The sequence below is a fragment of the Myxine glutinosa genome, chromosome 1 (assembly GCF_964187855.1).
Source record: "Myxine glutinosa chromosome 1, kmMyxGlut1.1, whole genome shotgun sequence".
Classification (NCBI taxonomy): domain Eukaryota; kingdom Metazoa; phylum Chordata; class Myxini; order Myxiniformes; family Myxinidae; genus Myxine; species Myxine glutinosa.
The window spans coordinates 401,508,525-401,652,703 of NC_136261.1; the positions used below are offsets into that span (position 1 = coordinate 401,508,525).

The 144,179-nt window shown below is 46.4% G+C and overlaps 4 protein-coding genes across 8 annotated transcripts; 1 reads left to right on the forward strand and 3 right to left on the reverse strand.

Moving 5' to 3' along the window:
* The first annotated feature begins 2,973 nt into the window (after nucleotides 1-2,973).
* Nucleotides 2,974-60,777, forward strand: LOC137415395 (E3 ubiquitin/ISG15 ligase TRIM25). Of its 2 annotated transcripts, XR_013621896.1 has the most exons (8): nucleotides 2,974-3,582; nucleotides 4,259-4,354; nucleotides 17,230-17,463; nucleotides 31,132-31,154; nucleotides 32,850-32,977; nucleotides 49,438-49,497; nucleotides 57,817-57,932; nucleotides 58,781-60,777. XR_013621896.1 is itself a non-coding variant. In XM_068100989.2 (7 exons), the coding sequence occupies exons 1-7, from the start codon at nucleotides 3,016-3,018 to the stop codon at nucleotides 52,086-52,088; spliced, it is 1,677 nt and encodes a 558-aa protein (XP_067957090.2). In that variant the 5' UTR covers nucleotides 2,974-3,015; the 3' UTR covers nucleotides 52,089-55,222. The 2 variants fall into 2 exon arrangements, 1 of the variants encoding a protein (XP_067957090.2); XM_068100989.2 differs by lacking the exons at nucleotides 57,817-57,932; nucleotides 58,781-60,777 and adding an exon at nucleotides 51,520-55,222.
* Nucleotides 60,545-110,316, reverse strand: LOC137417036 (uncharacterized). Of its 3 annotated transcripts, XM_068102784.2 has the most exons (5): nucleotides 110,232-110,299; nucleotides 104,710-105,046; nucleotides 84,018-84,185; nucleotides 60,859-60,927; nucleotides 60,545-60,669 (listed from the first exon to the last, which is right to left on the reverse strand). In XM_068102784.2, exons 1-4 carry the CDS (start codon nucleotides 110,280-110,282, stop codon nucleotides 60,902-60,904), a joined length of 582 nt encoding a protein of 193 aa, XP_067958885.2. In that variant the 5' UTR covers nucleotides 110,283-110,299; the 3' UTR covers nucleotides 60,545-60,669; nucleotides 60,859-60,901. The 3 variants fall into 3 exon arrangements, with proteins under 3 accessions (XP_067958885.2, XP_067958864.2, XP_067958873.2); XM_068102763.2 differs by lacking the exons at nucleotides 60,545-60,669; nucleotides 60,859-60,927 and having other exon boundaries at nucleotides 80,934-84,185; nucleotides 110,232-110,316; XM_068102772.2 differs by lacking the exons at nucleotides 60,545-60,669; nucleotides 60,859-60,927 and having other exon boundaries at nucleotides 80,934-84,185; nucleotides 110,145-110,316.
* A 6,963-nt stretch (nucleotides 110,317-117,279) lies between these two features.
* Nucleotides 117,280-130,229, reverse strand: LOC137417023 (tigger transposable element-derived protein 1). 2 transcript variants are annotated; one of them, XM_068102753.2, is made up of 2 exons: nucleotides 128,333-130,229; nucleotides 117,280-119,304 (listed from the first exon to the last, which is right to left on the reverse strand). In XM_068102753.2, the coding sequence occupies exon 1, from the start codon at nucleotides 130,087-130,089 to the stop codon at nucleotides 128,341-128,343; it is 1,749 nt and encodes a 582-aa protein (XP_067958854.2). In that variant the 5' UTR covers nucleotides 130,090-130,229; the 3' UTR covers nucleotides 117,280-119,304; nucleotides 128,333-128,340. The 2 variants fall into 2 exon arrangements, with proteins under 2 accessions (XP_067958854.2, XP_067958846.2); XM_068102745.2 differs by lacking the exon at nucleotides 128,333-130,229 and adding an exon at nucleotides 121,971-123,917.
* A 1,408-nt stretch (nucleotides 130,230-131,637) lies between these two features.
* LOC144889587 (uncharacterized) lies at nucleotides 131,638-139,745 on the reverse strand. The gene is made up of 2 exons (XM_078770396.1): nucleotides 139,349-139,745; nucleotides 131,638-131,978 (listed from the first exon to the last, which is right to left on the reverse strand). Exons 1-2 carry the CDS (start codon nucleotides 139,728-139,730, stop codon nucleotides 131,752-131,754), a joined length of 609 nt encoding a protein of 202 aa, XP_078626522.1. The 5' UTR covers nucleotides 139,731-139,745; the 3' UTR covers nucleotides 131,638-131,751.
* Nucleotides 139,746-144,179: the final 4,434 nt, after the last annotated feature.

Genomic DNA, 144,179 nt, shown 5'->3' on the forward strand with positions numbered 1-144,179 from the left:
CTGGTGCTGGCTGCATGGCGAGTGGGTGCATTTTTGGCTTTTTCTTGAACTGGCTTCGTGACGGCTGCCGTGTGCGTCTGCGAGAAACATCAGACCTATGGGGGAGTTTTTGTGGACAACTCCCATTATAAGGAGGCTATCCTGTCTGATTGCCTCACGCCGGCGCTGGCTATCGGCGCGACTCTGCGCCATATTGTGCGTTTCCCGCACAGTGGTTTGAGGTGACCCCACCAAGTGCTCGTCGGGACCAGAGTTAGGTGCCGGCTGGCAGAAACATTAATTTACTTATTTAATCTTTCCCGTGTCTGTTTCATGTGTCTGAGTGGAGACGTCTCACTGTATAATTTATTTTACCTCAACATTATTTTTTATCGTATTGCATTTATTTTCATTAAACCATTATTTGTTGCATTTCACTTGTTGTATTGTTGATTTGCCTTGTACGTTTATTTGTTCGTGGGTTCTGAAAACCCTCGGGTCGGCCATCCGCCACCCAGGGTCTTAACCCCGGGGACGCGACAATATTATACCATCTAGTGCGCCATGGTTACCAACTAGTGCGCAAGTGTTAGGGTTCTATTTTACCAACAAGTGGAACATGTCTTTCAATCCTGACAAATCTCACACTCTTACAATGTCTCTCCGAAAAGACCGACTGGACAACCCTCCCATCCACTTTCTGAATAATCCTCTCCAAGAAGTTCTGTCACTCAAGCTTTTGCGTCTCACTATCTGCCATGATCTTTCCTGGGAAAACCACATTTCAAATCTGGCCTCCAAAGCCAGTCGCCGACTGGGCATCCTCCGTCGTGCGAAGTCCTTCCTTGGCACACCTGAGCTCCTCACCACTTACAAGGCTTTCATCTGCAGCTCTATGGAATACTGCTCTCCCCTCTGGTCTGGTGTTCCTGCCTCACACCTAGCTCGTCTTCACGCAGTTGAAACCAAAGCGTTCAGAATCATTGGAATCTCCCGCGATGACGCTATCTCTGAGGGCCTTTCACTCACTCACCGCAGGCAGGTTGGTGGTCTTTCCGTCTTCTACCGACTCCTCTCTGGCCTTGCTCCCCCAGCTCTCTCTGGGCTATGTCCTCCAAATATTGCTATGACGTTAAACACGGATCTGCCTGCAACTTATGACAAGATCTGCCTGCAACCCTCTTATGGTTAAACTGCCAAAATCAAGACTTTCTGCTCACCTTCACTCCTTCATTCCTCTTTTCTCCCGCCTCTGGAACAAACTCCCTCACTCTCTTCAATCCCACTCCACCCTCCAGGTCTTTAAAACAGCTGTTCACCACCATCTCTTATCTTCCCCCATCCAAAACCTTGATCTTTTCTACCCCCGCTAATTTCACCCCAAATCCTACACTTTTTTGAAATACCAACTTCTGTCCTGGAAGTCCTTGGTGTCCTTGTGTTTTATACCTCTCCCCTCCCCCCCCCTTCCCACGCCTCCTCCCCCCAAGCCCTCTCCCCCCAAGCCCTCTCCCTCCCACACTTCTCACTGCTCTCAAATGTTGTTTGTGTGCTTCCGCTTCTCTCCCCATCTTGTCTTCCGCTCCCTCTTTTTATATATTTTGTTTGTCTGGTTGATTTGTTTGTGAAATAAATGTTAGCTCTTTCACGAGCCTCGATTCAGTATACAAAAAAAAAAAAAAAGCACACAACAAGTACGCAATGGTAATATCAACTAATGCGCAATGGTTACCAATTACTGTGCAATGGTTACCAATTACTGTGCAATGGTTCCTAAATTGTGTGCAATGGTTACCAACTACAGAGACAAACAGACAAACAGACAAACAGACAGACAAACAGACAGACAGACAGGGATGTAAACATAATTTTTGTCCACTTTCAGTGGTGGAGGTGAATATGTATGCAGACGATGCAGTATTGCCATGAATTACAACAGCTCGATTACATGATTGCATTTTGGCTTTTGGCATATGGCTGCTTGTTTTGACATTGATCCCAAATGGGTTTGAAATTTGGATTTACGGAAAAAGTGCTTTTGTGGGACAGTGTCAGTAAAGATAGATGCATCCTTGAGGGTTCCATCTTTTGCATGGAGATGCAAAGCTGGCAATCTGATGCATGTTTGGACTTTTAATTTTGGATTGCTTAATGCTTGTTTTTAATTTACTTGTTCTATATGGTAATATACCTGTTTTTATGCCTCCGCCGATGAAGTCTCTGGAGGCATTATGTTTTCAGGTTGTCCGTCCGTCCGTCCGTGATAGGTTTCTGTTACCGCGGGAACTTGAGAACAGCTGAAGGGATCTAAGTCAAACTTGGTGCAAGTATGTATAATGAGGTAAAGATGAACCGATTAGATTTTGTGGTCAAGAGGTCAAAGGTCAAATATCAGATGTCCCGTCAGGTAAAAATTCTGTTACCGAGCTAACTTGTGAACAAATCGTGGGATTTTCACTAAATTTTGGTATAATTATATATTATGATGAAAAGATAAGCTTATTTGATTTTGGGGTCAAGAGGTCAAAGGTTAGAGGTCATGTTAAGTTACAATTATTTAGTTACCACGATAACCTAAGAACGGCTGAAGGGATCTTAGTCAAACTTGGTGCAGGTATGTATAATGAGGTAAAGATGAACTGATTAGATGTTGGGGTCATGAGGTCAAACGCCAAAGGTCAGAGGTCATTTTAAGTAAAAAAATTATGTTGCCATGCCAACTTGTGAACAAGTGTTGGGATTTTGAGGAAATTTGGCATAAGTATATATGACGTAAAGATGAACTGATTGGATTATGGCATCAAGATGTCAATGGTCAGAGGTCATGTCAGGTAAAAATGTGATAACTTGAGAACAGCTGAATGGATTCAAATCAAACTTGGTACAAGTATGTATAATGTAATAATGTGGGCGGAGGCATATCGGTCGACGTTGTGACGTCGAAGAGTGTTGTTCTCGTCTTCCCTTTAATTTTTTTCTCTTCCTCTCCACATGCAAATTTCAACACTACTGCACATCGTTCTCTGATTCAACGGCATGGCTTCTTCCTCTATAAATATTGGAGTTGGTACGGATGAACTCACATGCACTGTGTGCCTCGACCTCTTAACCGAGCCTGTAGCACTGGCATGCGGCCACTCGTTTTGTCATTTATGTGTTGAGAAATATTGGGAAACCGGGAAAGTTGGAGAATTTTCTTGTCCAAATTGCCGTGAGGTTTTTCTTCAAAAGCCAAAACTCAAAAAGAATGTGATGCTTGCCAGATTGGTAGAACAGGTGAAGATGAGACAGAGAGAACTCGGATCGAGGGTTGACGCGCAAGAGAGTGGAATTCACTGTGATTCGTGTAAAAGAGAGGCGGTCAAGCTGTGTGTCCCGTGTCAGATCCTATGTTGTGAGAAGCACGTGAAGCCTCATCAACAGAAAAGACACAAACTGGTCGAGCCGGGAAAAGACGTGGGAGAACTGAGATGCTCCGAGCACAAAAATGCAATTCAACTCTACTGTATCGATGATGGGAAATTGATGTGCCCGATGTGCATGGATGGACAACATGAGGACCACGAAGTTGTTGCTGTGGAGATTGCTTATACTGAACTCAAGGTAAGTCGAGAAATGAATCGAGTTTGTGTTTTTACAATATTTTTCATGACTCCAGTATTGTTAATTTTAATTTCGATTAAATCATTTTCACATTTAGTTGTTGCTTGAGGATTTGGATGCGACAAGGTGGCATGGGGGGGGGGGGGGGGGAGATGGGCGGTTGGTTGTAGTAAAATACACCAGCTGATTTAGGGTTATAAAACTTTTGTTTTCCAAGGTAAGTCAAAATAATTAAATATTTTAAGGGAATGAGTCTTCACCTGACGGACCTAACCGGTCTTGCTGAAGATAAAATCCGCAGGAGTGTCTTTCTTTCTGAAGTGTATTTCTGTGAATACTTTCTGAAGGCACTGAATGTTTTATCGGTGATTGCAGAACCAATAATTATAATTATAATTATAGAATTATAATTGATATTGACCAGTGGGCTAATGTGCTGTTACGTTCTACCCATTATAATCGATTCTTCACACAAAGTATTGGTTTTAGCTTTTGTCTGTTGCAACTCTAAAGCTAAAGAAGAGATGATAATGATCAATTTTGATTTAAAAAATCACAATCTGTACTGTGCTTTATCACAAATATAATTGAAATCATTTTGTGCAGCATGTGCCTTCTCGTTTCACCGCAAAGGTGTAACAATTCACCTGTACTGGGCCTTCTTTATTCTTTACAGAGCATTTTGACTGCAGAGTCTCTTAAAGTATCAAAGTCAAGGCAGCATGTTCAGTTACAACTCGATCAGCTGCAACAGGAGCTGAAGGATACACAGGTATGAAACACCAAGGAGGTGAAGCACCAAGGCCACCTTTGCCCATTTCAAACCTGCCACCCAACCACCTTGGCAATTTTATTCCATTACCATTAAGATCCAATTTTTTTCTTCTCAAATGAATAGAGATGTGAAAGTTCTCTTCTGAAAATGCTTTGTTACCTCCGCCACCAAAGGTGGATGGAGGTTCTGTTTTCACCCCTGTCTGTCTGTCTTTGTCCGTTTGTTTGTGAACAAAATATATGAAAAAGATGTGGACGGATTCGGCCGAAATTTGGCAGAGATGTAGCATATATGACAAGGGCGAAATGATTAGATTTTGGTGAAGATCCGGATTCGTATCCAGTTACCAGAATTTATTAAGTGATTCTTCACCATTGGGAGATAGGACCAAAAACGATACATAGCAGGATATCTCAAAAAGTTGTGGACGGATTTGGACGAAACCTGGTGGACCGGTTGGGTGTCTGACAATGACAAACAGATTCGATTTTGGTGAAGATCTGAATATGGATTCAGATATGAGAATTATTTAATTTTTAAGTGATTCTTCACCATTTGGACATAGAGCCAAAAACGATAAATAGCAGGATATCTCAAAGTTATGGATGGATTCGGATGAAACTTGTTCGACAGGTTGTGTGTGTGACAAGGAAGAATCGATTCAATTTTAGTTGAAGATCCAGATCCAGCTAGTATAATTTTTAAAGTGATTCTTCACCATTGAGTGAAACGGCCAACCAGGTGGAGGTATGCTCGCTACTGAGTGCCGTTCTAGTAGTTGATGTTTAAATATGTTCATTGACGAGTGACATTCAATAATTTAATTACTTAATTATTTATTTACTTGTGGCTCGTGTAGGAGCTAGAGCACAGACCAGAACCACCCACCACCTTTCGAGGCCATTTTTCGAGGCCATTTTGCCTGCAGAGCAGGGGTTGGCCTTTTTTGGGCACCATGGTCCCCTTTTTGAAGCAATGTTTTATGGCCGTATGCCCTTCCTGTCGCCAACCCTGTTGGTCACCTTTTGCGACACGCAGGGAATTACCAGTGAACTGGTACTCAATTTGCCGACCTCGGAAGGATGACAGGCTGAGTCAACCCCCTTGGCGTTAATTCAGCGATCGACCGGGATTCGAACCCAGGATCCTAGGATCCCAAGCCTGCACCCTAACCGCTAAGCCAACACCAGGCTAGAACACAGACCAGGACATAAATGAACTGTAGGAAGGAGAGAAGTGGTGAACACACCAAAAGCATAGTGGATGGACAAAAAAGAGTGGTGCTCAGAGGAATAAGGGTGATGGAGAAGAATGAGAGCAAGGTGAAGACACAGAGGGTGAAGAAGATGGATACAGCCACAAATTCTCATTCACAGAAGTAGAAGGAAAAACTGGAAACCCAGAAATAGGTCAACGGGTGGAGGGTTGATTGAGGAGTATAAAATATAATGGGTGTGGAATGGGGAATCATCTGAGATGAAAAAAAGAAGGAATGAATGGGTGGAAATGAGCAGAATGGTTGAGTCTGAATTTGGGAATTTCACCAGAAGGCGGTTACTGACATACCAGGTGCACCCTGCAGAAATCCCAGGAAGGAGGTGCTAGAAGACAGACTACCGACCTGTCTACAATTTGAAAGAGATAAGCCCAGAGACTCACCTTCATCGCAGGAGATACCAATGATTTTGACAGCCTTGGCTTTCACGGCATCAAGCTGAGGCAGGGGAGATCAGTACTTCATCAAGCTGTGGATGAAGGCCTTGTAGGTAGATGAAAGTTCAGGTGTGCCAAGAAGGACTTTGCATGATGGAGGATGCCCAGTTGCCGAATGGCTTTGGAGACCAACTTAAATTTGTGGTTTGGCGAAGAAAGATTATAGTCAATAGTAGGCCCAATAGTTTGAGTGACTTAACCAATTCAAGAGGATTGTTCAGGAAGTGGACGGGAGGGTTTTCCAGACGGTCTTTTCAGAGAGACAAGGTGAGTGTGAGATTTGTCAGTATTGAAAGACATGTTCCATGTGTTTGACCAGCATGGGCGGACTGGCCAAAGGGCATTTGGGCAATTCCCGGTGGGCTGGGACTGCTGGGTAAAAAATGGGCCGCTGGGCTGGATAAAAAAACTGCTGAAAATGTTTTTATCACGGCGTCCATCCCTGGGGATTCCCCGCTAAATATCAAAAGTTCAAAAGGTCGCCCCTGATGCCTCATTCTAATTACTAGCAACGGTACCCACCCAGTAACACGTACCAGAGAAAACAAATCGTTTGCGCAATGGGCTCTCCAATATTCGATGTGTTCGCGGTTTGAATTACGTAACATAACGTTTGTGACGATGTTTGTGACTTTTGTGTTCACGGTAGTGTCTGATGTGACGATGTGAACGTAATTTCGTAATGTTTTTCGTTTTTATTTTCGTAATCGTTTAATGAGCGCAAGAATAATGTTTAATGATCATTAGATGAATGAATGAATGAATGAATGTTATGAATAATGCCATGGCGTTGCCTTGGCAGCAGTGACAATATAAAAATGTTTGCCATGAACTTCAAAGAGAGAAAAGGAACTTTTATCAGCAATGTCGTGTATCCTGAAGTTCTGAGCTGAAGAAGAGGATCGCTTCAACAAAATCATTCAATTTTTTTTTCCTAAAGAAAAGCATACAGTTGATATCACTAATCACGATTTGAAACACGATGGAATAATATTTATCGATATGAACAGTGATGTGGTTTTTTTTAATTGAAATTCTAAAATTACTGTTAAGATTTTGATGATTTGCGTGTGATATTTAACAGATGTTAAAATAAATAGCGCCTCCTAATTGAAGCCCCGCCCATAGGGCGGGTACCGTTGCTCGTCATATATAATGGCGACACAACAATTTTTACCGCTTTGCTTTGAAGAACGGGAATGAAGGGGGAGGAGCATGTTAATATGTCTGGTTGAAGGCTGGTGGCTGTGAGGTGAGGGGGTTTTAAGCCAGATTTTAGTCTTACAGCCGCCATGTTGGTGCTCACTGTCACTGTCACTGCGATGCGAAGCGAAAGATACCTCGGAGCTGTTACATTCACAATCGCTATGTCGTATGTACTACCCGATACGTGTTTCCTTCATTGTAAAAACTACCAAATCAACAGTAAAAAGGATTTTGAGCCGATAGGCCAAGTAAGTTTAGATAGGTCTACTGACTACTGATCTAGTATTGATAACAATGTCGCGAACTGACTTACGATGCTAAAAAAAAATTTCAGCATCTGCATCTGTAACCAACAATTAATAAAGAAAACCAGAAGAGAAGAAAACGAGGTGCTGAGAAGGAACGTGATCGAAAGAAAAAGAAACTGTCAGATAGTACTTCAAAGTGCAGAAACCTTTTGGATCTGTTCAATAGTACTAATACTGGGCCTGGTGAAGTCGGTGAACACGGGGATAATGATACTGAATCGGTAGCTGGACCATCAGCAGCTGAATTTGATAGATGATCAATTGGCAGCTGAATCAGTAGTTGACCAATTGGCAGCTGAATCGGCAGAATTGGTGCAAATTGGTGAACACGAACAGGTGCGGTCAGCTGAGAGAGATGTACCTGCTGCAGCTGCTATACTTGCAGAGGAGGGATACCCCTCGATTAACTACTTTAAGAAACTATGTAGAGATGAAGATTGTTTGCTGTTTTGGAATTACCACCCTAATCAAAAAACTGACAACTGAGTAGTCAAGAGGTGTTTCATGCGAAAAGATGGTACAAACAGATGGTGGTTGTCATACAACAAGGGGAGTTGGACTGGACACGAGGCAGAGCGGACGCCATTTGGAAGAGCTGAGAGGACTCAGTCGTAATAGGGTGAGCCTGAGTGAGTATATCAAGACAAGAACAAGATCTAGAAGGAGGTATGTACGGTGCGATTCATATAATATATTGTTTAGTTATCGTCGATGAGGAATTTGGGGTCGGAATGGGTGGTCGGCCTGGGTGACTTGGTCTCGACTAGATGCTAGGCCGCACCTCATTTTGTTAAATAAAGTGGTCACAAAATATTTTTTGATGGTTTTAATGCTTATCATTAGATGCATAACGTTCGTAGTGAGGTATAGATATTTGGATTGACATCGGATGGCATGGGATTTGGGATTTAGGAACTCCGGGGTTTTTTCATTAGGAATATATGCGATTTGCTCTTGGAGGCCCTCGAGAGTGAACGGGGACTCGGATCTTAATTCTGTTTTCAGATTTTGCAGTCGCTAGATTAGCTTAACACTCAATAGAACGGGACCCGCGAAATTTCGGGGATTTTTGGTGGAATTACCTCGGGGTAAAGTTACATAGGAAAGCCCGATGTTAAATTTTCGTTGCCGAAGGACTTTATTTTTTGCGAAATTCATCCTGACTTCGCCTCTAGGAGGATACAGGGGTATCTGTGGGTAACGGGAACCTTTATTTGGCGAAATTCGGACTGATATTGACCGAGTTATTCAAAATATTAACTTATATCAAATAAATCTTTTGAGGTGAAAGCGCGATGACGTCACCACGTCACGCGGCACGAATGCGCACCGGTATCGTTGGAGGTATTGACTTATATAGGGTAGGTTTTCTAAGGCTTATATCAGAATATTAACTTTTATCAAATGGGTCTTTTGAGGTGAAAGTGTGATGACGTCACCACGTCACGCGGCACGAATGCGCGCCTGTGTCGTTGGAGGTACTGACTTCTATAGGGAGGCCCCATCACCCTGCCATCACCCTCCCATCACCCTCCCATCACCGCCCCATCAGCCTGCCCCATCACCCTGCCCCATCACCCTCCCCCATCACCCTCCCCCATCACCCTCCCCCATCACCCTGCCATCACCCTCCCGTCACCCTTCCATCACCCTGCAATCACCCTCCCATCACCCTTTATTGGACCATTTGACTTCTATAGGGTTGGTTTTCTAAGGCTTATATCAAAAGATTAACTTATATCAAATAAGTCTTTTAAGGTGGAAACGCGATGACGTCACCGTGTCACGCGGCACGAATGATTCCATTGTGCACGCTTTCGTTTTATTTCCAAATTAAAATCTGTTTTCACTTTTGCCGTAAAAATGACATCAGTGCAGCGAGTGTGGTATCTTATTTGGTGAAATTCGGTCGATTTGAAGTGGTGAAAATAAAATGCCATCACCCTGCCATCACCCTCCCATCACCCTCCCATCACCCTTTATTGGACCATTTGACTTCTATAGGGTTGGTTTTCTAAGGCTTATATCAAAATATCAATTTATATCGAATAAATCTTTTAAGGTGAAAGCGCGATGACGTCACCACGTCACGCGGCACGAATGCGCGCCTGTGTCGTTGGAGGTATTGACTTATATAGGGTTAGTTTTCTAAGGCTGTAGGCCGCACCTCATTTTGTCGAATAAAGTGGTATTCGGGTGGTTCCGGTATTTGGGACCGCAGGGACGGAAAGTGCAGGTACGGGGTGCTTGGCACTCCCCAGCCGGCCCGCTCTGAAGGTTCGGATCGGGACACCGGGATTCATTCCGGTCGCCCGGTCGGCCCGGAGGTGGGGGTGCGGGGCCTGTCACGGAACGTCAAAACAAACGGCCTGCCGGGGCCGCCCAAAAGTCGGGCGTGAGGGGCGCGTCCACTAATGGAACGCCTCTCGCTTCCCAGATCGAGGGCCACGTGGTCAGGAGAACCTCGTCCCTTCTGGTTGCCCTGCCGTCCCACCGGGAGCGCTGGCAGGGTGTACTTCAAACTAAGCTTAAGTGTCAAGTGTTAAGTTCCTCCTTGCCCTCGCAAGGGAAAGGCTAGGGTCAAGCTCTTCCAAATTTCCAAACACTAGAAATCGGACGTCTCAAATTAATTAATCATTTGTTAATACATCTCAGTCGCCCGCGACCTCTCTAGCGCGGGAGTCGAACCAGTTCATTTCCGGGCGACCGGGCCGAGTATCGGCCCGGCCGTGGCCGAAGCCGTTGATTCCGCCGTAGCACGCTAACGCGTAGGCTCGCGCGGCCCCGGTCTGCCGGGGCTCCGCGGGTGTCCTACCGTGCCTGGCGCCGCTATTCTCTCGACTTCCGGGAGTAGGTGCCGGTGCCCGGGGACGGATCTCGCTGTCTAAACATGGTAGCGCTAGGCCAGTGGGACCGCCGGGACCCACGTGCACTCGCAAGTTGTTCTGCGCGTGGCCGGCAGTATCAGACTGGGGCGCCCAAATGCGCCACGCGCCCAAACGCTCCCCGGCTAAAGTTCATCCTGATGCACCCACGTTGTGCGGACAAACCCCACCGAGTCGAGGGCCACGCGGTCAGGAGAACCTCGTCCCTTCTGGTCACACTGTGCCTATCGGCCGGCCTCGAAGACCGAAAAAGTGACTATGTCACCCTAAACCAACGTGGGCGCACTCCGAGCTGACTATGTCACTCCGAGCTCTATCGTTGGAGGTATTGACTTGTATAGGGTTGGTTTTCTAAGGCTTATATCAAAATATTAACTTATATCAAATGGGTCTTTTGAGGTGAAAGTGTGATGACGTCACCACGTCACGCGGCACGAATGCGCGCCTGTGTCGTTGGAGGTACTGACTTCTATAGGGTTGGTTTTCTAAGGCTTATATCAAAATAAGTCTTTTAAGGTGGAAACGCGATGACGTCACCGCGTCACGCGGCACGAATGATTCCATTGTGCACGCTTTCGTTTTATTTCCAAATTAAAATCTGTTTTCACTTTTGCCGTAAAAATGACATCAGTGCAGCGAGTGTGGTATCTTATTTGGTGAAATTCGGTCGATTTGAAGTGGTGAAAATAAAATGTGATCGTGGAAAATCGTAGCGAGGGGCCATTTTGAATCGGTTTTCGATTATTGCACCGGATTATTGCACCCTCCCATCACCCTCCCCCATCACCCTCCCATCACCCTGCCCCATCACCATCATTTTTAGGGTGACACCGTCACAATTTCGGTCTTCGAGGCCGGCCGATAGGCACAGTGTGACCGGAAGGGACGAGGTTCTCCTGACCACGTGGCCTTTGACTTGGTTTGTCCGCACAATGTGGGCGCTTTCAGGATGAACTTTAGCCGGGGAGCGTTTGGGCGCCACAGTCTGATACTGCCGCCCACGCGCAGAACAACTTGTGAGTGCACGTGGGTCCCGGCGGACCCACTGGCCTAGCGCTACCATGTTTAGACAGCGAACTCCGTCCCCGGGCACCGGCACCTACTCCCGGAAGTTTGAGAGATCGGCAGTGCCGGGCACGGTAGGACACCCGCGGAGCCCCGGCGGACCGGGGATGCGCGAGCCTACACGTTAGCGTGCTACGGCGGAATCAACGGCTTCGGCCACGGCCGGGCCGATACTCGGCCCGGTCGCCCGGAAATGAGCTGGTTCGACGCCCGCGCTGGAGGTCGCGAGCGACTGAGATGTATTAACAAATGATTAATTAATTCGAGACGTCCGATTTCTAGTGTTTGGAAATTTGGAAGAGCTTGACCCTAGCCTTTCCCTTGCGAGGGCAAGGAGGAACTTAACACTTGACACTTAAGCTTAGTTTGAAGTACACCCTGCCAGCGCTCCCGGTGGGACGGCAGGGCAACCAGAAGGGACGAGGTTCTCCTGACCACGTGGCCCTCGATCTGGGAAGCGAGAGGCGTTCCATTAGTGGACGCGCCCCTCACGCCCGACTTTTGGGCGGCCCCGGCAGGCCGTTTGTTTTGACGTTCCGTGACAGGCCCCGCACCCCCACCTCCGGGCCGACCGGAATGAATCCCGGTGTCCCGATCCGAACCTTCAGAGCGGGCCGGCTGGGGAGTGCCAAGCACCCCGTACCTGCACTTTCCGTCCCTGCGGTCCCAAATACCGGAACCACCCGAATACCACTTTATTCGACAAAATGAGGTGCGGCCTACAGCCTTAGAAAACTAACCCTATATAAGTCAATACCTCCAACGACACAGGCGCGCATTCGTGCCGCGTGACGTGGTGACGTCATCGCGCTTTCACCTTAAAATATTTATTTGATATAAATTGATATTTTGATATAAGCCTTAGAAAACCAACCCTACAGAAGTCAAATGGTCCAATAAAGGGTGATGGGAGGGTGATGGGAGGGTGATGGGAGGGTGATGGCAGGGTGATGGCAGGGTGATGGCAGGGTGATGGCAGGGTGATGGCAGGGTGATGGCAGGGTGATGGCAGGGTGATGGGGAGGGTGATGGCAGGGTGATGGGAGGGTGATGGGAGGGTGATGGGGGAGGGTGATGGGAGAGGGTGATGGGAGAGGGTGATGGGAGGGTGCAATAATCCGGTGCAATAATCGGAAACCGATTCAAAATGGCCCCTCGCTACGATTTTCCACGATCACATTTTATTTTCACCACTTCAAATCGACCGAATTTCACCAAATAAGATACCACACTCGCTGCACTGATGTCATTTTTACGGCAAAAGTGAAAACAGATTTTAATTTGGAAATAAAACGAAAGCGTGCACAATGGAATCATTCGTGCCGCGTGACGCGGTGACGTCATCGCGTTTCCACCTTAAAAGACTTATTTTGATATAAGCCTTAGAAAACCAACCCTATAGAAGTCAGTACCTCCAACGACACAGGCGCGCATTCGTGCCGCGTGACGTGGTGACGTCATCGCGCTTTCACCTCAAAAGATTTATTTGATATAAGTTAATATTTTGAATAACTCGGTCAATACCAGTCCGAATTTCGCCAAATAAAGGTTCCCGTTATCCACAGATACCCCTGTATCCTCCTAGAGGTGAAGTCAGGATGAATTTCGCAAAAAATAAAGTCCTTCGGCAACGAAAATTTAGCATGGGGTTTTCCTATGTAAATTTACCCTGAAGTAATTTTACCGAAAATCCTGGAAATTTCGCGGGGCCAGTTTCTGTCGAGTGTTAAGACGTACTAGCGACTGCGAAATCCGGAATCAGAATTAAAATCCGAGCCTCCGTTAGCTCTAAGGGCCCCCCAAAACAAATCGCATATATTCCTAATGAAAAAAACTTCGAAGCTCCTAAATCCCGAATCTCAGACCATCCGATGTCAATCCATATATCCACACCTCGCTACGAACGTTATGCATCTAATGATAAGCATGAGAACCATCAAAAAATATTTTAAAACCACTTTATTGGACAAAATGAGGTGCGGCCTAGCATCTAGTCGAGACCAAGTCACCCAGGCTGACCACCCATTCCGACCCCAAATTCCTCATCGACGATAACTAAACAATATATTGTATGAATCGCACCGTACATACCTCCTTCTAGATCTTGTTCTTGTCTTGATATACTCACTAACGCTCACCCTATCACGACTGAGTCCTCTCAGCTCTTCCAAATGGCGTCCGCTCCGCCTCGTGTCCAGTCCAACTCCGAGCTCCAGTGTCAAGTGACTTGTGATTGTCAAGTGTGCTTGTGATTGTCAAAAACTCAGTGTGCTTGGCGTTTTCCAGCACCTCAGACTGGTCCACTTTCATCGAGGGAATGACTGACTGGCGACATGTACATACAAGTGTTGAAGAACATGAACGCTCTTCTTTTCATTTGAGATGCTCTACAGCATACCTGGTAGATCGACAACAGTCCAGCGTTTCTCACCTGCTCGCACGTAGCCATCATGATGAGGTTAGAAAGAGACAAGTGGTGGAAAGAGTTGTGGATGTGGTCAAACTCATTGGTAAGAGGGGACTGAGCTACAGCGGAAGTAATGAAGAAGCAGCATACACACTTGACAATGACGAGATCGACCATGGTACATTTCTGGAAGTTGTAAAACTACTTCGCAAGTATGATTCCTGCACAGCCGATCATCTCTCTCACGTTGTCCAGAACAGCAAGAAGCAACATGAGAAGGCAAAGAGTTCACGAGGTTGAGGCTCCTTGGTAAATTTGCTGTCTAAAACTACAGTGAATTATGTTATCACAGTTATCCGGAATAAGATACATCAGTGGATTTCTGAAGAAGTAACAGACATGTTTGCTGTGGAAATTGATACCACTCAAGACATCTCAACACAAGACCAGTGTTCTGTTGTTCTTAGATATGTTGATAGCACTGGCACTATCCAAGAAAGATTAGTGAGTGTGGTGAAATGTGAGGAATCTACTGGCGAAGCTTTTGTGCAACTTGTTTCTGAAGTCTTGTTAGGACTGAATCTTGGCCTCAAGAACTGTGTTGGAAACTCAACTGATGGAGCAGCAAACATGCAGGGGTGCTACAAAGGCTTCAGTACTCTGCTATCAAAGGAAGCTCCAATGCAGATCCATGTTTGGTGCCATGCACATGTGTTAAATCTCGTTGTGACCGAAGCTACAAGTGTCGTGGTGACTAGCACATCACTGTTCTCACTACTGAATGACATTGCAGTATTCTTTCGGGAATCTTATCAGCGAATGAACATCTGGAGCCGACACTCCACTACTGTGAAACGAATGGGAACTATCGGAGAAACTAGATGGTGGTCAAAGGATGCCGCCTTGAAGAAGGTTTTTGGTTCATTCAACAACCCAACTGGAGCGCTTTTCATGGAAGTTATCACCACTCAATGTCATACTAGTTGCTGACCAGATCCAAGCAGCTGTTAAGGCCAAGGTGAAGGGATACATTGCCAGTCTCCTGCAGTTTGAAACAATTCTGACTGCACAAGTATATTTGCAAGTATTCTCCCGCACAACAGCGCTCTCCAAGTATCTACAAACTGTGCAATTGGATCTGCTGACCGTGCACCGGATGGTTGATGAATTGCTAGAGAATATGCAGATGCTACGGGATGACTTCCAAGCTCGTCATGATGCAGCTGCAAAGTTTGTTCAATGGGCTAATGACCAGCTGGATGAAATGGATGTAAATCTTGTTATGGAAGAGTCCCTTCCTATAAAACGGCAAAGACAGCACAAACGTATTGATGGCGAACTGTCCATAGATGAGGCTGCATCACCTTCTGACCCAGTAAATAAGTATCGCATTGAAGTGTACAACCGAATAGTGGACACTATTGTGAGCAGGAAGCATGGAAGCATGGAAGACGTTTCAGGAACTGAGTGGCGTGCTGACGAGGAGGGGAGTGTCGTTGAAGCTGAAGGGAAAGGTGTATGCTGCATGTGTGAGAAGTGTTATGATTTATGGGAGCGAGACATGGGTAATGAACGTAGAGCAGCAACGAAGGCTGGAAAGGGTGGAAATGCGAATGGTTCGGTGGATGTGTGGAGTATCGTTGAGAGAGAGGAAGCCAAATGATGAATTGCGAAAGATGATGGGAATAGAGCCTGTGATGGATGCTGTGAAGAGAAACAGTTTGAGATAGTTTGGTCATGTGTTGAGGAAGGATGAAAGTGACTGGTTGAGAAGAGTGATGGAAATGAATGTGGAAGGAAGTAGAGGACGGGGAAGACCGAGAAAGACTTGGCTAAAGATGGTCGAAGAAGAAATGCGGGCCAGGGGGTTAACAAGGGGAGATGCAGAAAATAGGGCAAAATGGAGAACATTGTCATGGGGACCGCAAGGCTAACCCCCGCTCTTGCAGGGAAAATGGCCTTTTAAAATGCCTGTTGTTGTTTTATTGTGAGCAGCATTGAGCAGCAGTTTGACAAATCAGCAACATCAACATTATATGCTGATCTCTCACTTCTTCACCCAAGGAACTTTGATCAAGTGCCATCGGGAGCTATGGAAGAGCTGCACAAACATTTGCTGAGATTTGATGATGGTGTCACTGCGGAACAACTACGAAAAGAACTGCGAAGCCTTGGAGAACAATGGTCAACACTGAAACAATCAGTAGCAGATGCTTATGCAGTGCAGGAGGACAGTGAGTCTGAACAGGACAGGAAGACTCTGCCAAGTACATGTAAGTCATGTAAAGCCTGTCCTCTCTGCTGCTACAAGGTGCTCCTCAAGTTGAACCTCTTCACTGATGCCGACAAGAGCATTGGGCTTGCCTACAAGCTGCTGCTGATGCTGCCTGTGTCACAAGTGGCATGTGAACGGTCTTTCTCTGCTTTGAAGAGAATCAAAAGCCGTCTGCGAAGTACAATGACACAAGAACATCTTGAGGCGTTCATGTTGATGTCTGTGGAAAAATGGATCCTGGCCAAACTTGAAACTAAGGATATCATTGATGGTGTGGCTGCCAGAAGCAGAAAACTGCGTAGGCACCGACTCTCTTAGACATGACATGTGCTTGTGTTACTGAAAATAAATGTAATTTTTAGTGGTTTTTATTTAGGTTTTTTTTTTTTCAAGCATTTCGTCTATTTTCTCAGATAAGCAACATATAAATGAATAATGGGCCGACCTAGGTGAAGGATGCCCGGGCCGGTTTTAAGACCCAGTCCGCTACTGTTGACCAGTTTGTGATTCTATCAAGGTCTGAAGTGAGGGAAGAGCCTGCTATTTGTCTATTGCACTCCTTTTTCTTTTTGTGTTGTTGTTGTTGTTGTTGTTGTTGTTGTTGTTGTTGTTGTTGTTGTATATAAGATCGAGGCTCGTGTAAGAGCTAACATTGATCACAAAAACACAAACTGACACATAAAACATATGATTAAAGGGAGCAAGCGAACAAGATGGAGAGCAGGTACATCGGGAGAACGGTATAAAGCAAATGAACACTACCAGGAATTTCAGGAATGAAGTCGGAGATTGAAAGAGGTGGATTTGTGCTGTTTTAACGGGGTTAGAAAAGATCAAGGTTTTGGATGGGGGAAGATAAGAGATGGTGGTGAACGGCTGTTTTAAAGTTTTTATAGTTTTTGGCCATATATGTCAATGGTGTATATTAGTTTTTGGCTCCTTGTTCATTTTTACATTTTCCCTCGAAGTTTATTCTTAACTTTTGACTAAAATCAAACAATAATTCCTCCCAGCACGTAGGCAAAGGGACTAAAGACCGGTTGGAGGCGAAGCGACGGGTGTTGTACCAATATGTGGATGAAGCTGTGGATATTTTGAAGAGTCAGGTGCAAACAATGGAAAAGAGGAAGATTTTTCTGCTTGAGAAGCAGATCGAGAAGGTGCAACAAAAGATGGCGTATTTCACTGAACCAGAATCCTCACTGCAAACAGCACTGCAGGAGCTGGGGGTCTTTTCCTTTCTGGGGGTGAGTTTTCAAATGTTGTAATGTTTAATTGAAAAGGTTCAAGAAAGCTGTATCAAGTCTGTTTAATCCTGTACGTTCATGCGTTGAGAGCCTCTTGCAGGTGAATGTCGAGGATAATGCTTTGTACAGTGAATTTAAGGTAAAGTGTACTTTCTAATGCTTAGAAAAGAAGGATCAGGAAGGTACATACATGCATGTTGTGTATGTATCGTGTGTAAATCAGAGCAGGCTTTTTATTATTATGGCATAACATTCATGTGGCTACAGAACTTAATAAATGGTGTGGTTTATCCAGTGCTAAGCGGTTAAAGTGTTATGTTGAAGGAGCTGGGGCTCCCACGTCGATCGGAAGAATGGACGCGACAAAAAGCTGGAATTCATCCGAGTTGCTTTAATCAAATCAAACACTCAGGCACTCTGAAAACCCGTTTATCCGGCAGCAATATATATACCAATTATCCCGGAGCGTTTGCCCAGGCCCGGCGCCAGGGGGCGTGGCCCAGCGTCCTGGCTGCGGCCTGGCAAGTTGAGGGCGAGCCCGGCATGGTGATCGCTCCGCGTCCTTGATAGGTGCAAGGCGATTGTGAAAACCCAGCGGCAGCCGCTACACACGTCCCCCCAGAATCGACTTGCACCGGCAGGGTCAATTTGAGGGGGGTCCTGATGACCCGGCCGAAGCGACCCCTGGCGGGTCGTGGGAGGGGGTCCGGTGAGGTGGTGGGCGGTCGAGTGGGGGGCACCGTGGACGGGGGGCGGCCTCGCCGCGGCGGAAGGGCCACCCGTGGTGGGTGGTCGACGTCCACGTGCGCCGGCTTGAGGCGGTCCACCGCAATCCGGTCCGACCTGCCGCCGATGTCGATGACGAACGACTTGTCGTCCCGTCGCAGCACCCGGAAGGGCCCGTCGTACGGCGGCTGGAGTGGCCACCGATGTGCGTCGTGACGCACAAAAACATACTCCGCTGTGCGGAGTGCTGGGGGGACGTAGGACTGGGGGTCACCATGGCGCGATGTTGGCACGGGGGCAAACCGTCGGGCGGCCTCCTGGAGGTCCGAGCGCTGGTGAGCTGCGGACCAGGGACTGGTAGCGTCGGGCACGAATTCGCCCGGGACGCGTAGCGCCTGGCCATAGACAAGCTCGGCGGTGGATGCCTGGAGGTCCTCCTTGGGGGCCGTGCGAAGGCCCAAAAGGACCCACGGCAGCCGGTCGGCCCAACCGCCGTCTTGAAGGCCGGCCATGAGCGCGGCCTTCATGGAGCGGTGGAATCGCTCGCACAACCCGTTTGCTTGGGGGTGGTAGGCCGTAGTACGGTGGAGCTTGACCCCCAGGTTGCGGGCGACCGCGCCCCACAGCTCGGAGGTGAACTGTGGTCCGCGGTCTGACGAGATGTCCGCCGGTGCGCCGAAGCGGGCGACCCAGGTGGCGATGAAAGCCTGCGCCACGTCGGCGGTGGTGGTGGAGACGAGGGGAACGGCCTCCGGCCACCTGGTGGTCCTGTCCACCATGGTGAGCAGGTGTGTGAACCCCCGTGACGGGGGGAGGGGGCCCACCAGATCCACGTTGACGTGGTCGAAACGTCGTTCGGGCACGGTGAAAGGTGCCAGCGGGGCCTGGGTGTGTCGGTGGACCTTGGCCCATTGGCAGGCCGTGCAGGTGCTGGTCCAATCGCGGACGTCCCGACGAAGGCCGTGCCAGACGAAACGCGCCGACACCAGCTTCTGGGAAGCTTTCCGGCCCGGGTGGGAAAGGCCGTGGAGGGAGGCGAAGATGCGGCGTTGCCAGGTGACGGGCACGATGGGGCGAGGCTGGCCTTGGGAGACGTCGCAGAGCAGGACAGTGTCCGCGCAGGGGATGTCGGCCAGGCGGAGGCCCGTGTCCGCCGCCCGGAGGGCTTGCACCGTGGTGTCGGTGGCTTGGTCCGCCGCCATAAGCGCAAAATCCACGCCCAGGTGGACCGCGTTCGCGCTGGCCCGGGAAAGACAGTCGGCCACGGCGTTGTTTTTGCCGGCGACGTGCCGGATGTCCGTGGTAAACTCCGACACGGCGGAGAGGTGGCGCTGTTGGCGGGCCGACCATGGCTCCGTGACCTTGGCCATGGCGTAAACCAACGGCTTGTGGTCGACGAACGCCGTGAAAGGTCGGCCCTCCAGGAGGTGGCGGAAATGGCGGACGGCCAGGTGTAGACCGAGGAGCTCCCGGTCAAACGTGCTGTATTTGAGCTCGTTCGGCCGGAGCTGCCGGCTGAAAAAAGCGAGTGGCTGCCAAACCCCGTTCACCCATTGCTCATGTACGGCGCCCACCGCGTAGTCGGAGGCATCCGTGGTGAGGGCGATGGGAGCGTTGAGCACCGGGTGAGCGAGCAGTGTTGCGTCGGCGAGGGCCCGCTTTGAGCGTTGGAAGGCCGCGTCCATTGCTGCGGACCAGGCGATGTCGTGCTTGGCCGGCTTGCCCCGGAGGGCTTCGTAGAGGGGCCGCATGAGTTGAGCAGCGCAGGGCACGAAGCGGTGATAAAAATTCACCATTCCCAGGAATTCCTGCAGGGCCTTTATGGTGCGGGGACGCGGGAACGTGGTGATGGCCTCGACCTTGGTTGGCAGCGGCACGGCCCCGTTCTTGGTGATGTGGTGGCCCAAAAAATCAACGGCCGTCGTGCCGAAGTGGCATTTGGCCGGGTTGACGATGAGGCCGTGCTCGCTGAGGCGCCCGAACAGTGTTCGGAGGTGGAGGAGGTGCTCGGCCCGGGACGTGCTGGCGACGAGGATGTCGTCCAGGTAAACGAAAAGGAACGGCAGGTCACGCAGCACGCCGTCCATCAAGCGCTGGAACGCCTGAGCCGCGTTCTTGAGACCAAACGGCATCCGCAAGAATTCGAATAAGCCGAACGGCGTGATGACTGCCGTTTTAGGGACGTCGGCCGCCCTGACAGGTACCTGGTGATATCCCCGTATGAGATCAATTTTCGAAAAAATGACCCATCCCGCCAGACGGGCGGAGAAGTCTTGGATATGCGGGATCGGGTACCTGTCGGGGGTGGTAGCGTCATTGAGACGGCGGTAGTCGCCACACGGGCGCCATCCACCCCCCGGCTTTGGCACGATGTGCAGTGGCGAGGCCCACGCGCTATCGGAGCGCCGCACGATGCCGAGGTGCTCCAACGCGTCGAATTCGGCCTTCGCTACGGCGAGCTTGGCTGGGTCGAGGCGGCGGGCCCTGGCGTAGACCGGCGGGCCCGTGGTTGGTATGTGGTGCTCGATCCCATGCCGTACTGCGACGGCCGAAAACGTCGGCCGCGTGAGGGCCGGGAACTCCGTGAGCAGGCGAGCAAACTCGTTCGCCGCCGGGACGGTGCATGCCAGCTCGGTCGGCGCGGAGCTGCTCAATGTGCATACCAGGGAGCTGAAGGTTTCAGCGTTGATTAAACGACGCCGTTGGACGTCCACCAGCAGTCCGTGTGCGCAGAGGAAGTCGGCGCCTAGCAGAGCCATGGGCACGTTTGCGGTTACAAACGTCCAAGCAAAGCGTTGGCCGCCGAAGCAGAGGGTGACGTTGCGCGGGCCGAAGGTGCGGATGGTCGATCCGTTGGCCGCAACCAAGGAGGGGCCGCAAACCGCGGATTGCCTGTCCTGGTCAGAGGCGGGTATGACGCTCAGTTGGGCGCCGGTGTCGCACAGGAAACGCCGTCCGGACGCTTTATCCGTGATGAACAGTAAGTTGCCCGTGTGGCCGGCGCTCATGGCTGGTAATGAACGCCGGCCCGGCCGTTTCCCGGCCTGCCGAAGGTGCACGGGGGTCGGCATGTCCGGGCCTTCTGTCCGAACCTGGCATGATAGTAACACCACGCTTGGTCAGGTGGAGGCCCCGGTCGTCGTGCTGGAGGTGGTCGGCTCGGTGTAGCGGCCGCCAATTGCGTCGGCAGTTCGGCAGTCGACCGTGCCGGGTGCTCGGGCGCCATGGGTGTTGCGTCGGACGGCGGTGGGTCCCATGTCGCCGCTGCGATGCGCTGTCCTGCGGCGGAGATCTTGTCGGCTTCTCTGGCAAGGGCCCGGGGATCTGTGATCGTCGTGCTTGCCAGGGCGAGGCGTACCGGGTTAGGCAGCTGACGGAGGAACAGCTCCCGGAACAGGAATGCCGGAGAGTGCTCGCCGAGCAGTGAAAGCATGTAGTCCATTCGCTCGGAAGGGCGCGTGTCGCCGAGCTCAGGCAGTTCGAGCAGGCGCCGTGCGCGTTCCGCCGATGGGAGGGCGAAAGCATCGAGGAGAAGCTTCTTAATCGCGCCGTATTTGTCAGCGGCTGGCGGGCTCTCGAGGAGGCTCAGGGCGCGGGCCGCGGTAGCCGAACCGAGCGCAGCTACCACATGGTGGAAGCGGGTGTCGTCGGCCATGATGCCTCGCAGGGCGAACAGGGACTCCGCCTGTGCGAACCAAACCGCCGCGTGAGCCTCCCAGAAGGTAGGCAGTTTAAGGGCGACTGCCGTGTCCATGTCGATAGGTCACCAATGAAGGAGCTGGGGCTCCCACGTCGATCGGAAGAATGGACGCGACAAAAAGCTGGAATTCATCCGAGTTGCTTTAATCAAATCAAACACTCAGGCACTCTGAAAACCCGTTTATCCGGCAGCAATATATATACCAATTATCCCGGAGCGTTTGCCCAGGCCCGGCGCCAGGGGGCGTGGCCCAGCGTCCTGGCTGCGGCCTGGCAAGTTGAGGGCGAGCCCGGCATGGTGATCGCTCCGCGTCCTTGATAGGTGCAAGGCGATTGTGAAAACCCAGCGGCAGCCGCTACAATGTGCTGCACTGCACGTCTATAATATAAAAGGAGCTCGGTCTCGGCGTGCGTGTGTCCATCCGTCCGTCAACAATTGTTCTATAGGGGATTTATAAGCCATATGTATGCTCGCCATCTTTTTTTTATCAATCAGATGCTCGGCAATCTGCAAACAGTATGACGTAGTGGAGTCAGGTCAGGATAGATGAGCCGGTTTCAATTTACATTAAAATAAAAACTCTTCCTCCATCTTCTTCTTCACTTATAATAATGGTGAGTCTCATTCCATCCTATTTCTCTCATATCGAACAGTATTTCTGATTATACACCGCCTTTTAAAGCGTCACAAAGCGGATCACTCCACTTGAAATACAGGTAAGAAAAGGATATGATCAAAAAGCAGCTGATATTTCAATAATTTATTCACACGATTTTTAAAAGGAGAAGGTTCATTCTTATTTATTTTCTCTTAAAAACTGTCAAAGGCTGGTGTTGGCTTAGGGGTTAGGGTGCCGGCTTGGGATCCTAGGATCCTGAGTTCGAATCCCGGTCGATTGTTGAATTAACGCCAGGGGGGTTGACTCAGCCTGTCATCCTTCCGAGGTCGCCAAATTGAGTACCAGCTTGCTGGGATGAATGTGCCGGTGTGTGCCCCAGCCTAGAATAGGTACACCGTATTCCTGCGTGTTGTAAGAGGCGACTAAATGGTTGGCGTCAAGAAGGGCATCCGGCCAAAAAACATTGCCTCCAAAAGGGAACCATGATGATTGTCAAGGGGCCCGCAAGGCTAACCCCCGCTCCAGCAGGGAAAATGGCCTTAAAAAGGGAATTTTTTTTAACCTGTCGGTCAAAACACTTTACCATCTATTTATTACGCAAGCAAAAATGGTAGAATTCCCCTCTTCCCCTCTGCACTGTATTCTCCATCCATGAGGGGTGGCGGAATGGTGCTTCACTGAGGGGAATACGCACGTGACCTCAAAAATTATTCATGTGAATATTTAAATCTATCTCCATCGATAGCGTTAGTATTCCTGTCAGCGAAGCGTCAGTGAAGATATTCTTGTTTGGTTTATTGTTTAACTTGCAGCTAACCCAGTTCCACAAGGCTGTTCTAAGCGAATTAGTTTCCAATAGAGTGTGGAATATTTAGTGAGTTTCACAGGAATGTCTTTTGACTTGACAGCCTAAGTCAGGTTCACTATGTTAACAAATATAATTTCGTTCAAAATTTTGGGAGATTAGCAAACCTGTACATTTTTGGAATCATCAGAGCATGGAGAATCCGAAAATCAATGTTGGCATTTGCACAGACACAGATTTGGGATTTTCAAAATGGCCGCCATAAAATACATATTTTGCGCTATCTCGGCTTCCAGTCAACCTAGAAACTTAATTAAATATGTTAATCCTATGTTTTCTGGGTCAAGGAATCCAATAAAGGCCTCAAAATAGTGCTCAGGATTATAGAAAAGCAACAAACAAAGGTAATTGAAAACCATTGTCTTTATATTTGTGATATTGTAGTGACCCATGGGTCCCCCAAAGCTCAAGACCAGCAACAGAATCTCCTGGCCCAAGCCGGTGACGTAACCGGCGGCCAAACCGCGGCGCCGAGGTTATAATCCTTTGCACCTGTCGGTCACATGACCACCAAAGCGTGCCTCGCCTGAGAGGCGGGGCTTTGGTTCTGATGTATGCTTTTTGGTTTGGATATATATATGCGAACCCGATAAACGGGTTTTCAGAGTTCCCGAGATGATTATACAATAAACATCTTCTCGGACGAGTTTGTGTCTTGTCCGTCACTTCGTCCGTCTCAAGCAGGAGCGCTGCTCCTTCAATATAACTGTATTACATGATACATGATATTGCAAGTCCTTTGAAGTTATAGGTATGGGTTTATAAAGCAAGAAAGCAGCCTTGTTAGTATCAGATTGACCTATAAGTCCTACACACAGGATCTACGAGGTCTATACCGTTCAGGAATATGCTTTTACAGATCTTCATCACTGTCCTGAGTGTCATTTTCGCAAAGGTGTCTCCGCAAATGCCAACATTAATTTTTGGATTCCTCATGCTCTGAATATTCCAAAAATGTATAGTTTTGCTAATCTCCAAAAAATTTGAACGAAAAAACATAGTGAACCTGACTATAACGGCAGGGACCTGTGGAAATTCCACTTAATGCAAAATGTGACTTTAAGTCGACCCCTTTTTTCTTCATGTCCTCAAGCCTCAACCCCAAGTCTTTAACCTCCCCCTCCCAACCCGAATGGTGAACACACACACGCACCCTCCCAACTTCAATCCCCATCCTGCAAGTGAAAGCGCATTCTTACATTGATCACACATTCTTGTATCGGATAGATAAATAGACAGATAATTCAAAATAGCATTACACAGACATTGAATGAATGAATGAATGAATGATCGTTTTAAGGCCATTTTCCCCGCTAGAGTGGGGGTTAGCCTTGCGGGCCCCATGACAATCATGGTTCCCTGTTTGAGGCAATGTTTTTATGGCCGGATGCCCTTCCTGACGCCAACCCTTGGTCATGCTCTTACGATGCGCAGGGATACAGTGTACCTATTCTAAACCGGGGTACACACCGGGATCATTCATCCCAGCAAGCTGGTGCTCAATTTGCCGACCTCGGAGGATGACAGGCTGAGTCAACCCCCCTGGCGTTAATTCAGCGATCAACCGGGATTCAAACCCAGGATCCTAGGATCCCAAGCCGGCACCCTAACCGCTAAGCCAACGCCAGGCTAAAAACAGACATTACACAAGGCAATTCTTACAACAGACAAATAGATAGACAGACAAACAGACACACATACATGTTTGGAAATTGAGTTGCGATTCAGGCCTGCCCCCGCTTCCGGTCAAGTGGCATCGTTTAGATCACAGAAGGACGGATCGGTCTCATTGTGCTGGAATTGATCAGTTAGATCACAGTTCTCGACTAGTTTTGTGTGCAGGACAACATTATCAACATGGATGGATAATCAGAGATTTTTTTCACCAAATCAGCGTTGAAGCACCTAAGGTTCTCTCTTTGTTCAATTTATTGTCATGTAGCACACCGCAGCTGAATTATTAAAAAGACCAACACCAGTACCCCGAAAGTGTGTGTGTGTGTGTGTGTGTGTGTGTGTGTGTGTGTGTGTGTGTGTGTGTGTGTGTGTGTGTGTGTGTGTGTGTGTGTGTGTGTGTGTGTGTGTGTGTGTGTGTGTGTGTGTGTGTGTGTGTTTTTTTTTTTTTTTTCGTTCTGTGTCGAGGCAGATTTTATATATGTATATATATATGTATGTATGTGTACATTTTTGAAGTGTTTGATTTTGTTATTACTTTTCAGCCACGAGCTGATAAAGGAGCCACTGCCTCTCTAAAATCTTGAGAAAACTCCACACCCCACATTGTCCAGTCCCACCACTCCCCCCCCCCCCAATCATGCAAATAAATCTCCACCGATGCCTGACAGTATGTCTATCTATCCTTGCTCACCGCACCCCCATACACTCCACATCCTGCACCTTAAAGTCCCTGTATAGCAGGGGCGGGCAACCTTTTCAGAGTGAGGGCCAGATGAGACTTTTGGAAGGAGATCGCGGGCCGGAGTGAAAAACGAAATCTCAGAATTACTATATTTTGTTTACATGAATAGATTGTACAAAAATTGCATTGAACACTCTACAAATCAATGAGACTGCTGGTGCTGTTTGCCATGAAGAAGTATTTCCATGTCTGGCTCGATGGTTGAGGTAGACAACAGAAGAATGTCATTGAGGTGGCGGTCCGAGAGTTGGGAGCGAAGGTGAGACTTCGTGTACTTCATTTTCGAGAAGAGCTGTTCACAGCAGTAGGTGCTGCCGAACATGGCCACAATGCGTTGGACATGGGCAATGTATTTTTGAAAATTGTTAGAAGGGAGAACGGTGTCGCGGAAGAAGCAAGGCGAGGAAAATGCAGCAAGGCGAGGAAAATGCACAAACTGACCAGAAGCCAATTGAGCCTCCCACAAGCGCAGTTTAACCTCGAAGGCAGTGATGTGCGCGTACATGTCTGTCACGAGAATGTCTTTGCCTTGCAGCTTTATGTTGAGGGTGTTCAGGTGCGCCGTGATGTCCGTGAGCAGGGCCAGGCGAGCTAGCCACCGCGGATCAGAGAATTGATCAGCGTGGGGAAGGTTCTTCTGACGTAGAAAGGTGGCAATCTCCTGCTGTAGGTCGCACACCCGAGACAGCATGGCCCCACGACTCAGCCAGCGTACCTCACAGAAGTAGAGCAGGTCGTTGTAGTGCACGTTCACCTCGTCCATCAGTGCCTGGAACTGACGATGGTTAAGGCTGCGGGAGAGGATGGAGTTGACGACCTTCACCACGACAGACATGACACCAACGAGGTTGGCAGACTTAGCGCACAGGGACTCTTGGTGGATGATGCAGTGCATCTTGTTAATGGGCTGAGTGTATCCGGCGGCTGCACAGTGACGCACTAGCAGCGAAGCGGCGCCCTTCTTCTCACCAACCATCGCCGGGGCACCGTCGGTCGTCACACACACACAAGACGGGAGAGGTCCAGGGAGTGCTGATCAACACACAGAAGCACGGCATCGCAGATGTCTTTCCCAGTGGTGGTGTCGCGCAGCGGGACAAGCTGGAGGAATTCCTCACACACTTGAAAGTCAGCGGTGACGCCACGGATGAAAACGGACAGCTGGGCCGTGTCCTTTGTGTCGGTGCTCTCATCCAGAGCGAGGGAAAAGGCGACGAAATTTGAGCTGCGTGTTTTGAGTGAGTCGTGCACGTTTTCCGACATATCCTCGATGCGGCGACGAACGGTGCGGGACGAAAGGCTCACGTTCTCAAAGGCGGAACGCTGCTCTGGACAGACGGAGTCCACTACAGCGAGGAGGCATTCCTTGATGAAGTCCCCATCCGCGAATGGCTTCATTCGGCGAGCAAGGATGCGGGAGACTTCATAACTGGCGCGCGTCACCTTTTCGGCCTCAGTATTCTGCTTGCGGAAGAGTGAAGTTTGTTTCTCCAAGTTGCCTGATAGTCTAACCATGGCGTCCTTCCTTTCGGTGGCAGACACCGACGCGAAGTTTGACGAGCGGTGCTCTGTCTCCCAGTGGCGGCGCACGTTGTACTCTTTTAAGACAGCCAAAGTCTTCAAGCATATGAGGCACTGGGCCTGTCCAAAGCGCTCGATGAAGAAGTACTTCTCCCACTCAGGGTTGAAGATCCGACGCTCGAGGTCCACTTTCGTCTTCATAACACGCTGGGTCGCAGACATGATGAGCTGAAAAGGAAGAAAATTAGGTATATCAGCAATGAATAAATGATGTAACAGCAAGCAATCTGGGGCACAAAAAATCTCGGAAGACGAATTGTACAGATGAATGTATTTATTTTGCGCGCACGTGGCCAACGCTGAATATGACACAGTTTCACCGTAAAACTGAAATACAGGAAATGAATCAGTCTGCATACTTTTTTTTTAAAGAGTTCGTTTTCCTTTTAAACAAAAGTTCGTCAATTTCGTTTTCCTTTTAAACAAAAGTTCGTCAATTTCTTTTTTCTTTTACAAACAAAGTTCGTTATATATATTTTTTCTTTACAAATAGAAAGTTCGTTATATTTTTATTTTTACAAATAAAAAGGGAGAATAAAATTATTTAAAGGCAGCAAATGAAAGATAATAACATGTTCTAACAAACAAAACAAAGCAAATTGAAAGAAAGTGAAAATTGAAATAGGTTTAGAGAACTCTGCGTCGCTTACCTCTTTGTTGCAAGTTATTTGTCCCAGACACCAACGTTTGTCGCAAGCTGACTGAATCGGAAGGACGTCCGTATCACATGCCGGCTGATTTGAAAAGACCGCCTATCAGCAAGCAGGCGGTGTCTAGGCAAGACAGTTCCCCGTGCGCATGTCTTCCGGAAGAGGACGGTGCTGAAGACAAAATGTCCCTTTCTTGAATTCAGACCGGCTAAATATAAACTCTTACATTTACAAATGATATGAGTTTTACTGGGAGGTCCGCGGGCCGGATTGCAATAATAAAGCCTAGCAGGGTGGCGGGCCGGACGCTAAGCCTTCGCGGGCCGGATGTGGCCCGCGGGCCGGGGGTTGCCCGCCCCTGCTGTATAGGATAGTCAGACATGGACAGTCAATGCAAAAATCTGTCGAATTTTTAAAAAACACCGCGTTCAATTTTCATTATTATTTCAGAAAACTGATGATTTCTGGAGCTAAGGGTAAATAAGTTGCGATATTCTATAGTACCGGGTTTAAATCTCAAGGCAGTCAAAAGCCTTTGCGATCAAGTTTGAAACTACAAACAAACAAAACGCCACATAAATACATACTGGGACTACTACTTACCTGGCACAGAAATGACAACACAGTCGATTTCCATCCCAGTCACCTCACTCTGTTCTCCCACAATTTCCTTCTTTCGGCATTTGCGGATAATCTGTACAATTCTAAATCCCTTTGCCGACCGATTGGTGCACCCAAAGGCACAGCATCCCATCATTTTGTAAGAAAATAACCATATGATAGTTCCTAGGAAAACCACATTTCCAAGCTGGCCTCCAAAGCCAGTCACCGACTGGGCATTTTCCATCGTGCGATGCCCTTCCTTAGCACTAATGAGCTCCTCACCACATGCAAGGCTTCCATCCACAGCTTGATGGAGTACTGCTCTCCCCTCTGGGCCGGTGCTCCTTCCTCAGACCTAGCTCGTCTTCATGCTGTAGAAACCAAAGCTTTTAGTGTCGTTGGAATCTCCCACGATGAAGCTAACTTCGAGGGCTTTTCACTCGCTCACCATAGGCAGGTTGGTGGTCTTTCTGTCTTCTACCAACTCCTCCGGCCTAGCTTCCCCTGCTCTCTCTGGGCTCTGTCCCCCAAATATTCCTTCAGGATGCACAAGATCTGCCAGCAACCCTCTTCTGGTGAAACTGCCAAAATCAAGACTCTCTGCTCACCTTCACTCTTTCATTCCTCTTTTCTCCCACCTCTGGAACAAACTCCCTCACTCTCTTCAATCCCACTCCTCCCTCCAGGTCTTTAAAGCAGCTGTTCACCACCATCTCTTATCTTCACCCATCCAAAACCTTGATCTTTTCTACCCCCGCTAATCCACCCCAAATCTACCTCTTTCAAATTCCGACTTATTTCCTGAAATTCCTAGAGGTTAAAAGTGACATATGAAGTCCTCTATAGTATAAAAGACTAGTCCATTTGTTTTATACCATGTACCCCTCTCCCCTCCTCCCCCACCCTCGCCCTTCCAAAGAGCTACCGATGTACCTGTTCTCTACTGTTGTTGTGTGTGTGCGCGCTTCCCTCTCTTACCCTCTTGTCTCCCTCTCCCTTTATTATATGTTTTATGTGTCTCTGTTTGTTTTTGTGTTTTATGTGTTAGCTCTTACTCGAGCCTCGACTTTGTATACAAAATAAATAAATAAATACGATTCTTGAGAAGTATACAGCATTGTCCGATGTACAAATAACACAAGCAATGAATATCGTAGTTTGCAGTGAATGGAAGCAAAATGGCATACACGGACCACATGACAAGTATTTTCCGGACACGTCGTGTTGAAACTCTCCTAAACAACGACTCCAGCCGTCCTGCCCTTTCTCCCATCCTCCCCTGGCATTCTGGCATCGTTTGTTTCCCTCGGGCAATGTACCGCTTCAGGCTTTCCATGCTTCTTTGCGCCTGGCTCATAAGAGCGTCAAAGTTTGTCACCAGCTCCGTGGCACAGCAACCATCCACAGCTCCATACAACGAGTCCAATAAGCAACCATCAAGGGGGTCCAAACCTCCTGCTTTGCCATCTGTAGAGCCTCGCTCGCTTTTCGTCTGCTCCCGACAGAGCTCTCCAGTCCTAGCTGCATCTTCCCCCGAGTCGTCCTCGGCATTCAGGGCCTCATGTCCCATGCGAGACACGAATAGCAGCACCCTGCATCGACAGTGCACATACTCTCAAGCCACGCTAGCCTGGCAGCGGCCCATCATCTCCCTCTTTTCTGTGCTAATTTTGAGGCCTCGCATTCACCATCAGCAGACCAAAATGGGGAAACCGGTGAGCGACACGTCATAATGATGCAAGCACAAGCTTTCAAGCCACATGTGCCTGGCAGCGGCCTACTCCTCCATCCTCCCTCAAGCCTTTCCACCTTGGCAAGATCGCCAATGTTCTCTACAGATCATCCTCCTACTCTCTCTCCTCAGCATTAAATGTGAGGCCTCATATTCACAATCGGCAAACCGGCGAGTGACACAACGTGCCGGTGCAAGTCCACACCGTCCTTTAAGAGTGTGTGGGAGTATGAGTGAGACTGCGCCGCTTACTTGTATTAACAGGAAATTGTAGGAACAGGACACGCCACACCTATGGATATTCTTGTATTTATACATGTCCGTTTCTGAGAGTCCGATTTGCAACCAGGAACGCAACAATTGTGGTTAACCATTTTGAAATTGCCACTCTTGTGTCTAAATGCTGAAAATTATGTTAAAAAGACGATTTGGCTGTCGGGTTAAATGTTCCCGGCGAGCAGAACCGAGTCACTGAAAACACACAGACACAGACACAGACACAGACACAGACACAGACAGACACACACACAGCATATGCACGAAAGGCCTCGTTAGCATTCATACTTCATTTCAAACGTCCGGGTATCCAGGTATTATTCAATATGATGATCTGTGCTGTACATTTGATTTGATTTTGTTGTGTCAAGTGGGTAACGTTGAAGGCTCTTTAGCAAATGTTCAAATTAAACACATCTTACATTAGTTAAATGCATTGAAAACCCATAAATTTCTTCATCAATCTTGTACTAATCCTTTGTTTTCTGTCTTTTCAGGGTATCAGGGATGTGATGAAGAGGTAGGCCTGCAATTGTGCTTATGGCATTATCTGGCATATCATGTTATGATAAAAAGAAATATATATATTTTGGCCCTTGCCTGATTAAAAAATCCAAAGATATTTTAATCCCTAGTTTAGAAGAAGAGGAAAGGGAAAATGGGGTTGAAACAACAATACAGCAAATAATGAAAAGGAAGGAGAGGGACAAAACACATGACAACTAGAACGAGTCTTTGACGTCGCAAAGTCAACCGATACGCTTCCGCCCATATTATTACATTGTGATACATACTTGTACCAAGTTTGATTTAAATCCCTTCAGCTGTTCTCAAGTTATCACATTCTTGCCTGACATGACCTCTGACCTCTGACCTCTGACTTGTTGATGCCATAATCCAGTCAGTTCATTGTTGCATCATATATACTTACACCAAGTTTGTTCAAAATCCCATCACTTGTTCACAAGTTGGTGCGGCAACATAATTTTTTACTTAACATGACCTTTGGCCTTTGACCTCTTGACCCCAAAATCTAATCATTTCATCCTTTCATCATTATACATACCTGTACCAAGTTTGACTTGGATCCCTTCAGCCGTTCTTAAGTTATTGCGGTAACAAAATAATTGTAAGTTAACATGACCATAATGGCAGAGGCATAATAACCTGCAAAGGAAGGTGTGGGTTTGAGGAGGATTAATGAGGGTAGAAAATATTATTGACCTCTTGAACTCAAAATTGAATCAGTTTATCTTTACATCATATATAATTGTACCAAAAGAAGAACCACCTTTGGAGGCCATTTTTCCCCGCAGAGCAGGAGTTGGCCTTTTTCGGGCACCGTGGTCCCCTTTTCGAAGCAATGTTTTACAGCTGGATGCCCTTCCTGCCGCCAACCCTGTTAGTCGCCTCTTGTGACAGACAGGGAATTACCAATGAACTGGTACTCAATTTGCCGACTTCGGAAGGATGACGGGCTGAGTCAACCCCCCTGACATTAATTCAGCGATCGACCGTGATTCAAATCCAGGATCCCAAGCCGGCACCCTAACCGCTAAGCCAACACCAGGTTATATAATTATACCAAGTTTGGTGAAAATCCAATGACTGGTTCACAGGTTAGCTCGGTAACAGAATTTTTACCTGATGGGATGTCTGACATTTGAACTTTGACCTATTGACCCCAAAATCTAATCAGTTAAACTTTACCTCATTATACATACCTGCACCAAGTTTGACTAAGATCCGTTCAGCCGTTCTCAAGTTATCGCGGTAACGAAAACCTATCACGGACGGACGGACAACCCAAAAACATAATGCCTCTGGCGACTTCGTCGGCGGAGGCATAATAACCTGCAAAGGAAGGTGTGGGCTTGAGGAGGATTAATGAGGGTAGAAAAGATCGTGATAGATGAGGGATGATCTGCGCCGGTGGTGAACAGTCATCTTGAAGCCCTGGAAGGAAGGATGAGATGGAACAGATTGAGGAAGTTGGTTCCATCGGTGAGAGAAAAAGAGGAACATTATGAGTGCAGGTGAGCAATGAGCCTGGATTTTAGGAGTGTCACCAGAGGTTTTACCACCAGATTTAGGAGATTCACTACCAGACTTTTATGCAAAACTTGTATTTGATATGAAAATAATCTTTTACAAACTTTTTTTTACTCCAATGACCTCCTGCCTAAAGTAATGTTTTTCTCCTTTTCATTCCAAGGATTGAGTTTGTGTCAGGCTTTCAATCCATGAAGGTGACACCATCCAAAGTGCTGGATTGGTCCCAGGAGGTGAATGATCTGGACTTGCTCATGAACGAAAACAAGACATTTGTGGAGAGGAGAACGGGTGAGTAACACAAAGATGAATGGTTCGGAGAATGATTAATGAGGAAAGATAAAATGTGAGATAAACAGGGAAGTTAAAGAGGAACAGTAAAGTCTTTTAAAGGTGCAAATGGCAATGCTTGATTGTGTTCTGTTGGAAGTCTGTCCTTTCTGAAATGATTTTAAATCGATCATGGAGCCAGGAAAAGTTCTGGGGACTGAAAAAAAGAAATCGGTGTGAGGCAAATTGGGGGCAATACGGGAGGGGACTAAATACAAGGGTGTGTTGAAAAGTAATGCCTCCTATTCTTTTTCTCCAAAACAGTGAAATATATTCGAATTAGAACGGCACTCTGTCGTGTGCACACTTCCGCCTGCTGAACAGTTTGTTTTGTATCCCACTGATAGGCCGGATCTGGATTTGGACCTGGACCAAAATCTAATCGGCTTGTTCTTGTCACCAAACCAACCCATCCACCAGGTTTATTCATAACTCGACCATAACGTTTTAAAATATAATCTACTATAGAAGAGAGAAGCCTGGTGTTGGCTTATCGGTTAGGGTGCCGGCTTGGGATCCTAGGATCCTGGGTTCGAATCCCGGTCGATCGCTGAATTAACGCCAGGGGGGTTGACTCAGCCTGTCATCCTTCCGAAGTCGGCAAATTGAGTACCAGCTCACTGGTAATTCCCTGTGTGTCGCAATAGGCGACTAACAGGGTTGGTGGCAGGAAGGGCATCCAGCCATAAAACATTGCTTCAAAAAGGGGACCATGGTGCCCAAAAAAAGGCCAACACCTGCTCTGCGGGGAAAAATGGCCTCTAAAGGTGGTTCCTTGGCGATCGCATACACTACCTCTCTGTCAAATTTCGTCCAAATCCGTCCATAACCTTTTGAGATATCCTGCTGTGTATCGTTCTTGGGCCGATCTCCCAATGGTGAAGAGTCCCTTTAAAAATTCTACTAGCCGGATCCGAATCCGGATCTTCACCAAAATCTAATTATTTCGTCCTTGTCGCATCCGCTACATCTCTGCCAAATTTCGTCCGAATCCGTCCATAACCTTTTGAGATATTTTGTTCACAATCGAACAGACAGAGGTGAAAACCTTTGGTGGTGGAGGTAATAAATAAAGTGCAGTGATAAGTTATTTTTCCCAATAGGTGTGAAGTTGTCTGATTCTGACACTACATTTCTCAGCGTGACTAGTTAGTCAAGATGGCAGGGGGCAGCATGACGTTGGTGCCGTGAAGCGCTGGAGATGACAGTTGGGGATTAATGATTGGAGATGAGATGGCTGGAGATGAGAGTTGGGTGCACCATTGCAATCCTGAGAGTAAGAGCTGGTCATTGGAGTTTAGTATCCAATGACTGAGCCTCAACAATAAAGAACAAAGCACCTTGGGGAGGAGGTCTTCCCATGACAATTCACTGTGGTTGTGGGAATACCTCCACGTTGCCCGGGAGCCGCGGGCATCCAAGCTCGTGTAACCTCCAAGAGGGTCACGCTGGGCTCTTCAGACCTGGGATACGCCTCCCTAAAAAAAAATGTTACGTAATTTTTGAACAGCCCCATATTGGGGTTAAGCAATCCGTGACTGCGTGAGTAAAAGGTGTTGAATTAATAATTTAATAGCGCATTAAATGTGTTTCCCAATCGCGCTGCTCATCTCTTAATAGTGCTGCTCATCTCTTAATAGTGCTCTAAATGCATGTTTCCTAAGTGGCCTGTTACCGGATTTTCTTGCAGCTTGTGACCGCAGTGCGGTCACTCTTGTTAAGGTGCGATTGGGGGGATGCGTCCTCGAAGAGGGCTTGCATCTTCGTTATTTCTTATTCCTTCACATTTATAAAGCTACTTGGTTAACTCCATGAAGTTTGAATCAGGAACATCGAGACACCGGTTAGCATGGAAGAGTAATATTATATTGTGTGAAAAATGGTCTTTGTCTGAAAGTTTCCGATTTGAAAACTCTTCAGTTAGTCTTCATACCACGTGTTATACTATACATTGGCTTTTGGTGAATAACCTCGTGAAGTTTCCACAGGATTCATCACTGTGGGATCAGTCGGAGTTCCTCTGACCCAAATCGCATATAGTCTCTCCATTGTAATAATGGTGCCATCTTGATCAATAAGCATCATGGAAGTCTGCACAAAACAACATCAACTCATTGTGTCTTTTCTCGTTAAATTATACCCGAGTAAGGTGGTTCCTTACTCGGGGGACCTCTGACCGGGGGGTAGTGCAGGAGTGAAGTGGTCAACCCAGGGAGCAAAAACAAGTTGTTAAAGGATAATGTTTTTTGGTAAAAAATTGTTTTTCAGTTGCCCAAACAAACAAAATTTACCTGTTGTTGGCCAAATGGTTAGGGTGGGGGGTCTGGCATCTGAAGGTCCTGAGTTTGAATCCCATTCAGTTGTTGAAGTAATACCAGGTGGGGTTGACTCAGCCTGTCATTCCTTCTGAGGTCAGCGAAATGAGTACCAGTGTGCTGGGTCCTCTCTCAAGGAGGTTGGTGGTAGGATTTGCACTGCCTTGCACTGTTGGTAGGCTGCCTTAAAAAACACCTCATTGCGTAACACACACAGTGGTGTGTCGGGATGGTGCTGAGGAGTCGTCCAAGGACGCAGCGACGTGCTGATCCAGCATATGCTCCCATATATATATATATATATATATATATATATATATATATATATATATATATATATATATATATATATATATATATATATATTGTTACGGAACCCGACGTCGGCCTCGGTTCCCGTTATCGAGGGGGGGGGATTAAGCCCCTCGTCTGTTACTGACCGACGTGGTCCCGGGGGTATGACGCCACGCCCGGTCGGCGCTGGGTAGGGTTTTAGGCCCACAAGTCCTATGACCTAAATACCAGCGCTTCCCGGTACGCGAAGGAACACCCCCCGCTCACGGCCGCAGCGTAATGGATGTTGCGCCGAGCGAAGCGAACTGCGGCGTGAGCCGTCTACCAAGACTAGACCCGATTCCTTAAACGTTGGCCAAATCGTGAAACCGGTATTCAATTGGGAAATCACCAAAACGACAAGGATGTGAAGAAGAGGAAGATGAAGGCAAAAGGGTTGGAAATGCTACTATATTTATTACTATTATTTACACAATGAAAGGAACCAAGGAGAAGGAAGGATAATAAAGTAAAAACAGAAGAAGAAGAAGCGGACACAGTGCACCTTAGCTTACCTATGCAGTCTTAGTTAATACCCCAGGACAAGACAAAGACAGACTACAAGCACACTTACACGGGGGATGATGACAGGAATGGCAGGAGGTGGATGGCTGGAGGGAGAGGAAGGCACGGAGCTGGCTGGAGCTTGACCCCGCACGGGACGTCGGGCTGGACCTCGACGGCCACCGATGCCACCGCAATCTGGCTCCCGCGGGGTAACGGGTCGGAGCTGCCTGGTGGAGCCAACGCTGCCTGGTGGAGTCAAAGCTGCGTGGCACTGCTCTTGCTTGCTCTCAGGACTCTTTCAATGCTTGCTCTCAGGACTCCTCTCTTACGCGTCTCCCGTCTCTCTCTGAAGCTCGTCTCAGGTGGGGGCCTCGTGGTGCGGGTTATATATGCCCCTCCCTCTAACCTTTTTGAACCTCCCCGATCGTTCTTTCTCCGCCCACTCAAGCCAAACCCCTTTGGCTGGGTTGGTTGAGCGGGGCCGACTCACTCCTCCTTTCTATGACGAGGTGGAGACATGCCTTTCTTCTCCGAGCCGGAGCACATGGCAATGGCGGCGAATGCAGTTGGCAATTGAGGCTTTGGGAATGGGGCTTTGGGAATGAAAGGGGATCTACCTTATTTCATTTGGTGCAATGGAGAATGTCAACTAGTGGGAACAGAGCCTTAACCTACATAGAATAAGATAACTGTAAAAGAAGGATATATGATCGGCTACGTGTGGTATATGAAATAACTAGGAGGACGCCCTTTGATCTTTTACACTTGGAGGTATTTACAACAATTCATTACATTTTACAGAGGGTGATATTTACACAACAATTTGCACAACAATTTCTCAAATCCACAACACTGCACCCTCATCCTCCAGGTACGTTCTCGGGCCTATAAAACTTACCTTTAGTTTGGCACGTAGGTGTAGTTCCCTCTACATTTAACCTGACCCTGAGTGTGACAGTTTTAAAACACAAATAACTATGTCCCGCTGCTCCATTGCACCCTGCCTAACAGACTCACGCCCACAGCTAACCGAATTTCGGAATGGTTTTCAAACTAAAACATGAACGATGGGGGAGCATTATTTACAGTTGACGCTATTTTATTTACAAAACGCAACCCAGGACCTGTGATTGTTCTTTTGGGGGGGAGACAGTCTGCTCTGCATCGACGCACCATGAAGCACCCAAAAACGCACCAAAACACCATCAAGCACCAATCGGTGCACAGTCACCGCAGTTCAATAATAAAAATGAACCCAACAAACCCTGGTGCTGGTCTTCCTCTTCGGCTCCCTCTGCTGGCCATGGTTCTTCCAGATGTTGTCAACTTCTTTGCTGGCGGCCTATTTGGACATAAAATGAAATGCACCAAACGTGTCCGTTTTTATTTATTTATGGCCCACAGGGCCGACTATTGTGGTTCACCTGTGTGGCATCGGTGCCCTGTGACCAAGGTCCGCCAGCAAGATCTCGGGCCTTCATGGCCGGTTCCAGCAGAGGGGCCATGCCCCAACCCATGGGGTCCATAAGTGGTGCTCAGCCACAGACATGTGGTCCATAAGGTGGTGCATCGATGCAGACAGCTGGTTCCGGGAGTTTCGGGCGCACAATGGCGGACTCCCGCACGCTCCCCTCGGCGCCCAGAGAGCACAGTCCTCGGGCAGAAAACAGGGGAACGGAAGACAGAAAAGACAGGTGAGTGAGGAGTAAGGTCACAAGGGTACACATCAATAAGGCAATGCAAAACGAGGTGCGTACGGAGAGCGAAGTGAGAAAGCTCGTCCCTACCGTACGCCCCCCCACATGTGACCTACACTACCCTTGCCCTTACCCCATATGTACAAAATCTACACATTACAAATTCGTCACTACTGTCACGTCTTCCCCATATTTCCCCTACACCAAATTCGTCTTCACTCCCACTACTTCAAAATTTGCCATCACCAATTCATCATCAATCCTCATAAGGAGGGAGAGATGGAACACAAAGCACAATGTCACACCCACTTCATGATGCATCTCACAATCCAAAACATTTGCACAATAAAATAATAAAAACAACCTGGCATGGTGTGGAGGTACGTCATCTCAGGTGAGTGGATGCAGATGGTGCGAGGAGATCTCCATCCTAACTACCTTCTAAATGACTTTAACACACTTTACACTACCTGGGGTCTTTCCCTGCCAATCCATTGGCCAACTTACTCTATGCGGTTTTAAGAACCAAATTCCCATTGACCAAACTGTGGTGCTTCCTCAATTTGGGGTCTCACTCCCCCGATTCAACTCCCTGTGCCCTTGCACAATTTCAGGACTGGGTCGTTTTGCTCTCCCAGCAGGTCTACCCACCTGCACACCTCCACCACTGTAGTTGCCTCCGAGCTTACCTGCTCCTTAACCTAACCTATCTACTGGGGAAGGCCCCCTGGCGCTCTCCCCACTCGGTGCCCTCTGGCACTGGGCTACCCGGGTCCGTCCTCCGGATCCTCGGGCCCCATCCACAACTCTAACGGCTCCCAGAGCCCACCTGCGGCCTCACCTGGCCGACATCCTCACAGTGGCGGAGTGTCCATTCAACTACACACACTAACAGGCCACACGCCCAGCCATTTCCACGTCACTAATGCACCCATTCAATCATCATTCTTCCACCACACACCACAGATGCCAATATCCAACCACAATTTACCTGTACCCTCTACCTAACACTTACACTACCCTCCCCGGGTATTCGTGATGGGGGTCCATCCTCCTTTCCCCCATCCACACCTTCGCACCATCCACTCCACTCCACAGTTTCCACCATACTCACTCCACGACCATCCATTCCATACTCCATATTTTTCACACAACCATTCTCCATACACCTGCAGTTGCACACCTGTGCAATCTCACCTGGTGCCACCTGCACCTCCTTCCTCCCTGGACCATTTGGTCAACACAACACACATCACCATCACTCACTCATACACTGCTCCATCCACCTGTTCAGTTGCACACCTGTGCAATCTCCATTGTTCCTCACTCACTGCTCCATACACTTCCACGCTCAATACACTTTCGATTCTCAAACACACGGCATCATCTCATCTAACTACTCCCCTCTGGAACTCGCGCTTCCCAGTCGCCCCTTTAAACTATTGCGCTCCGTCATTATAATCCAAACTAATCTACCTGCGTCCCCACTACAGGTATAATTGTCACTATCTAACCTTACCGTTACCTATTGTCAATCTCTAGGTCCCTACACACTATATCCTAACCCTCCGGGGCTAGTTTTCACTGTCAAACCCCATAACTAGTGCTCCTTTGCCCCCTTTGTGAGGGATGGCAGAGTTGCCATCCCACCACATCGGCATCTCTCACTACCAATTTGGCTCATCCAATTGCAATCGATCAAAAATTTGCCAATTATCTGCCAATTCTATTCACTTTTCTAAATTTTGGATCAAAAACACTATCATCATCACCATTCATTAAACTTGAGCCTCGGTGCGTCGTTACATTCCCAAAGCCCGGCTTCGCACAGCCGAGCAATGAACGCGGGTGGTTTGGTCGCCTGCAGGTTGAATCCGTCCGGCTTTCGGTTCAAGGGAGGTGGTTTGGTCGGGCCGAGATTCCACGCACCATCTCGGCATGGCACCTTGCGGTCCCGGGCCCGATGGCTCAATCTCGCCCGGTCGGAACCCCGCCCCTGCCAGGGGGCACCGTTCCGCTTCCTCCTACTCGCCCTTGAACCGGACCCGTCGCCTCGCCCGACAAGGCCCGGACTCGACTGTGCGGGGCGGGGCCAGGCCCGAATCGTGCGCGACGCTCCGAAGCGGAGCGACGCAGCATCGATCCGCGCGAAGCTTCGCATCCAACAAAGCGCGCCCCGCGCGAAGCTTCGCATCCAACAAAGCGCGCCGCGCACCGAGCGCCCGCTATCCGTCACCCTAGCTGCTAACCCGGTCAACGTCGATGCTTCACTTGCATGCTCACACCACGTGACCCGTTTCACACTCGCAAAGCCCGGCGTTCCAACGCCGTCCGTACATTCCACACACTCAGTCCCTTCCACCAACGCACTCCCTGTTACACACCACCTCTCGCGCACACTCGCCGTTCGCACCCTCCCTTAACACACCTCGCGCACCGTCTTGCGCACTCTCCCTCGGTACGTACTCCGTACCACTCACCATGGGCGTGCAGTCGTGCACTCTTGCATCCACCCACTCACGCGCTCCGATGGGCTCTCCCACACCCGCGCCACAACCAACTCAGGTGTGCGTTCTCGCACACCCTCTCCGTTTATCCCAAATGTGCATCCTCGCACCCGCTCCTCCACCACCTTACTCTCCGTGTCACACCCACCCTCGAACGTACACTCCGTATCGCTCTCACTCCATGTGTCACACTCCGTACACCCCGACGTGCATTCCTGCTCGCATTCGGTTTCACACTCGCGCTTCGTAACACGCTCATTCCCCGATGCACACTTTTTCCTCACACGCGCGCCATTTCCACTCACACGGGACCCTTCACCAACGCCCGGGTGCCATATCGATCCCAATCGCGCGACAATTTTCTTCGCGCCAAACCCCCTCTTATAAAATCTCCCGGCACCACATACAGCCCGTCTCACCTTCGGGGTTCTTCTTCCTCCCTGCACCAACACCTGCAAATCTTCATAAGGATTAATGAGCACAGCATCAGGATGTGTATTCGGACTTTGAGCAATTTCCATTCCTTCCTCCGACTGTTGCTCTTCTACGTCTGTCGTTCTACAATTTCAATTATACCCACTACTGTTTTTTCTTTATTCGCCTCAACGACCGCTGGCTTTAATAAAATTCCCTCTACCTCAGCGGTCGCCAGCTGCCCCATACCCCGGGTCGCGATCTCTATACCCGTCATTGTACCCGCGCTTTCCTCCGCCTCGCTCAACCAGCGCTTCTCGACCCGCGTTACCTCCTCGTGCACCCGTGTGCTCCTCCCGCCCAACCTGCGGTCAACCTCCCTCTCGGCTTCCCTCACCTCATTAATTTCTTTGGCTTGGCCAACCATGCCCCCAAGTTTGTCCCCTAATCTGCTTCCGAATCCCTCAAATTAGCTTCCGAGTCCCTCCATTTTATTTCCCATATTGTTTAACCCGTCTCTTAATTGCTCACTAGTACCCCTCGCTTCGTCCCTCATTGCCCCAATTTGGTCTCCCAGCCCCCTGTTCAACTCTCTGAGGGCCCGCATTTGCAGCATGAATAGGCCCCAGTCCATTTGCGGCGCTGCTACTGTCACGGGCGCGGCGAAATTTGGTGCCGCTGTAACCACGTGCGCGAGGGCGCCATTTTGTGCGCCTGGTACCTCCTCAACCACCTCCTCATTGTTCTCCCCCTCCATTTCTTCCCTCTGGTCCTGGGTTACCCCTAACCCTTCTATCTCTCCCACCGGTATCCCGTCGCCTTGACTATCCATGGCACGATGTTAAATTTAGGATGTTAAAATACAATCTCGGGCCACTCGTAATTTGAGCGCGCTAAGCGCTTCAGGTCCGTATCTCACTCCCAGACACCAATTGTTATGGAACCCGACATCGGCCTCGGTTCCCGTTATCGAGGGGGGATTAAGCCCCTCGTCTGTTACTGACAGACGTGGTCCCGGGGGTATGACGCCACGCCCGGTCGGCGCTGGGTAGGGTTTTAGGCCCACAAGTCCTATGACCTAAATACCAGCGCTTCCCGGTACACGAAGGAACACCCCCCGCTCATGGCCGCAGCGTAATGGATGTTGCGCCGAGCGAAGCGACCTGCGGCGTGAGCCGTTTACCAAGACGAGACCCGATTCCTTAAACGTTGGCCAAATCGTGCCACCGGTATTCAATTGGGAAATCACCAAAACGACAAGGATGTGAAGAAGAGGAAGGCGAAGGCAAAAGGGTTGGAAATGCGACTATATTTATTACTATTATTTACACAATGAAAGGAACCAAGGAGAAGGAAGGATAATAAAGTAAAAACAGAAGAAGAAGAAGCGGACACAGTGCACCTTAGCTTACCTATGCAGTCTTAATTAATACCCCAGGACAAGACAAAGACAGACTACAAGCACACTTACATGGGGGATGACAGGAATGGCAGGAGGTGGATGGCTGGAGGGAGAGGAAGGTACCGAGCTGGCTGGAGCTTGACCCCACACGGGACGTCGGGCTGGACCTCGATGGCCACCGCAATCTGGCTCCCGCTGGGTAACGGGTCGGAGCTGCCTGGTGGAGCCAACGCTGCCTGGTGGAGTGGAAGCTGCGTGGTACTGCTCTTGCTTGCTCTCAGGACTCTTTCAATGCTTGCTCTCAGGACTCCTCTCTTACGCGTCTCCCGTCTCTCTCTGAAGCTCGTCTCAGGTGGGGGCCTCGTGGTGCGGGTTATATATGCCCCTCCCTCTAACCTTTTTGAACCTCCCCGATCGTTCTTTCTCCGCCCGCTCAAGCCAAACCCCTTTGGCTGGGTTGGTTGAGCGGGGCCGACTCACTCCTCCTTTCTATGACGAGGTGGAGACACGCCTTTCTTCTCCGAGCCGGAGCACATGGCAATGGCGGCGAATGCAGTTGGCAATCGCGGCTTTGGGAATGGGGCTTTGGGAATTAAAGGGGATCTACCTTATTTCATTTGGTGCAATGGAGAATGTCAACAAGTGGGAACAGAGCCTTAACCTACATAGAATAAGGAGATAACTAAAAGAAGGATATATGATTGGCTACGTGTGGTATATGAAATAACTAGGAGGACGCCCTTTGATCTTTTACACTTGGAGGTATTTACAACAATTCATTACATTTTACAGAGGGTGATATTTACACAACAATTTACACAACAATTTCTCAAATCTACAAATATATATATATATATATATATATATATATATATATATATATATATATATATATATATATATATATATATATATATATATATATATATATATACACACTGTATTTATTTATTTATTTGCATGCAGGATTGAGGCTCGTGAAAGAGCCAACATTTATCACATAAAAAATGAAGGAGACACACAAAACATATAATAAGGGTAGCGGTAGACAAGATGGAGAGGGAAGGGGAAGCACAAACACAAAATTTGAGAGCAGGGACATCAGGAGATCTGTGAGGAAGAGGGCTTGGGGGGAGGAGGCGTGGGAAGGGGTGGAGGGCGGGGGGTGAAAGAAGTATAAAACACAAGGACACTGCAAGGACTTCCAGGAAAGAAGTTGGTATTTCAAAAAAGTGGATCTGGGGTGAAATTAGCGGGGGTAGAAAAGATCAAGGTTTCGGATGGGGGAAGATAAGAGATGGTTTTGAACAGCTGTTTTAAAGACCTGGAGGGAGGAGTGGGGTTGAAGAGAGTCAGGGAGTTTGTTCCAGAGGCAGGAGAAAAGAGGAGTGAAGGTGAGCAGAGAGTCTTGCTTTTGGCAGTTTAACCATTAGAGGGATGCAGGCAGATCTTGTGCGACCTGCAGGAATATTTGGGGGACAGAGCCCAGAGAGCTGGGGGAGCAAGGCCGGAGAGGAGTCAGTTGAAGACAGAAAGACCACCGACCTGCCTGCGGTGAGTAAGTGAAAGGCCCTCGGAGTTAGCTTCATCGTGGGAGATTCCAATGATTCTGAAAGCTTTGGTTTCAACAGCGTGAAGACGAGCTCGGTGTGAGGCAGGAGCACCGGCCCAGAGGGGAGAACAGTATTCCATTGAGCTGCGGATGAAAGCCTTGTATGTGGTGAGGAGCTCAGGTGTGCCAAGGAAGGACTTCGCACGACGGAGGATGCCCAGTCGGCGACTGGCTTTGGAGGCCAGATTGGAATTGTGGTTTTTCCCAGGAAAGATCATGGCAGAGAGTGAGACCCAAAAGCTTGAGTGACAGAACTTCTTGGAGAGGATTGTTCAGAAAGTAGATGGCAGGGTTGTCCAGTCGGCCTTTCCGGAGAGACGAAGTAAGTGTGAGATTTGTCAGGATTGAAAGACATGTTCCACTTGTTTGACCAGTCTGTGATTTTGTCCAGGTCTGCAGAGAGTGAGGAGGCTGCAGACTGTCGATCTGAGGGATGAGGAATGGAACGGCAGAGAGTGGACTCATCAGCAAAGAGGTAGAGAGGATTTTCAAGATGGTCAGAAAGATCATTGATGAAGACTAGAAAAAGCACAGGGCCCAGAACACTGCCTTGGGGAACTCCAGCCTGAACAGGAAGGGGAGATGAGAGAAACTTCCAGAAGGACAACCATAACTGCAACACTCCACCGATCTGGGCTTTATGGCAGAGTGGCCAGACAGAAGCCTCTCCTCGGTGAAAGACACATGAAAGCCCGCTTGGAGTTTGCAAGAAAGCACCGAAAGGACTCAGACTGTGAGAAACAAGATTCTGTGGTCTGATGAAACCAAGATTGAACTGTTTGGCTTCCGTCTGGCCACTCTGCCATAAAGCCCAGATCGGTGGAGTGTTGCAGTTATGATTGTCTTTCTGGAAGTTTCTCCCATCTCCACACAGGATCTCTGGAGCTCAGCCAGAGTGACCATCGGGTTCTTGGTCACCTCTCTTACCAAGGCCCTTCTCCCCCGATTGCTCAGTTTGGCCGGGCGGTCAGCTCTAGGAAGAGTCCTGGTTGTTCCAAACTTCTTCCATTTAAGAATTATGGAGGCCACTGTGCTCTTGGGAACCTTCCATGCAGCAGAATTTTTTTCGTTGGCTTCCCCAGATCTGTGCCTCGACACAATCCTGTCTCTGAGCTCTGCAGGCAGTTCCTTGGACCTCATGGCTTGGTTTTTGCTCTGATATGCATTGTCAGCTGTGAGACCTTGTATAGACAGGTGTGTGCCTTTCCAAATCATGTCCAATCAATTGAATTTACCACAGGTGGACTCCAATCAAGGTGTAGAAACATCTCAAAGATGATCAAGAGAAATGGGAGGCACCTGAGCTAAATTTCAAGTGTCATAGCAAAGGGTATGAATACTTATGTCAATGTGATATTTTAGTTTTTTATTTTCAATAAATTTGCAAAACTTTCTAAAATCCTGTTTTCTCTTTGTCATTATGGGGTGCTGAGTGTAGCTTGATGAGGGAAAAAATGAATTTAAACAATTTCAGCACAAGGCTGCAACATAGCAAAATGTGAAAAAAGTGAAGGGGTCTGAATACTTTCTGAATGAATGAATATTGAATATGAATGAATGATCGTTTTAAGGCCATTTTCCCTGCTAGAGCAGGGGCTAGCCTTGCGGGCCCCATGACGATCATGGTTCCCTGTTTGAGGCAATGTTTTTATGGCCGGATGCCCTTCCTGACGCCAACCCTTAGTCGCCTCTTACGATGTGCAGGGATGAATCTTCGTCACTGTATATATCTACTAGAAAAGAGGGATGTCTGTCTGTCTGTCTGGGTGTCGCCATTTTTCTCAGAGATGTCTGAACGGATATTCGTCAAACTTTCAGCGATTCATCAGTGAGTGCCTGGGAGTGTTTTAGGGGAAAAAAATATTGGAAAAAAAGTTTTTTTGGAGTTTAAAAGAAAAAGATCGCTCGATAGTGCCGAAGCGTTTTTAAAATTAATGACAGTTATATACAAGTGCACATTCGCATAAATAAATACAAAACAATCACCAGACATTTTAACACAAATAAATCGAACAATTCCGGAAGTGCACGAAGTTGGTAGTACGGCTTCTTCGTCTTCCTGATCGGCATCACACTGAACTCAAATGTGATGAACGCCACATTCACCCACCAGCGTATATATGAACTCCCCCCCCCCCCCCAACCTTCCCTCCCCCGCCCAGCAACGCCGGGTGCTTCTGCTAGTATATACAGTCACGTGAAAAAGTAAGTACACCCCATGTAAAGTTTTGACTTTTTCAACATATTTCAACATACAGCTATTTGATCTTCATTTCAACAATATTGATAGATAAAGGTGATATAATATAACAAATATCATGAAACATGTCATGAAAATATCATGAAACATGAAACAAATATCATGAACAAATATCATGAATTACATTTTGTCGTCCATTATATAATTTAAATAAACATAAATGCAAATTTCGCATGTGGAAAAAGTAAGTACACCCCTACATTTATCACTACTTCAAATACCTAAAATTAGAATCAGGTGCACCAGCTCAGGCGCAAATGATCAGAACATCATCAGAGAGGATCTTGGAGGAACCTGTCTTATTTAAACCTCAGACATTTAGTTTGGTTTGCTCTTTGTTGTTGAAGTGTGCGGCATCACCATACCTAGATCAAAAGAGCTCTCTGAGGCCTTCAGAAAGAAGGTTATAGATGCCTACGAGTCTGGCAAGGGATTTAAAAAGATCTCCAAACAATTTGAAATCAATCATTCGACTGTCCGGAAGATCATCTACAAGTGGAGAAGATTCCAAACAACTGCCAACTTGTTCAGGCCAGGCCGCCCCAGCAAGTTCAGCCCGAGAGCAGACCGCAAGATGCTGAAAGAAGTCTCGAAGAACCCCAGAATGTCATCACGGGACCTGCGGGGAGCTCTTGCCACTGTTGATGTCAAAGTGCATGAGTCTACCATTAGAAAGAGGCTGCACAAATTTGATCTACATGGGAGGTGTGCCAGGAGGAAACCTTTGCTGTCCAGAAAGAACATCAGGGCAAGACTAAAGTTTGCCAATGAACACCGAGGCAAAGACCAGCACTTCTGGAACAATGTGCTCTGGACAGATGAGTCAAAGGTAGAGCTATTTGGCCACAGTACCAGAAGACATGTTTGGCAAAAACCAAAGACAGCATTTGACCACAAGAACCTGATACCAACTGTAAAGCATGGTGGTGGAAATATTATGGTTTGGGGCAGCTTTGTTGCATCAGGGCCTGGGCAGCTCACCATAATAGAATCCACTATGAATTCTTAATTGTACCAGAGGGTGCTTGAGGATAATGTGAGGCCGTCTGTCGGAAAGTTGAAGCTCAACCGAAGGTGGACCTTGCAACATGACAGACCCTAAACATACCAGTAAATCCACCAAGGAATGGCTGAAAAGAAAGAAATGGAGGGTTCTGGAATGGCCAAGTCAAAGCCCGGGTCTAAATCCCATCGAGATGTTGTGGGGAGATTTGAAACGAGCTGTGCATGCAAGAAACCCCTCAAACATCGCACAGCTGAAAGAATTCTGCATGGAAGAGTGGGCAAAAAATTCTCCCAGTCGATGTCAGAGATTGGTAGACAGTTATAAGAAACTCCTACTTGAGGTTGTTTCTGCCAAAGGGGGCAATACCACGTATTAGAGCCAAGGGCTGATAAATGTTAGATCTTTCACGAGCCTCGATGATGTATACAAAAAAAAAGAAAAGAAAAAAAAGTGTGTACTTACTTTTTCCACATGCGAAATTTGCATTTATGTTTATTTAAATTATACAATGGACTACAAAATGTAAATGTTTCATGATATTTGTTATATTATATCACCTTTATCTATCAATATTGTTGAAATGAAGATCAAATAGCTGTATGTTGAAATATGTTGAAAAAGTCAACTTTACATGGCGTGTACTTACTTTTTCACGTGACTGTATATATGTATAACAAAAGAGATATCAACAGATTATTTTAACCAAAGATAATATTGTTATGAATTTTGGGTAGGGGGATATATAGATCCAGGTAGATCTGCATAGGTATTTTGCTCCGGCTGTCGTGATAGGGAATCCTCACCTGTAATAAGTTTGTTTAGGCGGTTTGTCGGAATTAAGTGTATATCTGTGATCATTCAAGGATGATTGTGTGATAGGTAGAGTCGGGATTATGCTATTTCCCCTGTATGTCAAACCTGTGATTATACCGGTGTCCCGTATGGCAATGCATTGCACTCATATACATTAGTTCGGTCCAATCGCGCACCACATTAATTAAATCCTTTCTCCGCCACAATAACTTATGGGAAAACAGACAGGAAGCGACCACGCACTACAGCGGCATGACTAGCTGACATCGAACAGGCAGGCCATGGGCCACGCCCAGGAGAACTCGTGATTGGCCAGGGGAGGGGCGAGTAACAAGCAGGTCACCGATTGGAGAGTAAGGAAGGTGAAGCACGTGCCACACTGATTGGCCACCGACCGATGACAACACCAAAGGCGCAAAGCACTTGGCCAATCAGTGAGGAGGGCGCAAAAGACGACCAAGAAGCGACGCACTGGTTGGAGGGGAAGGGAGCTTACGTCACGAGACGATTGGTAAAATGACTCGCTCGCCTGCATTTTGCTCTCTCCCTCTGCCCTCTCGTTGGAACTGTATCCTTGCGCTTGGAGCTCCTGTTTGCCCTGGACGTACTATTCCTCTTCCCTTCCTTTCTGTGCGTTGGACCTCTTCCCGTTTGGACCTTGGCTTGTTGGGCGATGACGGACCGTGGAGCGTCGACGCTCCTCCTTACCTGCATTCGCGTATGGGACCGAGAGCGCGAACAAGGACGCATCGAGGCCTGGTGAATGGGGGCGCGGGGAGGCCTGCTTCACGCCAACACCGGAGCCTGAACGGCCTCACGATTCCTGACGGATGCTGCATCCAGACAGAGATAAGACGCATCCACAAACACAACGATTTCTTTTATTAATTCTTCCTGTGTCCGTTGTACATGTCTGGTGTGGGGACGTCCCGATATAGGGGTTTAGTTTTTACCGTCGCGTTCTTTATCGGGTTCCGTTTAATAAATATTCCTTTTGTACATTTTACATCCGTCTCGGGTTGAATTGATTTGCAGGGTGAAGACGCCTGCGTGCGGCGGCCGTAAAGGTGAGTCGGCATTTTTCATTCCGTCTCACGTATCGTCCGCCATCAATTGGAAACGCCTCAGAGTAAGCTCAATTAGCCATTTGTGGAAGCTCTGTCTTAATAGAGCCATCTACAGGACAATATATAAGGTTTCCATGAACATTTACCTGTACAATCAATCAGTTTGGCTCCATTCAACTGTTTGTGCTTTCTCCTTGATTCAGGATTGGCACAAAAATGAGTTCTTCCTCTTCCTGGTGAAGACAATCCAGTATCGATGGCTTGTAGTACAGTACAGTGTAATACAATACAGTATACCTGCAGTATAGTGCAATGTCTTGTCAGTTGTATTGTGCATCGGTGTGGCTCCAATTAAACGGATAGATCTGCCGTTTTCATTCCACAAGAGTTGTTTTAAAATCCTTTAGAAAGCAGGAAGTAATTCTTAAAAAACAAAAACTTTATTTATACAGCTGGTAATGTTCATTAATCCCTTCTGAATTCCACAGAGAGGCCGACGGAGCATCCAGAAATGGACGAGTTTGAGTGGAACAGCTACAGAAGTCTTTGTAAGTGATGAGAAATGGAAAGAGGGTGATGGGAAATTTTAAGAGAATGGAATACAACAAGGAAGTTTGATTCATGGAAAGTGAATCCTTAAATACAATTTATTTTCGGTTTTTATTGAATGATTCTTGGGGAACGGCAACTGTAATTTAGAATTGTTACGGATATATTAATTGTATTATTTCACCAGTATTGACATTTATAAACCAGTGTTAACATTTAATTTTGGTAAAATAATTAACGTTGGTAAAATAATTGTGGTTACCTGAGATAATTTGCCACCTCGAAAGTCATGAGTTGATTTATAGCTGCATTAATATGTGACTTTGTAATTTATCAATCTGGAGATTCTTAGGAAAGTCATTAAGGGTTACTTTTAATTATTTATTATTTTTGTTTTAAAGGTAGACAGTCGGGATTAATAAATATTACTTATAAAATATCCTGCTGGCTCTTGTTGAATGCTGGTTTCACCTGAAAACCAGCAAACAAGGCACATGAGTGTTCTTATTTCTTATCTACCATGACATCCTCTGGGTAACTGGTGCACTCGCTTCGGTGATTCGAGGTGGACATAAAATAGAACAAGCGTTACGCCTAGGTCCCCCGTCGGTGAAGTGATGTGAAGTGATGTGAGTTGACAAAGTGGAAGACGCAGAAAACATGCTATGATATGATATTTCGCTCACAAGGTTCAGACATACATGGAGGCGGCCATCTTGGATTTTGCCGTGGCGACCCAATTTTCAATAGCGTTCTTCCTTATGCCGAGATACACCCACACACCAGATTAGAAGTTGGTACTTCGATTATTTTTCAAGATATTCATCTCACAAGGTTCAGACATACATGGCATCAGACATACATGGTGGCGGCCATCTTGGATTTTGACGTGGGTTGCACCCACACACCAAATTTGAATGCGGTCCTTCACGCACACGCACGCACGCACGCACACACGGACGGACGGACACACGGACGGAGGGGAAAGCCATAGTCCCCCTTTCGCTACGCTGTGCGACGGGGGACAATAACCGAACGTAGTAGACAGCATGGTTTGGGAAATCCATGCAGACATTCATAAGACCTTCGGCGCTGAGGCCTAACACATTCGTGAGCCTCAGATACGACATTACTTAATATACAGTGCCCTCCATAAGTATTGGAACAGTGAAGTCAAATTTGCTATTATTGCTATACACTCAAGACATTTGGATTTGAGGTCAAAGATTAATATGAAGTGAGTACAGAAGGTCAGATTTTATTTCTTGGTATTTCTACACACACATGTTTACCATTGTGGAACAAACAACAACAACAACAACAACATGCATTTTAAGGCCATTTTCCCTGCTAGAGCGGGGGTTAGCCATTGTAGAACCATTGTAGAACAATAGTACTTATTCCCCCATTTTAGGTGAGCATAAGTATTGATTCAAATACTGAGTGTGCTCACACAATGTGCTCACACAATGTGCTCACACAGAACAGATGCATGGATCTTTTGATGCCCTGAAAAATTTTGAAATCCGGTAAAACCTTCACATGTGCTGAAAACACTCTTGGGCATATACCATGCATTCAGAAAGTATTCAGACCCCTTCACTTTTTTCACCTTCACAGGTGAAAGGTGTGCCAGGCACACCTGGCACACCTCCCTGTCTTCATTCAGACCCCTTCACCTTCACAATATCACTTCACCTTCACAAAATCACCTTCTGGTTCCTAAAGATATCATGGAATCTTTCCGTTTTACCCAAATGGGAATTGAACCTGTTGTTTTGGGATCTTCATGGCGAGCTCCAGATGAAATGTCGATGTTATCTTCACCCCTTCCCAAGATGCTCCAATTCTCATGACGTTTCTTAATTTTTAAACCAAAACGATGGAAGCAGAAAATCAAATAACGTGAATTTGCTTGATAATTGAAGTCGATTCCAAAGAACAAAGGTTATAAAGGGATAAATGTGTTTGCATTTCTGTCCCTTTATATAAAAAGGTCGTGCCGCTGTCTATGTCCGCAGATGTCCGATGCCCGAGTCTGGACCCAAACTCTGCAAATAGATGGATCAAGATTTCCGAGCAGCTCAAGAGGGCGACACGTGCTTCGCCCAAATTCCAATATTCCCAATCGGCATACGATAACCGGAATGATTATTGTGTTCTCTCCTCTGAGAGTTTCTCCTCGGGGCGTCACTACTGGGAGGTCTATGTGGGTTCGATTCGACATTGCAGAATCGGTATCTGTTTAAACTCTATGGAGGAGAAAGGGGCAGGGGGGGAGTTCGGGTTGGGAGGGAATCCCAAGTCATGGTGTATATCGAAAGATTGTGACGGTTACTCAGCACGACACAACAATCGACGTACCTCTCTGTCCTTGAGTGGGAAGCCCAAGTGGTTCGGGTTCTTCTTGGACTGCGAGGAGGGAGAGTTGAGGTGTTTTGCGGACTCACAGATAGGACGTCATATGTACGAAATACAGAAATACCGGAGCGACTGGAGACTCCTGCACATGTTCAAAGGGAACTTCAGGAAACCTGTTAAACCCGCTTTGGTGATCCAGGATTCTGGTTTCGTGCAGTTCTGGTCATGATAGTGATGACGATGTTTCGGATTGGTCATTATGATTCATATAAATGGTAACTATGAGCCCAGTAGACACCTTCATAGATTTGGTAACTATGAGCCCAGTAGATACCTTCATATATTGGGTAACTATGAGCCTAGTAGATACCTTCATAGATTGGGTAACTATGAGCATACTAGACACCTTCATATGTTGGGTAACTATGAGCCTAGTAGATACCTTCATATATTGGGTAACTATGAGCCAAGTAGATACCTTCATAGATTGGGTAACTATGAGCCTCGTAGACACCTTCATATATTGGGTAACTATGAGCCTAGTAGACACCTTCATATATTGGGTAACTATGAGCCTAGTAGACACCTTCATATATTGGGTAACTATGAGCCTAGTAGACACCTTCATATATTGGGTAACTATGAGCCTCGTAGACACCTTCATATATTGGGTAACTATGAGCCTAGTAGATACCTTCATAGATTGGGTAACTATGAGCATACTAGACACCTTCATATGTTGGGTAACTATGAGCCTAGTAGACACCTTCATATATTGGGTAACTATGAGCCAAGTAGATACCTTCATAGATTGGGTAACTATGAGCCTCGTAGACACCTTCATATATTGGGTAACTATGAGCCTAGTAGACACCTTCATATATTGGGTAACTATGAGCCTAGTAGACACCTTCATATATTGGGTAACTATGAGCCTAGTAGACACCTTCATATATTGGGTAACTATGAGCCTAGTAGACACCTTCATATATTGGGTAACTATGAGCCTAGTAGATACCTTCATATATTGGGTAACTATGAGCCTAGTAGACACCTTCATATATTGGGTAACTATGAGCCGAGTAGACACCTTCATATATTGGGTAACTATGAGCCGAGTAGACACCTTCATATATTGGGTAACTATGAGCCAAGTAGACACCTTCATATATTGGGTAACTATGAGCCGAGTAGACACCTTCATATATTGGGTAAGTATGAGCCAAGTAGACACCTTCATATATTGGGTAACTATGAGCCTAGTAGACACCTTCATATATTGGGTAAATATGAGCCTAGTCGACACCTTCATATATTGGGTAACTATGAGCCTAGTAGACACCTTCATATATTTGGTAATTCTGAGCCTAGTAGACACCTTCATATATTGGGTAACTATGAGCCCAGTAGACACCTTCATATATTGGGTAACTGAGCCTAGTAGACACCTTCATATATTGGGTAACTATGAGCCGAGTAGACACCTTCATATATTGGGTAACTATGAGCCGAGTAGACACCTTCATATATTGGGTAACTATAAGCCGAGTAGACAGACACCTTCATATATTGGGTAACTATGAGCCGAGTAGACACCTTCATATATTGGGTAACTATGAGCCAAGTAGATACCTTCATAGATTGGGTAACTATGAGCCTCGTAGACACCTTCATATATTGGGTAACTATGAGCCTAGTAGACACCTTCATATATTGGGTAACTATGAGCCAAGTAGACACCTTCATATATTGGGTAACTATGAGCCGAGTAGACACCTTCATATATTGGGTAAGTATGAGCCAAGTAGACACCTTCATATATTGGGTAAGTATGAGCCAAGTAGACACCTTCATATATTGGGTAACTATGAGCCTAGTAGACACCTTCATATATTGGGTAAGTATGAGCCAAGTAGACACCTTCATATATTGGGTAACTATGAGCCGAGTAGACACCTTCATATATTGGGTAAATATGAGCCTAGTCGACACCTTCATATATTGGGTAACTATGAGCCTAGTAGACACCTTCATATATTGGGTAAATATGAGCCGAGTAGACACCTTCATATATTGGGTAACTATGAGCCTAGTAGACACCTTCATATATTTGGTAATTCTGAGCCTCGTAGACACCTTCATATATTGGGTAACTATGAGCCCAGTAGACACCTTCATATATTGGGTAACTGAGCCTAGTAGACACCTTCATATATTGGGTAACTATGAGCCGAGTAGACACCTTCATATATTGGGTAACTATGAGCCGAGTAGACACCTTCATATATTGGGTAACTATAAGCCGAGTAGACAGACACCTTCATATATTGGGTAACTATGAGCCGAGTAGACACCTTCATATATTGGGTAACTATGAGCCAAGTAGATACCTTCATAGATTGGGTAACTATGAGCCTCGTAGACACCTTCATATATTGGGTAAATATGAGCCTAGTAGACACCTTCATATATTGGGTAACTATGAGCCTAGTAGACACCTTCATATATTGGGTAACTATGAGCCGAGTAGACACCTTCATATATTGGGTAACTATGAGCCAAGTAGATACCTTCATAGATTGGGTAACTATGAGCCTCGTAGACACCTTCATATATTGGGTAACTATGAGCCTAGTAGACACCTTCATATATTGGGTAACTATGAGCCTAGTAGACACCTTCATATATTGGGTAACTATGAGCCTAGTAGACACCTTCATATATTGGGTAACTATGAGCCTAGTAGACACCTTCATATATTGGGTAACTATGAGCCTAGTAGACACCTTCATATATTGGGTAACTATGAGCCGAGTAGACACCTTCATATATTGGGTAACTATGAGCCGAGTAGATACCTTCATATATTGGGTAACTATGAGCCGAGTAGACACCTTCATATATTGGGTAACTATGAGCCTAGTAGACACCTTCATATATTGGGTAACTATGAGCCTAGTAGACACCTTCATATATTGGGTAACTATGAGCCGAGTAGATACCTTCATATATTGGGTAACTATGAGCCGAGTAGATACCTTCATATATTGGGTAACTATGAGCCGAGTAGACACCTTCATATATTGGGTAACTATGAGCCGAGTAGACACCTTCATATATTGGGTAACTATGAGCCGAGTCGGGTGGTGGGAGGGTGACTATTCTCTCTCTCTGCAAATATGGTTGGCACTACACCGCTCCATTGACAGGGGGTCTTGCATGACAAGTCCTACTGAATTACCCCAGTTCTGAGTTAATTAACTCGATCAAAATTGTTGGGGAATTATCCCATCTGTAAGGACAGGGTCTTCACTGCTCTGATCAATGTTGATTTGTTGCAATAAAGTTTATAAAATGAAACAAGTTGTTTGTTCTCTGAATGTTGTTAACCTCGATACGACCTTTGCATTTTGTTTTTATAAAACAACAGCAATGCCAGGTCCCTCCTCATCCGGCACTATTTCCAATTCACCCCCACTCTCTTCTCTCCCCACTCCCCTCTACTCCCTCCTCTCTCTTCCCCACTCCCCGCTACTCCCTCCCCTCTCTTCCCCACTCCCCGCTACTCCCTCCCCTCTCTTCCCCACTCCCCTCTACTCCCTCCCCTCTCTTTCCTACTCCCCGCTACTCCCTCCCCTCTCTTCCCCACTCCCCGCTACTCCCTCCCCTCTCTTCCCCACTCCCCTCTACTCCCTCCCCTCTCTTTCCTACTCCCCGCTACTCCCTCCCCTCTCTTCCCCACTCCCCGCTACTCCCTCCCCTCTCTTCCCCACTCCCCTCTACTCCCTCCCCTCTCTTCCCCACTCCCCTCTACTCCCTCCCCTCTCTTCCCCACTCCCCTCTACTCCCTCCCCTCTCTTTCCTACTCCCCGCTACTCCCTCCCCTCTCTTCCCCACTCCCCGCTACTCCCTCCCCTCTCTTCCCCACTCCCCTCTACTCCCTCCCCTCTCTTTCCTACTCCCCGCTACTCCCACCCCTCTCTTCCCCACTCCCCTCTACTCCCTCCCCTCTCTTCCCCACTCCCCGCTACTCCCTCCCCTCTCTTCCCCACTCCCCTCTACTCCCTCCCCTCTCTTTCCTACTCTCCGCTACTCCCTCCTCTCTTCCCAACTCCCCTCGACTCCCTCCTCTCTTTCCAACTCCCCTCGACTCCCTCTTCTCTCTTTCCAACTCCCCTCGACTCCCTCCTCTCTCTCATCCCAACTCCCCTCTACTCCCTCCCCCACTCCCCTCTACTCCCTCCCCCACTCCCCTCTACTCCCTTCTCTCTCTTTCCCACTCCCCTCTACTTCCCCACTCCCCTCTACTTCCTCCTCTCTCTTCCCAACTCTCCTCTACTCCCTCCTCTCTCTTCCCCTCTCCCTTCTACTCCCTCCTTTCTCTCCCCCCCCCCACTCCCCCCCCGCATCCCCACTATTTCTTCCCCACTCCCTTCTACTCCCTCCTTTCTCTTCCCCCCCCCCCGCATCCCCACTATTTCTTCCCTCCTATTTCCTCCCCCTCCCCCACACGCACTCAGTACTTTGACAACTGTGCCTCCTCCTATCCTCTTCCCCTCCTCCCTTTCCCCCCTCACCTCTCCTCTTACTCTCTCCTTTCCCAACGGCCAGGAAGAGCTTTCAAAGAGGTCCTATATAGTATGCATGCATCTCATGAAACCCAGGGACCCGATCATTTTCCCCCATATTAAAAAAAAACATAGGGGCTCACCTATGTAGAATGGCACTCATTTGGTAGAATAAACAGTATACTGCACTGGCTAAAGGTATTTTAAACCAATTTCGTTGCTTGCTAGAAGAAAGGACAACATGTAGAATCACACTAACATAATCATAAGACTTTAAATAAATAATAAGAAAAATACCGATTTTGGGGGGCAACCCCTCCCACTCCGTGTACCTCCTGAGACCCCAATTTTTCCAATGCCTTGAACAAACATTGGTCCAACACGGGTGATGAAGGTTGTGCTGACATTTCATCAAAATTGTGTGTGGAGGTTCTGAGAAAAAAAAGAAAGAAGCAAATACCTATTTTGGGGGGCAAGCCCCCCGTAGACCACCTAAGACCCCGATTTTTAAAATGCCAGGAACAAACTTTGGTACAACACATGTGATGAAGGTTGTGGTCACGTTTCATCGGAATTGTGTGTGTAGTTTCTGAGAGGAAAGCAAATATCTATTTGTGGGGGGGGGGGGGGGGGTGGTCAAACCTGCATTCACTTTGACCCCCGATAAACCCCCTTAGGCCCCGATTTTTTTAAAAAAAAATTCGTGAACAAACTTTAGTCACAACACAACAAATATCATTTGTACCAAATTTGGTCGCATTCCGTTCAGCGGTTTCGGAAAAGAAGTTTCAGGTGTTTACGGACACAGTACAGGTAGGGAGGGCTTCTCTCCAGTGTGGATACGCAAGTGCTTTTTCAGATACGAGAACGACTTTGCACAAACCCCACACGCGTAAGGGCGCTCCCCTATGCGGATACGCGATACTGAGAGCTCATTTGCAAGCCTTCTAGTTGTAATACGTTGGTCCTTTCGAATGAGAGCGAGGTGCGTCATTGGCTCCGCTTGGCCGTTCTCAGAACCCGCAATTCGTGAAACCCAACGACTAAGTGCTTTTATCAACAGCATTGACTCCGTATACATTTTTTAACCGCCTGTGAATGTTCGTTTACTGATTCCTTTTTTCAATAACAGGCCGTTGTTTAAAACGCTCATCACCACACAGCGCCATTTTGAAGACCCCCTGCGCATGCGCTAGAAAACGTATTGTTCCGCGGCGTACACAGTGAAGAGGAGGAATACCCTGTCAAACATATGCATGGCCCGTACCATTGTACATTTTGGCGGGGGGAGGGGGGAATGTGCGGTTTTGTATGCTTGTAGTTGTAGATCTTGAAGAATGAAAAGTTCAGAATGCCGGAGATAACTCGCCGACACTTTTGTTTACACAGATACCGTGGGTTCTTTAACGTCCACTAACTGATGTCGGCAGATGGATAACCGAGCTTAACGGCCATGGCAAGGCAAGCAGGCCGGCAGCCCAGAGCATTTTGGTCAAACGAACAAGGTACCAATATCCGAGTACAGAAACATTTATTGTATAACCTAACATATTCAGATATGGATGTCTGCCGGGGACCCCCTGCTGCGTGGGGCCCCTGGGGCCCAAAGAGGGGGGCCAAATAATGGGCTGGATCAAACATTGGGGGTACCACATGAAACCAAGTGGAAATCAACAGGTACATCTCACAGAGCACAGAGTGACCACCGCCAGACAAATTTGCCTCTGCAAAGGGCCCCCCAGACCCCCATCAAAGGGTCCCAAAATTTGGGCTGGATTAAACATAGGAGGTACCACATGAAACCAAGTTAAAATGAACAATTACACTCTATTAAGTATAAAAAACCCATCGCCAGACAGATTGTCTGCTGCATAAGGCCCGCCAGACACACCCCAAAAGTTGATCCTGGGGGCACTGTGGTAGAATTGGCCTAGAACATATATCAAAAGTACCACATGAAACCAAGTGGAAATCAACAGGTACATCTCACAGAGCACAGAGTGACCACCGCCAGACAAATTTGCCTCTGCATAGGCCCCCCCAGACCCCTCTCAAAGGGTCCCAAAATTTGGGCTGGATTAAACATGGGAGGTACCACATCCCAATCCAAGTAATGTGTGTTTCCAAGGCCGCACGGTACCCCTTGACGTGTTATACACTGCATCTGATGACATGCCTATCACTTTTCTATTCACTGCTTCTCTGTTATCAACACCTGAAGGTTCACGAAGGCCACAAAGGAGTGTTTTGTAAAACAGCAAAATTTCTCCTGGCAGGTCACGTGAACATGACTTGAGTGTCTCTACAGATGTTGGAGTCGGTGTTATAGATTTGGGCATTGCCTGTATTGCAGCTCGAAGATGAAGTGCCGCAGTGCGAATCACATGGACGTGCTTCTCATCATCCTTATGGAGGCTTGCTCTAGCATCAGCATCAGACGTACTGGAACTGTATACAAAATTTCCTTTTCGATGGTCATACATAGATACTGAAATTTTGTCCCCAAATTTGTCCTTTATCTTCTTTATCAACGCCTGTGCCGTGTAGCTTTCAATCTCGTCTGGTGTCCCACCTGCACTTAGACATTCAGACTTGTATAATTCAAGAATCGAAGTAGACAGCATTGCCTTGCGATTACCAATGACTTCCATCTCGATTCGAGCTGATATTGCTCCGAAGGTAGTAGAATGCAGTCGCCTATTCGAAACGTCTTCATTCTTTGGAACAGCCCCCTCAACTTCTTTGAAAAATTCCCGACGGCATGACTTGTGATATTGGGCTTCTTTGGCGATCAGGTCAACTCCACTATGGACTAAAGCTTTGACCCGCTCGTTGCTACTTCTTGGAGCTGCTGAAAATATGCTATCACAACCGTCTTTTGTAAGACAATCTGACAATGGCTCCACCTTACGGTTGATGGTTTTACGCAGTACAGGACAAAAGATGCAGGAGCCCTTCAATAAACCTTTCGCATCCGATGGTGGCATCGAACTTCTGCGCCGAGTCTTTGGTTGATTTGAGGGAGAGTCGCTTTGTGAATTTGTTGATGGCCTTTTCACAGCAGTGTAATTTCTGTAGCATTTAGAGTGGTACTTTGCATTACCTGCTTGTTGCTGCATGTTGACTTCTGTAGTTGTATCTATACACAAAGAATTAAGTTAAGCACCCCCCCGTTTTTTTACAACCTCGCACATTACAAGTTTGTTGTCGTCAAAACAGTGTAATATACCCATGATATTGCTATATTTTCTGGAGAAGTGATATTATGGTCACATAAAAACATAACAATCATGCCGTTTTCAATATTTTATTCTGAATAATTTAAGGTGAAATTTTTTGGGAATTTTAGGCATATTTTCACCTCAATTTAAGTATGGAGCTATAGGTCCATCACGGACAGTGTGGATGACGTTTATGTTTTCTAACGTACAGTCATTGTTCTGAGAAGACCTCTAGCGATCTTTGCGTCAATAACGTGTGTAGGACCCACGTGATCGGATCACTGACTCAACCCTACGTCTCATAGACCCTGTAAGCCGTCGTATGCGTTGCTGTGGCAGGTTGTTCCATTCCCGATGTAATGCACGTTCCAATTCATCCAGATTGGCTATTGGAGGGACCATCTTCGCAATTTGTCGTCCCAACATGTCCCAAACGTGCTCGAGGGGGTTCAGGTCAGGACTGTACGCAGGCCAGGGGATGGTTGTCACAGCACCTTGCTCCAGCAAGGCTCGGACGCGTCTCGCACGGTGAGGCCTGGCGTTGTCATCCATGAAGATGGGTCTGCTGGCGAGGGTGTGGTCATCGAAGTGCGGGATGACGGTGGTATTCAGGATTTCCTCGGCATATCGCTCTCCGTTGAGGTTACCTCGCACAGTTATCAGGTCCAATTTACAGTCATGGGAGAAGCATCCCCAGACCATAATCGAGCCACCACCAAAGGGTACCGTTGGTTGAATGTTTTTAGGTGCATACGCCTAAATATATTAGCCAATATATTAGGGGGTGCTTAACTTAATTCTTTGTGTAGGGGTGCTTAACTTAATTCTTTGTGTATATATAGCGATCCGACTTCAGTGCAAGTCTAAACTCTGCCGCCCTCTTCAATGCACCCCACGTTCTGTCCACGAATATCTTCAGTGATTCATCTCGACTCGCTTTACAAATGATGCACACCAGATCGGCTTCACGATTATCAATGTCGGTTGAGCTGCCCTCATCCATCGTGGGTGTGTCTGCAGCCTAGAATAGAACAAAGTATTAGGTTATGGGTTTGTAGCAGGCCCTAAATTTATGTGTTGGCGAATTTTAATTAAAATGAATAAACAGAGTTTGCTTTGTGGAAGAACATTGATGGCCAAATAATTAGGTGCTTCGTGATTATCATGGTCAATGGTCATGGTACACCTCCACTTGAACAAGGATGCATACCTGATTAGATTGTTCACCATCAGCAATGTTGTTAGGGCTGTCATCATCCATCGTGGGTGTGTCTGTTGCCTAAAAGAGAACAAAGCACACATTATATAGTTTATGGTTATTACAAAGCTATTATATCAATTTTGTAATTGAATTCTAATTAAAACGAATGAACCAAGCCCACCTGAACGATGCACACCTGATTAGTTGTTTAACGATCAGCAATATCGGTACCACTGTCATAAATCGTTGTGGGTGTATCTATTGCCTAAACTAGTGGCTATTGCCTGGTTTGGGATGGAGCACTTTTCAACATATTCTCCCTTATCTGATCATGAGTGAACGAGGTGTGAACAGGCAATTTATGCCACTGCCTGCAAGTTCACCGACAAAATTATGTACACAGTTCTAAAATATTGGGAAGAGTATTGTTCCACCCAGAAAAATGGAACACTTAAATAGACCAAATAAAACTAAATGCAGGGGGAACTCGCTCAAGACTCAACATCTGAGGTTGCTTCTTTGGCGAGTTGGAAAATTGATTTGATTGATTGGTTGATTCTCGGCAAATTTGTCCGAGAGTCCTCGAATTACACGAGGAAGAAATAAGAGGGACAATGGTATATAAGTAACCAAAAAAAAAAAAAAAAAAAAAATTGCCAGAAAAGGACGATTTGAGAACTTTAAACAAAGAAACCCACGAATGGAATGAGCACACCGAAACCAAACCACGAAATATTATGTCAAATGCAGTAACAAAAATAAAACTCTATAAATTTAAACTAAGCATGACTAAACCATGACTAAACACAGTACCAAAGATAGTTACAAATTAAAATCAAAACAGCATTAAAACCAAGTCCAAAACAGTAAAACGCACTTGAAACAATAGTTGAAGCTGAACAAATGTCTGTGGTAAAGCATAAGAAATGATCCTTCCTTTGCATTGCCAAGCTGCTGTCTAAATGTATCTACACACACCGTGGAGGTGACTGATCACACTGCCTTGGCCAAGGTTACACAAGAGGCTCCATTGTTTATTGAGATTCCCAATGTGTGCAGATGCGATCGGTAATTGATTCAGGGCATTAAGCAAGCTCATGGTAACTGGCCTTCAGAAAGTGAAGGTGGCAGGGTGCAGTGTTTTTCTTATTAGTCCCCTACCGGTGTACATTGGTTTGCACGCCGTCCCTCCGTCCGTCAGTCTGTCAGTCCGTCAGTCCATCACGCAAAGAACAGCTTTCCGGACTTTTTTTCTAAACGCTTAATGCTAATGATTTCAAACTTGGCACATCGTTTCCTCATGATAAGTTACAGATCAAGTTCGAACTTCACGACGTTTCGATCATTTTTGACAAAGTTATGGCACTTTGAACTTTGGGAATTCTGATAATTCTGATGATCCTTAACTCAGTGCCATTTTAAAGTTTTAATTTCCTTTAAAAAAGATTTTCTCTGCAATAATAGGACCGATTGAGATCAAATTTTCAGCATAGGAGGGACTCGGTCTGTAGAATATTTTAATGGTAATTATGACGTCACAGGTCACGTGGTTCGGCCGCCATATTGTATTTAGTGAAAACACGCAAACCCCTTTTTCTCTGCAACGGCTGAACAGATCGAGGCCAAACTTTGCAAGCAGAATCGCATACCCATGACGAACAAAAAAGTCAGCGAGCATGACGTCATGCGTCACATGGTTTTTTTTTGTATACAAGATCGAGGCTCGTGAAAGAGCTAACATTAATCACACAAAAAGACAAACCGACACACAAAACACAAAAAACAAGGGGAGCGGCAGACAAGATGGGGAGAGAGGGGGAAGGACACAAACACAACATTTGAGAGCAGGGACATCGGGAGGACTTGGGGGGAGGTGGGAGAGGAATAAAACATATGAACACTGCAAGGACTCTGGGGTGAATTACCGGGGGTAGAAAAGATCAAGGTTTTCGATGGGGGAAGATAAGAGATGGTGGTGAACATCTGTTTTAAAGACCTGGAGGGAGGAGTGGGATTGAAGGGAGTGGGGGAGTTTGTTCCAGAGGTGGGAGAAAAGGGGAATGAAAGAGTGAAGGTGAGCAGAGAGCCTAGACTTTGGCAGTTTAACCATAAGAGGGTTGCAGGCAGATCTTGTGCGACCTGAAGGAATATTGGGGGGACAGAGCACAGAGAGAGCTGGGGGAGCAAGGCCGGAGAGGAGTCGGTAGAAGACAGAAAGACCACCAACCTGCCTGCGGTGAGTGAGTGAAAGGCCCTCGGAGTTGACTACATCGCAGGAGATTCCAATGATTCTGAAAGCTTTGGCCTCAACAGCGTGAAGCCGAGCAAGGTGTGAGGCAGGAGCACCAGCCCAGAGGGGGGAACAGTATTCCATTGAGCTGCGGATGAAAGCCTTGTATGTGGTGAGGAGCTCAGGTGTGCCAAGGAAGGACTTCGCACGACGGAGGATGCCCAGTCGGCGACTGGCTTTGGAGGCCAGCTTGGAAATGTGGTTTTCCCAAGAAAGATCATGGCAGATAGTGAGACCCAAAAGCTTGAGCGACAGAACTTCTTGGAGAGGATTGTTGCGAAAGTAGATGGGAGGGTTGTCCAGTCGGTCCTTTCGGAGAGACATTGTAAGAGTGTGAGATTTGTCAGGATTGAAAGACATGTTCCACTTGTTTGACCAGTCTGTGATTTTGTCCAGGTCTGCAGAGAGTGAGGAGGCTGCAGACTGCCGATCTGAGGGATGAGGAATGGAGCGACAGAGAGTAGAGTCGTCAGCAAAGAGATAGAGAGGATTTTCAAGAGAGTCAGAGAGATCATTGATGAAGACCAGAAAAAGCACAGGGCCCAGAACACTACCTTGGGGAACTCCAGCCTGAACAGGAAGAGGAGATGAGAGAAACCCATTCAGGGCCACACGTTGACTACGACCAGAGAGGAAGTCCGCCAGCCATGCGTGGAGATTTCCATGGATACCAAAGGAGGAGAGTTTGGTGAGCAGAGCAGGGTGCCAGACCGTATCGAAGGCACGTGAAATGTCAAGGGAGACAGCTCTAATTTCCTGTTTGGCGTTGAGGACCTCCATCCATTGTTGAGAAAGCAGAAGCAGCATGTCCAGAGTAGAGTGACCAGGTCTGAAACCAAATTGATGATCAGAGATCAAGCCATTGGAGAAGAGGAAAGATTTAATATCTGAAGCAATGATGGATTCCATGACTTTGCTGATAATTGGGAGAAGGCTGATTGGTCTGTAGTTGCTGGGATCTGTTTTTGCACCTTTTTTGTGCAAAGCGGTGATGTTGGCTGATTTCCAAGCAGATGGCAGATGACCTTGAGCAAAAGAGAGGGTGAAGAGAACAGAAAGAGGGAGTGAAAGAGCAGAAGAACATGATTTTAGGACCCGTGGGCTGATGCTGTCAGGACCAGTTGCAGAATCAGAGTCGAGGGTTGACAGAAACTTTTCCACCTTGTCAGGAGGAAAGGACACAGAGTCCAGGAGCAGCTGGGTATGACTGGGTACGGTGGGTACAGAGAGGGATGGGTTTGGGACACAAGATTTAGAGGCAAACACAGAGTTGAAGCATTCAGCTTTTCAGACTTATGACGTTTTAAAGCATGAACCTTTAAAACCGAGCCCCTCCCTCATTTTTGATCCAATCGAGGGGAAACTTCACAGATCTGTTCCGCATGTCAGTCTACTAAAATGTCCTTTTGGAATTTGCGATAGCTCACGTGGTTTGGCAGATATCGTTAGTTAAACGAAAATATTTTAGAAATGGATATCTCTTGAATCGCTTTATTGATCGACATGAAACTTCATACTATAGTAGAAGCAATGAAGCGTAACAAGTGTGCAAAATTTCAAGATGATTGGATGTACGGTCTGGAAGCTAGAAGTTGTTATTGCGTGAAGAAAAGAGGCGTCAAGTGTGCGGATTTAATTATTTATCACATGTACAGACTGAAAGCATCGTTGGACACGACCTGTCACGGTCATTTTAACCTCAAATAAAATTCTAATTTAAGATTTGTCAATAGCTGAGGTATATTAACAAACGAATAAAACAGATTTGGTCAAATTCTGACTTTTTAAAACTCGATCGCATTTGACAGAGTTGTGACAAGCTGAGGAAGAAGAAACCTCGCATTGGCTTCTCCAATGTGCCATAAAAAATGGATATCTCTTGAATCGCTAGTACCTCAGACCGTGAGTTGGTAATAATCTATCTATAATTCCACTAATCTCTGTGTGTGTGTGTGTGTGTGTATGTGTGTGTGTATGTGTGTATGTAACCGCTGTTTCTCGACAACCACGGGTCCGATATACTTGAAACTTGCCAGGTATATTGCTGGGGACCTGAGGATGTGCCTTTTCAAGGTTTCATATTAATCGGACAAGTAGTTACCGAGCTATGTCCAAAAAACGATTCAACCAATCAGAGAGCAGCGAGCTATCACGTGTGCCGAACGTGGCGAACAGACTCTGCCTCGGACGGCACATTTGAGAGCGTATTAATTTATTGCACGTTGGCAAACTATGTTGGCGCTATGTTGGCGTTTAACTATGTTTTAAAACGAAATATTAATCGGAGAAGTAGTTACCGAGCTATGTCCAAAAAACGATTCAACCAATCAGAGAGCAGCGAGCTATCACGTGTGCCGAACGTGGCGAACAGACTCTGCCTCGGACGGCACATTTGAGAGCGTATTCATTTATTTCACGTTGGCAAACTATGTTGGCGCTATGTTGGCGTTAAACTATGTTTTAAAACGAATTAAAACTAATTTGCGATTCATCGTAACTGCGATATGCGACCCTCCGGAGCTCCTGTGAGAGCGTGCGCCATTACGGATAGTAATTGAATTAAAAACATGATGCGTGATGTGAGATGCGTGATGTGAGAGCGTACGGGTACGGCTATGGCGATTTAGCCGTTCGCCGTTCGCTTTGGCTTTGCGAATGGACCAAACCATTTCATGTAAATAGAGGGGGGGGGGGGGGGGGGGGGATTGTCACCGTACTCGCAAGCCGTTCGCTTTGGCTTTGCGAATGGACCAAACCATTTCATGTAAATAGAGGGGGGGGGGGGATATAATTTTAGATATATATATAGTACGGGCATGCCCTAGTTTATATAATTCACACAGTGCAATACGTGCAGGCCGCTCCACGGAGCGACCTTGCGGGCTTATCAACGAGGCGAGGCGTGACACACGTGTCTCAGCATACCTCAGATCAAGTTTGAAAACCAGCATCAACCGTGCATAAATTTACATTTTCGATCATTTTTGACAAAGTTATGGCACTTTGAACTTTGGTAGGGGACATGTATTGCAGCGCAATACACAGAATGCTTGTTTAACATTGTACTTTACTGATAACAGCTGATAGGAGTCAGAATGAAACTGGTGTTTAGAATTCAGAATTTTTGGCTAATGGGAGTTTCATGTATTGCTGACCTATGAGATTTAATGACACATAAATGGTATTGGGACCTCCATCCACTCTCCAAATTATCATGAACCTATGAGAAAACCTGTAGTACAGTGTAACTTGCAAAGCTGATAATACCGCCCTGTCTTGGTTCATATTGTTTAGTCTTGTTGTTTGTTACAAAATGGCTGCTGTTGAGTTTCAGTCACAAGCAGAATAAAAGAGTGTTGTGTTCCTGGAATATTTTGTCCAAGACTGGTTAAACAACCTATGTCGATCAGGTAGCCTAATTGTGCAAAAGTGCACATGCCTAGCTGAGCATAGCCTAGCCTAGGCCTATATTATATAGTAGACCTGCTTTCATTATCTGATCAGATACATTTAGTCACAAGAAACAGTTCCATGCCATTTCCATGACTTTTTAACAGTAGGCCTAATCTGTTATGCCATTATTCTATTTTACATGTAAGCTCATAAGCCTCAATTTACTTACATTCATCTCGAAGAAGATCCTTCTATCTTTAACAACAAGACATGACCTTGACCATTGTTGACCCTCAAAGCAGACGTTAAAAGCTCTGCTGCCACCTATGTTTCATTACACATGCTGTGGCGCCCTCTTTGGAAGTGCAGACTCAGATTGTCTGGTACTCTCTATGCAGAGGAAAATTTGTCTGGTAGTGGTCATTCTGTGCTCTGTGAGATGTACCTGTTGATTTCCACTTGGTTTCATGTGGTATTTTTGATATATGTTCTAGGCCAATTCTACCACAGTGCCCCCAGGGTCAACTTTTGGGGTGTGTCTGGCGGGCCTTATGCAGCAGACAATCTGTCTGGCGATGGGTTTTTTGTACTTAGTAGCGTGTAATTGTTCATTTTAACTTGGTTTCATGTGGTACCTCCTATGTTTAATCCAGCCCAAATTTTAGGACCCTTTCAGGGGGGTCTGGGGGGGCCTATGCAGAGGCAAATTTGTCTGGCGGTGGTCACTCTGTGCTCTGTGAGATGTACCTGTTGATTTCCACTTGGTTTCATGTGGTACCCCCAATGTTTGATCCAGCCCATTATTTGGCCCCCCTCTTTGGGCCCCAGGGACCCCACGCAGCAGGGGGTCCCCGGCAGACATCCATATCTGAATATGTTAGGTTACACAATAAATGTTTCTGTACTCGGATATTGGTACCTTGTTCGTTTGACCAAAATGCTCTGGGCTGCCGGCATAAAGGTTTCTCTGGAATCTGACATTAAAAACTCATCGATGTCGGCATTCGAACACGGGACATAATGGACTCTGCAGCGTCCATTGACCTAGCAACCATAATGGCGCTGCTGGAAGAGGAAATTATAAACTTCACATAAGTCGATAACACGTGTAGATCAAGAGTTTCCATTAAAATGTCGTTTTGAGGGTGAATAGTATTTATATATGACATTAGAACTTACAAACTATACACAGAAAAATAAACAAAAAGTGAATAATTAATTTATTTTGGAATCTCTCAGCGCGGGTTCTTGACGGAAGATGGCGTCGATGAGAGCTCGGGGTAACCTCGGTCCATTTCCCACCTGGTTGAAGACCCACGGTCTACCGGAGGAGTCTCTCCGAGCCGCCATATGTTACATCTCTGCCTTTATCATTTAGTCCTTGTGACATACGCTACATCTCTGCCAAATTTTGTCCGAATCCGTCCACAACTTTTTGAGATATTTTGTTCACAAACAAACAAACAAACAAACGGACAAACAGACAGGGTTGAAAGCATAACCTCCATCCACCTTTGGTGGCGGAGGTAATTAATGCCACGGCCTGGGAAATAATTTGTGGGTCGATCACATCTGCCCATCCTAATCGTCGGGTCGGTCACATCTGCCCATCCCAACCACATTTGGTGACGGTAACATATGAGGAGCACATCGACAATACGCAGCCACCAAGCATTCTTGGATTTATTTGGGGCTGATCCCTCGGCATAAAAAATTGTTGATACTTAGGCATTGAGTTTAAGTAAAAGTCTGTACGGTAGTAAAATTCTGGATTATACTCAGAAATAATAAACTGTCGGATTAATGAAACCAAAACGAGCATCACCATCCTCTCTGTGCCATGTTCCTGATCGTTACGGTGATGCCTACATGGCTGCTTGGCAAGGGTTGTGCTGGGTGTTTTGTCGTTGCTTCCCAGCAGTCAGTCTGGCCAGGAACAAGGACTTGTTCAAGGTGCTGGCGATAACTCGCCTACTGTTCCTGAATGACCTAGTGGGGATCTTTACCCATCAATCCAATGACCTGGCTGATGGGTCCTCCAGCTTAATGTCCTAATGGAAATGAATGACCTCATTTAAGTACTAGGGTGGTGGTTTATAGCTGGTTTGAGATTCAAATCCAGGCTCGATAGCTCAAATGTGAGTGTGCAAACATCTCGGCTATCCTGCTAGCCCGATGGCAAGCATATACCCCCCACCACCCTTTGGGGTCACCAGACCTCCCCCCCCCGGCCCCCAGGTCTTTACTATCAGTTGTACTAACCGCATTAACGGTGTCTGTTAACCGCGTTAGGCCGAAGGAGATGATGTCGTGTTCACAAGGGGGTGGTATAATTGTATTGTTAAAATAATCATACTAAAATACACATTTGCTGTCTGTCCGTCTGTCTGATGAATTTTTGACCCCAATACATTCCGTTCTTACTTATCCAATCTCAACCAAACTTGACATGATGACCAAGGGTTACATAATGAAGGTTGCAGCGCATTAATTCCCCCCCCCCTCCCCTCCCATCTTTTAACTTTGCTTTAGATGGGCAGCGTGGGGATTTGCGACGGCACGCCACTGACTTCGCTCTTGTATTTACTTCTTTTTACAGTGATCTTTGGCTCATAATGGAGCTTGTACAATGTTCATAAATTGCAACATGATAAAGGTGTAATAGCAACATGCATGTAATATCAAGTTACTACCTCCGCCACCGAAAGTGGACGGAGCTCATGTTTTCACCACTGTCTGTTTGGTACTTGCAAAATCGAAGATTCGCAAGTATATCGGTTGGTCTGGTCTGTTATTCTGTCTGTCTGTCAATTGCCTAAGTGGATCCAACAAAGGATTTGTCTTATTGAGAGAGAGAGAGTTGTGGATCCAACAAAGGAGGTAGAGGTAGTGACAAGCTCAAATCCTATTGTTTTTTGAGGTCAATAGGTCAGTCACAAATCGTCAATTTTCATCCAATTCACGTATCGATATGTATATACTGCATATATAACCAAAAAACATGGGTGGATGGTGAACCCTCGTCGAGGGAAAGTCTTGTTCGACCCATGTGAGCATGTCTATTAATTATGTACTGCTTGAATACGAGTTGGACCGTGAGTACGTCTATTAATTACGTACTGTTTGAATGCGAGTTGGACCGTGAGTACGTCTATTAATTACGTACTGATTGAATGTGAGTTGGACAGTGAGTACGTCTATTAATTACGTACTGTTTGAATGCGAGTTGGACCGTGAGTACGTCTATTAATTACGTACTGATTGAATGTGAGTTGGACCGTGAGTACATCTATTAATTACGTACTGTTTGAATGCGAGTTGGACCGTGAGTACATCTATTAATTAGGTACTGTTTGAATGCAAGTTGGACCGTGAGTACGTCTATTAATTACGTATTGTTTGAATGTGAGTTGGACCATGAGTACATCTATTAATTACATACTGTTTGAATGCGAGTTGGACCGTGAGTACATCTATTAATTACGTACTGTTTGAATGTGAGTTGGACCGTGAGTACGTCTATTAATTACGTACTGTTTGAATGTGAGTTGGACCGTGATTACGTCTATTAATTACGTATTGTTTGAATGTGAGTTGGACTGTGAGTACGTCTATTAATTACGCACTGTTTTAATGTGAGTTTGACCGTGAGTACATCTATTAATTACGTACTGTTTGAATGTGAGTTTGACCGTGAGTACATCTATTAATTGCGTACTGTTTGAATGTGAGTTGGACCATGAGTACGTCTATTAATTACGCATTGTTTGAATGTGTTTGACCGTGAGTACATCTATTAATTACGTACTGTTTGAATGCGAGTTGGACCGTGAGTACGCCCATTTATAATTACATATTGTTTGAATGTGAGTTGGACCGTGAGTACGTCTATTAATTACATACTGTTTGAATGCAAGTTGGACCGTGAGAACATCTATTAATTACGTACTGTTTGAATGTGAGTTTGACCGTGAGTACATCTATTAATTACATACTGTTTGAATGCGAGTTTGACCGTGAGTACATCTATTAATTGCGTACTGTTTGAATGTGAGTTGGACCGTGAGTACGCTCATTAATTACGTACTGTTTGAATGCGAGTTGGACCGTGAGTACATCTTAATTATGTACTGTTTGAATGCGAGTTAGACCGTGAGTACGTCTATTAATTATGTACTGTTTGAATGTGAGATGGACCATGAGTACGTCTATTAATTACGTACTGTTTGAATGTGAGTTGGTCCGTGAGTAAGTCTATTAATTACGTATTATTGGACCTTGACCGTCTATTAATTACGAACATACCTTTTAAACATGTAGAGCTTTAGAGCCCTTCCACCTTTTAGGCTCCTGAAGACTTTTAGACCTGTAGACCCTTTAGAACCCTAAGATCCTTTAAGACCCTTCAGTCCCCTATGACACTCAAGACCTCAAGATCCCCTACTACTTTTAAGACCCTTTCAACACTTTAGACCCATTCACCCTTTAGACCCCTATAACCTTTAGACCCCACAGACCCTTTCGACCCTTCAGACAAATTAGACAGCTTGGACCCTTAACTATTTTAGACCATTTTGACTCTTCAGACCCTAACTACTATTGGAGCGTACCATTTAGAATATTTTAAGGGCATACCACACAAACATTTATAGCAGGGGTGCGCAATTCTTTTTGCAGATGGGCCACATAAGAATTTCAATATGTCGTCACGGGCCACATGTATGTTTTGAAATGAAATGACCTCGCCATCAAAATCATTTTCTAATTCATGATGCTCACATAGAAGTGACTGCTGAGTTTGTGTTTGTACCTTACATTCTGATGACTGACAAAATCCCTTGGCACAAACAGAGCGCGCGTGTCGATGTTCATTTGTGTGGATCCACATGTGTTACTGACAATTATTCGATGACCGAGTGAATCCTTCATCTCAAATCTTACACGTGTACGAGCGCTCTCCGTGTGCGTCGGTGCCACCCCACGTGCACCCACAAAGCAGCCGGTATGGTGTAGCTATCAGGAGACGAGGTGCGGGCAACTTGTCGACGAGCTTCTTGTGTCTCTCTGTAGATGTTAAACAAACAAATAAAAAAGGTTTCTCAGCACCTGCTCCATTGGAGAGAAGCTTCAAAAAGCATGGTTTGTTTTTTTTGCCACAAGTTAGCCGACGAGGTAATTGGGTATGATATGGTTTTGAAAATGACTTGGGGGTTAATTACGTAGTTTAGTCAGAATCGGCTGTGGTGTAATAAGTGTAGGCCAATTCCCCTTTAAATTAGTGTCTATTTAAGAAATTGGCCAAATGATGATGCTCTGCTTAAATTTAATAGACAAAGACAATTTCATGCAGTTGTGGCGGACACGAAAGCTCACTGGCGTGAGGGCATCATTCCACGCACCAAGTGGGCGGCGGCCACGCCCGAGGGGTAGGCGTGGCCGCGGGATATACACCGGGCGCGCAGCCCGGAGCGCGCCAGTGCTACAGTGAGCTCTTTTAATAAAGACTCTTAAACTCACCGCGTTGTCCGCTTCCTTCTTGTTGTGCAAGCAAGCGCGCGTAGCACCGCGCTTCACAGTAGAATCAAACCTAAATATGAGAGAAAAAAATAAAATAATAAATAATTGAAGGATCCTTTTTTGGCATAGCTTTTTGTAACATGCCTGGATACGCACGATGTAATTGCTTATGGACCTTTCATTCTAATTGTTGCTTTTTCTTTCTTTATTTCTATTCATTCTAATTGTACACTGCTCATTTCCTATGCCGTCTCCAGGCGCTGCATGACGTCATTGCCGGGCACCAAAGGGGGCCCGGCAATGAACAAGTGCTTTGGCAAAAATGCAATTTTTTGTTTTTTGATTAATTAATTAATTAATTGATTAGTTATTTAATTATTATTGATTATTTAAGTACTTATTTATTTCCTTTCTCTTTTGGGCAATATCTCAGGCACATTTTGAGCTAAAAAAAAACCACCTTTAGAGGCCATTTTTCCCCGCAAAGCGGGGGTTGGCCTTTTTCGGGTACCGTGGTTGTTGTTGTTTTTTGGTCCCCTTTTTGAAGCAATGTTTTACGGCCGGATGCCCTTCCTGCCGCCAACCCTTTTTGTCGCCTTTTTACGACAAGCAGGGAATTACCAGTGAACTGGTACTCAATTAGCTGACCTCAGAAGGAATGAACAGGCTGAGTCAACCCCCCTGGTGTTAATTCAGCGATCGACCGGGATTCGAACCCAGGTATCCTTGGATTTTATCCTAAGCTGGCACCCTAGCCGCTAGCCCAACACCAGGCTACATTTTGAGCTAGGTAGCTGATATTTGGTCATGACAATGACCAAATGATTTGGCTGCAAAGTCTATTTTTGATTTGTTGATTAATAAATTAATCGATTAATTATTCGATTAATGACAATTAATAACTTTTTTTAAAGTTAGATTCGGATGAAATGGTGGTGGTTTATGTGTTCTATTAGCCAATTTATTAATTCTTTAATTATTTTATAATTATCATTTATTTTCTTTCTCATCTGGGCAATATCTCAGGCACCTTTTGTGCGAGGAAGCTAATATTTGGACATGACAATGAGCAAGTGATGTCACTATAAAGGATATTTTTGAGTTATTGATTTATCAATTAATCGATTATATATTTATTGATTCATCAGTTTTTTTTCGATTAATGACTTTTTAGTTAATTTTCAAAAAGTTACAGCTTTGGATGAAGCACCGGTATCGGTATCACCAGTATGAAGTGGCGTATTAAGAAAAAAATGACGCTCAGGGTGAGCCGTCTTCTACGACTCCTCTCTGGCCTTGCCCCCCCCCCCCCCAGCTCTCTCTGGGTTCTGTCCCCCAAATATTCCTACAGGTCGCACAAGATCTGCCTGCAATCCTCTTATGGTTAAACTGCCAAAATCAGTATACTGCACTGACTAAAGGTATTTTAAACCAATTTCAATGGTTGCTAGAAGACAGGGCAGCATTCAGAATCATACCAACATAATCATAAGACTTTAAACAAACAAAGAAAAAAAAAAATACGTATTTTGGAGGGACCCCCCCCCCCCCCACGTCCCCTCCCACCCCATGTACCTCATCAGACCTCAATTTTTCCAATGCTTTGAACAAACATTGGGAACTGATTTCCGGTGCGGCCGGCCCGAGTATCGACCTGGCCGTGGCCGAAGCCGTTGGTTCCGCCATAGCACGCTAACGCGTAGGCTCACGCGTCCCTGGTCCGCCGGGGCTCCGCGGGTGTCCTACCGTGCCTGGCGCCGCTATTCTCTCGACTTCCGGGAGTAGGTGCCGGTGCCCGGGGACGGATTTCGCTGTCTAAACATGGTAGCGCTAGGCCAGTGGGACCGCCGGGACCCACGTGCACTCACAAGTTGTTATGCGCGTGGGCAGCAGTATCAGACCGGGGCGCCCAAACGCTCCCCGGCTAAAGTTCATCCTGATGCGCTCACATTGTGCGGACAAACCCCACCAAGTCGAGGGCCACGTGGTCACTTCCTCATCCCTTCTGGTCACACTATGCCTATCGGCCGGCCTCGAAGACCGAAATTGTGTCGGCTACCGATCCTTCGGGTTCGTAACTATGCCACCCTGAAATCGAACAAACATGTCTGTTGGGTTGGGTCTTCGGGTTCGTAACTATGCCACCCTGAAATCGAACAAACATTGGTACATCACGGATGATGAAGGTTGTGGTCAAGTTTCAACAGAATTGTTGTGGTCAAGTTTCAACAGAATTGTTGTGGTCAAGTTTCATCAATCTTCTCGAAGAAGTTCTGTCACTCAATCTTTTGGGTCTCACTATCTGCCATGATCTTTCTTGGGAAAACCACATTTCAAATCTGGCCTCCAAAGCCAGTCGCCGACTGGGCATCCTCCGTCGTGCGAAGTCCTTCCTTGGCACACGTGAGCTCCTCACCACATATAAAGCTTTCATCCACAGCTCAATGGAATACTGCTCTCCCCTCTGGGCCGGTGCTCCTGCCTCACACCTAGCCCGTCTTCACGCTGTTGAAACCAAAGCATTCAGAATCATTGGAATCTCCCGCGATGAAGCTAACTCCAAGGGCCTCTCACTCACTCACCGCAGGCAGGTAGGTGGTCTTTCCATCTTCTACCGACTCCTCTCTGGCCTTGCTCCCCCCCCCCCCCCCAGCTCTCTCTGGGCTCTGTCCCGCAAATATTCCTACAGGTCGCACAAGATCTGCCTGCAACCCTCTTATGGTTAAACTGCCAAAATCAAGACTCTCTGCTCACCTTCACTCCTTCATTCCTCTTTTCTCCCGCCTCTGGAACAAACTCCCCCACTCCCTTCAATCCTACTCCTCCCTCCAGGTCTTTAAAACAGCTGTTCACCACCATCTCTTATCCTCCCCCATCCAAAACCTTGATCTTTTCTACCCCCGCTACCAGATCCATTTTCACCCCAGATCCACTTTTTGGAATATTCCGACTTCTTTCCTGGAAGTCCTAGCAGTTTCCTTGTGTTTTATACCTCTCCCACCCCTTTCCCGCGCCTCTTTTTGACTGATGGACACTTTGGTGGGCAGATCGTGAATAGTGTCCGTCAAAACTAACACGCGTTATAATCTAGTTATGCAGTAAAAAGTAGCTTTTTCTTGTTTCATGATACATTTTTCTCTTGTAGTCATTCTATAAGTGTCTCTTATATACCTTTTCGATACCACGTCGTTGGGATAATTTCCAGCTTTGCTGGATGACACATACCGGGCAATAGTGGTAGGTCTCATGGAAGTAGACCTCTGACTTTACTTTTCGAAATCAGTTGAAGAAGAAGCCCACTCCCGTTTGCATCTTCAGGTGCATCGGGCTACCGAAGCAGTTTCCTCGGCTATTGGGCACAGTCCTGGAGGGGCCGCCATTCCGACGTCGTAATTTGTGGTTTTTTTCTGAATAATCCAAGACTTGTGTTTGAATTCACTCTTCTTTTTACTACTATTGCCCGAGTCGGATACTGCATTTCCCTTTGGGGAGCAAAATAGATGCTGATAATCCAAACTCGTTGAAATGTGTCCATCAAAATAAAATGCGTAAGACATTATGAAGGTGAAATTGGCTCCTTCCAGCTGGTACTTTATCGCGGTGTGTTCATATCTTTTTTTTACTCCGCCACCGAAGGTAGATGGAGGTTGTTTTCACGCCTGTCCGTTTGTGAACAAAATATCTCAAAAAGTTGTGGACAGATTCGGACGAAATTTGGCAGAGACGTAGCGTCTATGACAAGGACGAAATGATTCGATTTTGGTGAAGATCCGGATTCGGCTAGTAGATTTTTAAGTGATTCTTCACCATTGGGAGATAGGGCCAAAAACGATATATAGCAGGATATCTCAAAAAGCTATGGATGGATTTGGACGAAACTTGTTGGACAGGTGGTGTGTGACGAGGACGATTCGGTTCGATTTTGGTGAAGATCTGAATACGGATTCGGATATGAGAATTATTTAATTTTAAGTGATTCTCCACCATTGCGAGATCGGGTGAAAAGTGATACATAACATCTTATTATAATAGAGCAAACGTATATCGTGATGTTTGTAGGTTTGTTTATTTGTGACCAAAACGTCTTCTTCTTCTTGAAATAAAATTACCACCCAAAACACAGTCCGTGAACTCTTAATTACGTACTGTTGGAATATACCATTCGACCCTTTAGACTGTTGGCACCCCTCAGACCTTTGACGACCCTTAAGTCCCCCAAGACCATTAAGACCACCAAGACCCCTGAAGACCCAAAATACCTTTAAAGACTGCAAAGACCCAAAATGCCACGAAGACCCAAAAGACCCTGAATACCCAAAATATCCTTAGACTCAGAGGAACCAAAATACCCTAAAGACCCCGAAGACCTCAAAGACCCAAAAATACCCTTAAAGGCCCAGAGGATCCAAAAGTCCCTGAAGACCCAAATGGCCCCGAAAACCCAAAACACCCCAAATTACCCTTAAAGGCCCAGAGGATCCAAACGACCCTGAAGTCCCAAATGGCCCCGAAGACCCAAAACACCCCAAACACACAATTTTGGCTGCATTCCCCCACCACCCCTCCACGATCCCAAATCCACCATCACCACCACTAACCCCCACGACCCCCAATCCAGCATCATCACCACGATCCCCAATCCACCATCACCACCACTAACCCCCACGATCCCCAATCCACCACGACCTCCAAGGCACCATCACCACCACTAACCCCCACGATCCCCAATCCACCATCGCCACCACTAACCCCCAAGCCACCATCACCACCACTAACCCCCAAGCCACCATCACCACCACTAACCCCCACGACACCCAATCCAGCATCACCACCACTAACCACCACGATCCCCAATCCACCATCACCACCACGATCCCCAATCCACCATCACCACCACTAACTCCCACGACCTCCAAGCCACCATCACCACCACTAACCCCCACGATCCCCAATCCACCATCACCACCACTAACCCCCACGATCCCCAATCCACCATCACCACCACTAACCCCCACGATCCCCAATCCACCATCACTACCACTAACCCCCACAACCCCCAAGCCACCATCACCACCACTAACCCACACAACCCCCAATCCACCATCACCACCACTAACCCCCACAATCCCCAATCCACCATCACCACCACTAACCCCCAATCCACCATCACCACCACTAACTCCCACGACCTCCAAGCCACCATCACCACCACTAACCCCCACGATCCCCAAGCCACCACTAACCCCCACCATCCCCAATCCACCATCACCACCACTAACCCCCAAGCCACCATCACCACCACTAAACCCCACCCACTATCCCTCATTCCCTGAGAAAGCAGACATGGTCAAAGATGCCCACCCCTCTGAAACGACGTGTGATGAGGCGCGCCGAGTCATTCTGGTGATATTTAAAAGAGTTATGGGCGAGTTATGACTAAACGTGGTGGACGAGTTGGTCAGGTGACAAGAACAAGCCGGTTAGATTTTGGTTGAGGTCCGAATCCAGGTCTGGCCTATTAGTGGGATAGAAAACGTAAACTGTTCAGCCTGGCGGAGGTTTGTGCTCTACCGAGTTCCGTTCTAGTTTAAACGATGTTAATAATAATAATAATAATTCATTTATTTTGTATAGCGCTTTTCATGAAGCCCAAAGGCGCTTTGACAGAGTGCAAAACATAATGCATAACAAAACGAATGTTAGGCGAGAATTGTTATTCCACTCTGGGTGTAAAGCCGTGAATGGAAGTAAACAGATTCACGTTTTTTTTGTATACAGAATCGAGGTTCGAGCAAGAGCTAACACATTGAACATGAAAACAGACACATAAAACATGCGATTAAGGGAGTGGGTGACAAGAGGGGGGAGAGAGGGAAGCACACAAGCACAACAACAGTAGAGAACAGGGACGTCGGTATATCTGTGGGAGGGGAAGGGGAAGGGGGAGGGCTGGTGGAGGAGGGAGGGGTACATGGTATAAAGCAAATGAACACTTCCAGGAATTTGAGGAAAGAGGTTGGGGATTTAAAGAGGCGGATTTGGGGTGTATTAACGGGGGTAGCAAAGATCAAGGTTTTGGATGGGGGAAGATAAGAGATGGTGGTGAACAGCTGTTTTGAAGACCTGGAGGGAGGAGTGGGATTGAAGGGAGTGAGGGAGTTTGTTCCAAAGGCGGGAGAAAAGAGGAATGTTCACAAGATAGTGAGGAAGGCACGTTTCATAATAACACTGTTATTTCAGAAAGGTAGATATTAAATCACTATCAGAAAACACTCTCGATGCCCTCAAATTGGCTACAGGGGGGAAATCCAGGGGGGAAAAGCACAACTTTCACCTTCAAAAAGAACGTGCGCAAGCTTTGAAATCTGGAGGTAAAGGCTCAATTTAGTGTAAAAGTGGCTACATAACTATCGTTTCAAGTGTTCCTTATCTTATGGTAGGTAAACTTTTATAAAACACTTGTTTGTGATATGTGAATAAAGAGTTTTGTATTTTGACATCTGTGTTACATTTTATTACAACTTTGCTGATTTTGACTCGGTTGCAATATGTCATAACTAGCAGGGACAGGTGGAAATTCCACGGAATGTTTAAAATGTGGTTTCGAGCCCTCAACTAGTCTTTCGCTTTACACAGCAGTGAACACCAACATTAACTTGAGAACGGCTGAAGGGATCTAATTCAAACTTGGTGCAGGTATGTATTATGAGGTAAAGATGAACTGATTCGATTTTAAAGAGGTCAGAGGTCATGTTAAGTAAAAATTGTCGCCATGCCAACTTTTGAACAAATGATGGGATTTTGAACAAACTTGGTGTCAGCATATATGATGCAAAAATGAACTGATTGAATTATGGCTTCCAGAGATCAAAGGTCAGAGGTCATGTCAGGTAAAAATGTGATACTTGAGAGCAACTGAAAGGATTTAAATCGAACTTGGTACAGGTATGTATTAAAAACCACCGTTTAGAGGCCATTTTTCCCCGCAAAGCAGGGGTTGGCCTTTTCGGGGACCGTGGTTGTTGTTGTTTTTTGGTCCCCTTTTTGAAGCAATGTTTTACGGCCGGATGCCCTTCCTGACGCCAACCCTTTTTGTCGCCTTTTTACGACAAGCAGGGAATTACCATTGAACTGGTACTCAATTAGCCGACCTCGGAAGGATGACAGGCTGAGTCAACCCCCCTGGCGTTAATTCAGCGATCGACCGGGATTCGAACCCAGGATCCTTGGATCCTAAGCCGGCACCCTAGCCGCTAGCCCAACAACAGGGCATAATCATATGTATTATGATGCAATAAATGAACCGATTACATTTTGGCATCAAAGCTGAGGAGTGGGGTGATTTTGGTGAGGTCAGAAGTCATGTCAGGTAAAAGGTGATACTAGAGAACAGCTGAATGGATTTAAATCAAACTTGGTGAAAGTATGTATAATGATGTAATAATGTGGGCGGAGGCGTATCGGTCGACGTCGTGACGTCGAAGAGTGTCGTTCTCGTTTTCTATTTGTGTTTCCTTCATTTTAAACTTCCATCTCTTCACCTTTTTTATCTGCTAGTTGCATTTCTCTGCCCATCTTCACTTCCTTTTTCCTTTCTCTCTCTACCTCTGAATTTACTTTGTGGACATAGATTATGCTACATTATTACAGAATAATGAACTAAAAAAAAAAAAAATCGAATTGTCATCTTGGATTCAGGGAAAGTTTGATGAAGTGCAAGAGCCACCGTGCTGATGATTTGTACACAGGACATAACAGACACGCCGCACCACACTCGGCAAGGGTAGATAGACATAGATACTGTCATCCCGGGTCTTCACAGACAGGGTGATCATCATTGTGTGTACCGTCCCTCCGATGGACGTTAAGCTGGGTGTCCCGTCTACCATCATTAGTTGGTGGATGTTAAAGATCCAGAATTGTCCTTCGCCAAGACCAGGCGAGTTATCACCGGCATCCTGAACAAATTACAAATTTGACGAACTGTTGGGAAGGCAATGGCAAACCACCTAGTATCACCTTTGTAAGGAAGCCAAAGACCTGCCTTCCAGCGTTGCACTCAATCGATCTTCTCAAGTTCATTATTTTTTTCCATTCATGACCGAGGAACAACTTAATTTCAATTGAATGTATATTGAAAACATGAAGCGGAAAACGAACCTGCAGTTTACTGTACTTTGACTCTGTAAGTGTCCCGATCGCGCATGCGCGGACGAGATAAATATTTTACTCCATCTGTCTCTGGCAGTCAAACAAAACTGAAAATCATTCCAAAAATGAAACTTACTGTTTTTAAGGATGTCATAAAGGACACAAACAACAGGCATGAAAACCTAACGTGACGTGTTAAATAAGGTGGTGTAAAAGGCGCTGCAGCAATGGCGGTACACTTCCGAAAAAGGTCCTTTTTTCTAAAACTCTTAAAAACGTTATTTTATTGCAATTGAATTATAGACTTGAACACTGAAGAATACAAATCGCCTTTGTGGCATTTTCAAAACTTCCATTTCGCAGTACTTGGACAAAATATTACGGCCTTTTACATCATCACGACCAATCAAATTTGCTGCTCGCAGACCCCGCCCATGTTCTTGTTTCTCAAAGAATGCACGGGGTAAGGTGCTCTCCAGTAATTTATGAACTCTCCAGTAATTTATTGCAGTTTCTGCAACTCGACAGGTAACGGACGCCAACAACCACCGTCCCTCCACCACCATGCCCCCACTCCAGTCTGAACCTATTGTATTTCTTTATCACTCATATGGAGGTGCCCTGGGTTTTTTTTAGTGGTTGAAGGGTGGAAGGGATTGGAGGGGATCTTCTCTTTTTAACATTTAAACTCATCCACAGCACTACTTCTGCAACTGCACTGAAAGAAGGCACGTTAAATATAATTGTACTTTATTCCACAATTATTAGGAGTTGTGAATGAAAATAGATACTCCTCTCATCTCCATTCTGGTTTTTACAAAATGTATATATTGCAGATTGTGCTCGAATGCAAATCGTGCACCGAGTGATGTTTGCAATCAAAGGCCAGCAACAAACGGTATACGGGTGAACGAAACCCACGTCACGACATCTCTTCCCCAACGGGCACGTCTTATCCATCCACAAAGTTTGCCATAATGTGAGGAAATATTTACACAATCTCTAATAACAAAATTTAAAAACAACAACAAATAACATTCCTCAAAATGTATAATGGTGAATACAGCTTTGTATCTACAAGTCCGTCTTTAGTTCGTGAAACAAATCGACTTTGTTTGTAATCAAAATACCATTTCAATACAACAGATTCCTTCACAGGCAGGAAGTGTTTACCCTAAAAACAATAACTTAGAAGTAAATATCTTTCATTTCATTGTAGATTGTCCAGCACGGTAAACCCTTAAATATCGCGGGGGTCACGTTCCTGGAAAATGCCACGATAGTTAAACGCAAGGGCATATGGGAAAAGGGGGGCTAGGTCCCTTCGAGAAAATACGGAGGCAGGTGGGCGGAAGCTAAAAATAAACACCACAAATGAGATGAAGATGTGAATAAAATAAATACATACAGTATAAAATACACAAAAACATGACTTTTACCTTTCTTATTTATTCCAAAACAGCAAGTTGATTTTTTTTTTTATAAACCAGTGAGGTGAGTAAAAATATTACGTACTCTGCCGTAAATATAAACCACAATGACTTAGCTCGGGATGTTGAGGATGCTGCTGGGGTCTGGAGCGCGGAGGGATTCAGCAATCGGAAGAGCAGCACTGGATTTACGACAAAGTCGCCTGCTGTATTGCCACATAGAGGGGGGGGGGTAAGACTATCCTTAGCCACCTTGATCCCCAGGGCAGATCTTTCCTGCTTGGACAGGAAGGAACGAGACAGCATCCTCTTCCAGAATGATCCCGTCTCGTTGACGGTAAAGACCTGCTCCGGCATAAATCCCTTCACCTCAATTAGTTTCACGAGATGCAGTGGGTAGTTGTCCGCAGCATCATGGTCTGCTTCCCCGACTAAGTTTACATGATGGAGGCCGAATCTTCCATTGAAGTTCTCAAACCAGCTCTTGCTGGCGTGGAACTTGTGGGTAGTGGTGGTTGAACTGGAATCTTCGGCCCCGGGTGCCTCGTGGAAATGTTGGTGAATGCGGAATGATTTATCCCGTATCAACAGTCCACTCGAAGGCACTTTTTCCTGTGTTTGGTCCTCGATGCAAACATTAAGGTATTTTTCCATCCTATAAATATGAGGATCATGGGACTGAAATGACATTTTCACTTTGCGGAGCGCTGGCGGCAACACTTGCATGGATATTTGACTGCCTTTTACGGACATACAGCACAGTCGATTCATTTATCCCGTAATGATGTCCCACAGATGCCACACTTTCACCTCCACCCAACCTGGTCTAACAACTCGATTCTTGTCACGTGATAACGTGATAACCCTTCTCTGCCTTTTGCACAATTAATTTTGTCCATAGTTTCAGGTTTGGGCACCATTGTTAACAGCAAAAGGCTCATGATGCGAGATAATCATACGGGCGGATGCCATCGATGACTCATCTAAAAAAAACCCCACAATTGGTCGAAATTAAGTCCAATGATAACAATCAGAAAAGAACAAGTCAGGAGACGACGATGGTTCATGAGCTAGCAGTATTCAATGACAAAGTACGGACTATAACCGAAACAGGCCCGGACAGGCCAGACCCGGAAATGTCAAAACGAAGGTTACTGACCTTGAAATGATAGAAAATAATGTATAATCAGTTATGAGGTTAGTTAGCTACACAATAACGAAAATTCGGTGAAAAATGAAATGGAAAAAAAAATAAAAAAATCGAGCTCCGTGGAGCTAGACACATGACATTGGCCTAACCAAATATCGAAACACCTGTCAGATTCCACCAAACCCCTTGGAGAAGATTTAGCTTGACCTCGATTACCCTCTAAAAAGACATCTTTTTCAGGCGTGGCTCCGCCCACAATGAGCGCAATACGCCCCCTCTCGGCAGGACACAACTAGATCATGATATCAACCTCCCACCCAAGTTTCATCAAGATCGGATGATATCATCGGGTAGTTATGCTGCGGACAGACAGACACACACACAGACAGACACACACACACAGATGACGAATATAGTGGTCACTTGATAACTCGTGAACCAATAGGTTTCCTGCTATTGGTCAAAACCCAAGACATTCAAATCCGCGATATTTAAGGATGTACTGTACAGAGTTAAAACTGAGGTAATAACTTCAATGAAAGCCCGAGATCATTTTCCAGACCGTTTTCACTACAAGAGTAGCGAATATACACCGAAAAATGACCAATCCTGAGGTGGGGCGTTTGAGGCTTTTTAGGCGGTTGTTGCGTCCTTCATATGGAGTCCTTGCAGTTCTCACCCGCATGAAGTCGCATGTGTCTCTGACAGGTCGGTAACTGACTGAACCCCTTCCCGCAGACATTGCAGATGTACGGCTTCTCCCCCGTGTGGGTACGCAAGTGGTTTCTCAAGGCGGACTGATAGGAGAACGTCCTTGCACAAACGCTGCAATTGTATGGACGTTCACCCGTGTGCGTCCGCATGTGCGTCTGACAGTTGGACGATCGGCTGAATCCTTTACCACACACGGTGCACGTGTACGGTCGTTCCCCCTTGTGCGTTTGCATGTGTATTTGGCAATTCGACGACCGACTGAATCCTTTATAGCAAATCGTGCACATGTATGGGCGCTCTCCCGTGTGCATCCTCATGTGCAACTGGCAGTGCGATGGCCAACTGAATCCTTTACCGCAAACAGTGCAGGCATACGGCTTATCCCCAACGCAAATGCACATGTGCCTTATCAAATTTGGTCGATACGAAAAGGTCTTCACACAATATTTGCACCTGTACGGGCGCTCCGCGGCCCGAGTTCGCACACGCTTCTTGGGCTTCGTTGACACATTGATTCTCTTACCACAAACATTCCGTGTAGATGTTTGACCCCCTTTACGAATGCGTTTGCACTCTTTATCACCGGAAACCCATTGGTGTCTCTCCGCGTGCACCTGCAAAGCAGCCTTCGTGGCGAAGCTATGACGGCACAAGGTGCAGGCGAACTTCGTGACGAGGTTCTCGTGTCTCTCTGCAAAGAACATTCACAAAAAGGATAAATTGTTTTAAAATAAGACGTTTCTCAGCACCTGCTGTATTTTTTTGTAGACAGAGTCAAGGCTCATGGAAGAGTTAGAACACTGAACGGATCAGGACGCAACAGAACAAAAGGATCAGTAGAGAAAGGGAGGGAATGCCAAGAGAAATGTTGAAGGACAAAATGGGTGTGGGGTGCAATGAGGGGTAGTAGACGGCACATATAGGGTGGACAAGATCGAGACAGAAGCAAACTCTCGGGAATGAAAAATGCACCGGTGACAAAACGACATAGCTCACACATTGTGGACAGATGTATTGATGAACTCTCCAGTATCTGAGCCAAGTCTGTCCAAGTTACATCAGGAGTTTATGTCCAAGTTGTTTGCAATGGGGGTGCATGGTGGCACCATTAAGCTTCTTGTCTTCTTCAGGTGCTCGTGTTATCATTATTATGTGTTCTTATCAATATTATTAATTTGTAATAATGTTAATATTATTATTATGCCACCATTATTATTGTAGTTGTTGTTATTACTTTTGTGATTTGAATGGTCGGTCGAATAAAAATGTCATGATTACATGGAACGATGTTCAAGGTGCTCAGGCTCAACAAGGTGTGTTTCCCAATGCAGACAGAGCAAGGCAATAAAACATGTGTTTTCTTCCGGATTTTTTTGCAATCGAGTCTAAAGCAACATAAGTCTTCTCTTACAATTCCTCTTCCTCTTAAATTCAATTATAATTAATCCTTTAATACCCCTTTAATAGCACTATGGTGAAAATTTTGTGTCCATCAGATCAAGTTGCAGAGAAAAAAAATCATGCTGATCGGATGAGTGTTATACTTGTCGAATTATGACGTCATAATGAAGGCACCGATGACATCATCATTAACATCTTATTCCCCATGGGGAGTACTTGACAATAAGCCATGTTTCAATTTTTTCCATTGAGCGTTTTCGGAGATATAGAGGTTTAAAGTTTTTCCAAGATGGTGTTCATATCACGCGACCTATAAAAACCACCGTTTAGAGGCCATTTTCCCCCGCATTGCGGGGGTTGGCCTTTTCGGGGACCGTGGTTGTTGTTGTTTTTTTTGGTCCCCTTTTTGAAGCAATGTTTTACGGCCGGATGCCCTACCTGCCGCCAACCCTGTTTGTCACCTTTTTACGATAAACAGGGAATTACCAGTGTACTGGTACTCAATTTGCCGACCTCGGAAGGATGACAGGCTGAGTCAACCCCCCTGGCATTAATTCAGCGATCGACCGGGATTCAAACCCAGGATCCTTGGATCCTAAGCTGGCACCCTAGCCGCTAGCCCAACACCAGGGACACCAGGCCCAACACCAGGGATATCATGCGACCTATGACATCATAATTATGAATAAAAAAATTCTACAGGTGAGGCTCGTGTTATGGTGAAACTCTTGTGTCGATCAGACCAACGGTTGCCAAGAAAATGATTTTTTTTAAATGCAGACACGCACACCCCAGATCGCCTGACCCTGCTTTTTGCTTCGCAAGCTCAGGGTAAAACTTATGGATTGATTCAGACCAAACGTTTGAAGTACTGGCCGCTGCCCGTTTGGCGAGCTGAGAAAGTTCTCCGTCTTTCGTTGTGCAGAGGCACGGCCATTTCTCATGTATCTCTCCAAGTATTTTCAGCTTCTTTCAGAAGCTTTGTGAGTCATTTCTGGTAACAATCCTTATTGCGCACACACAATATACTTTATGTTTCCCCATACGCCGCTGTTTGTAGTGGTTTCTGCGCAAGCGCACCGAACGTTCTGAGGCACGTATTCCGTGTGCTTTCTACTATCGCTGCAAATCACTGGCTCTGCACTCCAGGAAGGTGTTCACTCACGCCACTGTGTTTCTCTTCAAAGAAGTCATGTTTCTTTGTGATTTAATGGAACATCAACACCCAATGCCTCACCACCCGCTACGCGTGAAGATTGAGAGATGACGCTTAGGTTAGGGTGTGTATTAATATTCGAGTAGTTTTGTTTACAATTATTTACAAGAAATTCAAGGAGGCCATTTTGCCAATCAAGCCTACACAATCATACCAACATACCATTTGCAATTTGGTTGCTTAATGTTAATATGTACTTATCCTACTTTCTAAATTCAGATTTTGACATTATTTGTTTGTTTTAAATCATTAATATTGTTACGGTTTTGAGAACTGACACCCCGGCAATGGCACACAACATACAGGCTGCCGAGTTAGTTATTTCTTTATATAGTCTTCTCTTGTGTCTAGTGTGCTTCAAAGGGAATATGCACTGTGAGGGAATAGTTAGGTTCTTCCTCATCTTCTATCTGCATTTTGCAGGTGAAGACGCTCTCCTCTCTCGAACAACAGTGGACTGTGTGTGTGGCGTCCTCATTAGCACGTGTGTGGCAAAACCACATTCAAATGCACGTGCCAAAACCAAACTGTTATCACCATGGAAGTCCGCCCAATGTTATGTTAGTAAGCCCAGGGCCATGGCATGTCTCAAAAATGAATGATGGCAATGCCAGCCCGACAAGCTCACAGAGAGGGTGACGTCACACGGACGATTAATCTGAGCCAATGGACATGCCGCACCAGGACCAAAGAAGAGGGGGGCACGTAACCATTGCTCCCGGCAACCATGACTGGAAAGGGCGGGGCATCACCCTTGAACCCTGCTGGACTCCACCCCTCCTCAGACACATATAAAGCAGAGCTGCAAATCGGTCTTGACAGTACACAGTACACAGTACACAGACAGTAGACAATTCAGGAGACAAACTGACAGAATCAGAGAAAATCCGGCAGCTCAAGACAATTCAGACCGAGTTCAACAGGGAGTTCAAGTATAGTGGAGCTGAGTTCATGATACAAGCAGTTCAGGAGAGGACAAGATAACACAGTACAGGACGGAGGTGCCAAACCTGCAAGAAGAGCGCCGGAGCGAGCTGGGTGAACAATCAAGCAAAGATAGCATAGCTCAAACTAAGAGAGCACAAAAACATTACTCCCCATTACCCTTTGACCAACGCAGGAAGTGACGGACTCATCTGTCCTCACCTTTTGAGCAAAGAGGTCATACAAGCCTCGCCCTGCTCTTTGCGTTAGCCGGGTCTGTCTGGCCTAGCGTTAGCCGGGATGTTATATTACCCACCCATTGGTCTCCACCATGTAGCCGGTACATACTGGGCAGTTCGCTTGGCTGCACCTAATTAAATAAGATAAAGATCAGGTACGTATCGAGGGCACGATCCCCAGTTAGATAAGCCACGTCACCTCCAGGTAAATGGTGTCAGACGGAGGAAGCTGGGAGATTTGTTGGACTAATTCGCGTCCGTGGTTGATTAGCATTCTCCGTCATGCAAAGTCTGTCCTTGGCACATCTGAAGTTTTATCTATCCATAAGGCCTTCATCCACAGATTGATGGAACACTGCTCTCCCCTTCACTTTAACATCGCAGACAGTTCGGTGGCCTATCTTCTCCAACCACCTTTTAGGTCTTGCATCCTCTGCCATTTCCATGCTGTCCCTTCCTCCCCCAAGGTTTCTGCAGGGTGCACATGCTTTGCCAGTTAGCCCCCTTCTGATAAAACTCCCAAAACCACACTCATGCATAACCTCCACTCATTCATTCCTCTTTTTCCCCCACCTGTGGAACCAACTTCCTCAGTGTGTTCAATCCCATTCTTCCTTCTAGGGCGACAACACAGCTGTTCAGCACCATCACGGGTCAAGCCCCATCCACAACGATGATCTTTTATACCCCCATTGATCCTCAAGCCCACATATTTCCAGGTTTCCAATTTTTTTCCTCCCCTTCTATGATTGAGAGCTTGTGGTGTGGTGTTATCCATCTTGTTCACCCTCTGTGTCTTCCCCTTGCGCTCATTTTTCTCCATGTTCCTAAGTTTCCCTCCAAACAAATGGAACGGTGACCATGACCTCCGGTGCTAAAGCAGCACGTGCTGCCACACATCCACCCCGTTTCAATACAAATTACCAGTTAGTAAAATCTCTCGACTGCAGTCTGTGAGAATCAGAGCACTGCTCACTGCCTAAAGCAGTGTCAGCTGTTACACTACTGAATGCAGCATCAGTGAGGCTCTATTTGCTTTATAACATCACAGCCTTCTAAAAAACAAAGAAATATTTTCAGCAGCCACTTGAGGCTTTGTAATTTAAAATAGGCTAACTAGGCCTCGGAATGAGAAAGGGAGTGAGGGGCGATCCATTTATAACTAGAACGGCACTCCGTAGGGCGCATACCAGGCTGAAAGGTTTATGTGGTGTATCCCGCTGATGGGCCGGATCTGGATTCGGACCTGAACCAAAATCTAATCAGCTTGTTCTTTTCACCTATACAACTCGTCCCCCAAGTTTTGTCATAACTTGTCCATAACTTTTTTCAAATATCATATCAGATATCGCCTTTCACCCGATCTTTTCACCCGATTGGCGTCAGGAAGGGCATCCGGCCATAAAAACATTGCCTCAAAAAGAGAACCATGACAATTACAACTACATATGGGCAGGGTACAGCCTGAAGTGGAGATCGGTTTCTGAGGTTTGGGACATGGAATGTAGGGACATTGACAGGGAGATCGGGAGAAGTGGTGGAAGTATTGATCAGAAGAAGAGTGGACATATGTTGTGTGCAAGAGACGAGATGGAAGGGAAGTGGTGTGAGAATGGTGAAGGGTAGGCAGGGACAGAAATACAAGTTTGTGTGGCAAGGGTGCCCGGAGGGCGTGAATAATGTTGGTGTCCTGTTTTCTGAGGAGTTTGTAGACAGTGTGGTGAGTGTGACAAGCGTGAGTGATAGGTTGATGATGGTGAAAATGATGATTGGAAAGCTCAAGGTGAACGTCATCTCGGGATATGCTCCGCAGGTTGGTCGGAGCGATGAAGAGAAGGACAAGTTCTGGTGTGCGATAGAGAAGCTGATGGAAAACGTGAAAGATGAGGAAGTTGTTGTGGTAGGAGGAGACCTAAATGGACATGTGGGAAGGAGTATGGACGGCTTTGAGGGAGTTCATGGGGGTTACGGATATGGTAGTAAGGGCATTTTATGAGATATTTCACAAATCTGTTAACTAAATTGTTACCAAAACATTTCTTCACCAATATGTTTGTAAAGGTGTGTAATAACATGTGTTAAAATGTTGAAGTTCAACTCCCGTGGGAAACCCAGAAAAAAAGCTGTTGAATTCGGGTACCGAAAAATTATTTTCGAGAATTTTTATTTTTTTTAAATCGGCCCTTAAGTAACTTATGAGGGGTCAAATAAGAGTTTTTCATGATTCTGAGTTGATTGTTAACATTTATATTTCACCACAGACACTCCTTTGTGGAAAAATAATTTCTAAATATATCTCATTTTCTACTTTGCAGGACATGGAGTCTAGCAATATGGATGAAGACGTTACTCCACCTGTGCATCATTAGCATCAGCCGTGCGCCCTTGGCATACTGATGATGGCCTGCAGCGGCAAAGATGTGAAGCATCTTGGTAACAATGCAGGACAGATGCCCATTGTGGTCTGCAAGTCACTCGGTTCTGATAAAGACCTTGATCACATCTACCATGTGGTGGTACTCCACCCAGAGTGCAGGTGTTCTTCCTTCTTTTGCGAGTCGTTTGAAGGTTTCTTCAAACCTTTGCTCAAACACTGGCACTACTGGGTCTGAGTGTCTGGCTCCCATCTTCCCATCAGCCACCTTCTCCATGAAGGTCTTCATGTCACCACGCTCCTCCTCAGTGAAGGCAAGTTTCATGATGTGTTGATAGATGGCTGCATCGATGAGGAGGTGAACACGGATTGCCTTGTCAAAACATCCTCCATCCATGATGTGGTTGGCTGTCGTACTTCCAGGATAGTCAACTGGATCACATCTAGTAGTCCAGAATCTTCCATGATGTTACCCATTGATCCAAGATAAGACTTCAGCAGGTGAAAACCACCCAACCTTGGAATGACGGGTAGATTTGCCTGCTTTATTATATTCACAGCCTTCAGCCAAATCGGCAGATCAAAGGTCACTATAGCGACCCCAGCGCGCCGTATGCACTCTTTCAGAGTGGTGAAGATGGTGTTGAGGTCATTAGGGTCTCCTTCAATAACTGGGAGGAACTCGATCTGTGTGCTCTGCTTTGCATCATTAGCATGGATTCTCTTCATCCAGCCATTCCAGTTGGAGTGTGGGAATGTGGGAAGGATCGTTGGCTTTGATCACCCACCCCGCTGCCCAGAGTGTGTCACCTGGAGTGAGGAGTGGCTGATCATGAGCCAGGGAGGAGGAAAGCTCAGCGAGGGGGAGAAACATGATCGCGTTCGTTCCTATCTGTTTCCTGTTCGTAAATGGAATAATCTTTACTTCAGTTCCTCTCAGGATCTTAGCTTTGTCGAGTGCCTTCAACTTCACCCGGGGGAAAGCTGCTGTTGTCTGTGGATCTGGCAAAGGTGGTGCCGGAGAGGTGACTTCGATCCAACCCATTGAGTGAAAGCGAGTGTTTCCGTGAATAGAGACAATGTTTAAATCTATATTGTCTCCAACAAACTGAGTGACTGCATTGTTTGTTTCCCCAACCTCCATAAAGACCACCTGATCATTACTTAACAATTCACTTTCACTGGCTGGCACTTTGGCTGTCATCACTGATTGATCCTCAAGCGCAGCATCAACCGCAACCTCATCATTGATCTGTTCATCGGTTTCCTCCACAATGGTGTCAAGAGTGCCAGAAGTATCTGGAACATCATCTCCACTCCTACTATTAAGGAAGCAGTATTTGTAGTTTTGTGTCTCCGTGTAAGACTCAGTGTATCCCAGCCGGTGGAACTTGTTGAGCATCCATTTTGACCCAAATCTATGATCAAGTTGTATGGCAAGCCCCATTTGGTGTGGCAATACTCCAGACCGAGGTCGACAGGCCTTAATAAAATTCTGCCCCCAAACGGCAACTCTTTCGTCTGTCTTGACAATCGGTCTCAAGAACATCTGAAGGCTTGCAGGAACAAGTGTCAGCTGACTATCGATGTCAGTCATACTGTGTGTGGTGGGGTATGACTTTGGAGCTAAATCAATCAAGGCAATATCATTGGATATGAACTTGAGTGCCGTCTTTATGATCTGAGTCTTCTCATCTCCATGGTCAAGATTAGCATGATGCCCTCGCAGAATATTGTCGGTGCCATCTTTGAGACAGAGTACATCTGCCCTTCTTTCCTGTGTTGTGAAATACAAGGTGTCTTCGTATTTCTCTAGAAGTTTTATCTTTAGCCAATGCTTTGAATAAGAAAGGCTCTTCTCTGGTGACTGATCAAACTCCTGCAGCTTTTCATGGACTTGGTCCATGTTCATTACCCCATGCCCTAATTCTGAGTCTAACCATTCGCAGAATTCAATAAAAACTGCCTCTCGCTCCTCATCAATACTCCTCTGTCCTCTCTTCCTTTTTCCTTCCTCATCAGTCTTGGACAAACTGTCACCTCTCGCAAACATAAGTTTGCATCGCAAATGGTACAGTGTTTCTTCTGCTACCAAGTCGTTGATCCCTTCCAGGCGTCCAGTGACTTTAGTGCCCCAGTCATCCCCGCGACTCTGTGCTGTCTTCAGCAAGCTTGCCTTCAGTGTATCTGCAGTCAAATTAACTGGCACTCTGTATTTCTTTCTAGCTTGTGCTGGATTATTTTTGTAGAGCTGGGCTGGTTGGTTGCAAAGAATGCATACATCCTTATACAGGAGGTCAACTGACTGTGATCTTCGAGAACTGCAGCCAGTTGATGAACTGAACTCACAAGTAGTGCGTCTTCTCTTCAACTTTGATGACTCTTTCTCTGCCTTTGATGCTTGAGCTGACTTCTTGGTGGTTGCAACAAAGTTGTTGTACAGATCATTTTTACACTTCTGGTGGTACCTCAGTTTTCCTTCCTTTTGAGCCTCCTTCATACGTTCCACAACAGTAACATTTTCGACAGTTTCTGCTTGTTTCAATAAAGTTGAGTATCCCTTTGGAGTTGCCTGTATGAGCCTTTCAGCTGGTGTATCCGAGCGTGCACGGCTGATGCTAATGATGCACAGGTGGAGTAACGTCTTCATCCATATTGCTAGACTCCATGTCCTGCAAAGTAGAAAATGAGATATATTTAGAAATTATTTTTCCACAAAGGAGTGTCTGTGGTGAAATATAAATGTTAACAATCAACTCAGAATCATGAAAAACCCTTATTTGACCCCTCATAAGTTACTTAAGGGCCGATTAAAAAAAAGAAAAATTCTCGAAAATAATTTTTCGGTACCCGAATTCAACAGCTTTTTTTCTGGGTTTCCCACGGGAGTTGACCTTCAACATTTTAACACATGTTATTACACACCTTTACAAACATATTGGTGAAGAAATTTTTTCGTAACAATTTAGTTAACAGATTTTCATATGTTTCCCTTACTATGGTGTGAGAAATGGAGAAGGTGAAAGGATTTTGGGGTTTGCTGATGGAGCTGATTTGTTGATTTGTAAAACTCAGTTCCAGAAAGGGGATAATACGCTTGTTACATACACGTCAGGTGGGTCGAAGACAACCGTTGACTACCTGATGGCGCGTAGGCGAGATAGGGGGCACCTCCGGGACACAAAGGTGATCCCGGGGGAGGAGGCTGTTTCACAGCACCACTTGGTTGTCTGCGACATAAGGGTGAAAGGTGCGAGGAGAGCTCGGCGGGTGAAGTACCAACCGAGAATGAAGGTGTGGAGGTTGAAAGAGGTGACAGTAAGGGAGGCATTAAAAGAGAGGCTGAGTAGGGTAGAGGCTGATGTGGTTGAGCTTGAACGTGGTTGGATGTCAATGAAAGATAGTCTGTTGGGAGCCGTTGGTGAGGTATGTGGATGGACAAAAGGACCACCGAGGCACTCGGAAACATGGTGGTGGGATGATCAAGTTGGAAAGAGGATTGACGAGAAGAGGAAGAAGTTCAAGGAGTGGCAGAAGGCGAAGGGTACGGGAGCAGAAAAAGCAGCGCATGAAAGTTATAAGGCAGCCAAGAAGGCTGAAAAGAAAGAGGTAGCAAAGGCGCAGGAGGCATGTAGGAAAATGTTTGGAGAACGTTGGATTCGGAAGAGGCTCAGAGAGCGGTATTCAGGATTGCAAAGCAGATAGCGAAAGAGAGGTGTGATGTAATGGGGGTGAGTTGCTTGAAGGATGAAGTGGGACATATCGTTGTGGACCCAGATGGAATTAAAGGAAGATGGAAAAGATAGATGGAAATGCTGTTGAATACAGTGAATGAATGGGATGGCAACATAGAGAGTAACCCAGTTTTAGGACCGGCAGAGAAGATAACTGAGAAGGAAGTTGAGGAAGCGATAAAAGCAATGAAGAGTAGAAAAGTGGGAGGGCCAACGGGAGTTGTGGGAGATATGTTGAAGGCAGCAGGAAGTTGGGGTGTGAAGAGAATGGCAGAGATCTGCAATCTGGTGGTCAAAGAAGGTCGCATTACAGTGGATTGGGAACTGAGTACCCTCGTCCCTCTATACAAGGGGAAAGGTGACCCTCTGGAGTGTGGCTCGTACTGAGCGATAAAGTTATTGGAGCATGGAATGAAGGTATTGGAAAGGGTTTTGGAGAGGTGGATAAGGAAGAAGGTGAAGATCGACGAAATGCAGTTTGGATTTATGCCAGGAAGAGGAACGACAGACATGCTCTTTATTGTGAGGCAGTTGCAGGAGAAGTACATGGAGAAGAGGAAGAAGTTGTTTCTTGGGTTTGTTGATCTGGAGAAAGCATTCGATAGGGTTCCACGCAAAGTATTGACATGGGCATTGAGGAAGTTAGAAGTGAAGGAATGGCTGATCAGAGTTGTGATGGCAATGTACAAAAGAGCGCGCACAGCTGTAAGGACGAAGGACGGGAACAGTGGTGAGTTTGAGGTGAAGGTGAAAAGTTTGGTTTAGTCGTCGTCAACGTGTGGCCCTGAATGGGTTTCTCTCATCTCCTCTTCCTGTTCAGGCTGGAGTTCCCCAAGGCAGTGTTCTGGGCCCCGTGCTTTTTCTGGTCTTCATCAATGATCTCTCTGACTCTCTCGAAAATCCTCTCTATCTCTTTGCTGATGACTCCACTCTCTGCCGCTCCATTCCTCTTCGCTCAGATCGGCAGTCTGCTGCCTCCTCACTCTCTGAAGACCTGGACAAAATCACAGACTGGTCAAACAAGTCGAACATGTCTTTCAATCCTGACAAATCTCACACTCTTACTATGTCTCTCCGAAAAGATCGACTGGACAACCCTCCCATCTACTTTCTCAACAATCCTCTCCAAGAAGTTCTGTCGCTCAAGATTTTGGGTCTCACTATCTGCCATGATCTTTCTTGGGAAAACCACATTTCCAAGCTGGCCTCCAAAGCCAGTCGCCGACTGGGCATCCTCCGTCGTGCGAAGTCCTTCCTCGGCACACCTGAGCTCCTCACCACATACAAGGCTTTCATCCGCAGCTCAATGGAATACTGTTCTCCCCTATGGGCCGGTGCTCCTGCCTCACACCTAGCTCGGCTTCACGCTGTTGAAACCAAAGCTTTCAGAATTATTGGAATCTCCCGCGATGAAGCTATCTCTGAGGGCCTTTCACTCACTCACCGCAGGCAGGTAGGTGGTCTTTCTGTCTTCTACCGACTCCTCTCCGGCCTTGCACCCCCAGCTCTCTCTGTGCTCTGTCCCCCAAATATTCCTACAGGTCGCACAAGATCTGCCAGCAACCCTCTGATGGTTAAACTGCCGAAATCTCGGCTCTCCGCTCACCTTCACTCTTTCATTCCTCTTTTCTCCCGCCTCTGGAACAAACTCCCTCACTCCCTTCAATCCCACTCCTCCCTCCAGGTCTTTAAAACAGCTGTTCACCACCATCTCTTATCTTCCCCCATCCAAAACCTTGATCTTTTCTACCCCCGCTAATTCACCCCAGATCCACCTTGTTTGAAATTCCAACTTCTTTCCTGGAAGTCCTGGCAGTGTCCATATGTTTTATACCTCTCCCACTGCCCCCTTCCCACGCCCCCCCCCCCCCAAAGCCCTCGCCCTCTCTCAGATCTCTCGATGTCTCCATGTCTCTCGGTCCCTGCTCTCAAATGTTGTGTTTGTGTCCTTCCCCCTCTCTCCCCATCTTGTCTACCGCTCCCTATGTTATATGTTTTATGTGTCGGTTTGTCTTTCTGTGTGATTAATGTTCGCTCTTTCACGAGCCTCGATATTGTATACAAAAAAAAAAAAAAAAAAAAAAAAAAAAAGGTGGGAGTGCATCAGGGGTCGGAGCTAAGTCCACCACTATGTGTAGCTGTGATGGAGGTGCTGCCTCAGAACGTAAAGGAGGGTTTACCGTGGGAGTTGTTGTATGCAGATGATCTGGTGTTGATTGCGGAAAGTATGGATGGACTGAAGGAAAAGATGAACAAGTAGAAGGAATGTATGGAGGTGGTGGGATGATGAAGTTGGAAAGAGGATTGACGAGGATTGACGTATTTGGGCCAGGTGGAAGTGGCCATGTGCTGTGTGCAGGAAGGGTGTCAGAGTGAACTCCATTCAATGTACAATGTGCGCTGAGAGTGGGTTCATCAAAAATGTCGTGGTCTGAGAGGGTCATTAACCAGTGTGGCAGCTACATTCAAATGTAAGGTGTGCACAGAGGGAGCTGCAGATGGAGGAAATGTGGAGTTGGATCTTGGAGACGGCGTGAAGCAGGAAGCTTTGAAAACATTTTGCTACCTCGGAGACATGCTGAATGGAGAAGGTGGATCAGACTCGGCAACGGTTGCTAGAGTGAGATGTGCATGGAAGAAGTTTCGGGAACTGAGTGGCATGCTGATGATGAGGGGAGTGTCGTTGAAGCTGAAGGGAAAGGTGTATGCTGCATGTGTGAGAAGTGTTATGATTTATGGGAGCGAGACATGGGTCATGAATGTAGAGCAGCAATGAAGGCTGGAAAGGGTGGAAATGTGAATGGTTCGGTGGATGTGTGGAGTATCGTTGAGAGAGAGGAAGACAAATGATGAATTGCGAAAGATGATGGGAATAGAGCCTGTGATTGATGCTGTGAAGAGAAACAGGTTGAGATGGTTTGGCCATGTGTTGAGGAAGGATGAAAGTGACTGGTTGAGAAGAGTGATGGAAATGATTGTAGAAGGAAGTAGAGGACGGGGAAGACCGAGAAAGACTTGGCTAAAGATGGTGGAAGAAGAAATGCGGGTAAGGGGGTTAACAAAGAGAGATGCAGAAAATATGGCAAAATGGAGAAGATTGTCATGAGGACCGCAAGACTAACCCCCGCTCTAGCAGGGAAAATGGCCTTAAAATGCACGTTGTTGTTTTCACCCGTTCTCTCAATGGTGAAGAATCACTTTTTTTCTTTCTTTTTTTTTTGTACACAGAGTCGAGGCTCGTGAAAGAGCTAACATTTATCAAACAAACCAGCAAACAAAGTATATAAAAAGGGGAGCGGTCGACAAGATGGGTAGAGAAGGGGAGGAAGCACACAAACACAACATTTGAGAGCAGGGACATCGAGAGATGTGTGGGAGGGAGAGGGCCTGGGGGGAGGCAGGATAGGTATAAAACGCAAGGACACCAAGGACTTTCAGGAAAGAAGTCGGCACCTCAAAAAAGCGGATTTGGGGTGAAATTAGCGGGGGTAGAAAAGATCAAGGTTTTGGATTGGGGAAGATAAGAGATGGTGGTGAACAGCCGTTTTAAAGACCTGGAGGGAGGAGTGGGATTGAAGAGAGTGAGGGAGTTTGTTCCAGAGGCGGGAGAAAAGAGGAATGAAAGAGTGAAGGTGAGCAGAGAGTCTTGATTTTTGCAGTTTAACCATAAGAGGGTTGCAGGCAGATCTCGTGCGACCTGTAGGAATATTTGGGGGACAGAGCCCAGAGAGAGCTGGGGGAGCAAGGCCGGAGAGGAGTCGGTAGAAGACGTAAAAACCACCAACCTGCCTGCGGTGACTAAGTGAAAGGCCATCGGTGATAGCGTCATCGCGGGAGATTCCATTAAAACGTCCACTTAAAAATGAATTAATCCTCGTATCTGAATCCATATTCAGATCTTCACCAAAATCTAATCGATTCGTCCTTGTCACTCACCCAACCTCTCTGCCAAATTTTATTAGAATCCATCCACAACTTTGACATATCCTGCTATGTATCGTTTTTGAACCTATCTCCCAATGGTGAAGAATCACTTAAAAACAAGCTCAGAAATCTAAAAGCAGAGCAGCCGGGCTTGTAAAATATTATAAACCACAAACATATTATTAGCTTTTCAAACAGTCGCTAATGCTGCTTACAACATTAAACAAAGAAATTTTGAGGAATCCCGACATCCAAGAGGTAAGATTTACTTACAGAACTGAGCGAAGATCTACTGTAATCTATATACTCCACAGAGGTTGGAGGTGTGCTCATTTACCACAGAGGTTGGAGGTGTGCTCATTTACCAAGCAGCTAGCTTGCGCTTGCCAAGCCAACCATGAGTGCTTGCTCAAATGCTCAAACCACTTGGCGATCTCTCCACAAGAAACTTGGTAAACAAGCGTTACGCCTAGTTCCCCCGTCGGTGAAGTGATGAGAGTTGACAAAGTGGAAGACGCAAGGCGGCCATCTTGGATTTTGACGTGGCAACCCAATTTTCAATGGCGTTCTCCCTTATGCCTAGATACACCCACACACCAGATTAGAAGATGGTACTTCGCTTATTTTTCAAGATATTACACTCACAAGGTACAGACATACATGGCGGTGGCCATCTTGGATTTTGACGTGGCGACCCAATTTTCAATAGCGTTCTTCCTTATGCGTAGATACACCCACACACCAGATCAGACGTTCGTAGTACGTTTATGTTTCAAGATATTTCGCTCACAAGGTTCAGACATATATATGGTGGCGGCCATCTTGGATTTTGACGTGGCGACCCAATTTTCAATAGCTTTCTTACTTATGCCTAGGTACACCCACACACCAGATTAGAAGTTGGTACTTCGCTTATTTTTCAAGATATTCTGCTCACAATGTTCAGACATACATGGCGTCAGACATCCATGGCGGCGGCCATTTTGGATTTTGACGTGGGTTGCACCCACACACCAAATTCGAATGCGGTCCATCGCTTACGCACGCACGCACGTACACACACCCGCACGCACGCACGGACGGACGGATGGACGGACATACGGACGGAGGGGAAAACCATAGTCCCCCTTTTGCTCCGCGGTGCGACGGGGGACAATAAACATACACCCAATGTTCTTGAGACCCGACCATAGATTGACTGTAAGCTATATACCCCAAAGAGGAATGACCGTTACTGCCGCTCTGGAAGTGAGCGGGTGTTTACGCCGTAATGACTTCATATCAGTAATGACGTAGCATGACAGCCGGACACAAAACTGCCGCTACTTTAATATACTCAAAGGCAAAAGTTATTGTGACACACAAACAACAAACAGAATCAGTGTTAAACTTTTACTGCCACGAATGAAATGTTATTACATGGAAAGACAAATGTTTCAAGGTATGGTAACGATCAACAGTCCATAAGAACAGTGCACCTGGCATATGCAAATGAGCCACAACACAAGAGGGGGTTCACAAGCAAGTTCACACAGTCAGTAGCGAGTGTGTCCACCTTGTGCATTGATGCAGGCCTGGCACCTTCGCCTCATTGAGGCCACTAAACGTCGATGAAAGTCCTTGGGAAGATCATTCCATATCCGAGGAAAGATTTGGCGGAGTTCCTGCAGCGTTTTTGGAGGATTCGGATGACGTCGTAAACGTCGCTCCATTTCATCCCAGACGTGTTCAATGGGTGACAAATCAGGGGATCTTGCAGGCCAGGGTAACACATTAACATTGTTCTGATTAAGATACTGCTGTACAACTCGAGCAACGTGTGGTCTGGCGTTATCGTGTTGAAACGTCACTCTAGGGCCGTTCTGTTGCAAAAACGGTAAAGCGGCCATTTGCAAAATCTTGTCTCGGTACCTCACAGCATTCAAGTTCCCCTCAATCACAATCATTGGCGTTCTTGCTGCAGCTGTTATCCCACCCCAGATCATAATGCCCCCACCTCCAAAACGATCCCCTTCCAGAACACATGGCCTGATGTAACGTTCACCTGTGCACCTGTAGACACGTGTCCTACCGTCAGCTCGGTGAAGCTGTGCCAAATGGTGTTTCTATGGACGTTGAATCGACGAGCAACATCACGCTGCGAGGTACCAGACTGAAGCATACCTATAGCTCTCCATCTGTCATTTTCCCCGAGGCGTGGCATGTCGAACTTGTTCCAGAACGATGAATAGAGGTGTTTTTCTGACTTCTGCACTTCTTAAGACTGCATTGAGTGGAAATGATAAGCGTCTGGTTGTCTGGCCTTTTAAAGTGAACATTGCTGGCCATTTTTCTCGAATATGTCATGCTTCTTGCAAATTTCGTACAATTCGAACAACAACTGCTTGGTTGCATTTCTTCGACCATTTTAACACACTCTTTCTCTGGTTCAAATCCAAAAATTCATTCACAAGATTACCAATGAAAAAATTCCATGTCACAATAACTTTTGCCTCTGAGTATACAATAACAACAGACATTTTAAGGCCATTTTCCCTGCTAGAGCGGGGGTTAGCCTTGCGGTCCCCATGACAATCTTCTACATTTTGCCCTATTTTCTACCTCTCCACTTGATAAACCCCCTTGCAAGCATTTCTTCTTCCACCATCTTTAGCCAAGTCTTTCTCGGTCTTCCCCGTCCTCTACTTCCTTCTACATTCATTTCCATCACTCTTCTCAACCAGTCACTTTAATCCTTCCTCAACACATGACCAAACCATCTCAACCTGTTTACCTTCACAGCATCCATCAAAGGCTCTATTCCCATCATCTTTCCCAATTCATTATTTGTCTTCCTCTCTCAACAATACTCCGCACATCCACCGAACCATTCGCATTTCCACCCTTTCCAGCCTTTATATATATTAACTTTAATATATATAAGATATATATTTAACCTCCAGTAACAAACTCCAATAAGTCACTACAAATGGATTAGCGTTACGATTAGATTTACTATAATAATAATGATACGTTATTATTACGAAAATTATATTCTTTTTTTTTAAACCGGTGAATTCCTTACTTCCGCGGTTACACCGCTTCAATCCATCAACTTTCCATTCACGACATTGGGATTAATGTGTTATGGTTATATTTACTATAACATTATTATTATTATTACGAAAACGATACCACTGTATTAAGAAACCTGGGCCTAATTTGTCCGAAGCAGCCCAAAGGTGAGGCATGAAGCCGAAGGCCTATACGTACCGTATAGTTGGAAGATCCGTAACGCCGATGCTTTCGGTATTTGATGGTCATTTTAACAATCGGTTTGTATGTGTTTCACGGTTGGGACGGTTGGGACGCCCAATCGGTTGGGACGCCAAGCTAAGTGCCGGCTGAAGGGGTTTATTTTCATTTTATCTTTCCCTTGACGTTTATTTTCATTTTATCTTTCCCTTGACGCCGCCCCCCCCACCCCCCCACCCCCCCCCCAACCCCCAGAATTTCCATGTTTTAAACGTTTCCCGGTGTGTACCCTGGATAAGAATAGGTACACCGTATCCCTGCGTGTCGTAAGAGACGACTAAGAGGGTTGGCGTCAGGAAGGGCATCCGGCCATAAAAACATTGCCTCAAAAAGGTTTCCCGGTGTGTACCCTGGATAAGAATAGGTACACCGTATCCCTGCGTGTCGTAAGAGACGACTAAGAGGGTTGGCGTCAGGAAGGGCATCCGGCCATAAAAACATTGCCTCAAAAAGGGAACCATGACAATTACAACTACATATGGGCAGGGTACAGCCCGAAGTGGAGATCGGTTTCTGAGGTTTGGGACATGGAATGTAGGGACAATGACAGGAAGATCAGGAGAAGTGGTGGAAGTATTGGTCAGAAGAAGAGTGGACATATGTTGTGTGCAAGAGACGAGATGGAAGGGAACTGGTGTGAGAATGGTGAAGGGTAGGCAGGGACAGAAATACAAGTTTGTGTGGCAAGGGTGCTCGGAGGGCGTGAATGGTGTTGGTGTCCTGTTTTCTGAGGAGTTTGTAGACAGTGTGGTGAGTGTGACGAGAGTGAGTGATAGGTTGATGATGGTGAAAATGATGATTGGAAAGCTCTTGGTGAACGTCATCTCGGGATATGCTCCGCAGGTTGGTCGAAGCGATGAAGAAAAGGACAAGTTCTGGTGTGCGATAGAGAAGCTGATGGAAAACATGAAAGATGAGGAGGTTGTTGTGGTAGGAGGAGACCTAAATGGACATGTGGGAAGGAGTATGGACGGTTTTGAGGGAGTTCATGGGGGTTACGGATATGGTGTGAGAAATGGAGAAGGTGAAAGGATTTTGGAGTTTGCTGATGGAGCTGATTTGTTGATTTGTAAAACTCAGTTCCAGAAAGAGGATAATAAGCTTGTTACATACACGTCAGGTGGGTCAACGACAACCGTTGACTACCTGATGGTGCGTAGGCGAGATAGGGGGAACCTCCGGGACACAAAGGTGATCCCGGGGGAGGAGGCTGTTTCACAGCACCACTTGGTTGTCTGCGACGTAAGGGTGAAAGGTGCGAGGAGAGCTTGGCGGGTGAAGTACCAACCGAGAATGAAGGTGTGGAGGTTGAAAGAGGTGACAGTAAGGGAGGCATTAAAAGAGAGGCTGAGTAGGGTCGAGGATGATGTGGTTGAGCTTGAAAGTGGTTGGATGTCGATGAAAGCTAGTCTGTTGGGAGCCGTTGGTGAGGTATGTGGATGGACAAAAGGACCACCGAGGCACTCGGAAACATGGTGGTGGGATGATGAAGTTGGAAAGAGGATTGACGAGAAGTGGAGGAAGTTCAAGGAGTGGCAGAAGGCGAAGGGTACGGGAGCAGAAACAGCAGAGCATGAAAGTTATAAGGCAGCCAGGAAGGCTGCAAAGAAAGAGGTAGCAAAGGCGCAGGAGGCATGTAGGAAAATGTTCGGAGAACGCTTGGATTCGGAACAGGGTCAGAAAGCAGTATTCAGGATTGCAAAGCAGATAGCGAAAGAGAGGTGTGATGTGATGGGGGTGAGTTGCTTGAAGGATGAAGTGGGACAAATCGTTGTCGACCCAGATGGAATTAAAGGAAGATGGAAAAGATATATGGAAATGCTGTTGAATACAGAGAATGAATGGGATGGCAACATAGAGAGTAACCCAGTTTTAGGACTGGCAGAGAAGATAACTGAGAAGGAAGTTGAGGAAGCAATGAAGCAATGAATGAATGAATGAAAAGCAATGAAGGGTAGAAAAGCGGGAGGGCCGACGGGAGTTGTGGGAGATATGTTGAAGGCAGCAGGAAGTTGGGGTGTGAAGAGAATGACAGAGATCTGTAATCTGGTGGTGAAAGAAGGCCGCATTCCAGTGGATTGGGAACTGAGTACCCTCGTCCCTCTATACAAGGGGAAAGGTGACCCTCTGGAGTGTGGCTCGTACCGAGCGATAAAGTTATTGGACCATGGAATGAAGGTATTGGAAAGGGTGTTGGAGAGGAGGATAAGGAAGAAAGTGAAGATCGACGAAATGCAGTTTGGATTCATGCCAGGAAGAGGAACGACAGACGCGCTTTTCATTGTGAGGCAGTTGCAGGAGAAGTACATGGAGAAGAGGAAGAAGTTGTTTCTTGGGTTTGTTGATCTGGAGAAAGCATTCGATAGGGTACCACGCAAAGTATTGACATGGGCATTGAGGAAGTTAGGAGTGGAGGAATGGTTGATCAGAGTAGTGATGGCAATGTACAAAAGAGCGCACACAGCTGTAAGGACGAAGGACGGGAACAGTGGTGAGTTTGAGGTGAAGGTGGGAGTGCATCAGGGGTCGGTACTAAGTCCACTACTATTTGTAGCTGTGATGGAGGTGCTGGCTCAGAACGTAAAGGAGGGTTTACCGTGGGAGTTGTTGTATGCAGATGATCTGGTGTTGATTGCGGAAAGTATGGATGGACTGAAGGAAAAGATGAACACGTGGAAGGAATGTATGGAGACAAAAGGTCTGAAGGTGAATATCGGAAAGACGAAGGTGATGGCAAGTGGTAAAACATGTGGTTAGGTGGAAAGAACTGGGAAGTGGCCCTGTGCTGTGTGTAGGAAGGGTGTCGGAGTGAACTCCATTCAATGTACAATGTGCGCTGGCCGCTGAGTGGGTTCATCAAAAATGTAGTGGTCTGAGAGGGTCATTAACCAGTGTGGCAGCTACATTCAAATGTAAGGTGTGCACAGAGGGAGCTGCAGATGGAGGAAATGTTGAGTTGGATCTTGGAGACGGCGTGAAGCTGGAAGGTGTGAAAACATTTTGCTACCTCGGAGACATGCTGAATGGAGAAGGTGGATCAGACTCGGCAACGGTTGCTGGAGTGAGATGTGCATGGAAGAAGTTTCGGGAACTGAGTGGTGTGCTGATGATGAGGGGAGTGTCATTGAAGCTGAAGGGAAAGGTGTATGCTGCATGTGTGAGAAGTGTTATGATTTATGGGAGCGAGACATGGGTAATGAACGTAGAGCAGCAACGAAGGTTGGAAAGGGTGGAAATGCGAATGGTTCGACGGATGTGCGGAGTATCGTTGAGAGAGAGGAAGACAAATGATGAATTGCGAAAGATGATGGGAATAGAGCCTGTGATTGATGCTGTGAAGAGGAACAGGTTGAGATGGTTTGGTCATGTGTTGAGGAAGGATGAAAGTGACTGGTTGAGAAGAGTGATGGAAATGAATGTAGAAGGAAGTAGAGGACGGGGAAGACCGAGAAAGACTTGGCTAAAGATGGTGGAAGAAGAAATGCGGGCAAGGGGGTTAACAGGGAGAGATGCAGAAAATAGGGCAAAATGGAGAAGATTGTCATGGGGACCGCAAGGCTAACCCCTGCTCTAGCAGGGAAAATGGCCTTTAAAATGCATGTTGTGTTGTTGTTGTTTGTATGTGTTTCACATTGAATGAAAAACGGAAAGGTCGAGCATGGTGATTGTGAGATATGACAGGTTCGACAATATGTTCGGCCTGAACGACATATAAATCAAAATGGCGTGTGTGGAGAGGTAGCCGCCGTACTGCCGTCAGACGTAATCACATCATCCTGTCATGTGACCAGATTCTCAGCTCTGATTGGTATACGTTTGAGGGGACATGCATATATACATACAGACAGACAAGCACTGTTCTTGACGGCTCTGCCCGATGGGCGACGCCGTAAAAGTTATACTAGCCCGATCAGAATCCGGATCTTCACCAAAATCTAATCATTTCGTCCTTGTCAAATACGCTACCTCTCTACCAAGTTTCGTTCAAGTCCATCCACAACTTTTTGAGATATCTTGTTCACAGACAAACAAACAGACAGGGGTGAAAACATAACCTCCATCTACCTTCGATGGCAGAGGTAATGAACAATTAAATTCTAATGACTTACCAACTGAATCCTTGTCATCTACCGCGATGCGCAGGACTCCAGCATATCCTCCCTCAGGATCCATTCCACACCGCAGAGATTGTGAGCCGAGCTGCTCACTGCACAACTCCATGAAGTAGCAAAGCTCGGCATACATGGGGTAGGTGAACTTCCGTGCGGCCAAAGAACAAAATCGAGCCCTCATCGGAGCGGGCTCGGCACAGGCACAGAGAGCTCCGAGGATCTCGATCCCGAGCTCGTTAACTGCGGCTCGAAGTGCCTCCTTGGTCAAGCCCCGGTTCTCCAGCCAAGCCGGGGTGGGGCAGAAATCATCCTGAGCTCTCTTCGAGTCCATCATCTGTCAGGATTGACACCGAGAGAATTTAAAAAAACAAGCGTTATGCCTAGGTCCCCCGTCGGGGAAGTGATGTGAGTTGACAAAGTGGAAGACGCAGAAAACATGCTATGATATGATATTTCGCTCACAAGGTTCAGACATACATGGCGGAGGCCATCTTGGATTTTGACGTGGCGACCCAATTTTCAAGAGCTTTCTTCCTTATGCGTAGATACACCCGCACACCAGATTAGAAGTTAGTAGTTCGTTTATTTTTCAAGATATTTCGCTCACAAGGTTCAGACATATATATGGTGGCGGCCATCTTCGATTTTGACGTGGGGACCCAATTTTCGATAGCGTTCTTCCTTATGCCGAGATACACCCACGCACCAAATTAGAAGTTGGTACTTCACTTATTTTTCAAGATATTCCGCTCACAAGGTTCAGACATACATGGCGGTGGCCATCTTGGATTTTGACGTGGCGCCACAATTTTCAATAGCCTTCTTCCTTGTGCCTAGATACACTCACACACCAGATTAGAAGTTGGTACTTCGCTTATTTTTCAAGATATTCCGATCACAAGTTTCAGACATACATGGCATCAGACATACATGGTGGAGCCCATCTTGGATTTTGACGTGGGTTGCACCCACACACCAAATTCGAATGCAGTCCTTCGCTTACGCACGCACATACACACGCACGCATGCACACCCGCACGCACGGACGGACGGACACACGGACGGAGGGGAAAACCATAGTCCCCCTTTCGCTCCACGGTGCGACGGAGGACAAAAACAAGTTTTCCTAAAAGGACCCAATAGATGGATTCATATTGTGGGAATGCCTTCTGAGGGATAACTTTGCAGAGTATAACAATAGTTATTCCCCTCTGTGCATATATTAGCATAAGCGTGAGGTAATTGAATTGTGATATAGGATTAAATGCATCGTTATTTGTCAAGAAAGATGCTGTCTCCATGGTGTGTGTGTCTGTGTGCCTGTGTGTGTCTAAAACCACTTTCCCTCAAAACCTTTTTTTTTAACCTTTTGTTTTTCCTTAAAACCACCGACATGAGTTTAGGTGGGGAGAGCCACCACCACCACCATCATCATCACCAGCCACCACCGCCACCAGACCTGCACCGACCTTGGCATTACCTGCACCGTCGATCTAGTTGAGAAGTTAAAGCAGGATGGCGCACCCCACGAACTGGGCTCGTGGGACAATGATGGCCGTGTGGTGTAGCACTAGTGGTGTCACGGACGAAGGGAGGTGGTAAGACAATAAAGGGAGAGGCAAACTTCAGGGGCGTAGAGATGCTCCGAGGCCCGACGGGAAGAGCAACACGCGGTTTCCTGTGTCTTCGGTCGGCACAAGACGCCACGAGCTTGCGGCATACCCTCTTTCCACCAAAGCCGCAGCCGGACCTGCTTTCCCATCGTGCCACCTCATGCCTGCACGCACAAGCTGTTTGCCACCAGGCCGCAATTTCCACTTGGGTCTCGCTGTGTCCCACCAGATGCAGCAGCGGTATTTCTGTCTTGCCAGACTCTGCTTGTCCTTCTGTGGAATATCTGAGGCCTGAAGTTTATAAATAACTAGGACGTGCCCGTACGTGGGTGCCCGTTCCTTGCCAAAAAAAATTAAAACATGTCTGGGCGTGCCCATGGGCCCATGGGCGTGCCCGTAAGTGCGTAATGTGACCGTACAATGAATGTATCGTCCCGACGCCGCAGCTCGGATGGCGCTGCAGTTAATCGGGCCTGTATCGGCAGAGTTATTATAAACGTGTACTACAATCGATCGTACCTTACAACAATCAACACAGATTGCAACGTCAAATAAATGAATACGCTCTCAAATGTGCCGTCCGAGGCAGCGTCTGCTCGCCACGTTCAGCATCAGTACGTCGTCACTATGACTATCCGTAAGTCCAGAAGTGACGTCCTCATTTGACTGTCTGGAAGGTCGCATATCGCAGTTACGATGAATCGCAAATTAGTTTTAATTAGTTTTAAAACATAGTTTAACGCCAACATAGTTTGCCAACGTGAAATAAATGAATACGCTCTCAAATGTGCCGTCCGAGGCAGAGTCTGTTCGCCACGTTCGGCACACGTGATAGCTCGCTGCTCTCTGATTGGTTGAATCGTTTTTTGGACATAGCTCGGTAACTACTTCTCCGATTAATATGAAACCTTGAAAAGGCACATCCTCAGGTCCCCAGCAATATATCTGGCAAGTTTCAATTAGATCGGACCCGTGGTTGTCGAGAAACAGCGGTCACAGACACACAGACACACAGAGATTACTGGAATTGTAGATAGACTAGGACGTGCCCGTACGTGGGTGCCCGTACGTGCGTGCAAAAAAGCATGCGTGCAAACAACAACAAAAAAAAACTTTGAAACCACGTGGCAGTAACGACCACAGAACCCCCCCTCTATTTACATGAAATGGTTTGGTCCATTCGCAACGACCACAGAACCCCCCCCCCCCCCCCCCCTCTATTTACATGAAATGGTTTGGTCCAAAGCGAACGGCTTGCGGAGTTTGGTAAAGAAATCGCCATAGCTCGGTAACTACTTCTCCGATTAATATGAAACCTTGAAAAGGCACATCCTCGGGTCCCCAGCAATATACCTGGCAAGTTTCAAGTATATCGGACCGGTAGTTGTCGAGAAACAGCGGTCACAGACAAACACACACACACACACAGATTACTGGAATTATAGATAGATAAAGGCGTTACTGCATGTACAAAGCTCGGGGTGGGTACGGGGTTTCAGACCTTCAGTATAACGAATAATTTTATTACCTCTCCCACCAAAGGTGGATGGAGGTTATGTTTTCACCCCTGTCTGTCTGTTTGTCTGTCTGTCTGTCTGTGAACAAGATATCTCAAAACGTTCTGGACGGATTCGGACGAAATTTGCCAGAGATGTAGCATATATGAAAAGGACGAAATGATTAGATTTGGGTGAAGATCCGGATCCGGATCCGGCTCGTAGAATTTTAAAAGCGATTCTTCACCATTGGGAGATGGGGCCAAAAACTATACATAGCAGGATATCTCAAAAAGTTGTGGACGGATTTGGACGAAACTTGGTGGACCGGTTGTGTGTGTGACAAGGACGATTCGATTCGATTTTGGTGGAGATCTGAATATGGGTTCGGATACGATAATTATTTAATTTTCAAGCGATTCTTCACCATTGAGAGATCGGGTGAAAAGCGATATTAAAAAAAAAAAAAAAAACCACCTTCAGAGGCTATTTTTCCCCGCAAGCGGGGGTTGGCCTTTTTTGGGAACCGTGGTTGTTGTTGTTTTTTTGGTCCCCTTTTTGAAGCAATGTTTTACGGCCGGATGCCCTTCCTGACGCCAACCCTTTTTGCCGCCTTTAGCGACAAACAGGGAATTACCAGTGAACTGGTACTCAATTAGCCGACCTCGGAAGGATGAGCAGGCTGAGTCAACCCCCCTGGCGTTAATTCAGCGATCGACCGGGATTCGAACCCAGGATCCTAGGATCCCAAGCCGGCACCCTAACCGCTAGCCCAACACCAGGGTTAGGGGTGAAAAGTGAAATATAACATGATATTTAAAAAAGTTATGAACGAGTTATGACTAAACTAGGTGGATGAGTTGGGCAGGTGACAAGAACAAGCCGATTCGATTTTGGTTCAGATCCGAATCCAGATCCGGCCTATTAGTGGGATACAAAACATAAACTGTTCAGCCATCACGAATCCAGTTGGCTACCTGACGAGCCACTCCACAAGCCCTCACCTTGGCAACAATTCATAATACCACAGAGTGTGTAAGGTCTACATGGTACCTTATATCAAATACCTACCAACAATCTAGATTATAGTACATCCATTGCCATTCCCTCAGCCACCCAATCAGAAACTGCTTCATCGAACTCTAATAGATTCGTCAGACAAAATATCCCTCAAATCCATGCCACATCTCATTAAATCCTAATCCATTCCTATTTAAATCCCCAACACCTTTATCACAACAATTGAGGTTAAATTAACAAGTCGATATTAACGAATTCCCTTACAAGGAACTTCGATACAGGAGGAGCAACGAGGCCCATCAAAGTCTGCGCTATCATTACCAACCTATGGTTATTTATCCGTGCTCTTATCCTCTTAAAATGAGCGTCGAGCAAGGAAGCAGCACGTACCATTTTTAAAGGTTTGGAGGAGAAGGGGGCGGGGGAGGGGGGTATTGGAACGCTCAACCTCCCAGCATGTACCATTATTAAAGGCTTTTTGGGGGGGGGGGGGGTATTGGAATGTTCCACCTCCTGTCACATACCATTTTAAAAGGCTTTGAGGGGAAAGGGGGGGGGGGGGGTATTGGAACGCTCAACCTCCCGGCACGTACCATTTTTAAAGGCTTTGAGGGGAAGGGGGGGGGGGGGGGGGTATTGGAACGCTCAACCTCCTGGCACGTACCATTTTTAAAGGCTTTGAGGGGAAGGGGGCGGAGGGGGTATTGGAACGCTCAACCTCCTGGCACGTACCATTATTAAAGGCTTTTGGGGGGGGGGGGGTATTGGAATGTTCCACCTCCTGTCACATACCATTTTTAAAGGCTTTGAGGGGAAGGGGGGGGGGGTATTGGAACGCTCAACCTCCTGGCACGTACCATTATTAAAGGCTTTTGGGGGGGGGGGTATTGGAACGCTCAACCTCCCGGCACATACCATTTTTAAAGGCTTTGAGGGGAAGAGGGGGGGTATTGGAACGCTCAACCTCCCGGTCCCGGCACGTACCATTTTGAAAGGCTTTGGAAGGGGGAGGATTTATTCGAACACAACCTCTTGGCACGTACTATTTTTAAAGGCTTGGGGGGTTCAAACAACCAGCTTACCAGACTTGGTGCTTACCATTACACGACAGAGGCTGGTTCCCCAATTCCTCTCCAAATATTTAATGAAATAAGTCACAATGGTGACTCTTCAATCCCCTGCTACCTGTCCTGGATCCAGTAAGGTATTATAGATATCGGATAACAACCATCTCGCTTATCGACTCTACCATTATCCCTCGATACTCTTGAATGCACATTATCTGGCCCAGGAGCTTCATTACCTCTTCTCTAGTTCTGTGACCCTTGTGTGACCAACGCTTCATCTCTTCGAGCTCGTCATGACCGGTTGTGTGACCAACGCTACTCACCGGAATGGTTTCAACAACTAATACGCTTCGTGAAGCCTCCCTCACACGCATATGGCCGATGTCCCACTTGTTAACATCGCGCCTTTGGATTGGTTGCGACGCCGCAGCATCGTCGCGTCTGATTGGTTTTCTGCACATCGCTCACAAAGCGGCTTATTTTGTGTCCTGAGAACCATGTTTTTTTAATACGTATGCATTTGTGACGGGATTTTCGAATCATTCACTTCCATGGACGTAATGTGGACATGGGGGTCCTAATTCATAATACCACAGACAGTGTAAGGTCTACAAGCATCACTTGTGCTCTGCACATTTTAATTTAATAGAAACACCTGCTGTATTTGGGCCAGGTGTATGTGCATGCTCCACCACTCCACATTCCTTTTGTCCTTTTCGCCTTAGTTAAACATCTTCAGGGATTCTTTTCACAATCAAACATCTTCAGATGGAAGATGACCTCGGGCGAATGAGCAGGTGGAAGATGACCTCGGGTGAATGAGCAGGTGGAAGATGACCTCGGGTGAATGAGCAGGTGGAAGATGACCTCGGGCGAATGAGCACGTGGAAGATGACCTCGGGCGAATGAGCACGTGGAAGATGACCTCAGGCGAATGAGCAGGTGGAAGATGACCTCGTGCGAATGAGCAGGTGGAAGATGACCTCGGGCGAATGAGCACGTGGAATATGACCTCGGGCGAATGAGCACGTGGAATATGACCTCGGGCGAATGAGCACGTGGAAGATGACCTCGGGTGAATGAGCAGGTGGAAGATGACCTCGGGCGAATGAGCATATGGAATATGGAAGATAACCTCGGGCGATTGAGCAGATGGAAGATGACTTGGGCGATTAAGTAGATGGAAGACAGGAGGAGGAGTGAGTGAGGAGCAGGAGGAGGAGTGAGTGAGGAGTAGGAGGGGTGAGTGAGGAGCAGGAGGAGGGGTGAGTGAGGAGCAGGAGGAGGGGTGAGTGAGGAGGAGTGAGTGAGGAGCAGGAGGAGGGGTGAGTGAGGAGCAGGAAGAGGGGTAATTGGGGAGCAGGAGGAGGGGTGAGCAGGAGGGGTGAGCAGGAGGGGTGAGCAGGGATCAGGAAGAGAGAGAGGAGAGCAGTAGGAGAGGTGAGCGGGTAAGCAGGGATGAGAAGGGAGCAGGAGGACGGAGAGAGGGGGCAGGAGGATGGAGAGAGGGGAACAGGAGGACTGAGAGAAGGAAGCAGGAGGACTGAGAGTGAGGAGCAGGAGGAGAGGTGAGTGAGGAGCAGGAGGAGGGGTGAGTGAGGAGCAGGAAGAGGGGTAAGTGGGGAGCAGGAGGAGGGGTGAGCAGGGAGCAGGAGGAGAGTAGGAGAAGGGGTGAGCGAGGATCAGGAGTATAGTAAGAGGAGGGCTGGAGGGGGTGAGGGGGTGAGTGGGGATCAGGAGGAGAGTAAGAGGAGAGCAGGAGGATGGGTGAGCAGGGAGCAGTAGGAGGGGTGAGCAGGGAGCAGGAGAAGGGGTGAGCAGGGAGCAGGAGAAGGGGTGAGCAGGGAGCAGGAGAAGAGTAAGAGTGGGGCAGTAGGGGGGTGAGTGGGGATCAGGAGGAGAGGAAGTGGAGAGCAGGAGGAGGGGTGAGCGGGTAAACAGGGATGAGAAGGGAGCAGGAGGATGGAGAGAGGGGACTGGAGGATGGAGAGAGGAACAGGAGGACTGAGAGAAGGAAGCAGGAGGACTGAGAGAAGGAAGCAGGAGGACTGAGAGAAGGGAGCAGGAGGACGGAGAGAGAGGGTAGGAGGATGGAGAGAGGGGAACAGGAGGACTGAGAGAAGGGAGCAGGAGGACAGAGAGAAGGGAGCAGGAGGACTGAGAGAAGGGAGCAGGAGGACTGAGAGAAGGGAGCAGGAGGACTGAGAGAAGGGAGCAGGAGGACTGAGAGAAGGGAGCAGGAGGACTGAGAGAAGGGAGCATGAGGACTGAGAGAAGGGAGCAGGAGGACTGAGAGAAGGGAGCAGGAGGACTGAGAGAAGGGAGCAGGAGGACTGAGAGAAGGGAGCAGGAGGACAGAGAGAAGGGAGCAGGAGGACTGAGAGAAGGGAGCAGGAGGACTGAGAGAGGGGAGCAGGAGGATGGAGAGAGGGGCAGAAGGAGGAAGAGGTGGCAAGGTGCGTTTTACTACCAAGAAGCTTGCAGAGCGCTCACCAAGTGGCTTAAGCACTCGAGCTAACACTCCAACGAAACTGTTGATAAGGAACAGCTGGCTTGGCAAGCGATAGCAATCTGATTGGTAATCGAACATACCTCGCTTTCCAATGATAACTTTCCCAAGATTGAGGGATGAATGAGATCAACCATTGATTAACCATTGTTAATCCTGACATAATGATTCATGATCGATTCATTGTCGACTTTTTTCATCAAATATTCGATGAAAAGATATTTTTGAGTCCTTGCCCAGAGGCGTTTGTGCAACAGAATGCTGCACTCTAAGGCATTGTGATTTTTCAGAGAAGTACATCAACTGCCTCTGACATCAACTCATCCTAAGAATTATTCCAAAGTAAACTGCTCGATCTCATGCACAGATTTATCCCATTCCGTCTTCAGTTGTCTTACCCTTCCTCCCGTCCATGGTACACTGAATCTTGTGGTGAGGCAGCTGCCCTGAAACAACTTACCTTCGCCTCCTGGAAAACAAATCCAACGGAAGGCAATCTCATTTCCTTTCACAAAGCCTGGAACAAGGGTGTGTCCACCCTCAGGAGAGCCAGGAAACGATATCTCTCTACTCTCAAGAATGAACTCTCAAACCTGTCTCCCTCTTCCAAATCCTGGTGGCATATTGTCAAATCTGTTTCTGGTCTTTGTTCCCCCTCCATCCCCTCCCTTACCTCAAATGGTTACACAGCTGACTCCGCATGTGAAGAAGCTGAATGCCTCAACTCTGTTTGCCTCAAAATCTTGTGTCCCAAACCCGTCTCTCTCTCTCTCTGTACCCACCGTACCCAGCTGCTCCTGGACTCTGTGTCCTTCTCTCCTGACAAGGTGGAGAAATTTCTGTCACTGATTTTGCAACTGGACCAGACGGCATCAGCCCACGGGTCCTAAAATCCTACTCTGCCGCTCTTTCACACCTTCTCTCTGTTCTCTTCATCCTCTCTTTTGCTCAAGGTCTACTGCCATCAGCTTGGAAATCAGCCAACATTACCGCTTTACACAAAAAAGGTGCAAAAACAGATCCTTGCAACTACAGACCAATCAGCCTGCCCCCAATTATCAGCAAAGTCATGGAATCCATCATTGCTTCGGATATGAAATCCTACCTCTTCTCCAATGGCTTGATCTCTGATCATCAATTTGGATTCAGACCAGATCACTCCACTTTGGACATGCTGCTTCTGCTGTCTCAACAATGGATGGAGGTCCTCAATGTCAAACAGGAAATTAGAGCCGTCTCCCTTGACATATCACGTGCCTTCGATACGGTCCGGCACCCTGCTCTGCTCACCAAACTCTCCTCCTATGGTATTGTGGAAGTCCTTTTTACGGAATTCCTTATTATTGAAAGATGAATAATGTCCCTGTGAGTGAGTTTTTTTTCCACAGCTAAAATTGTAAATTGTGCTTGGAGCTTTTACAATGCAGAGTACCAACAGAAACATGAATATTGTTTTGTAGAATTAACAATGTTGCATAATCTGTAAAAATGATAAATGAAGCTACATTGGAACATGTTAGAAATGCTAAAAGCTAGAAAGAGCTGATATAATGGATGACAAAGGGAAATGCAGCTCACTCTGGCAAGCACTCTGAGAGAAGCAGGAGAAAATGCAGGGTCAGCACTCTGGAATTGCTAGAGTCAACATAAATCTGTCTTCGGAGATAAGTTCCATGCCCCCCACCTCTTCTCCTCGCTGAGACCTGAAGATAAGAATGACTCCCAGCCTGGATAGACAAACATATGCTTTTTTGCGCCGGGCTGGCGGCAATTTCAATGACCTTTTAATTACTTTACTGCCTTTGCACGGACTTCAAAGAGCTACAGAAAGTATAAAGAGAGCTGTACCCTTGAATAGAGCAAGAAACTCATGTCGACGTCTTGCGTGCTGCATATTCTATGAAGTATTTGTTTAAATGAATTGAGTTATTTTCCAGCAAGTTTGATTAAATCGTTCACAAGAAAGTGATAGTCTCTGTCTCCCAGTTATCTTAACAGAGTAGAGATTTGACCTTCAATAGTATCCATGGAAATCTCCACGCATGGCTTGAGGAACGTCCTCTCTGGTCATAGTCAACGTGTGGCCCTGAATGGATTTCTCTCATCTCCCCTTCCTGTTCAGGCTGGAGTTCCCCAAGGTAGTGTTCTGGGCCCTGTGCTTTTCCTGGTCTTCATCAATGATTTTTCCAACTCTCTGGAAAATCCTCTCTGTCTCTTTGCTTAAGACCCCACTCTCTGCCGCTCCATACCTCATCCCTCAGATTGGCAGCCTCCTCACTCTCTGCAGACCTGCACAAAATCACAGACTGGTCAAACAAATGGAACTTGTCTTTCAATCCTGACATATCTCACACTCTCACCATGTCTCTTCGAAAAGACCGTCTGGACAACCCTCTCAATCTACTTTCTCAACGATCCTCTCCACGAAGTTGTTCTGTCACTCAAGCTCTTGGGTCTCATTCTGCCATGATCTTTCCTGGGAAGACACATTTCCAAGTTGGCCTCCAAAGCCAGTCGCCGACTGGGAATCCTCTGTCATGCGAAGTCCTTCCTTGGCACACCTGAGTTCCTCACCACATACAAGGCTTTCATCCGCAGCTCAATGGAATACTGTTCCCCCCTCTGGGCTGGTGCTCCTGCCTCACACCTAGCTCGGCTTCACGCTGTTGAGGCCAAAGCTTTCAGAATCATTGGAATATCCCACGATGAAGCTAACTCCGAGAGCCTTTCACTCACTCACCGCAGGCAGGTTGGTGGTCTTTATGTTTTCTACCGACTCCTCTCCGGCCTTGCTCCCCCAGCCCTGTCTGTGCTCTGTCCCCCAAACACTCCAACAGGTCGCACAAGATCTGTCTGCAACCCTTTTCTGGTGAAACTGCCAAAATCAAGACTCTCTGCTCACCTTCACTCCTTCATTCCTCTTTTCTCCCACCTCTGGAACAAACTCCCTCACTCTTCAATCCCACTCATCCCTCCAGGTCTTTAAAACAGCTGTTCACCACCATCTTTTATCTTCCCCCATCCAAAACCTTGATCTTTTCTACCCCCATTAATTCACCCCAGATCCACTTTTCTGAAATACCGACTTCTTTCCTGGAATTCCAAGCAGTGTCCATGTGTTTTACCTCTCCCACCCCCCCCCTCATCCCCCTTCCCATGCCTCCTCCCCCCAAGCCCTCTCCCTCCCACAGATCTCCCTGCTCTCAAATGTTGTACTTGTGTGCTTCCCTCTTTCCCAATCTTGTCTCCCGCTCCCATTATTTTGTCTTATGTGTCCGTTTGTTCGGGGCCTTCAAGGATGTAATATCTTAAGTACGTAAAAAGTATTCTCTCAAGCATGTAATATAACCTCTCAACCATAGAAATGATGGCCTTAGGGGTCTTAGAAGGCTGAGGTGGTGGACGAAAATACCCTGAGGACAATCCCCGGGTAAGACTTGGTCAGTGTGCCAAATTTATTGGTTGTCAGCCCAGCAGCTTGAAACAAGCGTTTACAATCAGTTTTGAGATATCGAGAAAAGGAAGGGTTAAAGAATGAAGTACAGTACAGGCAAATAGAGTTCGTGATATTTGTGGATTGAAAAAAGGAAACTTTGCGAGGAAAGGGAGATAGGATAAATTGAGGAGTTGAAACGACAATACTTGGGAGAAAAAAAGCGGAACGAGGCAAGCGGCGTCAGAGTAGAGAGAATTTGCATGCCGGTTATCTGAGGTCTGGGCAACTAGGCCTGAACCACACAGACACAAATTTGGCAACACAATACAAGAAGGTACGGCTTAACATTGAAAATTGGATGATGATACACACAGAAATATAGGGATGAAACTAGAACAGCACTCAGTTTGAGGCAATGTCTGCATTGTTGCTCATACATGAACTTCAAGAACAAACATTTATTCCAAAAAGTTTTAGAGTCATTTTAAAATTGCTGAACAAAGAAGATCACAAGAGTATCAGAAAGAGCTCTTCTGAATATACCAGGAAAACCTAGAACAGCACTCGGACAGCATACCTCTGCCAGGCTGAACAGTTTACGTTTTGTATCCCACTGATAGGCCGGATCTGGATTTGGACCTGGAGCAAAATCTAATCGGTTTGTTCTCGTCACCAAACCAACCCATCCACCAGGTTTATTCATAACTCGACCATAACGTTTTAAAATATAATCTACTATAGAAGAGAGGAGCCTGGTGTTGGCTTAGCGGTTAGGGTGCCGGCTTGGGACCCAAAGACCCAAAACACCCTGAAGACCCAAAACACCCCGAAGACCCAAAACACCCCGAAGACCCAAAACACCCCGAAGACCCAAAACACCCCGAAGACCCAAAACACCCCGAAGACCCAAAACACCCCGAAGACCCAAAACACCCCGAAGACCCAAAACACCCCGAAGACCCAAAACACCCCGAAGACCCAAAACACCGCGAAGACCCAAAACACTCCGAAGACCCAAAACACCCCGAAGACCCAAAACACCCCGAAGACCCAAAACACCCCAAAGACCCAAAACACCCCGATGACCCAAAAGACCCTGAAGACCAAAAATACCCTGAAGACCCAAAGACCCCTAAAGACCAAGAATAACCACAAGACCCTTCAGCCCCAAAAGCCCCCGAAGACCCAAAGGACACCGAAGACCCTTAAGACCCAAAAGCCTCTGAAGACAACAAAGACCCAAAACACCTCACCCAAAATACCCTTAAAGGCCCAGATGATCCAAAAGACCCTGAAGACCCAAATGGCCCTGAAGACCCAAAACACCATGAAGACCCAAAAGACACCAAAATGGTCAAAGATGCCTACCCCTCTGAAACGACGTGTGGTGAGGGGCGCGGAGCAAGCCGAGTCACGCCATTATAAGTAATTGTACAGTACTTTATTTGACAATTTTTATTTTTTGAATAAAAATTCAAAGATATTATAATGAAATTAGTATTCTTTGAATGAAATTTGTTGTATTGATTTCTTTCACCAAATTTAGTTGATGTCATGTCCGTTCCAGTTTCATAAAATTCGACTTTACAGAATGTTCTTTAATGCAAACGATGCATCGAGTAATATGTGCAATCAAAGTTCAGTAAATAGAATACGAGGGAATGAAACCCACGTCGTAGCATCGTCTCTTCCTGATCGGTATGTCACATCTATCCACAAAGCATGCCATAAATTGAGGAAATATTTACACAATCCCCAATAATAAACCAAAACATAGGGGCTGTACCCCTGGCGCTCACCTGGTAGAATAAACAGTATACTGCAATGACGAAAGGTATTTTAAACAAACTTCAATGGTTGCTAGAAGACAGGGCAGCATGTCGACTCGTACTAACATAATCATAAGACTTTAAACATCCAAACAAAAAAAAACATTTTAGGGGGCATCCCCCCCCCCTACCCCCCACCACCACCACCTCCGTATACCACCTCAGACCCCAATTTTTATAATTCCTTGAACAAACTTTGGTACATCATGGGTGATGAAGGTTGTGGTGAAGTTTCATCGAAATTGTATGTGTAGTTTCAGAGGAAAAAGCTAATTCCTATTTTGGGGGCGGTGGGGGGTGGGGTGGGGGTGTCAAACCTGGATCCAGTTTGACCCCCGGTAAACCCCCTTAGACCCCAATTTTTTTAATGCCGTGAACAAACTTTAGTCACAACATAAGAAATATCATTTGTGCCAAATTTGGTCACAATCCCTTCAGTGGTTTCAGAGAAGTTGCAAGTGTTTACGGACGGACTGACGGACGACACGCCATCGCATAAGATCCCATTAACTTCGTTCCAGGTGAGCTAAAAACAATGAATAACATTCCTCAAAATATATAATAGGGAATATACTTTTGTATGTACAAGACCGTCTTTCATCCATGAAACAATAGATACAGTTCATCATCAAAACACGATTTCAATAAAACAGCCAAATTATCCCAGCGATTCCTTCACAGCCAGAAGCGTTGCATTTTAACGCAACAAATAATAGAGAGACCTCACGGGTCGCCACTCCGACGCAGGATACCTGAATGGCTCATTCATCCCAGTAAGCTGGTGCTCATCCCAGTGATCACCCAGTGCCCAGTGGTGGTCCCAGCCAGCCACCTGAACCGTTAAGCCAACACCAGGCTCAACAAATAATAACTTAGAAGTAATTCTCTTTCATTTAATTGGAGATTGTCTAGCAAGGAGTTAAAACTGCGGCAATAACTTCCATGAAAGCCCGAGGTAAGCTTCCGGACCGTTTTGCCACGGGATGAATGGTTATACACCTAAAAACGACCAATCCTGAGTGGAGGTGTTTGAGGCTTTTTAGGCAATGATTGCACAATATCAATCGCTCTTCACTTGGAGCATTTGCAGTGTTTATTTGTATGGAGGCGCACATGCCTCGAACAAGTTCGTAGCTGCCGGAATCCAATCCTGCAAACAATGCAGGTGTACGGTTTCTCTCCCATGCGGATATGCAAGTGGTCTCTCAAGGTGGATTGATGGGAAAACGTCTCTCCACGAACGCAGCAAATCCAGAATCTGTGGAAATCTGGACTTCATCTTAAATTGAAATCTTATCTTATATAATCTTATAATCTGGAATCTTAGAAATCTGGACGCTCTCCAGGGTGGATCATTTTGTGGGCCCGACAACTAGACAAATCGCCAAATGTCTTCCCATCAACACTGCAGGTGTACGGCTTCTCTCCAGTGTGGATTCGAGTGTGTATCACAAAGTTGAATTGATTTTGCGTTCGGAAAGAACAATCAGTGCACTTGTACTTCTTATCAGTAGAAACCGGTTGGTGCGTCTCCATGTGCTTCTTCAAAGCGGCTTTGGTGATGAAGCCATGAACGCGGCAGCTGCAGATAAAATGATTTCTCATGTCCTTCAACTGTTGTTCTGCAAAAAACATTCAGAACAAAGAATAAATGATAAATAAGCCGACGAGTTATCAGCATCGTATTCATGAGAAATGAGACAACATAGCCGAAAAAGGAACATTCGTGGAAACTAGCAGGTACCCGCAGAAATTGCACGTAATGTGAAATGTGACTTCAATAACTCAACTCCCCCCCACCCTATGCCCCAAAGCCTCAACCTCCCTTTCACAACTCTGTCCACTCTCTGCTCTCCATCCCCCCCCAATCCCAATTCTGTACCCACCCTTCCCTATTTCGGTATTCCTACATGTTATTTCTTCATTAGCTCATTAAAATGGTGGAATATTCAACCCTCTTTTCCCTCTCTTATCCAACTTAACCTCCGCCTCTCACACTCACATCGCAATTTCCTCTGCCTCTCACATCGCCATTGCCTCCACCTCTCACGCTCACATCGCCATTGCCTCCACCTCTCACGCTCACATCGCCATTGCCTCCACCTCTCATGCTCACATCGCCATTGCCTCCACCTCTCACGCTCACATCGCCATTGCCTCCGCCTCTCACGCTCACATCGCCATTGCCTCCGCCTCTCACGCTCACATCGCCTCCGCCTCTCACATTGCCTCTGCCTCTCACATCGCCATTGCCTTCGCCTCTCATGCTCACATCGCCATTGTCTCCGCCTCTCACGCTCACATTGCCATTGCCTCCGCCTCTCACACTCACATCGCCATTGCCTCCGCCTCTCACATCGCCATTGCCTCCGCCTCTCACATCGCCATTGCCTCCGCCTCTCACGCTCACATCGCCATTGCCTCTCACGCTCACATCGCCATTGCCTCCGCCTCTCACGCTCACATCGCCATTGCCTCCGCCTCTCACGCTCACATCGCCATTGCCTCCGCCTCTCACATCGCCATTGCCTCCGCCTCTCACATCGCCATTGCCTCCGCCTCTCACATCGCCATTGCCTCCGCCTCTCACATCGCCATTGCCTCCGCCTCTCACATCGCCATTGCCTCCGCCTCTCACGCTCACATCGCCATTGCCTCCGCCTCTCACGCTCACATCGACATTGCCTCCGCCTCTCACGCTCACATCGCCATTGCCTCCGCCTCTTCTGCTCACATCGCCATTGCCTCCGCCTCTCACATCGCCTCCGCCTCTCACGCTCACATCGGCATTGCCTCCGCCTCTCACGCTCACATCGCCATTGCCTCTCATGCTCACATCGCCATTGCCTCCGCCTCTCACGCTCACATCGCCTCTCACATCGCCATTGCCTCCGCCTCTCACGCTCACATCGCCAATGCCTCCGCCTCTCACGCTCACATCGCCATTGTCTCTGCCTCTCACGCTCACATCGCCATTGCCTCCGCCTCTCACATCACCTCCGCCTCTCACGCTCATGCCGCCATTGCCTCCGCCTCTCACGCTCACATCGCCATTACCTCTCACACTCACATCGCCATTGCCTCTCACCTCACATCGCCATTGCCTCTCATGCTCACATCGCCATTGCCTCTCCCGCTCACATCGTCATTACCTCTCACGCTCACATCCCTCTAACGTTCACATCGCCATTGTCTCTCACGCTCACATCGCCATTGCCTCTCACGCTCACATCGCCATTGCCTCTCACGCTCACATCGCCATTGCCTCTCACATCGCCATTGCCTCTCACGCTCACATCGCCATTGCCTCTCACGCTCACATCGCCATTGCCTCTCACGCTCACATCGCCATTGCCTCTCACGCTCACATCGCCATTGCCTCTCACGCTCACATCGCCATTGCCTCTCACGCTCACATCGCCATTGTCTCTCACGCTCACATCGCCATTGCCTCTCACATCGCCATTGCCTCTCACGCTCACATCGCCATTCCCTCTCACGCTCACATCGCCATTGCCTCTCACGCTCACATCGCCATTGCCTCTCACGCTCACATCGCCATTGCCTCTCACATCGCCATTGCCTCTCACACTCACATCGCCATTGCCTCTCACATCGCCATTGCCTCTCACGCTCACATCGCTATTGCCTCCGCCTCTCACGCTCACATCGCCATTGCCTCCGCCTCTCATGCTCACATCGCCATTGCCTCCGCCTCTCACGCTCACATCGCCATTACCTCTCACGCTCACATCGCCATTGCCTCTCACGCTCACATCGCCATTGCCTGCACCCCTCACGCTCACATCGCCATTGCCTGCACCCCTCACGCTCACATCACCATTGCCTCTCACGCTCACATCCCTTTCACGCTCACATCGCCATTACCTCTCACGCTCACATCCCTCTCACATCGCCATTACCTCTCACGCTCACATCGCCATTGCCTCTCACGCTCACATCGCCATTGCCTCTCACGCTCACATCGCCATTGCCTGCGCTTCTCACGCTCCCATCGCCATTGCCTCTCAGGCTCCCGTCGCCATTGCCATTGGAGAGGTGTGAGGAGAGAGAGAGAGAGGAGTGAGGATAGAGGGGTTAGGGGAGGGAGGGGTGAGGGGAGGAGAGGTGTGAGGAGAAATAGAGGAGTGAGGAGGGAGAGAGAGAAGAGTGGAAGGGGGGTGAGGAAGGGGGAGAATTTCTTTGCATAATATTGTTGAAGTCACATTTTATATTGCGCAGACGTTCCACAGGTAACAGCTAGTATTACTGTATTACTGAAACTTACCTTTGACGATAATGAAGATGATATGATGAGGATATTGAAGGGGGGTGGTTAGAAGGTTGAGGGTCCCACTTGAGGATTATCCAGGGAGGACCCCACAGAGGCTGTAGAGGAGCTAGGAGAACGTGGGGTGATGATGCTTGAGACTGGACGAGAAAAACTAGTGGTCGGCACTTGTTTTGCTTTTTTCTGAAGGTCTTTAAAGACCTTCTTATAAGGAATGATCATATCCTCCACCTCTCTTTTAAATTTAATGCTCCTCGCCATAAAGGGGTCCACCTCAAAAACTCTATCAGAAAGTGCTTTTGCAAGTTGCAGAACCTCAGACAACGATTTCAAATTCAACTGAGGCTTCACAACCACCTCCTCTTCACTGTCCTCGTCACCTTCACTGGACTTAATAAGCTCCTCTGAGTCCTCTTCTGTGAGAGCCTCAGTGTGGGACCTAATAATCAGTTCCTTTATCTCTGTGGCCTCTAGATCCGCAAATTCGTCCCCTCCAACATCACGTGCCATCTTCGCAATCCTCCTCACTTCATCATCAACAGAGGGGAAACTGCCAAATTCATTCACTTCTTCCTTCCACAACTTCCCCCAGCAGGCGTTGATAGTTGCCTGCTTGACATCCTTCAGCGAATCCCTGATGTTGTTGATGCAGTCGGCGATGTTGTAGTCCTTCCAACACTGGCTGACGTTCAGTGTGGGATCACTTTCCATCGTATCCAAAATATGACGGAAAGTGCGTCTGGTGTAATAAGTCTTGAAGGCTGCTATCACACCTTGGTTCAAGGGTTGCAGGAGGGCAGCTGTATTGGGAGGCAGGAAGAGAACCTCCACGTTTGGATGAGCAAACTGAATGTTCTCCGGGTGGCCGGGAGCATTGTCGAGGATGAGGAGGACTTTAAAGGCCAATGATTGGGATGATAGGTAATTTTCCACTTCATGGACGAAGCAGTTGAGGAACCAGTCCATGAAAACTGCTGCTGTGACACAGGCCCTCTTATTTGATGGCCAAAACACAGGCAAGTCGTGCTTCTTTTTCCCCTTCAACACGCGAGGGTTCAATGCGCGGAACAGCAGCATTGGCTTGACCATGAAGTCCCCCGATGCATTGGCACAGAGGAGTAGGGTCAACCGATCCTTGGCTGCCTTAAAACAAGGAGCCGATCTTTCCTCCTTGGAGATGAACTTTCTGGAAGGCATCTTCTTCCAGAACAATCCAGTCTCATCTGCATTAAACACCTGTTCTGGCCTGTAACCCTTCTTCTTTATAATCTTCTTTAGCTGTGGCAGAAAATTCTGTGCTGCCACATAGTCTGCAGATGCCGATTCCCCCAAAAATTTCACATGCTGCAGGTTGTAACGCTTCTTAAAATTTTCAAACCAACCCTTACTTGCAAGAAAGGAACTGGTACTACTGCCTTCACCACCAGAGGCCTGCATCAAATCTTCATACAATTGCTTGGCTTTCTCACGTATGACCGGGCCATTCAGGGACACTCGCTTTTGTGTCTGGTCTTCTATCCACAGATTCAACGTTTTTTCCATTTTTTCCAGCTTTGGATCACGTGTTATAAACAACACTTTTGCACTTTTAGGAATGCTTGCAGCCACGCTCGCCCTTATGGCGATTTCATTTTTCCTTATGGAGCGTACGGTGGACTCATTGACGTCATAATGTCTACCCACTGATGCCGCGGTCTCGCCTCCAGCCAGTCGGTCCAATAACTCCACTTTTTGGCTCAAATACATCACTTTTTTCTGCCTCCTTCCATTAGATTCACTACCAGCACTCGCTCTCAGCTTGGAGGCCATGATTAAGGGCAATAAATCTCAAAGGAACGGCACAATTATCCAATGTTGAGGCTGCCCCAACCCTTGTGATTTTGCATTATATAATCAACAAACAATAACATTAAATATATTTCCTTTCATGGTTTTCTGATATCATACAATGGGGGTGAATGTACATGACACCCTTTTAACGAAGAGAGAAACAAGTGTAATTTGTGGGTGTTTCCAGTTCGCAAAACACATGATCGTGTTCAAAATATGCGATGTGATAACATGCAAAATCAACAAAGAGGAAGGCCCATGATAAAACCTATCTTAAGTTTGGGTCACAAAAGATAGGAGAACCCACAATAAAAAATAAGGCAAGTGTGTGTGTGTGTGTGTGTGTGTGTGTGTGTGTGTGTGTGTGTGTGTGTGTGTGTGTGTGTGTGTGTGTGTGTGTGTGTGTGTACGCGTCTGAAAATCGTAGAAAATAAAATAAAATAAGACGACGAGGCCAATTTCCACTAAATTTTGCATACAGCCAGGGGTACTGAAGGTCAGGTCAATGGAGAGTCCCCTCCCTCCCCCCCCCCCCCCACCCCAATCAATACCCCAACTTGTGATTTTCACTTGTACACATGGCACAGTGCAAATGGTCTACTAATCCTCGCTGGATACAGGGGCGACAAGCCATGGCACAAAATATATTTACCCCACGTCACATATTGCCCTCCCACCAATGCCCCCCCTCCACCCCCCCCCCTACCCCACCACCGGAAAGCTGCTTCTGGGAGGAGTGTGTTTCCAGTAAAGAAGATGCTCTAAAATACACTCTCTGCCACAAAAACAACCACGAAAAAGAGCAATCAGAGATTGCAAACCCTCACCAGGATGTATCTTCAGTGGTTTTTAATAGTCAGGGCCCTTAGGGATATTTTGGGGCCGTTTAGTTCAAATTCTTCCAAAAGCACCAAATTTGGCCCAGATGTTGCCCATGCCATACTCTTTCGATTTTTGACGGGCGCCAAGACGGGCGCCCCCCCCCCCCGGGGGGCCCCATATTGGCGAAATACTAAATGGCCGCCACCCGGATTAGAGGAAAATCAGTTAAATAACCAAAAGGGTTGGAATCATGTACGATACCACTTTTCAGGGGTTTTCGAGGTCGAGGAATCCAATTATGATGTTATTTTGATGATTCGAGGTCAAGGTCAACCCTCAAGGTCATCTTAAAGGTCATTTTGGAGTCAAACATGTCGGTTTTTGAGTTTTTTGTCAAGATTTACGCGAGGTTCACCATTTTATGTTTCTGGGTTGGGTAATCGAACTCTGACCTTATTTTTGACAATTAGAGGAAATATTTACATGTCTATTTCCTAATTTTCAGGCATATGCAGTTCATCAGTCTAATTACAAAGGTACGGATTTTGATGTTTTATGAACTGTATGCCATATCCTTGTGTTTAATTTTTGTGCGATCATGATCCGGGTTCATGTATACATGATTGTATACATGTCATAAATATGACGTCACAGGTCATGTGACCTGGCGGCCATATTGGATTTTATGAAAACCTTAAAAATGGATCCCTGCCTTCATTTTTCGATCGATTCATTTTGAACTTTGACCACTTATAGTACGCCATGTGATTGGATGCATATCCTAATTATGACGTCATGGGTCAGGTGACATGGCGGGATGGACCGGTATGGTCCCTGGATCATACCGCCCTTGGCGCCCGTCAAAAATCGAAAGAGTATGGCATGGGCAACATCTACGCCAAATTTGATGCTTTTGGAAGAATTTGAACCAAAATATCCCTAAGGGCCCTGACTATAAGGCTTTGGTGTTAAAACAAATATGGCGGCCGAACCACGTGACCGATGACGTCATCATTAATTTTTTTCTCCACCAATTTATGCTGACATGACGCTCAAGAAATTTCATCTTGATCGGATGAAGTTTTGTTCTTGTCGAATTATGACGTCATAATGGAGGCACCTATGACATCATGAACATATTCTATTCCCCATGGAGAGTTCTTTATAATGAGCCATTTCTCAATTTTTTCTATTCAGCACTTTCGGAGATATAGAGGTGCAAAGTTTTTCGGTTTTTCAAAGATGGCGGCCAAACCATGTGACCTATTACATCATAATTATCATTTCAAAATTATACAGGTCGAGTTGCACCTATGGTGAAAATTTCCTGTCGATCGGACCAACGGTTGCAGAGAAAATCATATTTATTCAGTGCGGACAAGCAAACAGACAGACCAGTCAGACCCTCTCCTCAGACAGGAAGACAGACAGACAGACTCAAATGCAATACCCTCTCCTCAGGCGAGGGTAACAAGCACGTGACAACATGTGACACAGATGAAGTGCAATCCTCCAACAGATCAATTCTGAATAATTACATATCCATTTCATTGGGATCTAATCAAGTAATGCTGCGTTGTTGCGAATGTTTTCACAAAGGGGTCAAAAGTGGAAGTAATCTTGGCTTGGGACAAATTGGCTAATGACCAATGGGGTGACGATGTGTGTGACCAATGATAATCTGGAGATGTGCATTTGGATTTAAATCTGCTGAATTGGCAGGCCAGAGTGGTATGACAATAACGTTGGCATTGACAGGAACGTTCCTTGTTTGAATGGCCCTGTGAGCAGGAGCATTGTTGTGCATAAAGATGCTTCCTGGGATGACATTCTTGAAGGGTTGGCAACACATGTTGCTGCAAGAAATCATCAATATATTGATCTGTTGTCGGATTGCCATAGATACGGATCAAGTTGGTGCGAAAGGTTTCAGATTTTGCAGTTTCCTCATCACAGACTGGAGCATATCACTCATTTCGCTTTCTGTAGACCCATGCATGGCCATAATTCCTTTCATAGAGAAACCTGGATTCGTCACCGAACACGAAAATTGCCCATTGCATCTGTATCCATCGGACGTACGGATTTGACTGCAGGCATGCTTGGGTGTGTTGGGGTGCAAGTCTTGGACGCTGAACAGGATGTCGTGCATGGATCGCTGCATCACAGGGAGGTCTCAAGACAGTGTTGGCACTTTTCCTGCGAGGTCCAGGGAGTGCGTTTACATTGTTCTTGACATTTTGAAATTGATGGTGCATATGGTTCATTAACCTTGGATGTCCATTTCTTCACATTTATCTTGTTGATCCAGTGGCTTGATTACATATTCTGTGGTCATAAACACTTAATCTCCATCACGTTAAAGAGCCTTGCAACATGGCTAATGGAAGACCCTGCTTGAGGGTGTGCAATGATTTGATTCCTCTCATTTTCTGATAGACGTGGTATTGTAATACAGTGAAACCTTGACTTACGAGTTTAATTCGTTCTGTGACCGAGCTCGTAACTCAATTTGCTCGTTTCTCAAATTAAATTTCCCCATTAAAATGAATTGAAATGCTATTAATCCGTTCCAGCCCCCCAAAAACCACACCCATTTTTTTTGTTACGTGTTTTTAAATAAGAACAAGTACAAAAAGTTTTAATTAAAACAAAAGCCGCGTCGATGTTACACAATGCCTAGATGCAGCTGTGCCTATAACGTCGATGTTATAGGCACAGGACATTCCTATTGATTCGATTACTTGGTTATTTTTGTGCAAAGTGAAAATATATCTCGGCAATTTCCCGTGTGTGGCGACGAATTTTTAATATATCTCGGCATTTTCCCGTCTGTTATTTCAGGCGGTGTATGACTGACCATGTCGCAATTATCGCGATTTAAAAAAAATATATCTCGGCAATTTCCCGTGTGTGGTGACACGTGAACGAAGCTATGCTCCTCTCTCCACATTATTGTGACGACGTATAAATAAAATATTTCATCGTGACGATTGTCATCAAATGGACGAATTTTTAATATATCTCGGCATTTTCCCGTCTGTTATTTCAGGCGGTGTATGACTGACCATGCCGCGATTTAAACAAAATATATATATATATCTCGGCATTTTCCCATCTGTTATTTCGGGCGGTGTATGACTGACCATGCCGCGATTAAAAAAAAAAAAATCTCAATGGACTTGAAGTTACAGGCCTTTGAGAATTCATTTCGTTCTATAAAGGGCAACTTTCATCGGATTTTCTTCCCGTTTTTTTTCAACCGAGTCTAAAACTATGTTAGCGACTGTGAAAAATGAAATGATATATCGAATTTGATTTGAAATAAAACTGTGTGAGAGAGGAAGCCACCATGGGCCTACAAAACAGGCCTCAAAGCTATGCGAGTTAATAAAATGGTGGATATTTGTTTATATGAAGCCTCTCCCACAATGGGTGGAGCTATGGTTCCCAGAATGGGTGGAGCTTTGAGGTTTTGTCTTCTCTGCAAGAACAAGAAGAAGAACAAGAAGAAGAAGAAGAAGAAGAAGAAGAGGTAGAAGAACAAGAACAACAGCAGAGGGCACTCTATGACCAGCGTCTTACGACGCGGCTAAAAATGTACTTTATAAATAACAAATAATGTATAAACAAGCACGACCTCGTATATACTGTACATAATAAAAGAGAATGTAAAGAAATAAACTGGTTTTATTAAGTGTATTTACCTTGAAGATCAGACGAAGATGCTGGCGGAGGTGGAGGAGATAACTTTTGCCTTTTTCGCCACACTTTCCTCGCTTTCACTTGCAGGGCGTTTCAATAAAAACCTGTCCAATGAGGTTTGTTTCTTCCTCCCTTTCAAAATGTTTCGAAAATGAGTGAGGCAAGTGTCGTTACACAGCGCCAACGCACGACCTGTTGCAACTTTTTCAGGGTGTTTCTTTTCAATAAACTCTGAAATTTTCTCCCACATTCCCAACATTTCCTTAATCTCACTTGTAGCGATAACCATCTCCGCCTCTGGCTCCTCCGCGTTAATTTCCTGCAAAACCTCCGTATTCTGCTGCTGCTCTAGCTCCTTTAAGTCCTCCGTTGTCAGTTCCTCGTTGTGCTTCTCGACAAGGTCGTTAACGTCTTCTTCATTCACTTGCAGGCCCATGGACTTTCCGAGGGACACAATCTCCTCCACCACTAACACTTCAGGTTCGAATCCTTCGAAGTCCCTTTTGGACACAACCTCAGGCCACAGCTTCTTCCATGCAGAGTTTAAGGTCCTCCTTGTAACACCCTGCCAGGCCATATCGATAATTCTGAGGCAGGTCACGATATTGTAGTGATCCTTCCAGAACTCTCGAAGGGTGAGGTTTGTGCTCTCCGTATCCTCAAAGCAGCGCCGGAACAGGTGCTTGGTGAAGAGCTTTTTGAAATTTGAAATCACCTGCTGGTCCATGGGCTGCAGGATAGGGGTGGTGTTGGCTGGAAGGTAGAGGACCTTAATATACTTAAATTCTTCAAGGATGTCGTCTTCGAGGTTTGGTGGGTGTGCGGGAGCATTGTCAAGGACGAGAAGGGCTTGCAGGGGTAGGTTATTTTCCAAAAGGTACTTCTTGATGGCAGGACCAAAGACCAGGTTTACCCACTCCACAAAGAACTGCCTGGTGACCCACGCCTTTGCGTTTGCTCTCCACATAACCTGCAGTTTTTCTTTAAGTATCTTATGAGACTTAAAGGCTCTGGGGTTTTCAGAGTGATATACAAGTAGCGGCTTAATCTTGCAGTCACCACTCGCATTCGCGCACAGTGCAAGGGTTAACCTATCCTTCATGGGTTTGTGGCCTGGCATGCTCTTCTCCTCTGCCGTTATATACGTCCTCCTCGGCATCTTTTTCCAGAAGAGCCCTGTCTCGTCACAGTTGAAGATTTGCTGGGGGATGTATCCTTCGGCTTCTATCAGTTCGGCAAAAGTTATAATAAAATCTTCAGCTGCCTTCACATCCAAGCTTGCTGCCTCACCATGCCTGACGGAGTGAATGCCGGTCCTCTTCTTAAAATTATCAAACCATCCCCGACTGGCTTTGAATGACTCTTCCGATGCCTCGTCCGTTGATGTTCCCGCCGTCTGCTGCACCAAATCCCCGTAAATGTCTCGTGCCTTCTCACAGATGATGCTCTCGGTCACGGTATCTCCTGCGAGTTGCTTCTCCGTCAACCACACAAACAACAACTTCTCCATCTCTTCATGGACAGAGGTCCGGAGCTTTGAAATAATCTTAACGCCCTTGGCTGGCGTTATAGCCTTTATCGACTCCTTCTGCTTCAAAATCGTACATATCGTAGAAGTACTACGATCGTACTGCTTCGCCAAGTCGACAACACGCACACCTCGCTCATGTTTTTCGACGATTACGTGTTTTATATCCAAGCACATCATCCTTTTCTTCTTCTCAGCACTGCCCTTGGCATTCAATTTCTTAGGACCCATGGTTAAAACTAACAAATTTTCCAAAATAAACAAAATGCGAAAACAAAGCAACAGCGATACGGCAGAGATGCTTGCACGGCAAGATAACCACGTGAACTGAACGCTCGCTGGGCCACCTAGTGGTGGGTGGCGTAAGCTCGCTCACTCGTAACTCAGATCTCGGCTCGCATCACAAAGCAAAAAATCGACCGAGCGACGGCTCGTATCTTGGAAAACTCGTAAGTTGGTGCACTCGTAAGTCAAGGTTTCACTGTATTGTTAAAGCATGTAATCAGTGTGTTTTTGGATGGTCCACAGACTGGTGTTTCAGAAAGACTGTTCCTAATTTGCTCAAAATGCCTCATGTCACCTTTAAAATCGAAGCGTGCACGAGTTGCATGTGCTGAACAATTAATGCATGAGGGAACAAGAACAACACTCGGTCGAGCACATTCCTCCACCAGGCTGAACAGTTTGTTTTGTATCCCACTGATAGGCCCGGATCTGGATTCGGACCTGAACCAAAATCTAATCGGCTTGTTCTTGTCACCTAACCAACTTGTCCAGCAAATTTAGTCATAACTCGTCCATAACTCTTTTAAATATCATGTTATGTGTCGTTTTTCACCCAATCTCTCAATGGTGAAGAATCACTTAGAAATTAAATAATTCTCGTATCCGAATCCATATTCAGATCTTCACCAAAATCGAACCGAATCGTCCTCATCACACACGCAATCTATCCACCAAGTTTCGTCCAAATCCGCTCACAACTTTTTGAGATATCCTGCTGTGTATCGTTTTTGGTCCTATCTCCCAATGGTGAAGAATAACTTAAAATTCTACTAGCCGGATCTGGATCTTCATAAAAAACTAATCATTTCGTCTTTGTCACATACCCAGCCTCTTCGCAGAATTTCGTCCCAATCCGTCCACAACTTTTTGGGATATCTTGTTCACAAACAAACAGGCAGAGGTGAAAACATGATCTCCTTCCATCTTCGTTAGCGGAGGTAACTATGCTACGTGGAAAGTTGCAATGAGGTGTTCTGCACATCCCTCGTGCCAAAAAGGCACTTGAAATGAATCCTGGAATAGTCCTATAACAATTACATTCATTATTAATCCTATATGTTTGGTTTTTTTTATGACGGAGAGTGTAATACGACCCATTCTCTACCCCAGTTTAGCTGACCTATTCATAACCACTCCAATGAGCGCCATGTGAATGCAGTAAGCCTTGTTTCTCTCGTGTTAACGCACATGTGACTTACTAAAACCGGTCCATACGAGAACAACTTACCACAGATTTCACAACTATTTCGTCACTCTCCTGAGTGAGCTTTCATGTGTTTCCGAAAGTTACCTGGATGACGAAATGCCTTTCCACATTCAGTACAGATGTAAGGATGCTCTCCTGTATGAATTCTCAAGTGAGTGATTGAATCCCCTGCCCAAACACTGCAGGTATAGGGTTTCTATCCTGTATGTAGGTGCAAGTGCCTTATTAAATCCGATCGATTCGAGAATGTTACAAGTGTACGGACGCTCTCCCGTGTGACTTCGCATGTGGACCTGTTGGTGTGATGACTGATTGAATGCCTTCCCACAAAGAGAACATGAGTAAGGTCGGTCCCCGTTGTGAATTAACATGTGTCTATTGTGGTGTGATGGTTGAACAAATTATTTGGCACACAGAGTGAAGGTACACGGCGTCTTTGTAGGAATTTCAGCACGTCTCACCAAACGACTTTTATAACGTATACGAAAAGGATATTCAGTGCACTTGGATTTCTTTTCCTTGGAATCTGGTCGGTGCTTTTTCATGTGCATCTTCAAAGCAGCCTCAGTGGTGAAGCTGTGAGAGCATTTGCTGCAGGGTAACTTCCTGATCAGATTGTCACGCGTCTCTGGGAAGATAGAAAAACAAAACAGGAAGCTCAGCACCTGGTACATATTCGAAAGAGGTTGAAAGTGCAGCAGCAACGTGAGCGGTACAGAGATAGCCGTCGGTCTCCCGGGAGTGATCCAGAGATCCCTAACATCTAAAATGTTGTGCTCTTACCTTCGTGAACCCAAGACTTTTTGACGTCTTATAGTGACGTCTTATATAATGTGTTTCTTGTGTGTGGGGTAGCTTGGTAGAGGCTGCAGGTGTCGTTGAGTCCATGTTTGTACTGTAAAAGCTGTCTGTGGTGTCCACAGCGCAGACGTGAAAGGTGAATACGATCAAACCTGGGAAGTAATTTCTCTGCGTTGCCGATGGGTGAGGGTAAGTACCTAGGATGCCGTTTGGGCCCAGGTTGCTGATTGTGTATATGGTGATGTGATGTGAGTATGGATGTGTTTTTTGTAGTTGTTGTTGTTGATCAGTGGGGGTTGTTTTGAAGGATGTTATTCCAAGTGGTCTTTAATTTTTAACATTTTTACCTGTGTGTTGGTGCTCGATGGGTGTTGTTAATGTGGAACCTGTGATGATGTAAAGTGCTTTGCTTTGTAAGGTCTGTGGGGTGTGGAGCTGTATGTTTGATGGGCTTGAGGCCCAGGATAAGCTGGCATAATCAAAGACTGATTTAATGTACTGTTTGTATATTAGTGACGTTTCTTTGTGGTTCCTTTAGTCGGTGCGTCCGAGTGCTCTAAGTGTGTTCAGATGTTTTTTTTTAATGTTTGTGATGTGATCTGAGAATGACATCGATGTGTTAAAAGTGATGGAGTATTTTTGTTTGGTGTATGTGTGGGATAGGGATGTCGTTCAGTGTGATGTGTGGCGCAGCGCTATGTTCCTTGGTGTCGTTGCACTAAAATACGCAATTTGGTGTCTGTCTGTCTGTCTGACCACGATACATTCGGTCATTACTTATCCGGCGTCGTATCGCCGCGTCTTATCGTGGTCTTATCGTCGCATCTTGGGAAACACTTTTCTCAAAACATGGAAGGTGCCGGATATAATTTGGTCGACAACCTTTCTTGCACTGTGCGGAACAATACAACTCACGTCTCACTCTTTTGCCCCAACATCGACCAGCGTAACTTTTCAATCGGGACTTATCGGTACCATCCATTAAAATAATGAGTGGTAATATCCTGATGACCCGATGCCTTCGATCCCCCCAAGTAACTCCAACACATGCAATCCACCCCCACCACCAACACACCAAGCAACCACCACTACCACGTTAGGGTAAATAAAATTTTGTTGCATTAATAATTTCAATTTTTATAGTTATATTTTTTAAAATTATATAATATAATTTATTATAAAAATAAAATTATAAATTTATAATAAATTTATATTATTTATTATAAAATTTTATAATATATTTTTATAATATAATTTGTGTAATTTTATAGTTGATAATAGTATTAATTGTTACATTTATGTGCAGTATATCGTTTCCTTATTATCTTGCTATATCCTTTTCCCTCTTCATACGCAGCTTGACAGCGTACTGCTCTAGGCTCTGGGCCGGTGCTCCTGCCTCACACTTTGCTCAGCTTGGCACCATGGAAACCAAGGCCTTCAAGATCATTGAAGTCTCCCACGGTGAAGCTGAGTATATGGGCCTATCACTTTCTCATCACATACAGGTTGGTGGTCTCTGTCTTCTTCCACCTCCTTTCTGGTCTCCTTCCATTTTATCTTTCAACCCTGCTGATGGTAGTTTCATCCTTTTCGACTGTTCCCTTTGTGTGTCCTGATGAGCAGTGCCTGTGAGCAGCAAATTTGTTTGGTCGTGATGGTGTATTATTTTGTCCGAGTACTACTAAACAGAAGGATTTTGAAAGTGCCAATAAGGAGATTTGTGTTCTACAATGTTAAAATATGTACCCGGTGTGTACCTCGGTTTAGAATAGGTACACCGTATCCCTGCGTGTCGAAAGAGGCGACTAAAAAGGTTGGCGTCAGCAAGGGCATCCGGCCATAAAACATTGCCTCAAAAAGGGAACCATGACAATTACAATTACATATGGGCAGGGTACAGCCCGAAGTACCCAGTGGGGGTCCTCACCCCCTCTCGTCAAGAATCAAGGGGGGAACCCGATCGAAGCAAGGGTGGAAATCACTCCATTTATGACGACGAAACGTCTGATGCCCGACGTGGAGATCGGTTTCTGAGGTTTCGGAAATGGATTGTAGGGACAATGACAGGGAGATCAGGAGAAGTTGTGGAAGTATTGGTTAGAAGAAGAGTGGACATATGTTGTGTGCAAGAGACGAGATGGAAGGGAAGTGGTATGAGAATGGTGAAGGGTAAGCAGGGACAGAAATACAAGTTTGTGTGGCAAGGGTGCCCGGAGGGCGTGAATGGTGTTGGTGTCCTGTTTTCTGAGGAGTTTGTAGACAGTGTGGTGAGTGTGACTAGAGTGAGTGAAAGGTTGTTTGGAAAGCTCTTGGTGAACGTCATCTCGGGATATGCTCCGCAGGTCGGTTGGAGCGACGAAGAAAAGGACAAGTTCTGGTGTGCGGTAGAGAAGCTGATGGAAAACGTGAAAGATGAAGAAGTTGTTGTGGTAGGAGGAGACCTAAATGGGCATGTGGGAAGGAGTATAGACGGTTTTGAGGGAGTTCATGGGGGTTACGGATATGGTGTGAGGAATGGAGAAGGTGAAAGCATTTTGGAGTTTGCTGATGTAGCTGGTTTGTTGATTTGTAACACTCAGTTCCAGAAAGAGGCCAATAAGCTTGTTACATACACGTCAGGTGGGTCGACGACAACCGTTGACTACCTGAAGGTGCGTAGGCGAGTTAGGGGGCACCTACGGGACACAAAGGTGATCCCGGGGGAGGAGGCTGTTTCACAGCACCACTTGGTTGTCTGTGACATAAGGCCAGATAAAAAAAAAGAGTTGGTGATCGTCCTTTTTTCTCAAAAGTTCGGGTAGGGAGGGGGGTTTTTATTTTTATTTTTTATTTTTTTTTCCTACTTTCCATTGAGTTTTGTTGACATGGAAAAATATGAAATAAAGACTCCTTTCTCCTCAAAATGATTTAATTTCTTCATTCATCTCACAGATTTACAGACATTGCCCAAATCTCTATGAAACACAGTGTTTGTGTGATTTTGGATGATGTTGAATGTCCTAGCTGAGCTTGGTAGTGAAAGGGCAAGACACCTGTACATGTATATCCACCAACCATGACATCGGAAAAACAGATAAACACCATGCCCTTGGCACCTTGAAACTATTGAGCATGTTGAACAAGATTTCTGGCACGCTTTGGTACTGGCTTTGCAGTACAAATGTTACATTGAGGGTATTGCCCTGCCTTTTCAACCAAATTCTCCTCAGTACCACAGTGGATGCAGAGCATTTCATAGCCAGCAGAGTAGTACGCTAGTTCTATAGGGGAAGCACAGTTCAGATTGGTTCAGACAGTTTTTGTGTTTCCTTGTTTTTATATCGTTCCCTGGTATGGTGTGTACCCCAGTTTAGAATAGGTACACCGTATCCCTGCGCATCGTAAGAGGCGACCAAAGGTTGGCGTCAGGAAGGGCATCCGGCCATAAAAAACATTGCCTCAAACAGGGAACCATGATTGTCATGGGGCCCGCAAGGCTAACCCCCGCTCTAGCGGGGAAAAATGGCCTTAAAACGATCATTCATTCATTCATTCATTCAATCACGGCTATATTTGATCAGAAACTGTATCTTACTCACCACATGAGATATTATTCCTCTAATTTTGTTGGTGGAAATCACCTCATATGTTTTTCAAACTTTGGAGTTATGTTCAATTTTGATATTACTAAGAAGAGATATATACATTATAGTCACAAGAGAATGTATTCTGAGGTGTTTTTAATTGATATTTTCATGAATCTATATCTTTTTCATTTGATGTAAATGTGTTTATCCAAAATGGTGAGCAAAAATATGATGGGGATTGTAACATCCAACTCGATATTGCACGCAAACCAGTCCTTCACCGTCTTGGAAGAGCCCGCACGGGCTATTGATGCGATCACAATAGGCATTTCAAGCCGATTCTAGCACGAATCGATACAGATTTCAGCGGGAAAAATCTCACACAATAGCCGCCATGAATGGCTAACGTAAAATGGGTGAAGTTGCCTGAGGCACTTGCGACGCTCTGCGCAGCATGCACTGCGCAGCACGCACTGCGCATGCGGTGCAGAACGGCGCCAAATTTGACTGTGAAAAGATCGTTTTTGAATGATTTTTTTCAAAATAAAAAATAAAAAAAGTTTTGGGTCGGGTGTGTTTCGTAGGGTCGGGCGGGGACGATCACCAACTCATTTTTTTTTTCTGGCCTAAGGGTGAAAGGTGCGAGGAGAGCTCGGCTGGTGAAGTACCAACCGAGAATGAAGGTGTGGAGGTTGAAAGAGGTGACAGTGAGGGAAGAATTAATTATTGAATTAAAAGAGAGACTGAGTATGGTAGAGGATGATGTGGTTGAGCTTGAAAGTGGTTGATGTCAATGAAATATAGTCTGTTGTGAGCTATTGGTGAGGTAAGTGGATGGACAAAAGGCACTCGGAAACATGGTGGTGGGATGATGAAGTTGGAAAGAGGATTGACGAGAAGAGGAAGAAGTTCAAAGAGTGGCAGAAGGCGAAGGCTCCGGGGGCAGAAGAGGCAGAGCATGAAAGTGATAAGGCAGCCAAGAAGGCTGCAAAGAAAGAGGTAGCAAAGGCGCAGGAGGCAAATAGGAAAATGTTTGGAGAACACTTGAATTCAGGAGAGGGTCAGAGAGCGGTATTCAGGATTGCAAAGCAGATAGCGAAAGAGAGGTGTGATGTGATGGGGGTGAGTTGCTTGAAGGATGAAGTGGGACAAATCGTTGTGGACCCAGATGGAATTAAAGGAAGATGGAAGAGATATATGGAAATGCTGTTGAATGCAGAGAATGAATGGGACGGCAGCATCGAGTGTAACCCAGTTTTAGGACAATAAAAGATAACAGGCAGAGAAGATAACTGAGAAGGAAGTTGAGGAATGCAATGAATAAAAGCAATGCAGAGTAGAAAAGCGGGAGGGCCGACGGGAGTTGTGGGAGATATGTTGAAGGCAGCAGGAAGTTGGGGTGTGAAGAGAATGACAGAGATCTGTAATCTGGTGGTGAAAGAAGGCCGCATTCCAGTGGCTTGGGAGCTGAGTACCCTCATCCCTCTGAACAAGGGGAAAGGTGGACCCTCTGGACTCTGGCTCGTATGGAGCGATAAAGTTATTAGAGCATGGAATGAAGGTATTGGAAAGGGTGTTGGAGAAGAGGATAAGGATGAAAGTGAAGATCGACAAAATGCAGTTTGGATTTATGCCAGGAAGAGGAACAACAGACGTGCTATGTATTGGAAGGCAGTTGTAGGAGAAGTACGTGGAGAAGAGGAAGAAGTTGTTTGTTGGGTTTGTTGATCTGGAGAAAGCATTCGATAGGGTTCCACACAAAGTCTTGACATGGGTATTGAGGAAGTTAGGAGTGGAAGAATGGTTGATCAAAGTAGTGCTGGCAATGTACGAGAGAGCGCGCACAGCTGTAAGGACGCAGGACGGGAACTGTGGTGAGTTTGAGGTGAAGGTGGGAGTGCATCAGGGGTCGGTACAAAGTCCACTACTATTTGTAGCTGTGATTGAGGTGCTGGCTTGGAATGTAAAGGAGGGTTTACCGTGAGAGTTGTTGTATGCAGATGATCTGGTGTTGATTGGGGAGAGTATGGATGGACTGAAGGAGAAGATGAACAAGTCAAAGGAATGTATGGAGGCAAAAGGTCTGAAGGTGAATATCGGAAAGACAAAGGTGATGGCAAGTGGTAAAGCATGTGGTGAGGTTGAAAGAACTGGGAAGTGGCCGTGTGCTGTGTGCTGGAAGGGTGTCGGAGTGAACTCCATTCAATGTACAATGTGCGCTGAGTGGGTTCATCAAAAATGTCATGGTCTGAGATGGTCATTAACCAGTGTAGCAGCTGCATTCAAGTGCAGGGTGTGCACAGAGGGAGCTGCAGATGGAGGAAATGTTGAGTTGGATCTTGGAGATGGCGTGAAGCTGAAAGGTGTGAAAACATTTTGCTGCCTTGGAGACATGCTGAATGGAGAAGGTGGATCAGACTCGGCAACGGTTGCTCGAGTGAGATGTGCATGGAAGAGGTTTCGGGAACTGAGTGGTGTGCTGATGAGGAGGGGAGTGTCGTTGAAGCTGAAGGGAAAGGTGTATGCTGCATGTGTGAGAAGTGTTATGATTTATGGGAGCGAGACATGGGTAATGAACGTAGAGCAGCAACGAAGGCTGGAAATGTGAATGGTTCGGTGGATGTGTGGTGTGTCGTTGAGAGAGAGGAAGACAAATGAGGAATTGCAAAAGATGATGGGAATAGAGCCTGCGATGGATGCTGCGAAGAGAAACAGGTTGAGATGGTTTGGTCATTTGTTGAGGAAAGATGAAAGTGACTGGTTGAGAAGAGTGATGGAAATGACACAGTCTTTTGGTTTTTCCAAGATGGCGGCCGAACCACGTGACCAATGACGTCATCATTATTTTTTCTCCACCAGTTTATGCCGACATGGTGCTCAAGAAATTGCATCTTGATCGGATGAAGTTTTGTACTTGTCGAATTATGACGTCATAATGGAGGCACCTATGACATAATCATTAACATATTTTATTCCCCATGTTATTCCAATTTTAGCAAATATCACATTTTTTGGTGAAGCGAAGCGGGCGTATAATAATATTTCGGGTGATAACACAGAGATGGCCGAGAGTTATACACTGCTATCACTTTTTTTTCATATCTAGGGACATATATCTTGCTAAAAATCACAATGAGCCTTACTCCATCTGTATGGTACCGACCGGTCAATTTGGGGGGTCTGGCTCATAGCCTATGTTGTTTGTGTTCTTTGTGACGTCATTAAAAACAGAACGTTTCCTGTTTCGAATGATTTTCATTATCTCTCTCTACTCTGCGCAAGTTCAGAACCAAAGTATTGGTCAACTACAGGTTTGTTTTGCGATTCATGTTCAAAATACACCATTCAATTGAAGTGAAATTGTTCCTCGATCATAAACCGACGTTTGTAGACGGACGGACGGACAGAAGCGTCCAATTGCTTAACCGCACTTTTCGCTTCACGTGCGTTTGCGTTTATAACTAGTACCTGTTTACTCAGGTACTGGTCCCAGTCTGATTCCAGTCCTGTCGTTTTACACCAGATAAATACGTCATGATTTAACATGCTTCATATCACTGCTTACGTCACTGTTCATGTCCTTTTCTCGAGCAGGTGGGACCGACCTGTCCACATTTCCACCACTCACCTTTCCCCGGGGCTCTTCCCTCTGGAGGATCAACGGGATCCTTTTTCTTCTTCATCTTGATCCGCACGACTCCATCATCATCATGTTCTCCCTCGTCGTTGTTTCCACGTCCGGGCACGGCGGTCCGTTCTGATCCTCGCTCCGCACGGCACGTCTCCATGTGCCGGCAGAGCTCCGCGTACATGGTGAGGGTGAACTTTCGTGCGGACAAAGCACAGAGTCGATCCCTCACCGGAGCGGGTTCGGCTCGGGCACAGAGAGCTCCGAAGATCTCGATCCCCACCTCCGTAACCGCGGCTCGGAGAGACTCCTCGGTCAAGTTTTGGCGCGCCAGCCATGGCGGGATGGGCCCGAGGTCGCCCCCAACTCTCGCCAGGTCCATTGTCCGCGAAGACCACGTGCCGCTACAGGCTACATTCAAATAAATAAAGCGCATGTTTGTAAAATTAATAATTTCAAAACTTACTTTAATTCGGCCTTTGGCCGCGATGGAAGTTGATTTCAAATCAACCTTTAATAATAACAATAATTATTATTATTATCACAGTGCAGGAATTATTATTTTGAATTTAAATGGCGTTTTCAGAAATGTGAGGCTCTATATATGCCACTCTCCTACACTTTTTCGCAGGAACCGACGTTAAGTTCCGGCAAACTTTATATATTTCTTTAACTTTTAAAAACTATTTCTAGGGTGCTTCTTGATCAACAAGCATAAAATATCTAGGGTGTGTTCAGTTACCAATCAGATAGCTAGCGCTCGCCAAGCCAGCCGTTCCGTATCAACGGTTTTGAATCGAGTGCTTGCTTGAGTGCTTAAGCGATTTGGCGAGTGCTCTGCAAGAAACTTCATAACTGAAAGCTACACCCCTCCTCTTTTCGGGAAAGGGTCTATTACAGAAAGAGCCTCTTTTTTTTTTGAAAAAAAATAAAAACCTAACTCCTAATTAGACAAGAAAAAAAACATGCAAAAACCTTTAGACATAGAGGGAAGAAATACCCAAAAAATAAGCAAACCAGAAAGCAATCAGAGATTGCAGACCCTCGTCAGGACGTGTTTTTAGTGTTTTTTTTTAGGGCTTGTGTTAAAACAAACATGGCGGCCGAACCACATGACCGATGATATCACTATTTTTTTTATCTCCACCAATTTATTCCGAGATGACGCTCAGCAAATTTCATATTGATCGGATGAAGTTTTGTACTTGTCGAATTATGACGTCATAATGGAGGAAACTATGACATCATCATTAACATATTTTATTCCGCATGGAGAGTTCTTTACAATGAGCCATGTCTAAATTTTATCGATGCAGCACTTTCGGAGATATAGAGATGCAAAGATTTTCGGTTTTTCCAAAATCGCGGCCGAACCAGGTGACCGATGACCTCATTATTATATATATTTTTCTCCGCCAATTTATCCCGATATGACGCTCAATACATTTCATCTTGATCAAATGAAGTTTGTACTTGTCAAATTATTATGACGTCATAATGTAGGCACCTATGACATCATCATTATCACATGTTATTCCCCATGGAGAGTTCTTTCCAATAAGCCGCTTCTCAATTTTTTCTAAGCAGTGCTTTCAGAGATATACATTCACGTGAAAAAGTAAGTACACCCCATGTAAAGTTTTGACTTTTTCAACATACAGATATTTGATTTTTATTGCAACAATATTCATAGATAAAGGTGATATAATATAACAAATATCATGAAACATTTACATTTTGTAGTCCATTGTATAATTTAAATAAACATAAATGCAAATTTTGCATGTGGAAAAAGTAAGTACACCCTTGGCTCTGATAGGTGGTATTGCCCCCTTTGGCAGAAACAACCTCAAGTAGGCATTTCTTATAACTGTCTACCAGTCTCTGACATCGACTGGGAGAAATTTGTGCCCACTCCTCCATGCAGAATTCTTTCAGCTGTGCGATGTTTGAGGGGTTTCTTGCATGCACAGCTCGTTTCAAATCCCCCCACAACATCTCGATGGGATTTAGATCCGGGCTTTGACTTGGCCATTCCAGAACCCTCCATTTCTTTCTTTTCAGCCATTCCTTGGTGGATTTACTGGTATGCTTAGGGTCATTGTCATGTTGGAAGGTCCACCTTCAGTTGAGCTTCAACTCTTTGACAGATGGCCTCACATTATCCTCAAGCACCCTCCGGTACAATGAAGAATTCATAGTGGATTCTATGATGGTGAGCTGCCCAGGCCCTGATGCAACAAAGCTGCCCCAAACCATAATATTTCCACCACCATGCTTTACAGTTGGTATCAGGTTCTTGTGGGCAAATGCTGTCTTTGATTTTCGCCAAACATGTCTTCTGGTACTGTGGCCAAATAGCCCGACCTTTGACTAATCTGTCCAGAGCACATTGTTCCAGAAGTGCTGGTCTTTGCCTGGGTTTTCATTAGCAAACTTTAGTCTAGCCCTGATGTTCTTTCTGGACAGCAACGGTTTCCTCCTGGCACACCTCCCATGTCGATCAAATTTGTGCAGCCTCTTTCTAATGGTACTCGTGCACTTTGACATCAACAGTGGCAAGAGCTCCCCGCAGGTCCCGTGATGACATTCTGGGGTTCTTAGAGACTTCTTTCAGCATCTTGTGGTCTGCTCTCGGGCTGAACTTGCTCGGGGGGCCTGGCCTGAACAAGTTGGCAGTTGTTTGGAATCTTCTCCACTTGTAGATGATCTTCCGGACAGTCGAATGATTGATTTCAAATTGTTTGGAGATCTTTTTAAATCCCTTCCCAGACTCGTAGGCATCTATAACCTTCTTTCTGAAGGCCTCAGATAACTCTTTTGATCTAGGCATGGTGATGCCGCACACTTCAACAACAAAGAGCAAACCAAACTAAATGTCTGAGGTTTAAATAAGACAGGTTCCTCCAAGATCCTCTCTAACGATGTTCTAATCATTTGCACCTGAGCCGGTGCATTTTTTTTTATTTTTTTTTTGTATACAAGATCGAGGCTCGTGAAAGAGCGAACATTAATCACACAGAAAGACAAACAGACACACAAAACAAATAACATCGGGAGCGGTAGACAAGATGGGGAGAGAGGGGGAAGGACACAAACACAACATTTGAGAGCAGGGACCGAGAGACATGGAGACATCGAGAGAACTGTGGGAGGGAGAGGGCTTTGGGGGGGGGGAGGCATGGGAAGGGGGGGGGGGGTGGGAGAGGTATAAAACATATGGACACTGCCAAGACTTCCAGGAAAGAAGTTGGAATTTCAAACAAGGTGGATCTGGGGTGAATTAGTGGGGGTAGAAAAAATCAAGGTTTTGGATGGGGGAAGATAAGAGATGGTGGTGAACAGCTGTTTTGAAGACCTGGAGGGAGGAGTGTGATTGAAGTGAGTGTGGGAGTTTGTTCCAGAGGCGGGAGAAAAGAGGAATGAAAGAGTGAAGGTGAGCAGAGAGCCGAGATTTCGGCAGTTTAACCATCAGAGGGTGGCTGGCAGATCTTGTGCGACCTGTAGGAATATTTGGGGGACAGAGCACAGAGAGAGCTGGGGGAGCAAGGCCGGAGAGGAGTCGGTAGAAGACAGAAAGACCACCTACCTGCCTGCGGTGAGTGAGTGAAAGGCCCTCAGAGATAGATTCCAATGATTCCAATGATTCTGAAAGCTTTGGATTCAACAGCGTGAAGCCGAGCCAGGTGTGAGGCAGGAGCACCAGCCCATAGGGGAGAACAGTATTCCATTGAGCTGCGGATGAAAGCCTTGTATGTGGTGAGGAGCTCAGGTGTGCCTAGGAAGGACTTCGCACGACGGAGGATGCCCAGTCGGCGACTGGCTTTGGAGGCCAGCTTGGAAATGTGGTTTTCCCAAGAAAGATCATGGCAGATGGTGAGACCCAAAAGCTTGAGCGACAGAACTTCTTGGAGAGGATTGTTGAGAAAGTAGATGGGAGGGTTGTCCAGTCAATCTTTTCGGAGAGACATAGTAAGAGTGTGAGATTTGTCAGGATTGAAAGACATGTTCCACATGTTTGACCAGTCTGTGATTTTGTCCAGGTCTTCAGAGAGTGAGGAGGCTGCAGACTGCCGATCTGAGGGAAGAGGAATGGAGCGGCAGAGAGTGGAGTCATCAGCAAAGAGATACAGAGGATTTTCCAGAGAGTCGGAGAGATCATTGATAAAGACCAGAAAAAGCACAGGGCCCAGCACACTGCCTTGGGGAACTTCAGCCTGAACGGGAAGGGGAGATGAGAGAAATCCATTCAGGGCCACACGTTGACTACGACCAGAGAGGAAGTCCGCAAGCCATGCATGGAGATTTCCATGGATACCATAGGAGGAGAGTTTGGTGAGCAGAGCTGGGTGCCAGACCGTATCGAAGGCACGTGATATGTCAAGGGAGACAGCTCTGATTTCCTGTTTGGCATTGAGGACCTCCATCCATTGTTGAGACAGCAGAAGCAGCATGTCCAGAGTAGAGTGACCTGGTCTGAAACCAAATTGATGATCAGAGATCAAGCCATTGGAGAAGAGGAAAGATTTCATATCCGAAGCAATGATGGATTCCATGACTTTGCTGATAATTGGGAGCAGGCTGATTGGTCTGTAGTTGCAAGGATCTGTTTTTGCACCTTTTTTGTGTAAAGCGGTAATGTTTGCTGATTTCCAGGATGCTGGCAGATGACCTTGAGCAAAGGATAGGGTGAAAAGAACAGAGAGAGGGTGAGATAGAGCGGCAGAGCAGGATTTTAGGACCCGTGGGCTGATGCCATCTGGTCCAGTTGCAGAATCAGAGTCGAGGTTTGACAAAAACTCCTCCACCTTGTCAGGAGAGAAGGTCACAG

Bases quoted from the DNA above. Each gene is read 5' to 3' on its own strand.
- LOC144889587 (XM_078770396.1), bottom strand. From the start codon at position 139,730: ATGGACCTGGCGAGAGTTGGGGGCGACCTCGGGCCCATCCCGCCATGG. The intron at 131,979-139,348 runs GTGAGTGGTGGA...CTATCTTCCCAG, and splicing joins GGGAAGAGCCCCGGGGAAAG to AGACGCGTGACAATCTGATC.
- LOC137417036 (XM_068102772.2), bottom strand. From the start codon at position 110,282: ATGCGTGTGAGGGAGGCTTCACGAAGCGTATTAGTTGTTGAAACCATT. The intron at 105,047-110,144 runs GTAATGAAGCTC...CAATCCTGACAG, and splicing joins GTCACAGAACTAGAGAAGAG to ATGATGGACTCGAAGAGAGC. The intron at 84,186-104,709 runs GTAAGTCATTAG...TGTTCTTTGCAG, and splicing joins AGATGACAAGGATTCAGTTG to AGAGACACGAGAACCTCGTC.
- LOC137417023 (XM_068102745.2), bottom strand. From the start codon at position 123,782: ATGGCCTCCAAGCTGAGAGCGAGTGCTGGTAGTGAATCTAATGGAAGG.
- LOC137415395 (XM_068100989.2), top strand. From the start codon at position 3,016: ATGGCTTCTTCCTCTATAAATATTGGAGTTGGTACGGATGAACTCACA. The intron at 4,355-17,229 runs GTATGAAACACC...AATTCCTCCCAG, and splicing joins AGGAGCTGAAGGATACACAG to CACGTAGGCAAAGGGACTAA. The intron at 31,155-32,849 runs GTAGGCCTGCAA...TTTCATTCCAAG, and splicing joins ATCAGGGATGTGATGAAGAG to GATTGAGTTTGTGTCAGGCT.